The following is a 115,588-nucleotide window of genomic DNA, read 5'->3' on the forward strand; positions in this document are numbered from 1 at the left end:
ACTGACCAGAAGTGAGGTGAGCGAAGCCACATAACCCAGGATTGAGTGGGTAACTCTAGTGATGTTTGGGCCATCTGATACAGCTGCAGTGTCCTGTGTGTGTTGACCCCTGGAGCTCCTTCCATCTGGTCAGACAACTTAACAGCTGCTGACCCCTACCTGTGTGTGTGTGTGTGTGTGTGTGTGTGCACTTTCCCCATCCCAGAGCAAGGTGCTGATCTGGTGTGTCATCTGATCCCTGTAACACTGTAACAGAACTCTACTGCGAACCTTCACCATCCACCTTCACTAATCTGTATTTTTTTATACTGATCTCAGTCCAGTTGTTCTGTAGAGTTGATCCATCCTGTTTTAAAGTGCAGGGGAGACACAGATATGTTCTGGTGTCAGTCAATCCTGTAAACATACTCTTTTGGCCCTACCTGTTTTTCACCTTGGGCTACCCTGAGAACAGTGTTATTCAACCATTCCATAACCACAACATGACTCCACATCACTGATACAGAACCAGAGACTGAGAAACAGTATTACGTAGAAACAGTATTCCCGCAACACGGCTATAGGAGCCTGCAGCCTAACTGACGATTGCTCAAATATCCCCTTTCGATCTAATGCAAGAAAGGGGATATCACCTATAAAGTCATAAAGGGTTATTTTAAGCACATTTATGTACAGTGAGGGAAAAACTATTTGATGCCCTGCTCATTTTGTACGTTTGCCCACTGACAAAGACATGATCAGTCTATAATTTTAATGGTAGGTTTATTTGAACAATGAGAGACAGAATAACAACAACAAAATCCAGAAAAATGCATGTCAAAAATGTTATAAATTGATTTGCATTTTAATGAGGGAAATAAGTACTTGACCCCCTCTCAATCAGAAAGATTTCTGGCTCCCAGGTGTCTTTTATACAGGTAACGAGCTGAGATTAGGAGCACACTCTTAAAGGGAGTGATCCTAATCTCAGTTTGTTACCTGTATAAAATACACCTGTCCACAGAAGCAATCAATCAATCAGATTCCAAACTCTCCACCATGGCCAAGACCAAAGAGCTCTCCAATGATGTCAGGGACAAGATTGTAGACCTACAGAAGGCTGGAATGGGCTACAAGACCATCGCCAAGCAGCTTGGTGAGAAGGTGACAACAGTTGGTGCGATTAGTCGCAAATGGAAGAAACACAAAAGAACTGTCAATCTCCCTCGGCCTGGGGCTCCATGCAAGATCTCACCTCGTGGAGTTGCAATGATCATGAGAACAGTGAGGAATCAGCCCAGAACTACACAGGAGGATCTTGTCAATGATCTCAAGGCAGCTGGGACTGAAATCCTGCAGCGCCCGCAAGGTCCCCCTGCTGAAGAAAGCACATATACAGGGCCGTCTGAAGTTTGCCAATGAACATCTGAATGATTCAGAGGAGAACTGGGTGAAAGTGTTGTGGTCAGATGAGACCAAAATCGAGCTCTATGGCATCAACTCAACTCGCCGTGTTTGGAGGAGGAGGAATGCTGCCTTTGACCCCAAGAACACCATCCCCACCATCAAACATGGAGGTGGAAACATTATGCTTTGGGGGTGTTTTTCTGCTAAGGGGACAGGACAACTTCACCGCATCAAAGGGACGATGGACGGGGCCATGTATCGTCAAATCTTGGGTGAGAACCACCTTCCCTAAGCCAGGGCATTGAAAATGGGTTGTGGATGGGTATTCCAGCATGACAATGACCCAAAACACACGGCCAAGGCAACAAAGGAGTGGCTCAAGAAGAAGCACATTAATGTCCTGGAGTGGCCTAGCCAGTCTCCAGACCTTAATCCCATAGAAAATCTGTGGAGGGAGCTGAAGGTTCGAGTTGCCAAACGTCAGCCTCGAAACCTTAATGACTTGGAGAAGATCTGCAAAGAGGAGTGGAACAAAATCAAATCAAATCAAATCAAATCAAATTTTATTGGTCACATGCGCCGAATACAACAGGTGCAGACATTACAGTGAAATGCTTACTTACAGCCCTTAAACAACAGTGCATTTATTTTAAACAAAAAAAGTAAGAGTAAAACAACAACAAAAAAAGTGTTGAGAAAAAAAAGAGCAGAAGTAAAATAAAGTGACAGTAGGGAGGCTATATATACAGTAAAATAAAGTGACAGTAGGGAGGCTATATATACAGGGGGGTACCGTTGCAGAGTCAATGTGCGGGGGCACCGGCTAGTTGAGGTAGTTGAGGTAATATGTACATGTGGGTAGAGTTAAAGTGACTATGCATAAATACTTAACAGAGTAGCAGCAGCGTAAAAAGGATGGGGTGGGGGGGCAGTGCAAATAGTCCGGGTAGCCATGATTAGCTGTTCAGGAGTCTTATGGCTTGGGGGTAGAAGCTGTTGAGAATTCTTTTGGACCTAGACTTGGCACTCCGGTGCCGCTTGCCGTGCGGTAGCAGAGAGAACAGTCTATGACTAGGGTGGCTGGAGTCTTTGACAATTTTGAGGGCCTTCCTCTGACACCGCCTGGTATAGAGGTCCTGGATGGCAGGGAGCTTTGCCCCAGTGATGTACTGGGCCGTACGCACTACCCTCTGTAGTGCCTTGCGGTCAGAGGCCAAGCAGTTGCCATACCAGGCGGTGATGCAACCAGTCAGGATGCTCTCGATGGTGCAGCTGTAGAATTTTTTGAGGATCTGAGGACCCATGCCAAATCTTTTTAGTCTCCTGATGGGGAATAGGCTTTGTCGTGCCCTCTTCACGACTGTCTTGGTGTGTTTGGGCCATGATAGTTCGTTGGTGATGTGGACACCAAGGAACTTGAAGCTCTCAACCTGTTCCACTACAGCCCCGTCGATGAGAATGGGGGCGTGCTCAGTCCTCTTTTTTTTCCTGTAGTCCACAATCATCTCCTTTGTCTTGGTCACGTTGAGGGAGAGGTTGTTGTCCTGGCACCACACGGCCAGATCTCTGACCTCCTCCCTATAGGCTGTCTCATCGTTGTCACTGTTGTGTCGTCGGCAAACTTAATGATGGTGTTGGAGTCGTGTCTGGCCATGCAGTCATGGGTGAACAGAGAGTACAGGAGGGGACTGAGCACGCACCCCTGAGGGGCCCCCGTGTTGAGGATCAGCGTGGCAGATGTGTTGTTACCTACCCTTACCACCTGGGGGCGGCCCGTCAGGAAGTCCAGGATCCAGTTGCAGAGGGAGGTGTTTAGTCCCAGGATCCTTAGCTTAGTGATGAGCTTAGAGGGCACTATGGTGTTGAATGCTGAGCTGTAGTCAATGAATAGCATTCTCACGTAGGTGTTCCTCTTGTCCAGGTGGGAAAGGGCAGTGTGGAGTGCGATAGAGATTGCATCATCTGTGGATCTGTTGGGGCGGTATGCAAATTGGAGTGGGTCTAGGGTTTCTGGGATTATGCTGTTGATGTGAGCCATGACCAGTCTTTCAAAGCACTTCATGGCTACAGACGTCAGTGCTACGGGTCGGTAGTCATTTAGGCAGGTTATCTTAGAGTTCTTGGGCATGGGGACTATGGTGGTCTGCTTGAAACATGTTGGTATTACAGACTCAGTCAGGGACATGTTGAAAATGTCAGTGAAGACACTTGCCAGTTGGTCAGCACATGCTCGGAGTACACGTCCTGGTAATCCGTCTGGCCCTGCGGCCTTGTGAATGTTGACCTGCTTAAAAGTCTTACTCACATCGGCTACGGAGAGCGTGATCACATAGTCATCCGGAACAGCTGGTACTCTCATGCATGCTTCAGTGTTGCTTGCCTCGAAGCGAGCATAGAAGTGGTTTAGCTCGTCTGGTAGGCTTGTGTCACTGGGCAGCTCGCGGCTGTGCTTCCCTTTGTAGTCTGTAATAGTTTTCAAGCCCTGCCACATCCGACGAGCGTCAGAGCCAGTGTAGTATGATTCAATCTTAGACCTGTATTGACTCTTTGCCTGTTTGATGGTTCGTCGGAGGTCATAGCGGGATTTCTTATAAGCGTCCGGGTTAGAGTCCCGTTCCTTGAAAGCGGCAGCTCTACCCTTTAGCTCAGTGCGGATGTTTCCTGTAATCCATGGCTTCTGGTTGGGGTATGTACGTACGGTCACTGTGGGGGACGACATCATCGATGCACTTATTGATGAAGCCAGTGACTGATGTGGTGTACTCCTCAATGCTGTCTGAAGAATCCCGGAACATGTTCCAGTCTGTGCTAGCAAAACAGTCCTGTAGCTTAGCATCTGCGTCATCTGATCACTTTTTTATTAACCGAATCACTGGTGCTTCCTGCTTCAGTTTTTGCTTATAAGCAGGAATCAGGAGGATAGAGTTATGGTCAGATTTGCCAAATGGAGGGCGAGGGAGAGCTTTGTATGCGTCTCTGTGTGTGGAGTAAAGGTGGTCTAGAGTTTTTTTCCCTCTGGTTGCACATTTAACATGCTGGTAGAAATTAGGTAGAACGGATTTAAGTTTCCCTGCATTAAAGTCCCCGGCCACTAGGAGCGCTGCATCTGGATGAGCGTTTTCCTGTTGATTAATGGCCTTGTACAACTCATTCAGTGCAATCTTAATGCCAGCATTGGTTTGTGGTGGTAAATAGACAGCTATGAAAAATATAGATGAAAACTCTCTTGGTAAATAGTGTGGTCTACAGCTTATCATAAGATACTCTACCTCAGGCGAGCAAAACCTCGAGACTTCCTTAGTATTTGATTTTGTGCACCAGCTGTTGTTTACAAATATACAGAGACCGCCACCCCTTGTCTTACCAGAGTCAGACGTTCTGTCCTGCCGATGTAGCGTATAGCCTGCTAGCTGAATGTTATCATTGTTGTCGTTCAGCCACGACTCCGTGAAACATAAGATATTACAGTTTTTAATGTCCCGTTGGTAGGATAACCGTAATCTTAAATCGTCCATTTTATTCTCAAAAGCTTGAACGTTGGCTAATAGGATTGATGGAAGAGGCAGTTTACTCGCTTCGCCGTCGGATCCCTACAAGGCACCCGGATCTGCGTCCGCGATATCTCCGTCTCTTCCTCACGCGAATGACGGGGATCTGGGCCTTGTCGGGTGTCTGTAGGATATCCTTCGCGGCCGCCTCGTTGAAGAAAAAATCTTCGTCCAATGCGAGGTGAGTAATCGCTGTCCTGATATCCAGAAGCTCTTTTTGGTTATAAGAGACGATGGCAGAAACATTATGTACAAAATAAATTACAAATAACGCGGAAAAACACACATAATAGTACAATTGGTTAGAGGGCTGTAAAACGGCAGCCATCTTCTCCGGCGCTGTTCAATCAAATCCCTCCTGAGATGTGTGCAAACCTGGTGGCCAACTACAAGAAACGTCTGACCTCTGTGATTGCCAACAAGGGTTTTGCCACCAATTAATAAGTCATGTTTTGCAGAGGGGTCAAATACTTATTTCCCTCATTTAAAATGCAATCAATTTATAACATTTTTGACATGCGTTTTTCTGGATTTTTTTGTTGTTATTCTGTCTCTCACTGTTCAAATAAACCTACCATTAAAATTATAGACTGATCATGTCTTTGTCAGTGGGCAAACGTACAAAATCAGCAGGGGATCAAATACTTTTTTCCCTCACTGTAACGTCTCAAGCAGATCAACTGTCATTATATCATACTGAGGTGGTTACATGAAGCACACCTAGTATTGTTTGTGGTTATTGTGTTTCATTTTGTTATTGTGTGAATATAACTATTTTTGTATTCCAACTGGCTAAACATATTCCATCTAATGAGAGAGACACTAGTTGTATGTATCATTGGAATCATTACATAGTACAAGCAGCTAAGAGCTGAATTACTTGATTCAATTAACAATTTCTGATTAAGAAGACAATGTTAGTTGCTCTCTTCACTTAGAGGGTGCCCTCTATAGACTGGAGGACTGTATGCGGAAGAATGCCCAATCCCAAATCAACCCCTCCCCTACCCCTCAGCATTTGTAGGTCATGATGGAGCGTTTACCATATTCCTTATCCAAGCGCATGACAGTAGGGGTAAAGGATAGAAGCTAGTGGCTGTTTTGGGATGTGCACTACATGGATGTTCAGTTTCAATGACATCCCCTATTCTATTGTACTCCCAGTCATCCCTTTGTCTAAAGCCCTGTTTGTGTTCCAGTCTTTTCAGTGAGAAAGAGTATGATTATGAAATGCAAATGGAAACCAATTTGGATAAGAGTGTCTGCTAAATGATGTAAATGTAAATGTAAATGAAACAGTGGAGCTTTTCATTAAGATACGCTACGGGAAGCAAGGTGACATCAGACAGAGCAAGGACTTTACTGCTTACTTTACAATGAACACATGCAAACACACACATACATTCACACACAACAAACACACACCTACTGAAGCCTTTGATTTGATGAAATGAAAGGTTCCTAACAAAAATAAAGGGGACGGCGGGTTTGTGTGTGTGTCACAGGAGGCTGCTGAGGGGAGGACTGCTTATAATAATGGCCGGAAAGGAGTAAATGGAATAGCATCAAACCATATGTTCGATGTATTTGATACCATTCCATGTATTCCACTCCAGCTATTACCACGAGCCCGTCCTCCCCAATTAAGGTTTGGTGGCACCTCCTGTGGTGTGTGTGTGCGTGCCTGCCTGCCTGCATTCGTGTGTGTACGTGTGCACGTGTGTGTGTACGCGTGTGTTTGGGTTCACGCGTGTATATGTGTGTCATGTGTGCATGCGTGTGTGTGTACGTGCACACCTGTGTGTATGTACGCGTGTATGTGCATGTGCATGTGTATGTCATGTGTGCTTGCGTGCGAGTGTGGGAGGTTCTGACCAAACCTGATGCTACCCTGTGGTCTTATAAAGCCCGGCAACTTCAATAATGTTCTTTATGTCCGCATCGACCGAAGTAGACACAGTGTGTGTGCAAGCCTGCCTCACGCGCTCACTATACACTGTGACAAAGCTTTGATGTCCCCTTCCAAAAACACACACGCGCCTGCTCCCAGCCCCAGCATGCAATACAATGTTGTTTGGTTTAAAGTGGAGAACAGAGGCGATTCTCTGCTTTTAAATGATTAGCTTCCTAAGTCGGCCGTAATGATATAGTTTGACTGAAGTCTGCAGTTTATTAACTGCATAAAAGACGATATTATTAGTGTTAGGGAGAAGGCAATCGGCGGGCTTCACCTTTCAGCTTAGCAGCGGGAGTCTGTGGCGCTTTGATCTGAATCATTGCTAAATGTCTTTGTGCGATAGAGGGAGCTGCTGGAACCAGCACCGGGACCGGGGCCACATCAATTATTCACTCTCCTCTGCTTTTCTTTCCCCCTCCCTCCCTTCTTTCCTCCCTTCTTCTCTCTTTCCCCCTCTCTCTCTCCAAAATGAAAAGTTGCTCATCTCTTTTTTTGTGTGTTAGTTAGGCTAGTGGGGGACAACTCCTCCTATTTCTGTGAGGTGGCTGTGTCGTTGTGGGTAGTCAGTGGTGCCGTGTTATATCATCTATGGCCATAGATATACACAACCGTTCAAAAGGTTGGGGAAAAGCAATTTTTTTTATGGCATAAAGCTCACTTCCATTTTCAATGTGCCTGTCTTTCAAAGACCCTAAAATGGTTGTAATATAAGATGCTTGTCAACACAAGGGATCTTCCATGTCATTTTACCTCAAATTATATTATATATACACTACTGTTCAAAAGTTTGGGGTCACTTAGAAATGTCGTTGTTTTCAAAAGAAAAGCAATTTTTTTGTCCATTAAAATAACATCAAATTGATCAGAAATACAGTGTAGACATTGTTAATGTTGTAAATGGCTATTGTAGCTGGAAACGGCTGATTTTTAATGGAATATCTACATAGGTGTACAAAGGCCCATTATCAGCAACCATCAGTCCTGTGTTCCAATGGCACTTTGTGTTTGCTAATCCAAGTTTATTTTAAAAGGCTAATTGATCATTAGAAAACCCTTTTGCAATTATGTTAGCACAGCTGAAAACTGTTGTGCTGATTAAAGAAGCAATAAAACTGGCCTTCTTGAGACTAGTTGAGTATCTGGAGCATCAGCAATTGTGGGTTCGATTACAGGCTCAAAATGGCCAGAAACAAATAACTTTCTTCTGAAACTTGTCAGTCTATTCTTGTTCTGAGAAATGAAGGCTATTCCATGCGAGAAATTGCCAAGAAACTGAAGATCTCGTACAACGCTGTGTACTACTCCCTTCACAGAACAGCGCAAACTGGCTCTAACCAGAATAGAAAGAGGAGTGGGAGGCCCCGGTGCACAACTGAGCAAGAGGACAAATACATAAGAGTGTCTAGTTTGAGAAACAGACACCTCACAGATCCTCAACTGGCAGCTTCATTAAATAGTACCCGCAAAACACCAGTCTCAACGTCAACAGTGAAGAGGCGACTCCGGGATGCTGACCTTCTAGGCAGAGTTGCAAAGAAAAAGCCATATCTCAGACTGGCCAATAAAAAGAAAAGATTAAGATGGGCAAAAGAACACAGGCACTGGACAGAGGAAGATTGGAAAAAAGTGTTATGGACAGACGAATCGAAGTTTGAGGTGTTCGGATCACAAAGAAGAACATTTGTGAGACGCAGACCAAATGAAAAGGTGCTGGAGGAGTGCTTGATACCATCTGTCAAGCATGGTGGAGGCAATGTGATGGTCTGGGGGTGCTTTGGTGGTGGTAAAGTGGGAGATTTGTACAGGGTAAAAGGGATCTTGAAGAAGGAAGGCTATCACTCCATTTTGCAACGCCATGCCATACCCTGTGGACGGCGCTTGATTGGAGCCAATTTCCTCCTACAACAGGACAATGACCCAAAGCATAGCTCCAAACTATGCAAGAACTATTTAGGGAAGAAGCAGTCAGCTGGTATTCTGTCTATAATGGAGTGGCCAGCACAGTCACCGGATGGTACGTAAGAAGTGCCCAATCAAGCCAATCCAACTTGTGGGAGGTGCTTCAGGAAGCATGGTGTGAAATCTCTTCAGATTACCTCAACAAAGTGACAACTAGAATGCCAAAGGTCTGCAAGGCTGTAATTGCTGCAAATTGAGGATTCTTTGACGAAAGCAACGTTTGAAGGACACTATTATTATTTCAATTAAAAATCATTATTTCTAACCTTGTCAATGACTACATTTCCTATGCATTTTGCTATATGTCCTATTCAAACTCATTTAATGTATGTTTTCATGGAAAACAAGGACATTTCTAAGTGACCCCAAACTTTTGAACGGTAGTGTACATACTCAATAATTAGGCCCCTGAGTTTTTCCTGGTCAGATCACATGGTCAGGAAAAACTCCTGGCCCTAACAATAGTAGAGAGTTAATGATATAGATGTCAGTGTATATGACTCCTTATAATGCATAGCGGTCAAGGACACATACCACTGAAAACTGCAGTGCAGAAACTTGCACAGCATGATGAACAATTCTACATGACTCATGTGAAATCCACAGAAAGGATATGATCTACTCAGTCCTCTAGTTGTGTCTTACATTCGGTTGCAGAAAGCCAGTGTTAATCTTTACACTTCGTAAACCCAGTTTCTCACTGGTGTCTAGCGTCTATAGTCATTGTTTGTTTATTGGTTACCAATTCCAATCAGATTTGTTATCAGAATTTTAAAACAGTTATGTGATGTGATGTTATTAATGTGATGTGTATGAAATATTGATTCAAATAGACTGAATAACAATATCAAGTTGTACACAGAAACTATGGTTGTCTATAATGAGTACATTTGTATAAGCAGTGTGAGAGTTCACCTCATAGTGATACATTGGGGGTCCCTTCCAGGCCTGCGTTAGTACGGGGTCTTGCTCCTCTAGAGAGTCAGTGTAATTCATATATCTACCACAGAGTCGCACTGTTACCCAAATTACCTCCTTATACACAGATAGCAGGTAAGATAGACCACTTTTAGCATTGTAGATATTCAAGACCAGTCATACAACAGATGCACCTTTTTTTTTACAAAGCTGCCTTGAATGGCAGCTTTGTAAAAAATCAATCCAAACAGCCACTCAATTAATAGAAGGGTGATTTGACTAAAGTTTCTTAAAACCCAAACTGAGAATGATTCGTCCTGAGATATTCGACTCCATCCTACATAGAATGAGGGATGTTCCATCACAACGCAGTCAGTTCAATAAATGAATTATCATATCAATTATAAATAGAACTCACTGAAATCAATGGACAATTTCTACTTTGAAATTAAATTCCAGTACATCTAATTAGAATGTAATAAATTCATCCCCAACCTTGAAGTGCTAAAGCCTCATACAATACTTCCATTCAGCGAGCTACCTTGCATTGGCATTGGTAGGTGTTTCTGTTGTTTATCTGCTATTGTGTGTCTTTGTGGAGAGTGTCTTCTCTTGTCAGTAGGCCGTTTTTGAACTTGAGCAGTGTGACACATGGGAATTGATGTATCCCGCGTCTAAATATAACAAAGAAAGCAGGTTCACAACTGAAGTGACTGTGTGGGATCATCACAAGACTCTTTGTGTTCATGTACAAAGACACACACACACGCCTAAACAAACGGACACACACACACACACACACACACACATCATAAACAGAATACACCAAAGGTGGAACCAAGTCACTATTATTCGAGTCACAAGCAAGTCTCAAGTCACAAGGTCCGAGTCTCGAGTCGAGTCGAGTCCCAAGTAGAACGGGTCGAGTCTCGAGTCAAGTCCAAGTTGTGCATTCTAAGAGAAAATCTAGTTGAGTCGAGTCACAAGTTTTTCCAAGTCAAGTCTCAAGTAAAGTCAAATAAAATCTATACATGCAATGACTTGTTCAACTACAAATCGAGACCTTGGGACTATAAGAAATTATTAAAGGAACTATTTGAAATTTTTGTCAAAAATGATTTAGTCACATATAATAGATCTTTAGATGGTTCTTCATATGTCTGTGAAGTTATATTTTTGAGAAAGTACATTTGTGAGAAAAAAAATGAAAAGCTTGAAGTAAGATGTATCTGCATAAAGCCATTTGAACTTGGCACTATAAGGTTCTATCTGCAATCCAATCACAAGCCTGAACAAATACAGATGGCCCAATCAGAACCTCTGTCTCCCGAGTGGCGCAGTGGTCTAAGGCACTGCATCGCAGTGCTAGCTGTGCCACTAGAGATACTGGTTCAAATCCAGGCTCTGTCGTAGCCGGCCGCGACCGGGAGACCCATGGGGCGGCGCACAATTGGTCCAGGGTAGGGGAGGGAATGGCCGGCAGGGATGTAGCTCAGTTGGTAGAGCATGGCGTTTGCAACACCAGGGTTGTGGGTTCGATTCCCACGGGGGGCCAGTATGAAAAATAAAAAAATAATGTATGCACTAACTGTAAGTCGCTCTGGATAAGAGCGTCTGCTAAATGACTAACATGTAATCTCCCTCTAAGTATGGTTTTGGCTAGTCTAGACAGCAGTAATGGCACCCAAGCAAAAAAAAACAATACTGTCAGAAATCTTAAAGTTAATGATGTCACATTGTTGTTCAGTGATGACAGTAATTCGTCTGATGATCATAATACATTTCTTAATGTAATTGATTATGTGTTCTGACTCTATTTTGGTAAAATAGTGTTATTCTATCATTTATGTATTCAAATAGCTAGTCTTCTTAAAAACGGAACATGTCTAATACACACGCATACATCATGAACAGCATACACGGACGCATACACACACACACAGACAAATAAACAAATGTACACACACACATAAACTTACATACACACTCAGACCCACTTACTCACAAACACCCAATAAACACATGCATATGCTGAAAAACAGATGATATATACTTTGTACACACACACACACACACACATGCTGTATACTCATTTATCTGCACACCTCAAGCACACATACAAGTGTTGTCAAATGAAAGAGTAGCTGAGATATTCTTCTCTACCTCAGGTACCACTTTCCCGAGGACTGTGTAGAATCAAATGTTCCACATATAGCTCCTCTGAAAAGCACTTCAATCAAATGATCTACGACACCCTCCAATTGTCAATGGGCCTTGGCTTGCATTAGGCTTACCCAGCTGTAAATCCAGACCTGATATATAATAGATAGAATCAGACACCATGTAAACAAGATTCAGTTCACACTGACCATATTTATGCCTCCATAAACAGGGTCAAATGGAGTGTGTGTGTGTGTGTGTGTGTGTGTGTGTGTTTGCATGCATGTGTGCATATGTGTGTATTAGTACTACATTATTTACAGTAACCAGAAACGAATTGTTCGCCATAATTCTAGAAACGGGAACAACATGACATGTGAACTGTGTCAGGGAGAAAGATAGTGACGTTAACGACAATGTTATTGCGGTCACCTGCAGCCACCTACACTATGAGACTGAGAGTGCACTGCTGCAACCATAACAGGAAGTGGAGCCAGTGAAGTGAAGAGGTGGGCGGAGATAGCAGAGTAGGTTTGCGGAGAAGAGTGGGGGTATACAACTTGGTCTCAGAGCATTTCTTATTATTCTCTATGTAAATCCGAGACACTCCATTTAGTATCATTTACATTTTACATTTTAGTCATTTAGCAGACGCTCTTATCCAGAGCGACTTACAGTTAGATGATATGTTACGTTTCGTATGGTATGTATTTATTTGTGGATGTCCTTCACCCATTTCGTATGATATGTTACGAATTTCAATTCATATTATAAGTTGCCAATTTTGCAAAAACGTACAATATGTTACCTATTCGCTAAACTTTTGATATGTTACGAATTCTAGCTAGGTGGCTAGTTGGCTAACGTTAGCTAGCTGGCGAACATTAGCTTGGCTAGGGGTTAGGGTTAGGGATTAGGGTTAAGTTTAGGAGTTAGGTTAAAGGGTTAGAGGAAGGGTTAGCTAAAAGGGTTAAGGTTAGGGTTAGGCTTAGGGGAAGAGTTAGCTAACACGATAAGTAGTTGCAAAGGAGCTAAAAAGTAGTAAGTAGTTGAAAAGTTGCTAATTAGCTAAAATGCTAAAGTTGTCCATGATGAGATTTGAACTCGAAACCTTTGAATTGCTAGACGATCGCGTTATACGCCCACCCATCCTCCTCGACCAACCACCCTACTTTCGTTTTTTGCCTTATGTAACCATACCAAAAGTAATATATCATACTAATTTGAGTCATACTATTTATAATTTATATCATACTATTTATTTATTATTTATTTATTTATTTGAGTGTCCCGGCTTTATGTTTACTATGTTATGTCTAGTCTATGAGACCAGGCCGGGATATAGGAAGCAAGGGATAGAAGAGGTCTAGTTTTAATCGGGTTTGCATTGTGAAAGGTATAGGTGGTACAGGACAGAGTGAAGATGACCGCTGGCTCATGCGCTGGACTGTCTGTTTATGTGGTTTTTGGGGCCTTTCATTTTGGGCCTACCATGTTCTAGTTCCGGAGGGTTCTTTCCTGGATTTGGAGTTAGCAGAAATGAGAAATGTACAAGGGTTGTCATCTGACTGAAAGAGCTCTACAAGACGGTGTTCTTCTATTTTTTTTCTCAGTTGTTGGGAAATATTTTTGTGAGTTGACTCTATCTTGGTGCAGTACATTGTCCTGGTTAAGGTTGTTGACATCCTTGCAGAAGGTGGAAGCAAATTTCTGTTTTAACCTAAATAGACGTTACAACTTGAATTTGAGCTTGTCCAAACTGAGGTTTGGAGATGTATTAGAGGAAGCAAGACACCTCTTTGTTGCGCAACAGCAAAGCCCGTTACAACATTATAAACCTCTGCCTACAGCCTTTTTGGACTTTCTCATTTTGGACTTTGTTTGGGAACCACCACCATGCCTGTAATTGTACTGGAGGCCAGTGATCTGACCAGCCCTCTATCGCTGGTGCGTATGTGGGCTCTTCTGTCCGGTTGCCTTACCTTCAGCCTGGTAGCCTCAATGGTTCCCTCGGAGCTGACCTCTGAAACCCACCTGCCCTCCTTCAGGATCCTCTGCATGTTCACCTGGTGCCTCTTCTTTATCCTCACCCTCCTAATCCAAGTGATCAACATCATCCAGTTCTACAGCCTGTTCCCCATCTCCTGGAAGAACCTGACCATGACTGTGGCGGCTCTCGCCGCCCTCATGACCCTCAGCGCCTCAGTCACCTTCCCCTGGGCGGTCATGGGTCATGAAGGTGTCTGGCCCCGTCCTATCGCCGCCTCCTTAGTGTCGTGTCTCACCTTCCTGGCCTATGCAACCGAGGCCTTCCTCATCCGCACCCAGACCCAGGACCAGAAGGGCTACATGGCCAGCATGCCCGGCCTGCTCAAGGTGCTCCAGCTCTGGGGAGGATGTGAGATGATCGTCCTGATAGTGGAGCAGGTCCGTGGAGCTTTGGTAGCTGTAGGTTGGCAGCTATGGGTGTCTGGGGCGGTGTATGCCCTCTGTCTCCTAATGTCCCTGGGTACAGTGATGGTGTTTCTAGGGGACTGTGCTGGGCGATGCCCCCTGCCCTTTGACCGCCTGCTGGCCGGCTTCAGTCTGACAGGGGTGCTTCTCTATGTGGTCGCCACCATACTGTGTTTTACCAGAGTCCTGCAGCTACGGAACAGCGGCCAAGACCTCACAGATGGGAAAACTGGGCCCACCCTGGTCATCATGGAAACGGTGATGGCCAGCATTACTCTGCTAGCCTACACAGTGGACCTGGCCTTCTCTTTCAAACTGCTGCGGGATAGGAGTCATGTCTGAAGAAGACACGCCTGGATAGTTGACCTTCAGAACACATAACATGGACATTATGGATATTACCAAGGTCATAGTTTACTATAGGAAAAGGGGACACAGTTATGCTTTTGCCGAAGTCCATGAAATGTTAAGTTCTGTTGATGTCAATTTTATATTGATTCTAATCAGGGCCTTGAAAAATTAAAAACTAATGTCATAGATATTTTCATGTACAGTATCATGTGCACAGTGTTGGGGAGTAGTTCCAGTACATGTAATTTAACTACATTTTGCAGTAGCTTGGTGGTAGTTTAACTAAATTCAAATCTTTGTAGTGTTTTTAGTAGTAAATTACTTGTTTGCCATGTAGTGGTGTAGCTATTACTGCAACTGGGTGGTACCACCAATTCAGTACCTTTTTGAGATTGTTTAACTTGGTGAAAAAAAACCTGTTTGATTTCAACTAATTTTAACATTCTATCATAAAGAGCACATGTAAAAAAAAAAAAAACTAAAAAAACTAGTTTTCCTATCTCAAGAATAATATTATAGTAAATGCCTATTAAGTGCCAAATAAAGTTACAGGGTTGACTGTAACAGGGTTAGCGATTTCATCTTAAATCAGCCATAAATCAAATCAAATCCATCTTTATGTCACATGCGCCGAATACAACAAGTGTAGACCTTACTGTGAAATGCTAACTTACAAGCCCTTAACCAACAATGCAGTTTTAAGAAAATAGAGTTAAGAAAATATTTACTAAATAAACTAAAGTAAAAAATGAAAGTGTAAAAACATTTCTAGCCTATCTATGGGTAACCTGGTTGACGTGTTAGGCTCGACCCAATCAGTTTTCCACCACAAAACACCAGAAAATGGCCAAAAAGAGTAGAACCAGCCCACCTGCTTTTACAGAGGGTTGGATAGGTTACTTTCTAAATGTAATCCGTTACAGTTACTAGTTACCTGTCCAAAATTGTAATCAGTAATTTATATTTTGGATTACCTTAACTCAGTAACATAATCTGATTACTTTCAGTTACTTTTGGATTACTTTCCCCTTAATTAAGAGGCATTAGAAGAAGACAAAAATGATCCATCAAACGCATTTTGTGTGTCATCATTGTGGTCTCTGACTTGTGGTCGGACTCGCTCAGGTGGAACGAATTTATGCTGCATTCGTAAACAAGTGGGAAGTGCGAATTTACCACATACGACTTGGAAAAATCCACTTTAACGACCCTCCAACTGGTCATTACTAGTGGGAAACTCGTCTATCATCCTGAGCTCCCACTTCTTTCACCTGCTGACTTCTGACGTCACTTACTAATGAAATGACCTTGATAGCAGCATTTTCTGCAGTTAAATGCAACAAAACATTATTTATAAAATAGCAATCTATTAATATGGTTTTGAACACTATGATTTGTTTACAAGCATGATAGCTGTACTTTTAGTGTATTAGTTTACACAGCTTGTTGGCCATTAGCCAATCGGCGTTTCTCAACGAGTTCAAAGTACATGAATGCATCCAACTGGTATTTACGACTTCACAACTGGTAAATTCCTACCTCCCACTTGGTTACGAAAGCAGCATTAAACTTGCACCTTTTTTCAATGCTGAATTGAATGTCATTGAGAAAACAGAAAGGTGTCATAAAATATTTTTTTTCTGCAAACATTTAATTTTAAAGTAATACAACAAATAATAATATAGTCTTTCAAAAGTATCTGTAATCTGATTACAATGTTTCTGCTGGTAGCGTAACCGATTACAGAAATAAATAAAAAATCAGATTACATGTTACTACCCAACCCTGCTTTAACACTATTATTTGACTATTAGATGTTCAATGTTTCTTTAGTAAAAAAAATATTTCAACAGGAATAGTTTAACCATATTAAAATGAGAGTTCAGTTCATGTATCAGGGTTGACCTTAAAATGAGGCACAGATTCCTTAAAACGAATCACTAATCACATGAAATAAATAATAATCTTCAGCAATGACTGTCAAAGCAACAAAATGACTAGTGCTTTACAATGATAGTGAATAATTTGATATTTGTGGGTTAAGTGAGTTAAAATCTTATTGGAAGTCACAGAAGGTGCATGGAGGGACATTTCAAAATGCTGAATTTTGGCACTTTAGCAAATCTTTATTCAAATAAAAAATCTGAATGATTTAATTCTCCATGTGGTCTATATTAAAGGGCATTTCACTGAATAGAAGGGGGTTTTAAAATTCAATATTGGTGCACAATTTCTACTTAAAATATCAAAAGGCACTCATTTCGTGGAACAACCTAACTACCTACTACATTTCCTACATTTAAAAAATGATTTAGCAAAAAAAGCAAAAAATAATAACTCAATATTAGGATGGTGTTCCTAATGTTTTGTATACTCAGTGTATACAGTGGGGGAAAAAAGTATTTAGTCAGCCACCAATTGTGCAAGTTCTCCCACTTAAAAAGATGAGAGAGGCCTGTAATTTTCATCATAGGTACACGTCAACTATGACAGACAAAATTAGAAAAATCCAGAAAATCACATTGTAGGATTTTTTATGAATTTATTTGCAAATTATGGTGGAAAATAAGTATTTGGTCACCTACAAACAAGCAAGATTTCTGGCTCTCACAGACCTGTAACTTCTTCTTTAAGAGGCTCCTCTGTCCTCCACTCGTTACCTGTATTAATGGCACCTGTTTGAACTTGTTATCAGTATAAAAGACACCTGTCCACAACCTCAAACAGTCACACTCCAAACTCCACTATGGCCAAGACCAAAGAGCTGTCAAAGGACACCAGAAACAAAATTGTAGACCTGCACCAGGCTGGGAAGACTGCATCTGCAATAGGTAAGCAGCTTGGTTTGAAGAAATCAACTGTGGGAGCAATTATTAGGAAATGGAAGACATACAAGACCACTGATAATCTCCCTCGATCTGGGGCTCCACGCAAGATCTCACCCCGTGGGGTCAAAATGATCACAAGAACGGTGAGCAAAAATCCCAGAACCACACGGGGGGACCTAGTGAATGACCTGCAGAGAGCTGGGACCAAAGTAACAAAGCCTACCATCAGTAACACACTACGCCGCCAGGGACTCAAATCCTGCAGTGCCAGACGTGTCCCCCTGCTTAAGCCAGTACATGTCCAGGCCCGTCTGAAGTTTGCTAGAGTGCATTTGGATGATCCAGAAGAGGATTGGGAGAATGTCATATGGTGAGATGAAACCAAAATAGAACTTTTTGGTAAAAACTCAACTCGTCGTGTTTGGTGGACAAAGAATGCTGAGTTGCATCCAAAGAACACCATACCTACTGTGAAGCATGGGGGTGGAAACATCATGCTTTGGGGCTCTTTTTCTGCAAAGGGACCAGGACGACTGATCCGTGTAAAGGAAAGAATGAATGGGGCCATGTATCGTGAGATTTTGAGTGAAAACCTCCTTCCATCAGCAAGGGCATTGAAGTTGAAACGTGGCTGGGTCTTTCAGCATGACAATGATCCCAAACACACCGCCCAGGCAACGAAGGAGTGGCTTCGTAAGAAGCATTTCAAGGTCCTGGAGTGGCCTAGCCAGTCTCCAGATCTCAACCCCATAGAAAATCTTTGGAGGGAGTTGAAAGTCTGTGTTGCCCAGCGACAGCCCCAAAACATCACTGCTCTAGAGGAGATCTGCATGGAGGAATGGGCCAAAATACCAGCAACAGTGTGTGAAAACCATGTGAAGACTTACAGAAAACGTTTGATCTGTGTCATTGCCAACAAAGGGTATATAACAAAGTACTGAGAAACTTTTGTTATTGACCAAATACTTATTTTCCACCATCATTTGCTAATAAATTCATTAAAAATCCTACAATGTGATTTTCTGGAATGTTTTTTCTCATTTTGTCTGTCATAGTTGACGTGCACCTATGATGAAAATTACAGGCCTCTCTCATCTTTTTATGTGGGAGAATTTGCACAATTGGTGGCTGACTAAATACTTTTTTTCCCCACTGTATGTGTATACTCAGTGTAGCTTTACTCTAGCTCTTGCATTGTGAAGTAATTGGTAACTTGGTAAACTATTTTTATATTCTTAGATTTGTAAAATGAAGGTGAAATAATCACATCATTTTCATCTACTGAAACTGGCATAATACAAATAGATTTGGCTGATCCTGAGACATACACATATACATAAGAAGACAGTTGAAGAGTAAAGTAATATCTCATTAATAGTGAGTGGGGCTTGATGGACTTGAGAGGCAGTGAGGACTTATTAAGGGAATAAATGAAAACAATAGACTAAAGTTACATTTATTTTGTGTCACAGCTCATTACCATCACACCACTGGTGGAGTCGGTAGGCAGACAAACGTCATCCACTGCAGATTTGAGATACTGTGCCAACTGCCATGTTTCTATCTGGGCAGAATTCTCTTTCATCTTGTCTGCATGCAAGGGGCTTAATAATTTAATTTAGAATACTTTGAGTTTGTAGCTTACCTTGCTTGTGGTTCTGTCTTTGAGAGATGAAAGATACAGAGTTAAGAAGGAAGTGATTGAATTGATTAAAGACATCTTGAACAAGTAAGGTGTGGTGCAGAGTTGTTTCTCAATGCTCTTTGTTTATTTTTGGTATAGCCTAGTATTCTGTAAGATTTGGATAGAGTCTGTGACGAATCTAAACATAGTCTAAATGTCATTTGTATAGCGTAAAAATGTGCATTAAATGTAATGTAGCTAGATTCCAGAGATTATTTTCTGTAGTGGATACAAAGATGTCCCAAATGTATTGGGAGAGTAGCAACAGTTATAAGTCATTAACACTAGATGGCGATGCTTTCATTGCCATGCAAGCCATTATGCAAATCAGTGAAGACCACTTCAAACTAATTGCACTTTTCTCAACCAAGGACAATCTCAAGCTGTGTGAAAGTCATACAATGGGCACAGCTTTCAGGAGGTGGTGAAAAAAATCTAACTGTGATTTAAATTACATCATGACCTTGATGGTATTCAATAACGCATCAATGTCAGGGCCATCAGCAGGTTTAAAATAATAATAAATCGAAGATAGAATCCCATTATATTATATATGAACAAGCAATTCCCACACAAGTCATGCTTATTTTTCCAATGGATTCAATGACACAAATAATAATCTACTCTTTGAAATCAAGAGAATCGCTGATGCATCATTTGAAGTGAATTATGGCATTTAGTGTGCATGTTACTGTGTTTGATGGCTATAGATAGTCAAGAACAATTATTATTTATTTTTTGTAGAATTATGAGACAATCCACAGTGGAAAGACAAAGACCGAAGTTACAAAGTGTATCTGTGTGCTCTAACTGTGCTCCAGTTATAACCTATAAAGGCCTATGTCATTTTCATTGAACATTTTCCGTAACCTTTTTATTTGTGACATCTATTTCAAGTCCATTTTATAGGCCTGAAATAAAAATAAAAACAATCCCAAAACTTCAGTATAATCAATCCCCGAACGCGCGAGCGCTCGGTTGATGATCCTACTTATCGACTTTGATTACTCTAGCCTTGGGAGACGTTCATGTTTTTTTTTCACTCAGGAACTCTGTGCTTCCAGCGTTCAGCTGTCAACAGGCTGGGCAAGAAATGAGGCTCAGACAACGACGCAGTACTTGGAAGTGATAACAATACAACGTTTTGTTACTGTCCTGTAAACTGTTCATCTTCATTCAGTGGATTTTGTAATCCTGCTTGCGCGAGAGATTATGAACTCGGGACACGGTAAGGTCGCGCTTGTTTAGGCAAAACACACCTCTTTATCGGAGTTTCAGTTTTGACACCTTTGCTTTGTTGTCGAGAAATGTCACGTAGCCAGCGGTTTACAAAGATTGTTTTTCACAAACAACTTCGTTGTTATTTTGTTAAACAAACAATTTCAATTAGGGGTTTCACAAGAGTTAATGTTGAAATGTAAAAGCGAGAGTTGTTTTGAGACAGCTAGCTAGCTACTAGTAACTAGCTAAATTAGCTAGTCATTAGATGTAGTTGCATCCCAAACTAAACTAGGGAGTTTGCTAGGGCTTTGTTTCACCTATAACTAAACGCTAGCGAGCTAACGTTACTGTTAGCTGTCAAAGCTAGCAGTGTATGCATAGGTTATTATGCAACATAAGCTTACTAATCGATAAAACATTGCCCGTGTTTCCTTTATAGTTCAAAACATAACAGAATCAGAACATTACTTTCATATGTTTTAACCTGTTCTTTGAAGCAACTAAGAAGCCAGGTGGGTAACGTTAGTCATTGCATACGTACAGTAGCTAGTTATACTGTTGTGGCCAACAGTTATCTCAAATGAAGACTGTTGGCAAATTGGAATACATCGTTGGAAACATTTCTCACCTGAGCAAATGTTTAAGTGATGACAACATGATGCAAACCACATAATTACACAACTTTTGACTAAAGGATGTGTGTGTGGCAAGTCCAGCGTGACATTTTAAGTTAGTGTGTGTGTTGTGCGATTGCGCACGTTTAATGTACGTACACTACCAGTCAAAAGTTTGGTCACCTACTCATTCAAGGGTTTTTCTTTATTTTTACTATTTTTTACATTGTAGAATAATAGTGAAGACATCAAAACTATGAAATAACACTGTAGTAACCATAAAAGTGTTAGTGTTAAACAAATCATATGTCATATTATTATTATTATTATTATATGTGAGATTCTTCAAATAAACCAGCTTCATGAGGTAGTCACCTGGATCCATTTCAATTAATAGGTGTGCCTTGTTAAAAGTTAATTTGTGGAATTTCTTTCCTTCTTAATGCATTTGAGCCAATCAGTTGTGTTGTGACAAGGTAGGGGGGTATACAGAATATAGCCCTATTTGGTAAAACACCAGGTCCGTATTATGTCAAGAACCGCTCAAATAAGCAAAGAGAAATGACAGTCCATCATTACTTTAAGACATGAAGGTCAGTCAATACGGAACATTTCAAGAACTTTGAAAGTCTCTTCAAGTGCAGTCGCAAAAACCATCAAGCTCTATGATGAAACTGGCTCTCATGAGGACCGCCACAGGAATGGAAGACCCAGAGTTACCTCTGCTGCAGAGGATACGTTCATTAGAGTTACCAGCCTCAGAAATTGCAGCCCAAATAAATGCTTCACAGAGATCAAGTCATAGACACATCTCAACATCAACTGTTCATAGGGGACTGTGTGAATCAGGCCTTCATGGTCGAATTGCTGCAAAGAAACCACTACTAAACGACACCAATAAGAAGAAGAGACTTGCTTGGGCCAAGAAACACGAGCAATGGACATTAGACCGGTGGAAATTTGTCTGGATTCCAAATTTGAGATTTTTGGTTCCAACCGCTGTGTCTTTGTGAGACGCGGTGTGGGTGAACGGATGATCTCCGCATGTGTAGTTCCCACCGTAAAGCATGGAGGAGGAGGTGTTATAGTGTGGGGGTGCTTTGCTGGTGACCACTGTCTGTGATTTATTTAGAATTCAAGGCACACTTAACCAGCATGGCTACCACAGCATCTGCAGCAATATGCCATCCCATCTGGTTTGGGCTTAGTGGGACTATCATTTGCTTTTCAACAGGACAATGACCCAACACGCCTCCAGGCTGTGTAAGGGCTATTTTACCAAGAAGGAGAGTGGTGGAGTGCTGCATCAGATGACCTGGCCTACACAATCCCCGACCTCAACCCAATTGAGATGATTTGGGATGAGTCGGATGGCAGAGTGAAGGAAAAGCAGCCAACAAGTGCTCAGCATATGTGGGAACTCCTTCAAGACTGTTGGAAAAGCATTCCAGGTGAAGCTGGTTGAGAGAATACCTAGAGTGTGGAAAGCTGTCAAGGCAAAGGGTGGCTATTTGAAGAATCTCAAATATAAAATATATTTTGATTTGTTTAACACTTTTTTGGTTACTACATGATTCCATATGTGTTATTTCATAGTTTTGATGTCTTCACTATTGTTCTACAATGTAGAAAATAGTACAAATAAAGAAAAACCCCTGAAATGAGTAGGTGTGTCCAAACTTTTGACTGGTACTGTATATCTATATGATCATTGTTGATTTTGTTCTCTTTAGCAGATGCTGAGACGATGCTGGATTGAATGGCACTGAGGATACGAGGTAAGCATTTTGCCAGTAAATTTGAACTGATTATTGATCCATTCTCTGTGACACAACTGACCTTTTGAGAGAGAGAGAGAGAGAGAGGAAAATAAAAGCTAAGGAGAAAGAGAGACAGTGCACACTGATTTCTGTAATACACAGCCATTATTCAATTGGAAAAGATTGAGATTCCAGCAGCAGTCAAGGACGGGTTCTAGGCGAACCATAATAAGACACACAGGGCTTGTGGTAATGGCTGGAGCAGAAGGAGTGGAATGGTATCAAATATGTGTTTGACGCCATTCCATTCTCTCCTTTCCAGCCATTATTATGAGCCGTCCTCCCCTCAGCAGCCTCCACAGATCAGTATGTGTCTTTTCAGCCCAAACAAATACAAGGACATAAACGTCATCACTGACATTCACTGCTGCTGAGAGGAGGGCAACCTACACTCTGCTGTTAGTCTTTTTGAGCAGACCTGTGGTATTTGTCAGGTACCTTGACATGGATTTGACTAATTGTCCAAGTGAAAAGTAAATGGCTGTCTGTGGCTGCCATTCAGCACTGTGATAATGTTTCTGGAGCAGTCGTAGCCTTGGAGCCAGACACCCACCCGGTCTCTGGAGCCTATGCCTTGAAGGTGATTTACAAGTCAAAGAAACAAGTCCTGTCAAATTATTGTTCAACCATTTTCCTTAAACAAATGTATCCCAAGAAAGACTCAACATGTTTGGTTTAGCAGCCTGTTGCAGTTGTTGTAGGCCTAGGCTAGGCCTCCCTATTTTGCATATACAAGGTGTATTTTTTCCATGGAGTTTCCCATAGGCCTATGTGTAAGGGCTTATCTGTTTGTGCTATTGAGCATATGTTTGTGCTATTGATCATTATGCGATGTCCTGATATTTTGTGCTACCTCTCAAAATCGTATTTCACCATGGTAACGGTTCGGGTACAGTTTCATTGGTTAATGATCCACGGTTGGTTGCACCCTTTTTACACTGCCCTCTAGCATGAGTCATTTCAAGGGGCCTCCTCATGTGTACTCAATACAATATTGTATGTGCTAGGCAAGCTACCGTTAGGCAAATTCTGAAATCAAATTCTACTAATTCCGGCTGTACATCCTTTACTTCACTCTCGCGACACATCACCTAGCCTAACACTAAGGTTATTAATAGAATAGTTGTTCTCAGCTGTGTGTTTAAAAAAAAAACATAATCCACACAAGAGACACGGCCTTGAGTAGTGTGAAATCTTCTGGATTTATGTGTCAGGTTAAACGTAGAAACGTGTGAATGCGAGAAAGAGAGTGAGAGAAAGAAAGGAGAGAGTGCCTAAGCATCTGTTTAAGGCTCACTAAGCTTAGCCTAATGTGTGTAGCAGGTGCATCAGAAAGAGCAGTCACACCTGTCCATCTACAGCAAAACCGGAGGCATAGTGAAATGGATGTCTGATATACAGGAGAGAGGGAAATCAAAGCAAGCCTTCTATTCCTGTCAGGCAAAAGCTGCTATGAAACAAATCTGTTTGAGTTCCCTCTGGTAGTCGTGGCGACTGTTCACTTTGACCACATTGACACGTGGTCGTCTGGTCGAAGTCTTTGGTCTCACGTTAATTTTAGGCCAGATAGTGACCCCCTACATAAGTTAGCAGTAACATATTTGAGTACAGGCTGAAATGTTATGTCTTCTTTCAAGCCGAACACTCCATGCTTGTTGTGACTGATGAAGGATCTCCATCTATCCTGTTTTGCAATGTCATAGAACAGGTGTGTGTAGGCTGTTCTCTCCACAGTGCAGAGGCCTCCCTGTAGAATGCTGGTAAAACCACACTGCAGTGTGTTATTGTGTGTGAGAGTGTCATGAGACTGGGAAAATGTGCTGCTTATCACAGCTTTATGCTGGGCCTACGGATTACACCCTGTTGACTCGGCACCTGTTCATGGCTCTGCCCCTGACTCACTACTTGGCCACCTAAATATTTCCAAGTTGTTGGTCTATTTTTATACTCCCGCTCCTTTCTCATCCTTCATCAGTCACCAAATTAGCTTTCATACCATTTTGTAATGGCTCTTTATAGAGCAAAGCACTGAGTTGTTGACTCAACTGTACTGTTGTGTCCTGTTGCATCGTGGTCCACGTCACAGGTTAGCCGTTCAGAGGCCGTAAAAGGTGTGGCAGAAAGCTGAGCAATTGAGGAGGAAGTTTCCCTTTTACACTAAGGCACAGAGGAGAAACTCACCTCATTGCCCTGCCACAGTTTATCAAGTCCAACAGGCTCTTCCTATCAACCCGAGCATGTCTATACAAATCCAGGTCAAAGCTGGTGAAGTTTAACTCCATGGAATGGCATTGTTGTTGGTTTTGATCTAAACAGGTTTGACTGGGATTAAGGCAGGAGGACACAATGGTTCAATAAACAGGCATTTCTTTTGGCCTTGTTTCCCATTGCCCTAGTAGCCTCATAAAATGCACTCTTATCAGATCAGACAGACAACAGTTGTAGCATTAGGCGCTTAGGCTAACTCAAATCAAATCAAATCAAATCAAATTTTATTGGTCACATGCGCCGAATACAACAAGTGCAGACATTACAGTGAAATGCTTACTTACAGCCCTTAACCAACAGTGCGTTTATTTTAAACAAAAAAGTAAGAATAAAACAACAAAAAAAAAAAAAAAAAAGTGTTGAGAAAAACAAAGAGCAGAAGTAAAATAAAGTGACAGTAGGGAGGCTATATATACAGGGGGGTAACGGTGCAGAGTCAATGTGCGGGGGCACCGGCTAGTTGAGGTAGTTGAGGTAATATGTACATGTGGGTAGAGTTAAAGTGACTATGCATAAATACTTAACAGAGTAGCAGCAGCGTAAAAAGGATGGGGTGGGGGGCAGTGCAAATAGTCCGGGTAGCCATGATTAGCTGTTCAGGAGTCTTATGGCTTGTGGGTAGAAGCTGTTGAGAAGTCTTTTGGACCTAGACTTGGCACTCCGGTACCGCTTGCCGTGCGGTAGCAGAGAGAACAGTCTATGACTAGGGTGGCTGGAGTCTTTGACAATTTTGAGGGCCTTCCTCTGACACCGCCTGGTATAGAGGTCTTGGATGGCAGGGAGCTTTGCCCCAGTGATGTACTGGGCCGTACGCACTACCCTCTGTAGTGCCTTGCGGTCAGAGGCCAAGCAGTTGCCATACCAGGGCGGTGATGCAACCAGTCAGGATGCTCTCGATGGTGCAGCTGTAGAATTTTTTGAGGATCTGAGGACCCATGCCAAATCTTTTTAGTCTCCTGAGGGGGAATAGGCTTTGTCGTGCCCTCTTCGCGACTGTCTTGGTGTGCTTGGACCATGATAGTTCGTTGGTGATGTGGACACCAAGGAACTTGAAGCTCTCAACCTGTTCCACTACAGCCCCGTCGATGAGAATGGGGGGCGTGCTCAGTCCTCTTTTTTTTTCCTGTAGTCCACAATCATCTCCTTTGTCTTGGTCACGTTGAGGGAGAGGTTGTTGTCCTGGCACCACACGGCCAGATCTCTGACCTCCTCCCTATAGGCTGTCTCATCGTTGTCGGTGATCAGGCCTACCACTGTTGTGTCGTCGGCAAACTTAATGATGGTGTTGGAGTCGTGCCTGGCCATGCAGTCATGGGTGAACAGAGAGTACAGGAGGGGACTGAGCACGCACCCCTGAGGGGCCCCCCGTGTTGAGGATCAGTGTGGCAGATGTGTTGTTACCTACCCTTACCACCTGGGGGCGGCCCGTCAGGAAGTCCAGGATCCAGTTGCAGAGGGAGGTGTTTAGTCCCAGGATCCTTAGCTTAGTGATGAGCTTAGAGGGCACTATGGTGTTGAATGCTGAGCTGTAGTCAATGAATAGCATTCTCACGTAGGTGTTCCTCTTGTCCAGGTGGGAAAGGGCAGTGTGGAGTGCGATAGAGATTGCATCATCTGTGGATCTGTTGGGGCGGTATGCAAATTGGAGTGGGTCTAGGGTTTCTGGGATTATGCTGTTGATGTGAGCCATGACCAGTCTTTCAAAGCACTTCATGGCTACAGACGTCAGTGCCACGGGTCGGTAGTCATTTAGGCAGGTTATCTTAGAGTTCTTGGGCACGGGGACTATGGTGGTCTGCTTGAAACATGTTGGTATTACAGACTCGGTCAGGGACATGTTGAAAATGTCAGTGAAGACACTTGCCAGTTGGTCAGCACATGCTCGGAGTACACGCCCTGGTAATCCGTCTGGCCCAGCGGCCTTGTGAATGTTGACTTGCTTAAAAGTCTTACTCACATCGGCTACGGAGAGCGTGATCACATAGTCGTCCGGAACAGCTGGTGCTCTCATGCATGCTTCAGTGTTGCTTGCCTCGAGCGAGCATAGAAGTGGTTTAGCTCGTCTGGTAGGCTTGTGTCACTGGGCAGCTCGCGGCTGTGCTTCCCTTTGTAGTCTGTAATAGTTTTCAAGCCCTGCCACATCCGACGAGCGTCAGAGCCAGTGTAGTATGATTCAATCTTAGACCTGTATTGACTCTTTGCCTGTTTGATGGTTCGTCGGAGGTCATAGCGGGATTTCTTATAAGCTTCCGGGTTAGAGTCCCGTTCCTTGAAAGCGGCAGCTCTACCCTTTAGCTCAGTGCGGATGTTGCCTGTAATCCATGGCTTCTGGTTGGGGTATGTACGTACGGTCACTGTGGGGACGACATCATCGATGCACTTATTGATGAAGCCAGTGACTGATGTGGTGTACTCCTCAATGCTGTCTGAAGAATCCCGGAACATGTTCCAGTCTGTGCTAGCAAAACAGTCCTGTAGCTTGGCATCTGCGTCATCTGACCACTTTTTTATTAACCGAATCACTGGTGCTTCCTGCTTCAGTTTTTGCTTATAAGCAGGAATCAGGAGGATAGAGTTATGGTCAGATTTGCCAAATGGAGGGCGAGGGAGAGCTTTGTATGCGTCTCTGTGTGTGGAGTAAAGGTGGTCTAGAGTTTTTTTCCCTCTGGTTGCACATTTGACATGCTGGTAGAAATTAGGTAGAACGGATTTAAGTTTCCCTGCATTAAAGTCCCGGCCACTAGGAGCGCTGCATCTGGATGAGCGTTTTCCTGTTGATTAATGGCCTTGTACAACTCATTCAGTGCAATCTTAATGCCAGCATTGGTTTGTGGTGGTAAATAGACAGCTATGAAAAATATAGCTGAAAACTCTCTTGGTAAATAGTGTGGTCTACAGCTTATCATAAGATACTCTACCTCAGGCGAGCAAAACCTCGAGATTTCCTTAGTATTTGATTTTGTACACCAGCTGTTGTTTACAAATATACAGAGACCGCCACCCTTTGTCTTACCGGAGCCAGCCGTTCTGTCCTGCCGATGTAGCGTGTAGCCTGCTAGCTGAATGGTATCATTGTTGTCGTTCAGCCACGACTCCGTGAAACATAAGATATTACAGTTTTTAATGTCCCGTTGGTAGGATAACCGTAATCTTAAATCGTCAATTTTATTCTCAAAAGATTGAACGTTGGCTAATAGTATTGATGGGAGAGGCAGTTTACTCGCTCGCCGTCGGATCCTTACAAGGCATCCGAACCTTCATTTGCAGTGCAACCCAAAACAAAAAAGAGTTGCGTAAATCCATCCCCCTTCTCAGGTTGTCTCTTATGGGGAAAAATACTTAGCGATGTTTCGCAATGACTCATCGTTGTGATTTGTGCATATGTAATGTGTTCTATGGAATATGTTCTATGCAGAGACTGGTGTGAGAAATGGAGGCGGACTCCTGAGTGGCGCAGTGGTCTAAGGCACTGCATCGCAGTGCTAACTGTGCAACTAGATCCTGGTTCGAATCCAGGCTCTGTCGCAGCCGGCCGCGACCGGGAGACTCATGGGCGGCGCACAATTGGCCCAGCGTCGTCCAGGGTAGGGGAGGGAATGGCCGGCAGGGATGTAGCTCAGTTGATAGAGCATGGCGTTTGCAACGCCAGGGTTGTGGGTTCGATTCCGACGGGGGGGCAGTATAAAAAATAATAAAAATATGTATTCACTAAACTGTAAGTCGCTCTGGATAAGAGCGTCTGCTAAATGACTAAAATGTAAAATGTAAAATGTAAATGTGCCAGTGCTTGAGTAATCTGTTTTGAATTATGCTTGATGCTAGTCGTCGGCCGTTTCTATCACCATTATTCTCCTCTTGGCAAGACCGACATTCTTCCCGGGAGACAGTGGGCTTACCCAGATGAAAATGACAGACACGGTCTGGCACATTTACAGAAATGTTGATCATTGTCTCTGTCAAACTCAGGCAGCTTCTGGTGAACAACAGGGATTTATAGTCCTATTCAGGTATCGAGAGGCGATGAATAGTTGCTCAATTAGGCCCACTGTTCTCACACGGGGCACCAAGGGTCGAGCTTCTGGAGGAGCCCCTGTACTGAGATCAGTGTGTACCGATGGATGGACAGGGCCTTTAATCAAACAGCAGGATGGTGGATGTGGTGGGTCTATAATGTCTCACTGGGGTGTCACTGCGGATGACTCTGCCTGGATGACTCTGTCTGGACAGTAGGGCTGACCCCATTTAGTCGACTGGTCGATAGGCTGTTGGTCGACCGAGATTTCTTTAGTCGAGCAGTAGCTAAAAATAATGAATGGTGTACAGGACACCTATGATTCGTGCCTGTCTGAGTGGACTAATCCATTGTGGAGGCCGTGGGGATGGCGGAGTCCATCACTCTAAGACATGCGCTACTGAAATTGTATATGGTTATATTACAGAAGAACAATGGTGCAACACAAAAAATATATATATATTTTTAATAACAAATGCGCTTTCTCCTGCGTTGGATAGCGGTCGCTGTCCGCGATTCTGAAACATCAGTGCGCTGTTGAATTGGCCCCTTTTCCTAGACCATGTTTCTATGTGCATAATAGCAAAGTTAACCAGCATATTGGTGTTGAGAACAATGCGGCGGCGGCAGCAGTGGAGTTAGGAGTCGAGAAAACAGCCCTTGCCTTAATTATCTAAGAAAAGTGAGGAGAGAGGATACCCCAACTTAATTAGGTCTATAATCAACAGCCTAACTGTTAAATGTGCCTGGCTTTATAAATCATCCAGATACACTATACAGTGCATTCGGAAAGTATTCAGACCCCTTGACTAGTTCCACATTTTGTTACGTTACAGCCTTATTCTAAAATTGATTAAATTGTTTTTTTTTTCATCAAACTACACACAATAGCCCATAATGACGAAGCAAAAACAGGTTTTTAGAAATGTTTCCACATTTATTACAAATAAAAAATAGAATTTACATAAGTATTCAGACCCTTTACTCAGTATTTTGTTGAAGCACCTTTGGCAGCGATTACAGCCTTGAGTCTTCTTGGATATTACGCTACAAGATTATTAGCACACCTGTATTTGGTGAGTTCCTCCATTCTTCTCTGCAGATCCTCTCAAGCTCTGTCAGGCACAGCTATTTTCAGGTCTCTCCAGAGATGTTCGATCGGGTTCAAGTCCGGCCTCTGGCTGGGCCACTCAAGGACATTCAGAAACTTGTCCCGAAGCCACTCCTGCTTTGTCTTGTCTGTGTGCTTAGGGTCGTTGTCCTGTTGGAAGGTGAAATTTTGCCCCAGTCTGAGGTCCTGAGCGGTCTTGAGCAGGTTTTCATCAAGGATATCTCTGTACTTTGCTCCGTTCATCTTTCCCTTGATCCTGACTAGTCCCAGTCCCTGCCGCTGAAAAATATCAGCACAGCATGATGCTGCCACCACCATGCTTCACAGTAGGGATGGTGCCAGGTTTGATCCAGACGTGATGCTTGGCATTTAGGCCAAATAATTCAATCTTGGTTTCATCAGACCAGAGAATCTTGTTTCTCATGGTCTGAGAATCCTTTAGGTGCCTTTTGGCAATCTCCAAGCAGGCTGTCACGTCCCTGACCAAGGCCCTTCTCCCCCGATTGCTCAGTTTGCACGGGCGGCCAGCTTTAGGATGAGTCTTCGTGGTTCCAAACTTCTTCCATTTAAGAATGATGGAGGCCGCTGTGTTCTTGGGGACCTTCAATGCTGCAAATATTTTTGGTACCCTTCCACAATTTTAGAATAAGGCTGTAACTTAACAAAATGTGGAAAACATGGAGGGGTCTGAATACTTTTAGAATGCACTGTATATACAAAAGTATGTAGACTCCACTTCAAATTAGTGGATTCAGCTATTTCAGCCACACCCGTTGCTGACAGGTGTGTAAAATCAAGCACACCGCCATGCAATCTCCATAGACAAACATTGGCAGTAGAATGGTCTTACCGAAGAGCAACGTGGCACCGTCATAGCATGCCACCTTTCCAACATGTCAGTAAGTCAAATTTCTGCCCTGCTAGAGCTGCCACGGTCAACCTTAAGTGCTGTTATTGTGAAGTGGAAAAGTCTAGGAGCAACAACGGCTCAGCCGCGAAGTGGTGGTAGGCCACACAAGCTCACAGAACAGGACTGCCGAGTGCTGGAGCGTGTAGCGCATAAAAATTGTTTGTCCTCGGTTGCAACACTCACTAACGAGTTCCAAACTGCCTCTGGAAGCAACGTCAACACAATAAATGTTTGTCGGGAGCTTCATGAAATGGATTTCCATCTCCGAGCAGCCGCACACAAGCCTAAGATCACCATACGCAATGCCAAGCGTCGGCTGGAGTGGTGTAAAGCTCGTCGCCATTGGACTGGAGCAGTGGAAACCCGTTCTCTGGAGTGATGAATCACGCTTACCCATCTGGCAGGCCGAAGGACGAATCATCTGGGTTTGGCGGATGCCTGGAGAACGCTATCAGCCCAAATGCATAGTGCCAACTGTAAAGTTTGGAGGAGGAATGATGGTCTGGGGCTGTTTTTCATGGTTCGGGCTAGACCCCTTAGTTCCAGTGAAGGGAAATCTTAACACTACCGCATACAATTACATTATAGACGATTCTGTGCTTCCAACTTTGTGGCAACAGTTTGGGGAAGGCCCTTTCCTGTTTCAGCATGACAATGCCCCTGTGCAGAAAGCCAGGTCCATACAGAAATGCTTTGTTGAGATCGGTGTGGAAGAACTTGACTGCCCTGCACAGAGCCCTGACCTCAACCCCATCGAACACTTTTGGGATGAATTGGAACGCCGACTGCGAGCCAGGCCTAATCATTCAACATCAGTGCCCGACCTTACTAATGCAGAAATGTCCCCGCAGAAATGTTCCAACATCTAGTGGAAAGCCTTCCCAGAAGAGTGGAGGCTGTTATAGCAGTAAAGATTGGACCAACTCCATATTAATGCCCATGATTTTGATGTTCGATGAGCTGGTGTCCACATACTTTTGGCAATGTAGTGTATATCTACAGTGAGGGAAAAAAGTATTTGATCCCCTGCTGATTTTGTACGTTTGCCCACTGACAAAGACATGATCAGTCTATCATTTTAATGGTAGGTTTATTTGAACAGTGAGAGACCGAATAACAACAAAAAAATCCAGAAAAACGCATGTCAGAAATGTTATAAATTGATTTGCATTTTAATGAGGGAAATAAGTATTTGACCCCTCTGCAAAACATGACTTAGTACTTGGTGGCAAAACCCTTGTTGGCAATCACAGAGGTCAGACGTTTCTTGTAGTTGGCCACCAGATTTGCACACATCTCAGGAGGGATTTTGTCCCACTCTTTGCAGAGCTTCTCCAAGTCATTAAGGTTTCGAGGCTGACATTTGGCAACTCGAACCTTCAGCTCCCTCCACAGATTTTCTATGGGATTAAGGTCTGGACACTGGCTAGGCCACTCCAGGACCTTAATGTGCTTCTTCTTGAGCCACTCCTTTGTTGCCTTGGCTGTGTGTTTTGGGTCATTGTCATGTTGGAATACCCAACCACGAACCATTTTCAATGCCCTGGCTGAGGGAAGGAGGTTCTCACCCAAGATTTGACGGTACATGGCCCCGTCCCTTTGCGGCGAGTTGTGTTGATGCCAAAGAGCTCCATTTTGGTCTCATCTGACCACAACACTTTCACCCAGTTCTCCTCTGAATCATTCAGATGTTCATTGGCAAACTTCAGACGGGCATGTATATGTGCTTTCTTGAGCAGGGGGACCTTGTGGGCGCTGCAGGATTTCAGTCCTTCACGGCGTAGTGTGTTACCAATTGTTTTCTTGGTGACTATGGTCCCAGCTGCCTTGAGATCATTGACAAGATCCTCCCATGCAGTTCTGGGCTGATTCCTCACCGTTCTCATGATCATTGCAATTCCACGAGGTGAGATCTTGCATGGAGCCCCAGGCCGAGGGAGATTGACAGTTCTATTGTGTTTCTTCCATTTGCGAATAATCACACCAACTGTTGTCACCTTCTCACCAAGCTGCTTGGCGATGGTCTTGTAGCCCATTCCAGCCTTGTGTAGGTCTACAATCTTGTCCCCGACATCCTTGGAGAGCTCTTTGGTCTTGGCCATGGTGGAGAGTTTGGAATCTGATTGATCGCTTCTGTGGACAGGTGTCTTTTATACAGGTAACAAACTGAGATTAGGAGCACTCCCTTTAAGAGTGTGCTCCTAATCTCAGTTTGTTACCTGTATAAAAGACACCTGGGTGCCAGAAATCTTTCTGATTGAGAAGGGGTCAAATACTTATTTCCCTCATTAAAATGCAAATCAATGTATAACATTTTTGACATGCGTTTTTCTGGATTTCTTTGTTGTTATTCTGTCTCTCACTGTTCAAATAAACCTACCATTAAAATTATAGACTGATAATTTCTTTGTCAGTGGGCAAACGTACAAAATCAGGAGGGGATCAAATACTTTTTTCCCTCACTGTAGCTACAGAAATAAGACAGATTCTGCTTGTGTTGCCTGTTTGAGTGTTTGTTTAATAGCCTACTGATTCTGTAAGCACCAAGCCTCGCGCAACCACATATCAGATAAACAATTTTGCTATGCTTTAATAAAGGCTTTACACTTTTTTCCCGTCAGAACAGCCTCTCTGGTATTACTTATAATTTATTGAGTGTTGTTTACACCCTTCAAGATTGTCCGAAAAATATTTATATTTTATTGTTATTGTTATTATGATCATCAATGTCATTATCTTTAGTAGGCTTTGAATAGCAGCCTTGTATAACCACCATCGAGCTGTGGGCCTAAGAGCTCATCCTGTTTAGTCTTAATACCGTAACTTACATAGGCTATATAGGCTACTGTATCAATCATTCATTCGTTCGTGTCATCACACAGCATACGCGTCATTCATGATTTGAAATACAATCATGCATTTTAGTTTTACAATAAAATAGCAGAGCGACCCTTGAATAATTAGCGTAAACAATAAATAAACCGTTCCATGTCGGCAATTGCATTCACGAATGCATGCAACTTTTTAGTCTTTGCTGTAATAAAGGCTTGTTACAACAGTCTCTGGTACGCTTATAATTGATTTAGTGTTGTTTACATTGTTCCAAACGGTCAGATCAAATCAATTGCGGTCAGACTCCCTCTAGTCATATGTGTCTTCATTAGTTAATGAAACAGTGCGCTTAAAACACATAGGATGTCTATATATGGAAAAATACACGTTTAAAAATGTCGACCAGTCGATTGGTCTACTGGACAGCAACTGAAGACACCTGGCTGAGACTTCTGAGCACAGCGGATCACACTGTCCATTCTGTTAACAGACCCATGCCGCCTCCGACACCAATGAAGATCGCGTATGGCCTAATTATTTCAATATGGCAGCTATTCATTTAGTCTTCATAGCTCAGTGATTCTTGTCCTCCTGAGAGCGCTCTTGTCTTTTCCCCAGGTATCTGAAGACAGTTGTTTGTGCAGACATGGTCAATGCCCTCGGATATCCCTCAGAAGTAATGACCATTACAGAAACATGTAAACCTGTCAACTATGAGCGATAACAGAGGTGGGTCAGGCATCGTCTCCGTACCCAGTAACAGGCCCATCCATCATCCCTTACCTCCAGGATACAATCACTTGTTTACCATGAGAAACAGAGCTGATACAAGGAGGGTGGGAGGGAAATAAATGATACTTCCGAATACAAGCCAATGTCTATCGCTTTTAAAAATGGAGATGGCGAGGCAAGCTGTGATTAGTTGCGTCAGGGCTTGAGTTCTGGTTCCGAGCCGGAAGCAGACAGAAATAGAGATGTCTCATCCCTGAAAGCCAAAGCACAGACAGACAGACTGTCATTTTGGACCCGAGCTGTGCCATTCCAGCCTTTCCAGATCCTCCAGTACATGAGGCCGCTACCTAAGTGATTAGTCATGGATATTTCTAGGCAGCTCAGCCCGTTTCAGACCACATTAGTCACTTTCTCTATCGATCAAAGTACCAGAGTTAATCATTAACAGTCAGTTTAGCAATGTCTAGCCCCATTTGGTTTCTGCTACATACAGCGTTATTAGCAGTGCCGTACCACAGGCTATTGATTGTTCTTCCATGTTGGCTTGTTCCTCATTTTCTACAGTCTGTCTAGCTAGGTAACAGTTCTTCTTCAGCACTGTTGTGTGCTGTTGCGTACGGTTGCCTTGGAAGTTGGCTGTTGTGGAACTGTGTCGAAGTGGCAGGAAAACCCAATTACTCCAGACAGATAAGGCAGCCAGGCAGAGATCTGGCATGTGTTGTCTGCCAAGGAGAAAAAAACCGTCAGCAGAACCCAGTTAGGCTTCCACTCTCTTAGGTGTGTGTCCGTGTTTGCACACTTTCACTTGTATGCGACTGTGCATGTATGCGCTTGTGTGTCTGGATGATTGTGTCCGTTAGCCAAGGGGGAGCTAAGTTGGAGGGAATAGAGCCAGTGTTGGTGGACACTGCAGCAGTAGACGGCTGGACAGAAACGCCAAGAAGATCATCAAGGACCTCAGCCACCCGAGCCAAGGCCTGTTCACTCCGCTACCATCTAGATGGCGGAGACAGTACAGGTGCATCAAAGCTGGGACCGAAAAACAGCTTCTATCTCCAGGCCATCAGACTGTTAAACAGTTAACACTAGCTGGCCTCCGCCCTGTACCCTGCCCTGAACCTTAGACTCTGTCACTAGCCGGCTACCACCCGGTACTTTATCCTGCACCTTAGAGACAGCTGCCCTATGTACGTAGTCATTGAACACTGGTCACTTTAATAATGTTTACATACCGTTTTACCCACTTCATGTGTACATACTGTATTCTAGTCATGGCTCATCCTATATAACTACTGCTGTACACACCTTTTGTATTCACATACTGTCCATACTAAGGGGCTCTATGCTAACTTTTGTTTTTATAGTTGAAAAATGTCGGAGCACACAAAGAAATTTAGGAGCACAATAAAAATATTTTGCGGTAACAAGCTGTTTTCTTTGTAGTATGGGTGCAAGCATGACGGTCATGAATCTGCGCTCTGTGTATTCTCCATGGTACTCAGGGGCTGGGGTACACTGGTGCTCCTAAATATTAATTCCAGGTCGCACAGCTAAATATTTAGATGCAAATGCGAGTAAAATGGTCGCACTGTAGAGCCCTCATACTGTCTATACACACCATTCACATATATATATATTTACATTCCGGACTCTGGTCCAGAAGTTAATTTCCTGCAATTCTATCCATTTTGCAATGGGCTTTTGTACTGTGTATTTAAATACTGTATTCTCCACATGCCTCATTCTAATATTTCTACTACTGTACATTGCATTTTAGTTACACTGTTTATACTCACCGCATATTTATTTATATACTTGATTCTTGACATAGCTCACTCTAATATATCTACTGCTGTACATATCATTCTTAGTATATCTTGTGTAAATTCATCTGGTGTATATACATATGTATGTATAGATTGCATTTGAATTACGGTTACAGTAATTCAAATGTTTTTAATTTTTATTATTAAGCTTAGACAGGCAGACTGCTGCCGGAGCCACTCATTCAACTCAGCTAAACATAACGAGGCTTCTTAACACAGCTAGAAAGCGAGAAAACTCCTAGGTTTGCTTGAAGTAGACATATGATAAGCTTGAGTAGGCTTTCTTACGTAGCACCTGGTGTAACATCTGGTGTCTGCATCCACAGCCAATTAGACACAGATCTGAGTTCTGCACCTCATTTACATTCAGAATGAAGTTGCTTTGGAATGTGTTTCAGTTAGCATCTGAATAACAGACGCATCAAAATGTGTTTTTATAACACTCAGGGAGTGATTCATCCAAGAGTTGTAAAATACATTGTTTTACTGTGTCCTTAAACTAGTCAATCCAGTCAGTTTTACACTGTTTGATAGAGTTCATATTGTTCCATCTTGTGTTTTATATTGTTGAATTTGAAACATGTCCACCTTAAATTATTGCCTTCGTCAACAGTGTCAGGAAAATATGTTGTACCCATAAAAACTGTTGTACATTTACATTTACATTTTAGTCATTTAGCAGACGCTCTTATCCAGAGCGACTTACAGTTAGTGAATACATACTTTTTTTTTTTATACTGGCCCCCCGTGGGAATCGAACCCACAACCCTGGCATTGCAAACACCATGCTCTATCAACTGAGCTACATCCCTGCCGGCCATTCCCTCCCCTACCCTGGACAACGCTGGGCCAATTGTGCGCCGCCCATGAGTCTCCCGGTCGCGGCCGGCTGCGACAGAGCCTGGATTCGAACCAGGATCTCTAGTGGCACAGTTAGCACAGCGATGCAATGCCTTAGACCACTGCGCCACTCAGGAGCCCACTTGTACACTTCCCCTTTTTTCAGTGCATAGTTCTGACCCTGGTACAGGAATTAAAACTGCTCCATGTTTCTAAATTGTAACTAAGCTCCCATATCACAATAATTAGCCTAGCCAATGTAGACCATGCCCCCTCAAAGGAGAACTGCAATTGTTATGTCTGTAATTATAGCTTGAGTGACCTTTTTGTGTTAACAACAGCGTGAACTCTTGAACCCTTGGTTCAACTTGGTAGTCAGTGGCAGACCCAAATGGCTCTGGGTGTTGGCTCTGTCATAGGGAGATGAAATTAACATTGTAGCCTACCTGTAGCCGTAATTACTGACTGTGCCAACAGCCAAGGTTGACTAGCTGCGTCGGACATGTAACCAAAGCAGTGGAACAAGATCCCTGTGTGGCGGGCAGCGTAGCAGTTATGTCGCTGTCACGGCCGTGTAGCTCATTCAAAGATAATGAGGGCCTGTTTAGGATGTTGAGTGGCGGTTAAGTGAGGAGTGCATTATTTAACATGGATGGCATGAGGGGTCAATGAACCGATATAGCTCATATTGATTCAGCCTAAAGTGTGCATGTTAAATCCATGCCCCTCCACTGGGGCCATGGAATTCTGAAAGTGACTTAGAATGGAACCCTGATTGTCATTATTCTCTCTAGTTTATATTGGTTATATCTTTATTACTTACATCTTGAAACAATACATTTGGCTTGCTATAGAAATGTAGGGCCCTATAAAACCAGTTTGGATTTTTTGCCTGATTCTGTTTTCTCCATTTTGTTTTTCCAGGTTCCAGTTTTTTAGTTTTTCGCTCTCAAAACCACATTTTTTAAATAGAAAACATTTTTTAGTCCACAACAGTGCTTAAACCACATCAGGAGACCACTTTTGAGGTCTGGGAAAAATGAAGAAAACATGTGAAAGACAAAACCGTACAGTTAAAAATCAGGTTATCATTAACATTATCGCTAACGGCTACACAGTGTAGACTAGACATACGCGCGCACCACACACTGATGGGCATTCCTGTAACGTTTCAGAAAGTTGCAGGAAAATATGAATCACTGAAGCATTTTGTTCGTGTCTTGTGATTTAACTTAGGCAAATGAATTACTTTTCTGATAAATTTAATACATCTAGGGCTCTATTCGATCAGAACCACTTTATTCGACATCCGGATAGCGGTTGTTTTGGCGTTGTCGTGATGGAACTGTGTTAGAGCTGTCAAATCCACAAGCGGCTCCTGTTATTAGAGGATATTGCCATTGGTGAAATCCCATGCAGCCTTGTTTACAAGTTTGAACACTGGAATGTGAGATGTATTCTACACCTCAATTAGGATGATAGAAATCCTCATTATTTCGTTTAACGATTTTTCAATTTGATACTTAATTATTTCTGTAGGCTATGTTTTCTCGTTCTGAACTTCTAACGCGAGTGGGTGCTCACTGATGTGGGGTACTCACCAATTTGACAGCTTCAATGCAGTTCTACCTCCCACACTGCCAAAACATCTGCTATGCGGGTGTCTGCTATCACCATTTAACGCTTGCCTTAGTTAATTTCCTACTAAGTTCAATACATTTTATTTATTTATTGTTGAATTCCCTTTTTAATGTCTGGATTCTGCGATTCCGTCCTCGTTTTCCACATGCAGATTTTTATAGGGCCCTAGAAATGGTCTGATGAATTCACCTGCAACAATATCTTTACCTTGAGAGACTCAGACTTCGGCTTTTGTGTTCATACATATCCAACATTACTAGATACACTGTAGACTTGGGATGCCAGCAATACTGATTTTTTCGGAAGATACATGTGGAGGGACAAGCCTAGAGCATGTTTTTGGGGTTGTTAATCACGAGGGACAGCTTGTTTATATTAGCATATGGTCAGGGACGTCAGGAAGGACTAGTGAACCGTACCAGAGGCCGCTGGCGAGCGAGAAGAGAAGGGACATGGAGGACCACCCTCCAGCTCTCTCTCTGCCCTTCTCGCTCTGCCTATCTCTCTCTGTCTCTCGCTCGCTGATGGGCACGCCATGAACCCTCTCTCTTTGCCTCACACGCGCTCATATCTGCACACACACACACTTGGCAAAGTTGCCTAGTTGCCTAGTAATCTATTGAACCTTTTTTTTTATTTGTTTAATAATGTAAGTAGCAGATCAAACACGGAATAGGCTACTGTTAAGCCTACAGCATGTTTGTTAATGCCTTTGGGCTATTGTATAGACCAGTGGGTAGGTTCTTTATAAAGTGTGCACAGTAGTGAATGTACAGAACAGTATCAGGCCTCGGGGAGAAGTATCAGGCCCTCAACCGGACCTTTCCTGTTTAAAGAGAACAAGAGAGAACCTCTCTAAACATCAGGTCCGTTTACATTATTTTTTACATAAACGTGTAACTATTCTGGGTAACTGAGCACACTCTCTAATTAAGCCCTGGCCCAGAGCATTGCCCTTGGCAGCAGTGACACAGCTTTTCCCTGGAAGATGCTTCAGGAACATAGTCGGCTCCTTGTTTACAAGTGTCTCTTTGAATTGGCAGTTAGTGAGGGTTGAAGAAACTTTATACAAGACTGCTATACCCCCCACACTACATCCCCATTCAAAAAACACTGTTTTAAGCCTGTGCACATGCACTCTTGAAGTGATATTTTCAGTATGAGTGAGAATGAGAAAGAAAGGGATGGAGAGTGAGAAAGAAACCCGGGTGAAGCTAGCTAATTAAGATGTTGGCCATTCTGACTGTATTGACAGGCTGCCCTGTGGTGACCCTGTCTCATTGACTGGGGTATTTTTAGCCAGCCTGTTAGCACTGGCCTGTGTATCAGAAAACACACACACACTGATTTTAAACTGGCTTGTGTGTCAAAACACATTATTTCTCTCTCACACACACACTTTCTCTCGTTCACTCTCACACAATCATGTTCATTCATGCACACTAGAACACACTTACTGGTAAAAACAACATATGCGAACAGTCAGCTCTCTGATCCTCTCATCTAGTGTTCTCTGTGGAGACAGACAGACACACAGCCAGGCCTCCAGCAGGCAGCCAATGGCAGGTGTTTCAGCGTCTGTGTGGGAGTGTATGTGGGAACTGTCAGGTGCTCTCGAGTTTTATAAAAGTGTCAAACAACAATGTCCTTAGCATGTGGGTGGTAGAGCAGCTTGTGTTCTGTCCCCTGGATTTACTTGCCGATGCTGTCATCAGTTTGTTTTTTAAGAAGTGTCCTAGTTTAATAGCTGGCTGTGCTCAAGCATTGCTCAATGAGGCTTTCACTTTTAGAGAAGTGCAATCCATAGAAATGGAATTAGAACATCACTTTTCAAGCGAAGCCGTGTATGGTAACTCTGACGCACAAGTTGTACTCTCACAATCGAACACTTCGTATAAGGCAATGGATGTCATTAGTTACTATTAGGATACTTCTTTAGTGCTATCAGGAGTAGGGTGAAGGGGAGCGTAAGCTGATCCTAGATCTGTCCCTACTGCCAACTTCTACCCAGAGCATAGAAGGTTTCTATACTCCCCTTACTAGAGCAAAGGACAGACAATTGATAGCCATGATCTAATTTCACTGCCTGGCATTACTCTCTATGCCGGTCCCGCCAGTTTGACCACACCAGCTCCAAGTCTGTTGGGTGAGAGAGGCTTGCTAGACTATGATTGTCCAGACTCCAGACAGTGGTCAGGTCCGGTGAAGCACACTCCTTTCCTTTACCTCACCTGTCTATTCCCCCTCTTCTTTCTCTCTCTCTCTCTCCTTTCAACACCTTCCTTCACTGTGCGCTCTCTTTGTCTCTCCGTTTCCCTACCTCCAATCCCGTCCTCCCTCTCTCTCCCAGGTTCTCACCTTTTTATACTTCAATAACACACACACGTTGCTATCAGCTCAGTCAGAGTTAGCTAAGCTCTAGCATACTGCGCTGCTTACACCTATTCAGCCGCTGTCCCTCTCTCCCGTAATCCCCTCTTTCTTATCCCCTGCCTGTGTTCTGTGTCAATGGCATTAACACAAAGCCATTTTCATAACCGGCAGACTCGCACCCACCATTTCAATGTAATTGGAAAGATTATTACGCCACATTTTTGTATTCTACATTCAATCCCCCCCCCCCCCGGTTGTAGGGGCCCGTCTCGCAGTTTAATGCGAATTTGCAGTGTATTACATCATGTAAGAGCACAAAAGCATCGCTGAGAGCGATTCACGGGGAGAGGGAGCTACAAACATGTTTTTACTTCCCATTCCCTCGTTTCAACACCTTTTTAGGTAGTGTTATCTTAAATACCCTGGTGAATTGCCTTTTCAAAGGCGGCAGTAACAGGAACTGTTCACAACACATGGGGAGAGGAAGAGGCTTTCACCATTCACCGATAACCAGAGGCTTTGGCTTTGTGTTGGGTTGTGTGGGTTGTCATTGCTTTGGGGGTTTCAGTAAGCGACTCAGCAGGTAGTTGCAGTATTAGCAAAGCGGGAGAGAAGGTAGACTCTCCCCCGCTTTGTGTGGGGGGATTATTGCTAATCCCTGCCTAGGAAACATGGGCTGGGATTACACAATCTCCCCAACAGGCCATGGAAGGTTGGGTGTGTCATCTCTCTGACAGAGTGAAAGTTAAGATATGAAGGCTTTAGCGTTTTATGTGTGTCTCAAGCAAGTCTGGTTGGTGAGGTACAGTATCCGTCGGTCCCCTCGGGACTGGTAATGGAAGGTAGGCTTGATTCAAAGAACACTCAAGAAACGCTTTGCTTTGGCCAATAGTGTCTTCCTCTGAGTTGCATATAGATTTCAATTTTCTGGCTCACCTTAATACATTTCTCAGCATATCCTTGAGCACTAGGATCTTGAAGATAACCACCAAGCACCTGTCAAGCCTCTGCAAAACAATGACGGCGGTGCACATTATGACTTCATCTTGACTCACTCTTTCCTCCCTTCCTTCACACATATTTATTCTCTCACCACTTTCCTGATGTCCCCTCAATGCTAGCTGCCAGAATTATGATGTTTATTCTGGATTGCCATTTGGAAAAGCAGCGTTTTGACATTTGAGAAGCCCTCACAGGGGGCTGGTTACGTGAGGCTAGTGTACCATCCCTCCCTCTAGCAGCCTGTTATTTGTCATATGGCAGACAAAAGATGACTTGCAAAAATACCCCTCTCCTGAGGGTAAAACTGATAAAACAAGCTACCATAGAAACAACATTATGGCTGTCAGACCCTAGGCGACATGCTATTAACGAATCATGGTAGAATCGCTCAGAAAGAATGAGACTAACTCCTTGTCCATTGCCAAGCAAATGTTCTATCTTCACCCAAGGAGCATTATCAACAGCCCTGGGCTGATTTTTAACGCAGGCTAATACTACTATGAACATGCAGTGTGAGCCTAAATGTGACATACTGGTGGTATTTCCTGGGCAGTCCCTCCTATGCCATCAACCCAAGGGAACCTTTTCCACTAGATACCAGCTCAGACTGGTTTGATGTGGTTCAGTTTCAAGTGTGAACTGAGAGCAGGGCTGTTGAAAGAATATATCTGATATTTGATATCCTTACTGACCTGGAATTGCGTCCTATTTTCTACTAGAACCTGAATATTGCATGGATAGTTTTTTGCACCAGCTCCCACACATTGATAGTCTTGTCTTTAATGTCTAGGCCTATTTCTTTTTGACTGTAATTAGCAGTCCAGCTAGCATGACCAGCGAAGATCTCAAACTCAGCAGGGCCCATTTATCTTGCTGCTGGGCGAGCTAGCCGCTAAATCGATGTGAAAGCTAAGCAGATGCTAACATGCTAATTGGATTAGGGCTAGCAAATGAGATATCGGCGAGCGTGATGGCTTTCCTAATGTCCGAGTTAAAGCATAGAAATTATTTTTTCCTCTGTTGATTCCTTGTGTTGTTGTGGTAGAAAACAACAACGTGTCACCTTAACAACAGTCATTAATTCCAGGAAAGGTTTGTTTGTAGTGGGAGTTGTAGGAAGTTGTTAGTCGGCATGACGACTGGATATCTGATTTTTTTTAAGTAGCTTGGTGTTTAAACTGCTTGTTGCGCAATCCTCCATTAAGGAATATAGGATTATCCGTTGTTCTTGCTCCTTCGACACAGCCTTTCCTGTTGTGCATTGTACAGGCTATCACCTATGCTGGCGAAAGGATGAATAATATTGATACTCTTGACATTATATTACATTGTATAATTTTGATGGGTTGAAGAGAAGGGATAGTTTTGTTGTGTTGAGGTCCGAGGGAGACTGGATAGAGGTCAGAGGTCACTGATCCAGGAACGCTTACCAAGGAGGAAATGAGCTGCAGCAGGAGAGGTCAGTGCACCAGGCAGCTCATTGCCAAGCCTGTTCTGTGAAGTCGGACTAAATCCTCTTGGTTTCACCCCCTATTGTTTTTCTTAACAGGGGAAAGTTTACATGAATGTTAGAAAATGTTTTTAGTGCTCTCAGCCTTTCCATTTACCCAAAGACGGTTATCATTAGCGTCGTTAATGGCTACACAAAGTGGTAGATATACGCTCACCGCACACACCAGATGGGCCGTATCCTCTTCAGAACGTTGCAGGGAATACAAATCACTGATGCATTCTGTTCATGTCTGAAGATAAACTTGGGCAAATTAATACGAATAAGTTCAATACATTTGGTTGATTTCCAAACGTGAGCCACATTTGATAGAAGAACCAAAAGTAACACAATTCTACCAAACCGTTTTTCATGTTATAGTATGGAAAAAGTACCGAAGTTTCAGTGTACCGTACAAACACTAATGCACTGTGTGTCATCTCGTGGGAGTGAACCTGCGTGAACAGCTGTCTGAGCTCAGAGCCCAGTATCTAATGATGTCCCGTCACTGCAGTAATTAGCCTCTCCACTGCCTAGCATCTGATGACTCCATTTCATTCATACAGGCCTCCACTGGCACATTAGCAGAGGACTATAGGGGAGGAGGGACAACCAGTGCAGGCTTATAGACACACATTCACATGTGTACAGTACACACACTTGTTGTCACATCTAACCACACAACTATAGGAAGAGGGGCTACTTCAGTTCACACACACACCAACACACACAACCCCTTGTTGTTTTATGTTGTCAAGTCATGATGATTTATGTCAGTAATAGGGAACAAAGTAGTGCTGTTCTGTGTTCATGAGGTTGAGTGAGAGAGAAATGGGGACAATTGAGGAAGAGACTGAGGACAAGTCAAATAGAGGGTGCTTATATTTGTCCTGTTTCACAAGTGTGTGGTGTGAAATGGAGAAGTGTTTTTTTGCATATCCCACTCCCCCTGAGACGCCCTGTGATTTCAAGAGAATAAGAGCTAGTGGTGGAGAGAGATTAAGGGCAGGTATTTAATCCTGCTTTAGTCTGATTTCTATGTCCCAAATGGCACCCTATTCCCTGTATAGTGCACTACTTTTGACCAGAACCCTATGGGCACTATATAGGGTGCCATTGGGATGCATCCCGTGTGTTTTATAATTAAGCAACAAAGCCGAGGAGGTGTGGTGTATGGCCAATATACCACGGCTAAGGGCTGTTCTTAAGCACGACACAACGCGGAGTACCTGGATACAGCCATTAGCCGTATTGCTATTATAAACTGGTTATCAATGTAATTAGAACAGTAAAAATTATTTTTTTGTCATACCTGTGGTATACGGTCTGATATACCACGTATTTTAGCCAATAATCATTCAGGGCTCGAACGATCCAGTTTAAAATTAGAGCTATTACTGTGGTTTACAGCACATGGCTGTAGAATGGCCTCATTGTGCTGCTGCCTGCTGCTGACCCTGAGGTCAGGCAGGGACGGGGGTGGTTAATGACCTGGCTTGGCTGGCTCACCCCTGACATGTGACAGTGGTCAAGTCCAGTCCGCCCTGCTGTGTCTGCGGTGAATCGGCTGGGGACTGACGTCACTTCAGGGATCAGACATTGTCCCCATGGCAAAGAAAGTCTTATTGGCATGTTTCTTATTATTAGCAATTGAATGTATTGGTTATTATTGATCACGCTAACAAAGTCAGTGATTGTTAGGCCTAAGTAGCACATTTTAGGGTTTAGATTACAAATAGTTTTTAGGGTTTAGAAAGGGGTTTGATTTTGACCAGCTTTTTCTATAGGAAATCCAAGTGTAACATCTACATTTTACATTTGACATTTTAGTCATTTAGCAGACGCTCTTATCCAGAGCGACTTACAGTAGTGAGTGCATACATTTTTTAAAACTTTTTTCCTACAGGTCCCCCGTGGGAATCGAACCTACAGCTCTGGCACCATGCTCCACCTACTGAGCTAAACGGGACTACATCTCCATGAAATAAAATGCAGTAGCCTCTCTGGACAGAAACAAGACACTGATTTACACTGACATAATGCAGCTGATTCCTGATAAATGCAATGGCTTGGAAAAACTGTTCAAAAAGGATGACCCCTTTTTGAAATGTCACATAGAAGTAGGTGCTGAACATTGTAATTACCTAGGCTAGGGGACAGCATGGGGTCAGTATGGAACCAAGGAATCGTAGTAGTCGGACATTCCTCCATTCTTTTCCATCATTAAACCACATTCTCCTGCAGAGGCACAGAGAGCAGCTTTTAGCAGCCAAGACCAATCCATAACAATCTGGTAGTCTGCTGAAATCATGCATTATTTAATGAGGGAAGGAAGCTGATCTCTGATCAGCGGCTCTCTGTCTGTAGCTGTGTGTGGGGGAACAGCAGGGTAGTAATGATGCTGACCTAAGAGCAGCACTTTGACCACACTTTGTGTGTAGCCTACAGGTATGTGCATGTTTGCCTGTGTCTATGCTTGTATGTGTATAGTTAACTTGTGCGCATATGTGCACGGTAGGGCTGCACAATATGGGAAAATAATCAAATTGCAATGTTTTTTGTTAACCAAATATTGCGATTTGTGATTTTAGTTGCGATTTAGGTCAAAACTCTTTGGTGAACTGTTGTAATCATAAAAATACAATTAGTATTCTGATTCTATAGTTGGTGTTTGGCATGACAACTAATGAGAAAAACGGGTATAGTAAAAGTTTTTGTGACAGGGTAGGAACCAAAGTGTTGGTCAGTTTCCCTGGGGACCCTTATTACATTTGAATGTGACATGAATGGCGTTTCAAAAACATTGCAGTCTCTTGCGACATGTCAATATTGCAATTTTAGATACACGTGATTAATTGTGCAGCCGTAATGCATGGCATGCATGCAATAGACTGTGCTTGCGCGTGTGTGTGCACGCTGGAGGGCCAAGTTAGGTGTCCATTTCACCTGCAGAAGACTTGCGGTCTCCAAAACCATTGCTCGATGTCTGGAGGTATCTAAATATGGCACTTGCTCATGCACCCCCTCTTCTCTCTTTCTGAACCACTGGTTTTTAAATGTAAATCCAGATTTGCATTGATCCTAATGGCAAGCCTTTCCAATGTTAATCGTGTTAATCAAGCGTTAGCCTAATCAAGCGTTACATGAAAACAGATCCATTATGTAGCCAAGGCTACTGTCAGACAACCCCTTTTTGAAGTCGACTACAGTCGTAATGTAATAACCGTCAAACGGGTTTGAAGTGGTAATGGTTTTCACTGTCATGTTGTAAAGGTCATGTTTCAACCGTGTCAGTCTTAAATGGTTCAGTATTGAGGGGGTTGGGTTGGTGGCAGTTCTAGACTATTTACATTTACATTTACGTCATTTAGCAGACGCTCTTATCCAGAGCGACTTACAAATAGACTATCTCTCATACAGAATAAGTTCAACTGTGTTTTTGTGAGATATAGGCCAATTTTTAGGCCTAATACCCTTCTTCCCATAAGTGAGGACCTAGGCCTACTATATCATTATTGGGACATGTGATTGAGCTTCCCCTGCTCATCCACTCACTGGCTTCATTGGAGTAGGACCATTTGCCCCGAGGCCTACGGTATATGCTGACATGAGGTCAGTTTTGCTTCCTCCCTCCTAAGTGGTTAAGGCTATGAATAGAGGAGTGTAGACTGATCTTAGATCTGTGTTTACAGGTAACTTCTACCTAGAGCCATTCAGTTGGTCACTTCCAGTCTCTCTAGAGAAACGAGATATCACCTGACAACATTTACATTTGACATTTTAGTCATTTAGCAGACGCTCTTATCCAGAGCGACTTACAGTTAGTGAGTGCATACATAATTTTTTTATTTTTCATACTGGCCCCCCGTGACAACTAGGGCAAATAACAAGCGCAAGTGTCTAAACGGTACCTTGTTAACCTAGCTGCTTCCAAAGCCATCTCCATCCCTCCGTGACTTCTCCTGTGACTGTGAGTGGGATACCATGGTCATGTGACGCACGCAGTTGTGGCGTCTTAGCCTAGTGGAAACATCAACATTCGCCTTGTTACATCACTCGGAGACCATTACCCAGGGTCTATTGCTATAATAATGGTTAAATGATCATTGAACCACATAAAGGTATACAGTTTAATAGATAAAAAGCATAGGAAGCTTGTAATAAGGAAGGACTATATTTGTTAAAGGATATCATAAACAACAGTTATGTTTATATGCCGAAGGTATGGTTGTCTTTACAGGAAGAATAGCTCACCTATATACTGTAGGTAAAAGGTACAGTATGTTTGTTTGGTGAATTCATTTTATGTTTGTAAGCCAAAGGGATAGTTGTCATTCCAGTATGACTATCCTACCTATAGGCGAAAGGTAGCCTGTGTTTGGTCCATTCTACACAGTTGAATTCCCAGTATGGCTTCCCCATCCATTGTTTTTCTCGCTTGCCATTATTTCCTAGACAGTCTCTTGTTTATGGTCAATGACACAAGCAGTCATAAGACAAGCCTGTATTGTGCGTTGTCATATGTGGGCTGGATGATGATCTCACTCTGTTTGCTCTCTATCGCCGTCCAGACCAAGGGTCATATGATGAACCAACTAGACACCAGTCCCAAATGTCACTCTGTCCCATGGTTTTCAATCCATTCCTAGAATTACAAATAGGGAATTAGGCCTAGATGGGACAATCTAATTATATGGATATTTTGGTCCCTCATAGCTTGTTGTGAAAGTGTTTGTTCCCATTCTGTGGCAATCACAGAGAGTACAATCCATCCCACTTAGTTTCTATTTCCGTCCCCACGTCAACAGGCTTCAAACAAGCTCCACTTTCTCCTTTATAAAGGATTCATCTTCAAAGAATTAGTCTGCCATTTTATGTATAGCTCTGAGGGGTGTGTGAGTGCATGTGAGAGAAAGACACAGAAAAGGAGGGAGAGTGTGTCTCACACACACACATTTGTATCCCTGCATATGATGTGTGTTTTTAAATCAAGTGTGTGTGTGTGAGAATGTCTCACCTGGTGGTGTCACAGCGGGGTTATAATCACTAGGTGTGGGTGTGGGGTCACCGACCTGCTGAGAAGGCTGGCGCAGAATAAGCACAGAGAGACACAGCATGGCATTCTGTCAGCCTCTACCCACTCAACCCTTTCTCTCCCTCTGGGAATGGGAAACAGTGATTCATATTTAGATAACCATGCATTCATCCATATAGCCATGCAGATTTTGACGAATCTACCATTCCCTGTCTTCGTTTATTAGGCTACCTTCTAACCTTCCTTGCTGCTTTACCTTCTTGCATTCTTGTGATATCGTAGACTGTCTGTAGACTCTTACAATCGATTCAGTGCTATTTATAGGGATTGCCTTGTGATTAATCAAATCAAACTTTGTCACATGCGCCGAATACAACAGGTGTAGACCTTACTGTGAAATACTTGCTTACAAGCCCTTAACCAACAATGCAGTTCAAGAAAGAGTTAAGAAAATATTTACCAAATAAACTAAAGTAAAAAGTAACACAATAAAATAACAATAACGAGGCTATATACAGGGGGTACCGGTACCGAGTCAATGTGCGGGGATACAGGTTAGTCGAGGTAAATTGTACATAAGGGTAGGTAGGTAGGGGTAAAGTGACTTTACATAGATAATAGACAGCGGGTAGCAGCAGTGTAAAAACAAATGGGGGGGGGGGTCAATGTAAATAGTCCGGATGGCCATTTGATTAATTGTTCAGCAGTCTTATGGCTTGGGGGTAGAAGCTGTTAAGGAGCCTTTTGGTCCTAGACTTGGCGCTCCGTTACCGCTTGCCCGGCGGTAGCAGAGAGAACAGTCTATGACTTGGGTGACTGGAGTCTTTGACAATTCTTTGGGCTTTCCTCTGACACCGCCTAGTATATACAGTGGGGGAAAAAAGTATTTAGTCAGCCACCAATTGTGCAAGTTCTCCCACTTAAAAAGATGAGAGAGGCCTGTCATTTTCATCATAGGTACACGTCAACTATGACAGAGAAAATGAGAAAACAAAATCCAGAAAATCACATTGTAGGATTTTTTATGAATTTATTTGCAAATTATGGTGGAAAATAAGTATTTGGTCAATAACAAAAGTTTCTCAATACTTTGTTATATACCCTTTGTTGGCAATGACACAGGTCAAACGTTTTCTGTAAGTCTTCACAAGGTTTTCACACACTGTTGCTGGTATTTTGGCCCAGGGTGGTATTTTAGGTTATCTTTCACCAGCCCTGCCAGCCAGCTGATCACGCAGTGTGGTGGCCATGCTTGTCAGGAGACTGTGTGTTTCCTGTAAGAGCTGTGTTGGACTCCATCCCCTATCAAAGGAAAGGGCTCAGCTAGGGGAAGTCTTTAAGGGCTTAATTACATTTCCCCTCATTGATTTGGCCCTGCTTTCATGAAAGATATTATAGGGGCCATCTCATAGGAATCGGCTACTGTAACATGGCTTGATTAACTTTTGTTAATTGCTAAGTAATATGCCTTCTAGCCCTGCTATTATAGTAGGTTCCTCCTCCAAACCTCGATTTAACAGTCTAATGCCCATTGTTGAACCCATTCTTTGTTCTGGCTGAGTTGAGATTGTCTGATAATGACACGTTATGGGGACATCATGTACTATATAGCCTACATGTCTAACATTGCCCTCCTGTTTGTGTAGGTTCATGTTCATGTGTGTGTATTTGCATAGGCCTATGTGTGGTCGATAATATGAATACCCATTTAACACTGTATACTCTGTTTGTAGTTGAGAGTTTGTTTGGTAATGATACAGTATGGGGACATGTGTGTAACCTTTGCCCTCTCCCTGTCTCTCTCCCTAGGCTGTGACCCAGCGGGAGCACTGTGATGGCCAGCCGCCACAGTAGCCATGCAGACAAAGTCAAAGCTCCTCCTCCCTCAGCCTCACGGCCACCAGCCGTGCCCAAGCTCCACGTCCAGGGCTCGCTGTCCCGGGAGTCCATCACCATCCACTTCTCGCCCTTGGGCAAGGAGGAGGAGGAGGAGGAAGAGGAGCTCTATGGGGCAGTTGTGTCCTCTCCTCCTCCCCCTGCTGGAGCCAAGGAGGACCCAGGCATTGTGACGGCCCTGGAGGCCAGCGAGGATCTGATCCTTGAAGGAGCTGGGTTGTACTCTGAGGCTCAGGCTGCAGTTCTGCCTATGTCGTCCTCAACTGGTCCTCAAAGCTCCATCACCTCCACATTACCCTATGAACCGAAGAGCTCCTCTCCTTCCCCTGCCTCCACCTTCAACTCCTCTCCCTCCAAATCTAGCGACAAACCCTTCTTCAGCCTGGTCAAGTCTCTATCCTCTGACATTGTCGAGCCTTCTGAGATTGCCTCCATCTCCCCCGCTGCCCCCATTTCCGTGCGCCACCGCCACCTGATGAAAACCCTGGTCAAGTCACTCTCCTCTGACACCTCCCAGGAATCCCCACCTTCCTCCTCCTCCTCACCCTACCGCCTCTCGGACTCCCGCCTCAACCTGCACCTCTTCAAGCAGTTCACCCAATCCCGTGCACCGGTGGGCGTCGTCGCCGGTGGTGACTCCAAGACCGCCCCCTCCTCGACGCTCACCTCCCCAGACAGCCTTAACTTCTTCAAGGCGTCCGTGGAGGCAAGCATCGAGGACACTAAGCGCCGTTTCTCCGAGGCCATCTCCGAGCCTCTCCAGCTGTTCAATAAGATCATGGAGGACAAGAGCGGTGGCATTGGCAGCAGTGCCTTCCGGTCCAAAGCGCTCTCGTCCAGTGCTTCGGAGCTCACCTGCCTGGCCTCCCTCAACAACAGCCAACCGGAGAGCAACAACAACAACTACAGCATCAAGGAGGAGGAAACCGGGGGCGACTGGGAGTCCGAAGGAGCCGCAAACGGAGCCAGCTCCATTGGCTCGCCAAATCCCACCGCTGACACCAGTCACACCAGAAGTCCTAAGATGTCTTCCTCCGCTTCCGCCTCTCTCGGCCTGGACAAGTGCTCCATGTCAGCCCTGGCCAAGCTGGAGGACGAGGACTTCTGCATCCTGTCTAGTGAGGACTTTGAGGATACCGAGGGGGATTCTGGAGACAGAACGGACAGTACATGCAGCCAAGTCAGACTGCCCCCTAGTGGCAGTCCGGAACTATGCAGTGACGACAAGTCAGAGGGAGAAGATCCACCACCCAGCATTCCACACTACACCCTGATCATCATTACAGCGCTGGTCTACGGGTACTTTGTGTTGCCACTGCCCACCTACGTTGGGGGTATGCTGCTGGGAGTGGGACTAGGGTTCATGCTAGCTATCGCTGTGGTGTGGTTGGCCGGACCCAAGTCTTCTGGCAATCGCACCAGACATCCCAGACACCAGGGAGAAGCTGTGGAACATGGCCCAGCTGGGCATCAAAGAGCCAAGCATCTTCAAGGTGAGGAACTCCATGGTCTTATAACCTATTGGGCCTCTAACCCCTCCTCAGGGACCCCCAGATGTTTCACAATTTAGTTGTACCCTAGAACTACCACACACCTGATTCACTAATCAAGGGCTTAATGATTAGTTGAGAAGTTGAATCAGTAGTGCTAGCTCTGGAATAGAGCAAATTCATTGCGGGTCCCCGAGGAGAGGTTTGAAAACACTGTAAAACCAATTCACTGAATATATGCAGAAATCCATGGTCACACAAATAGGCAGTGGTGCTGAACACAGACCCAAAATGAAAGATTCCTAAGCCCATGTTATTATTACGTAGCTAATGGCTGGATTTCTATTTGTTAACAATGAGAGACCTGCTGTGGTAAAGTATCACGTTGAACTTTCCCAATAGTTGTGTAATATCAGAGCAAAGCTGCTTTAGACCGACCATTAGAAAGATTGATTTCTCAGGGTTGACCTGTAATTCACTAGCCTTGATCCCATTAGTGTTCATTGTAAATTTAAGAAGAAGCCTGATGACCGTCTTGTAGCCTGGTCTGCGTTTGTCAATGTAATACTGTTTACATAAAAGCACTTTAAAATACTTTCACATGAAACTTCCAATGTTCTCAAATTTTTCAGAAATCCTAGTTTAGTCCCTCCTAATTCCAGGAATCCTCCAACTGGGACTTCTTAATAACCTGGGAACTTTGGGAATTGTGCAACCCTTGTAGAGAATTAATTGTAAGAGCACTAGACCAGGTCTCTTTTTATACTGACTGATTACCTACATGTAACTGCCAAAATAAAGGAAACACCAGCAAAGTTTCTTAATAGGGCGTTGGGCCAACATGAGCCGCCAGAACAGCTTAAATGCACTGTGGCATAGATTCTACAAGTGTCTGGAACTCTATTGGAGGGATGCGACACCATTCTTACATGAGAAATTCCATCATTTGGTGGTGTTTTGTTGATGGTGGTGGAAAATGCTGTCTCAGGCACTGCTCCAGAATCTCCCATAAGTGTTCAGTTGGGTTGAGATCTGGTGACTGAGACACAAACAGACTCTCTCACACACACACACTAGGGGTGGGCGATATGAGCTAAAATTCATATCACGATATTTTCCACTGTCCAGACGATATCGATATGATATCACGATATATGACGTAAAAAAATATGAATCACATTTTAATATCCCTTCTTGGTTAAATTATATTAGTTAAGGAAAAATATGTATTTGAACCTTATATAACCAGAAAGAGTGAGGCATTGGACCGTATGGACCTGAAAAGTTTTTATTTGTATTGTGCAAACATGCATTCCGTAAACATGAGGTAGGTAGGCCTATATATATATATATATATATAAATTAGATATTAAGTAAAATTAAATAAAAAATAACAGGAGATAAAGAAAATAAGGTAATTACAAATTCAAATACGTGTGTTTGTTTTGGCTACGGTCCGTAGATATGTAAAAAACTAACCGTTTGAAACTAAACCTTTCAAGCCTCAACCATCAATTATCAACAATATCAACAAATCTTCACTAGAACTTTCTTCACAAGTTCCGTGCCAGGAATACCAGCATGTTGACTGTTTCTGGCTTTAGTGCTGCCCTGTGACATGTCACCACATTGCCCCCAGTGCTGAATGCCCTCTCAGAGGGGGGCACTTGTGGCAGGGATGCATAAGTATTTCTTTGCCAGACAACTCACACGTGGAAAATTAGATCCGTGAAATCGCCACCACTCCAAAGGATCAGACTCGCTGTCTGCTGCCGTTGCCAGAATGTAGCTATTCAGCTCTTGCTCAATGATCTGCCTCTCTGAACATGAGGCAGGTGCACTGCTGGTCTGCTTAAAGAAGCTCCCAAGGCTCTTCTTGGGCTTCTTGCCTGATTGATGAGCAGTGGAAGCTTCTTTCTCCCTGTCAGTGTGATCCTCTGCAAGAGACGATTTTCCCAGGGCTGTGTTCTCCACCAGGAGGGCTTCGGTCTCTGAGGCAGCTCTCACCTTAAAAAATGAAAATAATTAAACTTTATTTGTATAGCACCTTTCATACATAAAATGCAGCCCAAAGTGCTTTACATTTGAAGCAATAAAACAAGAACAAATGAATAAATACCTTAATGTCCTCCAGTTTCTCAGCGGACATGTACCTGGTCTTGAACCTTGGATCTAGAAAGGTAGCCATGGAGAGCAGCTCATCTGTTGCAGGGTCAGTGTACTTGTTATTCAAGTAATCAAGAACCTTGATCTTGATCTCTTTGGTCAGTTCTGTATCGTCCTTGCTCAGATTTAGAACCTCTGCATTTAACAGATTGATGACAGGCTTCAAATAGGACACGCTCACATACGCTTCTCCTGACAGGGCATCTGTAAAGTCCTGGAGTGGCTTCAGTGCTGCTGTGACTGATTCCAAGACCTGGATGTCTTGCCAGGTAGGTACAAGGTGCCGTGTCTTTTGTCCCCTGCCAGGACCTGTGTAATGGCCTTTTCCTGCTCCAGGACTCTTTCCATCATTTTCAGACCGAGATCCCCACCTTGTCGGAGATTCTGTGATGAGCTTGTGCAGGGGCAGGCTTAGTTCATTCTGTGCTGTCATCAGGGCCTTCTGCTTTTTCCAGCTGTATGAGAACGTGCTAACCACCTTTTTTTTTTTTTTTGTGGCCCGGGAAATCGCACACCCCTGTGGCCCGGGAGCGTTTTGGACACTCCTCTCTGGAAATTGGGAATAAGAAATCAAAATAATAGGGTGAAAAATAATCGAATCACAATACAATAATAATTAATAATAATGCATTTTTATATAGAAATCACAATACAATATAACTTTTAATCTTTGTTTGAGGATTTACGGCATTTACATTCAACTGTTACACATTTTACAAATCTGATGTGCTTAGATTTAGCCTACGGTACATGGCTGATGTGAGCTGTATTTTTCTTAATAATAAGCATCATACAGGGTAGGCCTAGGCTACAGTCCTGAAACTTACCAATAGCATTGTGCAGCCTGTGTCCGAAACATCCAAGGTTTGCCCACTTGTTCAGCTGCAATGCCTTGATCATGTTCGATCCGCTGTCGGTCGTCATACAAACTTGACGCGACTCTTTTAATCCCCAGGACGACAGTATGTCCCTCAGCCCACCTGCAATTATTTCCCCGGTGTGGTCGTCTGGGAAATAAGACGTCTGTAGGCACTTACTTTTCAGTTTCCAGTCACCGTCTATGTAATGGATTGTGAGGCTTATATAAGGTTCTGTGGTACGACTTGACCATAGATCGGCAGTAGTGGAGAAGAATGGAATGTTATTTATCTCACTGTAAACTCTGTCCCAGCATTCTGTGTAAAGCTGTGGCAGGCATTTTTGGCTAAAATATTTGCGGCTCGGGATCTCATATCTTGGGTCCAGAGTTTGAATCAACTTTCTGAACCCCTCTTTCTCCACAGTTTGAATCGGGTACCATGTCCTTCGCTATGTGATTTGTAATCGCAGCTGTGATGTCTATCCATTTTTTGCTCGTCTTCTCATAGCAAGTACCGGCAGCAAATGATGATATAATTGATTGTTGAGTGCGAGTCTGGCTTGTCTTCGGGCGAGCTCCTGGGCTTACTGTCTCACGCATTCTGGTGCATTGTTCATACTCACGGACATGTATGTTTTTAAGTGATTGAACAGGTTGGTCGTGTTTCCACCTTTTGCTAAGACAACACGACGACACAACTTGCATAGGGTAGTGTTTTGGTCGGGGTCGGAGATTTTAAAGCCAAACCAGTTCCAAACAACAGAGGTGCCCCCTTTCTTCTTAACCAATTTATCCTCCTGCTCTTGAGCAACATCAATTTCTGTGTTTTCGCTCATCCTGGATTGTAAAGTTTTCCCCCAATAGTTAACCTGCCTCCTAACTGCAGCTGCCTGCACACTTCTTTGTTGCTAGCACTACATGCGTGCAACAAGTGCATGCGACGTGCGCTCATAAAAATAGGTCAACATATTAACATACATTCTTTTATTCGTAAGAACCAAGAAAGGTTGGATAAAAAAAAAAAAAAAAGATGTAGCTACTTAGTACTATCACTCAGTTGAAATTTGGAACAAAAAAATATTGATGCAAAATTCGAATTTATGAATTCTGAATAAATCGCGGTATCCATGATATTGCTAAATCCATATCATGGCGCGGCACAATACCGGTTTTTACTATCAAACCGGTATATCGCCCACTCCTAACACACACACACACACACACACACACACACACACACACACACACACACACACACACACACACACACACACCCTATGCTCCTTTGAAACCCCTCTTTCAAAGTCACTGAGATCTCTTCTAGACATTGTAGACAAAATAATGGGCAAAAGGGCATCTTTATATGTGACACTAAGCATGATGGGATATTCATTTCTTAATTAACTCAGGAACCACACCTGTGTGGAAGCACCTGCATTCAATATATTTGTATCCCTTATTTACACAAGGTTCCTTTATTTTGGCAGTTACCTGTACAACGTTTGCGCACCCATCATGATCCGTGACTGGCTTAAAGGGATACTTCGGGATTTTAGCAATGAGGCCATTTATCTACTTCCCCAGAGTCAGATGAACTAGTGGATACCATTTTATATGTCTCTGTGTCCAGTATGAAGGAAGTTAGAGGTAGTTTCGGAAGCCAATGCTAACTAACGTTAGCACAATGACTGGAAGTCTATGGGTATCTGCTAGCATCCTGTCACAGACCCTTCTATTATTCTCCTCTAGTTTCCTTACTAGTATCTCATCTAGACAAATGCAGACGACTGTTGTAACAGCACACATAAAGTGCCATTCAGAGAAGAAATACGCCTATTTGAGCATCAAATGAGATCATCCACGCTTCGACTCTCTCACCGCTTTGATGTCAGAGGGAGCAAAAGAGCGAGACTCCGAGGCAAATATACCTCATCCTCCATTGTTAGCGCTAATGGACAATAAATTACCTGAGGGAAGTTGTATTAGTGCTAGCCAGCTGGCTCATTTAGCAGCATTAGCACTCAAATGGATCAGACAGAGAATAGTCACTGTGGCTGTATATCATACTCAAAGCCTGTTGGCCTACTCTCTCTTCACTGCTAATGCCCTCCATAGCTTGCCAGGCAGTAGTAGACTCTGTGGGAAAGTGATCACCCCATGTCCCGTGGCCCTCTTCCAAATGTTGTCACCTCTGGACTGACTGGCTGCGAAAGCCAGTCGGTCAGTCACATATTATAATGGAGAGGGTTCACTGTCTTGTTTGACCCCCACATATTGGAAAGCTGATGATAACATCACCGGCAGGCAGCACACAAACACATTAACTGGCAGGCTTTACTGTCCCGGGCTTGGCCTTCTCAGTCAAAGGGACAGTGAATGGTGGTGTTATGGACACAAAGGGGATAGGCTTTGTTCAGGACAAGTATGAGAATTTGGTGACAACAATGTCTTCTCTCTCTCTTTCTCTCTCATTCTCTCACATGCCCGCTCTGTCTCCTCTCTTTTTTCTGTCTTTATTTCTGTCATTCTATCTCTCTCCCATCTCCCTCTCTTCATATCTAGCTGTGGGAGCATTAGACCCAGCACATCTAAGCCTATATCAAGTTTCCTGCAGGAGACTTGTGTGTCTGTGATGGCAAAGCTCTAGGGGCCATTTTGATCTCTGTGAGGAGGAAGGGACGAGATGAGACTAGAGGGATGCGTCCTAAATGGCACGCTATTCCTTATATAGTGCACTACTTCAGACTCGAGGGGTAGACGAGGGGTAGAGGCAGCAAGTTACTAGATGACTGCTGTCGAGATTTTACTATCCTCTTCAATCTACTGCCGTTGGATGAGGATTTTATTAGTGGTTCAAGGACAAACCAGCCGTGCAATATTTCTCAACACATGTTGGAATTGTATAACGTGAACAATATGCACTAGTTGTAAAAGTGATAATAGCCACTAGGAGCAACCAGTTTCAATCTTCACTATACCTAACCCACAGTGCAGACCATCAGGGTTGAGGTCAAGTCATGGATTGTTGTGTGTTTGAATCTCTGTGATGGCATCACCATTCTTTGAAGGTTAAGCATTTTAGAAGTTACTGGTCCCGTCTGTGGCATAGGACATGGTCAGGGATTTAGACCAACTTGATTTCCACCCCTTAGATTTGATTAGGCCTAGTAGTTTAATTAAGCTCTTGGTAGCAGTGACATTAGAACACACACACACACACACATATACACACACACACAGACAGGGTGCAGTCTAAGCCAACAGGAGTGATTTATGAGGAAAACACAGCTAGATAAATCATAGTTTTAAAATTGACCTCAACACAAAATATGTTTGTAACCTATTTTTCCAAAAATAAATGGAATTTTTGACCCACCCACTACATCATTTTGGTCTAACTACACACATGGGGCGCCCTAACTCACAAAGAGACTGGGTTTTCATTTTAATACATAGTGCCTGTTCATAAATTGAAATGACAACGCAAACAAACCCAGTGAAGGAGCTGAAAGCAACACACACACACACACACACACGTAGGCAGAGGAACTTCAAAGGCTATCTGCTAAGCCAGAGAAACAATGAAATGATTGGCTCAGGTCTATTGGCAAGACATGCATCATACTTCTCAACAGCCTGCTGTGAGCATTACCAAATCCTTCTGATCCAGCCTATCCGTTCTAGACCATTTTTACACACACACAAACTAAATCACAATGATTGTGATTTAGTTTCTATACATAGACGGAATCAAATGTTCATGCATTTAGCATTAATTTGCTTTGTCATCTGCATAAAATCATTGTAAAGTCTTTCCGGAAGGGTTCAGCAGGGCAAGAGGTTCATACAGTGCATTCAGAAAGTATTCAGACCCCTTGACTTTTTCCAAATTTTGTTACTTTACAGCCTTATTCTAAAATGTGTGTGTGTGTATATGTGTGTGTATATATATATATATATGTGTATGTGTGTGTATATATATATACACACACACACGCATACAGTTGGGAGAACAAGTATTTGATACACTGCCGATTTTGCAGGTTTTCCTACTTACAAAGCATGTAGAGGTCTGTCATTTCTATCATAGGTACACTTCAACTGTGAGAGACGGAATCTAAAACAAAAATCCAGAAAATCACATTGTATGATTTTTAAGTAATTAATTTGCATTTTATTGCATGACATAAAGAAAAGCAGAAAAGCAGAACTTAATATTTGGTACAGAAACCTTTGTTTGCAATTACAGAGATCATACGTTTCCTGTAGGTCTTGACCAGGTTTGCACACACTGCAGCAGGGATTTTGGCCCACTCCTCCATACAGACCTTCTCCAGATCCTTCAGGTTTCTGGGCTGTCGCTGGGCAATACGGACTTTCAGCTCCCTCCAAAGATTTTCTATTGGGTTCAGGTCTGGAGACTGGCTAGGCCACTCCAGGACCTTGAGATGCTTCTTACGGAGCCACTCCTTAGTTGCCCTGGCTGTGTGTTTCGGTCGTTGTCATGCTGGAAGACCCAGCCACGACCCATCTTCAATGTTCTTACTGAGGGAAGGAGGTTGTTGGCAAAGATCTCGCGATACATGGCCCCATCCATCCTCCCCTCAATACGGTGCAGTCGTCCTGTCCCCTTTGCAGAAAAGCATCCCCAAAGAATGATGTTTCCACCTCCATGCTTCACGGTTGGGATGGTGTTCTTGGGGTTGTACTCATCCTTCTTCTTCCTCCAAACACGGCGAGTGGAGTTTAGACCAAAAAGCTCTATTTTTGTCTCATCAGACCACATGACCTTCTCCCATTCCTCCTCTGGATCATCCAGATGGTCATTGGCAAACTTCAGATGGGCCTGGACATGCGCTGGCTTGAGCAGGGGGACGGCGTAGGGTGTTACTAATGGTTTTCTTTGAGACTGTGGTCCCAGCTCTCTTCAGGTCATTGACCAGGTCCTGCCGTGTAGTTCTGGGCTGATCCCTCACCTTCCTCATGATCATTGATGCCCCACGAGGTGAGATCTTGCATGGAGCCCCAGACCAAGGGTGATTGACCGTCATCTTGAACTTCTTCTATTTTCTAATAATTGCGCCAACAGTTGTTGCCTTCTCACCAAGCTGCTTGCCTATTGTCCTGTAGCCCATCCCAGCCTTGTGCAGGTCTACAATTGTATCCCTGATGTTCTTACACAGCTCTCTGGTCTTGGCCATTGTGGAGAGGTTGGAGTCTGTTTGATTGAGTGTGTGGACAGGTGTCTTTTATACAGGTAACGAGTTCAAACAGGTGCAGTTAATACAGGTAATGAGTGGAGAACAGGAGGGCTTCTTAAAGAAAAACTAACAGGTCTGTGAGAGCCGGAATTCTTACTGGTTGGTAGGTGATCAAATACTTATGTCATGCAATAAAATGCAAATTAATTACTTAAAAATCATACAATGTGATTTTCTGGATTTTTGTTTTAGATTCCGTCTCTCACAGTTGAAGTGTACCTATGATAAAAATGACAGACCACTACATGCTTTGTAAGTAGGAAAACCTGCGAAATCGGCAGTGTATCAAATACTTGTTCTCCCCACTGTATATATATTATTATTATTATTATTATTTTATTTTTTATCTCATCAGTCTACACATAATACCCCATAATGACAAAGCGAAAACAGGTTTTTAGAAATGTTAGTACATTTATTACAAAGCGAAAACAGAAATACCTTATTTACGTAAGTATTCAGACCCTTTGAGACTATGAGACTCGAAATTGAGCTCAGGTGCATCCTGTTTCCATTGATCATCCTTGAGATGTTTATACAACTTGATTGGAGGCCACCTGTGGTAAATTCAGTTGATTGGACATGATTTGGAAAGGCACACACCTGTCTAATATTAGGTCCCGCAGTTGACAGTGCATGTCGGCGCAAAAACCAAGCCATGAAGTCGAAGGAATTGTCCTTAGCACTCCGAGACAGGATTGGGTTGAGGCACAGATGTGGGGGAAGGATACCAAAAAATTACTGCAGCATTGAAGGTCCCCAAGAACACAGTGCCTTCCATCATTCTTAAATGGAAGAAGTTTAGAACCACCAAGACTCTTCCTGGAGCCAGCCGCCCGGGCAAACTGAGCAATCGGGGGGGAAGGGCCTTGGTCAGGGACGTGACCAAGAACCCGATGGTCACTGACAGAGCTCCAGAGTACCTCTGTGGAGATGGGAGAACCTTCCAGAAGGACTACCATCTCTGCAGCACTCCACCAATCTGGCCTTTATGGTAGAGTGGTCAGACGGAAGCCACTCCTCAGTAAAAGGCACATGACCGCCCGGTTGGAGTTTGCCAAAAGGCACCTAAAGACTCTCAGACCATGAGAAACAACATTCTCTGGTCTGATGAAGCCAAGATTGAACTCTTTGGCCTCAAATGCCAAGCATCACATCTGGAGGAACCCAGGCACCACCCCTACGGTGAAGCATGGTGGTGGCAGTATCATGCTATGGGGATGTTTTTCAGCAGCAGGGACTGGGAGACTAGTCAGGTTCGAGGGAAAGATGAGCGGAGCAATGTAGAGAGAGATCCTTGATGAAAACCTGCTCCAGAGCGCTTAGGACAACGACCCGAAGCACAGCTAAGACAAAGCAGGAGTGGCTTCGGGACAAGTCTCTGAATGTCCTTGACTGGCCCGAACCCGATCGAACATCTCTGGAGAGACCTGAAAATAGCTGTACAGCGACACACCCCATCCAACCTGACAGAGCTTGAGAGGATCTGCAGAGAAGAATGACAAGCTTGTCGCGTCCTACCCAAGAAGACTCAAGGTTGTAATCGCTGCCAAAGGTGCTTCAACAAAGTACTGAGTAAAGGGTCTGAATACTTATGTAAATGTTATATTTCTGTTTTTTATTACAAAGTAGATACCTCAAATGTTAATTGATTGATAGATTGGTTTAATGTCATTGGTTGATTGTTCCATTCGTTTGTCCATTGATTGATTGACGTGACTGATTTCCCTATCTCCCCCTGCAGGGCTGGATGAACGAGATAGTGAACTATGACCCGGAGACATACCACGCCACTCTGACCCACTCTGTGTATGTGAGACTGGAGGGCTCCATCCTGCGCCTGTCCAAACCCAACCGCAACATCACCCGGCGGGCCACGCATAACGAAACCAAGCCCGACGTCACCTACATCAGCCAGAAGATCTACGACCTCACTGACAGCAAGGTGGGTGGTACAGATTTAGGATCCGCTTCCCCTCCCCAATCCTAACCTTTACCATTAAAGTGGAAAATGCAGATTGACCCAAGATCAGCTATGGGCGGGGTTGTGGGTGCATGTGTCACCATCTGCTATATATTACATATAACATACTTGATGTGTATACTTGGCCCTGGTCTTGGTGTCAGGTTTGGGTTCATTTTCAATTTAAGTTCCCATTATGCCACACACACACCCAACTCAATCAATCATTCTATTCCCTCTCTAGATCTATCTGGTGCCCCAGAGTCTGGCCAGGAAGCGTGTGTGGAACAAGAAGTACCCTGTCTGCATCGAGCTAGCCAAGCAGGATGACTTCATGTCCAAGGCAGAGGGCGACTGCAGCGAAACCACAGACGAGAAAGCCACAACCACAGGAGAGGCGACCGTGGGGACGGAGGAGGCCAAAAGGTCCAGTGGTCCAGAGCTGACCCTGTACCTGTTTGGTCGGACGGGGAGGGAGAAGGAGGAGTGGCACCGGAGGATCCTGCTGGCCTCCAAGCCTCCCAAGACAGGGATGAAGAGAGCCACCAGTCTGCAGGGGAGTAAGACTGGTGAGTGGATGGATCTAGGTGCCAGACATACACACACACACACTCACGGACAAACGCAAACACTTACACACACATTCTTACAAACTTGTTATTCACAGGAAGTTATCGTCTGGCATGGTTGCACAGATATAGTGTGACAATGTGAAAGTGACTGAGGGAAAGTGCAAGACCACATTTGTATTTCATAATGCACATGCAATATATTGATCCTGCTGCATCTTTCTAATATCTTGTTGATCTTTCACCCTCCTGTCAGCCTTGAGCTCCCACAGCCGCAGCAGCAGCCGGAGCAGTCTGGACGAGGTGCTAGCGTCTCAGCCCAGGACCAGGGACTCAACAGCAGGCATAGCAGCCAAGACTAAGTCCCTACTGGACTACAGTGTCTACATGGCCACGCTAGTGCCCCCCGAGACTGGCACTGCCACTACTACTGCCACCCCCATCGCTGCCACCAGTCCCGTAGTCCAGAGTCCACAGAGTAGCCCTGGGTCGGGCAAGAAGGTACACCTTCAACCCCCTCCCTTATTTCTTTATCTCTTTTAGTCTTTTTTTCTTTCTTTTTTTCCTTTACTGTACTATACTCTATTGTTAAATGAATCTATAATTTCTTTACATTCTACATAATTTCTGTAAATAATCTCAATTACAGTACACAGTTGTGCGTAAATTAGTATTTATCTCGCTTCCTTTTTTTCTCGACTTGTGTCCCCGCCTCCCTACCAGTTGCCGAGCAGCAGCAGCATTGGCCCTGTCGTGGTGCAGGGGGAGGAGGAGCCTGTTGCCTGGGTGAACACTGTGATTGGCCGGGTGGCATGGGACTTCCTGAGCGAGCCCTACTGGGCCGATGTGGTCTCCAAGAAGATCCAGATGAAACTCAGCAAGATCCGGGTGGGTGGCCTTCGACCTCTCACCTCTCACATATGACCTTGCTGTGACAAAGGGCTCATGTGTTTAAAAGAGCATTCTTACACTGTTGTAGCTATACTGTATTCAAATCAAATCGATTTCAAATCAAATTTTATTGGTCACATGCGCCGAATACAACAGGTGCAGACATTACAGTGAAATGCTTACTTACAGCCCTTAACCAACAGTGCATTTATTTTTAACAAAAAAAGTAAAAATAAAACAACAACAAAAAAAGTGTTGAGAAAGAAAAGAGCAGAAGTAAAATAAAGTGACAGTAGGGAGGCTATATATACAGGGGGGTACCGTTGCAGAGTCAATGTGCGGGGGCACCGGCTAGTTGAGGTAATATGTACATGTGGGTAGAGTTAAAGTGACTATGCATAAATAATTAACAGAGTAGCAGCAGCGTAAAAAGGATGGGGTGGGGGGGCAGTGCAAATAGTCCGGGTAGCCATGATTAGCTGTTCAGGAGTCTTATGGCTTGGGGGTAGAAGCTGTTGAGAAGTCTTTTGGACCTAGACTTGGCACTCCGGTACCGCTTGCCGTGCGGTAACAGAGAGAACAGTCTATGACTAGGGTGGCTGGGTATTCTGTTACCACTGAGCTCCAGAGGTTCAACAGAGCAGATCGAAGGACAGAAAATGGAGGGATGAAGAAGATGGAGTGCAAGGTTTATTTGGCTCGGAAGGAGGGAAGAGGGGTAGAAAGAGAGGAGCCATGCATGCCTAATAAAGAAAAAGATACCAGGGGTTTTATGCCTCACAGTTGATCCCTACTACTCTGCAGACACACACACACACACACACACACTCTAAATGTCAGCCACTGCCGCTGTGCAGCCCCGCCACAGGACTCAGAGACTCCACACTGGGTTCAGAGAGAGAACCTCATCCCTCTCTCTCTCCATCCCTCCGTCCCTGTTTTGATCCTGGTCCTTCGATTATCCCCATTGTGTCATCTTTGGGGTTGTTACTAGTCCCACGATAGCCCTTCGTCTGGTCCTATTCCCAAGGTCATGTGGTGATGTTGGCTGTTAGTCTTGTTTTCTCAGCTAGCCGGTGTGGGGGAGTCGATAGGGGCCTTTGTGGCAGATGAGAATGACTGGTAGAATGTGGGAAATGTAGAAGGAGTGAGTGGTCTGTTACCATTATCCTTTAACTTGCACTTACTGTACGTACCCCTGCAGCTGCAGACCTTTTGTATGTGTGTATTTATGCTTGTATAATGAGTGTGTGTGTGTGTGTGTGTGTGCTCATAATGTCTGCGTAAAGACATCTACTTGACCGTTTCTTTCTCCTCCAGCTCCCCTACTTCATGAACGAGCTGACCTTGACAGAGCTGGACATGGGTGTGGCCACTCCCAGAATCCTTGGCGCCTCCAAACCCTCAGTGGACCACCAAGGTAAGAACCCTGGGCATGTGCTACTGTACTGTCCATCAACCAAATCCTGACCAGTGAAGAAAACTGCAATGCATTGTGTTTATACACACACTCAAACACACATACTGTGCCACACAAACACACACTGTGCAATGTGCTATTAGCGGGGTTGAATTCAACTTCACACCGCCCCATCGTTGCAATTTATCCCCTCCGCGGTGACATAGTGCCAGAGGCAGAGGTATCATTTAGAGCCGTGCTGTGCAATCTGTTTATTAGAATCACAATTTCATTCAGGAAGGCCCTTTACGAGAAGGTATGTACTGTAGATTCAATCTAGCATGGTTCTCTATAAGCATAAGGGCAGTATTGTGAGCGTGGGTGTTTGTATGTCTGTGTCTAATATGTCGACATTGGTTGGAGTCTTCTTATCAGTACAGGAAGTCAAGCTTTCTTATCTGCGGTGTGGGCTGATAGCCATATGATACGAGTTAAAGTGCTACAGGTCCAGGATACACACAGTCTCTCTCTCTCACACACGCACATGCTCGCAGGCGCGACCCACACACACACACACGTATGGCGCACTGTTGATTTACATCCTCCGATTATTCGCACACGACACGCTACTGTTTAACACGCGTGCATTTTCTCTCTCTTTTCACACACACTCCACACTCAGCTCTGTCCTAGTACGGAAGTGTCCGTGTGTCTTGTGACTACTCCCCACCCCTTCCTTATCCAGCCCCTTTCTCTGACTAATAAGATTGTAATACTAGGGCTCTGTGTTGAGTTCACCGGCTCTGTCATAACCCCTGGACCAGGGGACAACAACACCACTGACAGACACAATGTAATGCTAGCTAACAGCGCTAACAAAAACCAAGACACCACAGTGACAGCAGATATAGCAATGCTAACAATGCTAAGTGCTTACAATAACACCATTGACAGAAACAATGTAATGCTAGCTAACAGCGCTAACAACAACAAGAGACCACAGTGACAGCAGAGATAACAATGCAAACAATAACAACAGTGACAATGGTGATGGCCTCGACGCTAACGACGGCAGCAACAACAACAAAAGATGAGTGTCTTTTACATAGCCACTTAGCCAGTCATGTTAACAACAGCAACGATCACAACAACATGTTTTAGGCTGGTCATTCATTCAGCATTAGAAAAAGCTATGATGGCGAAGGAGGATACACATTTGGAAAGGGTTAAGGCTGCACACACACTCTCACACACACACATAAACCATATGATCGAAAAGTAATGGGAATAGATTATTAATTGAACGAGATGCCAGACGTGTCGGTGATGACTTAATGCTTCCATTCTATATTGTAAGACTATCTAAGAATAAGAATTTTAACATTACGTTAATCAACAGAGGGAGCATGTGCAATCCCAGTAGGGGCAATAGCTCAACTCAATATCACAAATTGACAACATTATCAATGAATATATCTAATAAGAAGAATTAGATCATTATGTTCCACAGGAGTCTACCCAATCCTGATAGGCGTTTACTCACTCAATATCACTAATTGACAACATTATCGATGAAGAACATACTATGTTAGTTAAACTCTTGTTTATAATATTATGCTAGTGTGATGGAATGTGGTTTGTGGGCAAATGCCTTGCTAAGTGCAATGTAATCAAGTCCTGAGCAGTTGAGTGGGTCCCATGGTTATCTGTTAGACTGAGTAAATAAAGGTTGAGGTACATAGGGGCCATAGTCTTGGCTGTTAGTTGCACAACCAGCTTCTCAGTACAAACACACTGCAGTTTGTATAGTACAGTTGAGCATAGGTTTGGACAATACATAATATTAATATTACTAGTAATAAATGCCTCAACTTTGGTAGAGTGACTGTCTGTTGGTTGCTTTCTAGCCGAAGCAGAGTATCTCTCGTAACATCTAACCATCCAGCACCTTATCTTCCGAATTTGCACAGTAGGTAATCATTATTGGGTGCATACACATCACATGTCATTTCTGGGTACATACACCCTTAAGGAAGTTATGCCCCACAGTATAGATGTTCTTGCATCTTATTACTGTGTAAATATTAGGAGAGATGGCGTCATATGACGTGTAGATTAGATACTTTACATTCTAGTAATGGCCAAAGATGACTGGCCAACTGAATGCCCCACCCCATTTGGGCATGGCTCCTATGGCCTCTAATTGGCTAGGGCCCAGCCATGAACCTGCTTCCCCCATGGGCCTGTTACAGACAGGAAGAGAGAAACACTAGTGAAAGAATGTGTGTTTCTACATCTGGCATTCGGATCGTCGCTTCTCTCTCTCTCTACCCATCTCTCTCTCCTTCTCTGTCTTTCTACAGTACCCATCTTTTTCATTCTACCAGTTTCTCTGTTTCCTCTCTGTTCCTCATGCTATTTCTTCCTGTTTTTGCCAAACACTGTCTGTTTCTTTCTCTCTGTGTCTCCCTGCTGTACCTCAGAGTCACTGCCACCAGTGTTTTGTCATTTTTATCACATCCGCTTAGATGAGACTTAATGAGAAAGGAAATTGATTGCACCACAGGCTAAGAGGGGAACAGATTCTGTTGGATCAGAGTTGGAGGAATGCACTTCCACTACACTCAGGAGGACTGGGTTATGTTCATTAGTCACCAAACAGTAAAGCATTGAGTGAAATGGGGAGGGGCTACTTACACTTTTCCAATAAGAATGAACATGACCCAGGCTTCCACAAACACTTTGTTGTTGTTATGGGTTGAAGGAGTAATCAGCGTTCTGGGAAAATACAGTTTTATTGCCTGATGTTATGCAATGTAATGTTTTGCAAGATGTAAGATGTTGTCAATAATATGGTGGTTCGATCCAACTAGGTTACAGAGTCCCACTATCTCGCACCCAAATGTTAGGCAACCCCACTGCAGTCCACCCCCCCGAACTGGCAATGTGCAGGTTAACAGACAAATATTTGCTAGAATTCACCAACGTTTGAATCATTTGCATTGGAACAAGAGTATGCAACTATAATGTTTCTAAAGGAAAAGATTCCTCTAGCTTACATTCTAAAGAAACGTGGGTATAATCCAAAAGAGTTAGAGAGGCCCAGTCTGCGGTGTGCAGCCTGCCTGTCCTCCAGGCAGCTCAAGGTCTCTGTCTTCTGCCCTTACTGGAGCTGCTGGGCAACCACGATCAATACAACTCACTGGCAGTGGAACTAACATCTGTCTGTCTGTGTGCTTGTGTGTGTGTGTGTGTGCGCATACGTGCACTCGCTTGTATGCTTTTGTGCCAGAGTGTGTACTTTCCTGCGTGCTTTCACGTTCGTATCCTTCCTTCCTCCTAGGCTGTATGCATGGGAGTGCTCCGCTCTTCTGACTCCTCACCAGGCCAGCTCACCCCAATTAAGCCAGAGTTGGCCCTTCTATACTGCTCTCGCAGCTAGCGATTTGGGGCTCCTCTCCCCACGCTATCAGACCAACAGCCCTGCCCTCCCTAAACCCCTAACGCTGTCGGACACAGCCTTATTATCACCAGGGCCCTTCAGGTCCATACAGGGTTAGGCAAGGGCCACAAGTCCCTGGGCTCTCTCACACACCATAGGGATTTGGTCTGAGTGGACAGGGCTGGGGGGCTGCCTTGTGGTCACTTAGCACAGCTAGCGTTCAGGCTTGGAGAAGACAGTGTTGAGAAAGATGCACAGCTACTCCAACCCTTCTCTCTGGGAGTGTTCACCCCGTAGGCGAATGGTGTCACTAGTTGTTTTTCATGCATAGTTCCTAGTCTTTTCAACCTGCTGTGTTTCTGTGAAAGCAACAAGAACAGTGAGGCTACAGGTCAGCCCAGCACATTGATGGCTTGCTGGCTTATGGGCTTTCAACTCAAATGTTACTCTGTTTATGATTTTCCTCTCTCTTAAGCATAAAGTCCTAGGTACATTACCTTGGATGAAAACCCACTCAAAAAACTGGCCTACAATACTAATTTAAATTTAATATAATACTCAATGCTAATAAAATGTTTACCTAAACTTTGTCTGTCTAGCTATTAAGTTTAATCTAACTGTAAGTAGGCCTAACATCTGCCATTTCAAATCAGTGTAGTGCCATACAGGAGACATACAGCTGTCTTTCTGTACACAGTGTTCTAAGACACGCCATGATAAAGAAGACCCTGTTATATAGAGGATGTATGTTATTCAATTACAGACTCGTACAGAGCTTCACTGTTTTGAGGGGGATAGGAGTCTCCAATTGTCCAGTGTGCGTGTGTGTACTATGTACAGTGCATTCTGAAAGTTTTCAGACCCCTTGACTTTTTCCACATTTTGTTACGTTACAGCCTTTTCCCCCCTCATCAATCTACACACAATACCCCATAATGACAAAGCAAAAACAGGTTTTTAGAAATTTGTGCAAATGTGTGTGTATGTATTACCAATCAAAAGTTTGGACACCTACTCATTCAAGGGTTTTTCTTTATTTTTACTATTTTCTACATTGTAAAATAATAGTGAAGACATGAACAACTATGAAATAACACATATGGAATCATGTATTAACCAAAAAAGGGTTAAACATATATATTTGAGATTCTTCAAACAGCCACCCTTTGCCTTGATGACAGCTTTGCACACTCTTGGCATTCTCTCAACCAGCTTCACCTGGAGTGCTTTTCCAACAGTCTTGAAGGAGTTCCCACATATGCTGAGCACTTGTTGGCTGCTTTTCCTTCACTCTGCCATCCGACTCATCCCAAACCATCTCAATTGGGTTGAGGTCGGGGGATTGTGGAGGCCAGATCATCTGATGCAGCACTCCATCACTCTCCTTCTTGGTAAAATAGCCCTTACACAGCCTGGAGGTGTGTTGGGTCATTGTCCTGTTGAAAAACAAAAGATAGTCCCACTAAGCCCAAACCAGATGGGATGGCGTATCGCTGCAGAAGGCTGTGGTAGCCATGCTGGTTAAGTGTGCCTTGAATTCTAAATAAACAACAGACAGTGTCACCAGCAAAGCACCCACACAACATAATACCTCCTCCTCCATGCTTTACGGTGGGAACTACACATGCGGAGATCATCCGTTCACCCACACCGCGTCTCACAAAGACACAGCGGTTGGAAACAAAAATCTCCAATTTGGACTCCAGACCAAAGGACACATTTCCACCGGTCTAATGTCCATCGCTCGTGTTTCTTGGCCCAAGCAGGTCTCTTCTTCTTATTGGTGTCCTTTGGTAGTGGTTTCTTTGCAGCAATTTGACCATGAAGGCCTGATTCACACAGTCCCCTCTGAACTGTTGATGTTGAGATGTGTCGGTGACTTGAACTCTGTGATGCATTTATTTGGGCTGCAATTTCTGAGGCTGGTAACTCTATGAACATATCCTCTGCAGCAGAGGTAACTCTGGGTCTTCCATTCCTGTGGCGATACTCATGAGAGCCAGTTTCATCATAGCGCTTGATGGAGTTTGCGACTGCACTTGAAGAAACATTCAGTTCTTGAAATTTCCCGTTTCTCTTTGCTTATTTGAGCTGTTCTTGCCATAATATGGACTTGGTCTTTTATCAAATAGGGCGATCTTCTGTATACCCCCGTACCTTGTCACAACACAACTGATTGGCTCAAACGCATTAAGAAGGAAAGAAATTCCACAAATTAACTTTTAAGAAGGCAGACCTGTTAATTTGAAATGCATTCCAGGTGACTACCTCATGAAGATGGTTGAGAGAATGCCAAGAGTGTGCAAAGCTGTCATCAAGGCAAAGGGTGTCTATTTGAAGAATCTCAAATATAAAATATATTTTGATTTGTGTAAAAAAAAAAAAATCTTTGGCATTCAGGCCAAAGAGTTCAATCTTGGTTTCATCAGACCAGAGAATCTTGTTTCTCATGGTCTGAGAGTCCTTTAGGTGCCTTTTGGCAAACTCCAAGCGGGCTGTCATGTGCTTTTTACTAAGGAGTGGCTTCCGTCTGGCCACTCTACCATAAAGGCCTGATTGGTGGAGTGCTGCAGAGATGGTTGTCTTTCTGGAAGGTTCTCCCATCTCCACAGAGGCACTCTGGAGCTCTGTCAGAGTGACCATCGGGTTCTTGGTCACCTCCCTGACCAAGGCTCTTCTCCCCCGATTGCTCAGTTTGGCCGGGCGGCCAGCTCTAGGAAGAGTCTTGGTGGTTCAAATCTTCTTCCATTTAAGAATGATTGAGGCCACTGTGTTCTTGGGGACCTTCAATGCTGCTGACATTTTTTGGTACCCTTCCCCAGATCTGTGCCTCGACACAATCCTGTCTCGGAGCTCTACAGACAATTCCTTCGACCTCATGGCTTGGTTTCTGATCTGACATGCACTGTCAACTGTGGGACCTTATATAGACTGGTGTGTGCCTTTCCAAATCATGTCCAATCAATTGAATTTACCACAGGTGGACTCCAATCAAGTTGTAGAAACATCTCAAGGATGATCAATGGAAAGAGGATGCACCTGAGCTCAATTTCGAGTCTCATAGCAAAGGGTCTGAATTCTTATGTAAATAAGGTATTTCTGTTTTCACTTTATCTTTATGGGTTATTGAGTGTAGTAGATTGATGAGGAACGAAATTAATTTAATCAATTTTAGAGTAAGGCTGTAATAAAATGTGGAAAAAGTGAACGGGTCTGAATAATTTCCGAATGTGTCGTCTATTGATTGACTGTCTAATCAAGCCGGCTAGAATTCCCATCATTCCTGCTGTGGGAGGGGTACAAGTGGTGTGTTAGTGGGAAGTCTTACTGTGTTGCTCTGAAGTGGTGTATGTTCTCTCTCTCTCTGTCTCTCTCTTGCTCTCTGTCTCACTCTTGCTCTTTGTCTCACACACACACCCCTGCATCATCTATCAACCCAGGAGTGCCCCCTAGTGGTGTAAAGTAGCACTCTCCCAAAGTACAGTTCCATGATGTGTGTGTGTGTGTGTGTTACCGTGTATGTGCTAGTGTGTATTCACGTACTGTGCTGCTGTGTAATGGGCCCCCTGTCGGAGAACACAGGCCTGCCCCATGCGAGGGGGGCTTTGGGCCGGGGCCTTGATAGGGGATTTCTCTAACCCAGATTAGCAGGGCTGGGGCTTTCGGAAGAGAACCATGTTTATGCAGCGAGCAGCGCCCCGCTGACATCAAACGAGCGCTATGAGGGGTATCGCACGGTGTCCAACTGTTTCCCCTCTGTTCAAAGGGTCCTGTGATCTCTCCCTCTTTCTCTCTTTTTGTATCCCTCACTTCGGTTCTCTTCAACTGTCAGGCAATGAGAGAAAGATGGAGGGAAAGAGAGGGAGGGAGATTTGAGAGGGGGATGAACATGGGGGTCCGAGATGCTAGGGGGAGGGGAAGCGGCAGGGGAGCGAGGAAGAATGGGCGAGGGAGGAAGGGGAAGTGAATGGCAGACTGAAGGCTAGTGACCTGGAGCATTCGCCACAGACTGAGAACCTTTAGCCAGATCCACTCAACTTTTAGGCTCTGCAGATCTGGAAAGTTAATCACTTACTGTAGTTTCCAATTACTTTACTTTACCTGAAGCGCTGCTATTCAGCACTGGTATTTGTCTTCATGCTACAGTCAATGGTGGTAGGTTACTGTTCAAAGCTGGGTCAAGTAGTTTGGTTTGTCAAAATGATCATCTGATGTGTGTTCCTCCACTCCATTGTGATTCTTCCAAACACACACTGAAATTATGACTACACACACGGACACGCACCCACACAAACTTGTCGTCCCCTGCCATACACACACACACTCACACTAACCTACGTCTGTCTGTCGCTCTCTCTCCCCCAGGTCTTTGGTTTGACTTGGAGATTTCGTACAGCGGCTCCTTCCTGATGACCCTGGAGACCAAGATGAACCTGATCAGACTGGGGAAGGACGGAGACGGCCTGCGCATCAGAGACATCAGCAAGGATGGGTAAGGGGAAGGAACGGTCCTCACTAAACACAACACTGACTGGTGTGTGACCTACTCTGATTGTAAATGTTAATTATAGGGTTACGGTGTAGGGTTAACAGTATTTTAACTTTGAAACATTTAATGAACATAATTGCTCTCAAGGGTTGTTGCACAGGGTGGAGTTTCCCACAGTAAACATTTGTGTAGCCTACTCAGTGTATGGGAAGTATGAGACTTTCTCTTCACTATCCAGTGGGATATTAACCTTATGAAACGCTGCTTTGTTGACAATTTTGCACTGACATTTAGACTTTCCTGAAACAACTGTTAAAGGTTTACGCTGTTACAAAGGTTTACAATGTTTTCCTACTCTGAACACATGATATTTAGAGAATTAGCTTTCCACAGGATCAGGGGTTAGCTACAGTTAGCTTTTAACTCGTCTTCGCTGCACTCTACCTTTTCTCTTTCTTTCCTTCCTTCTGTTCCTGGACGTACCCTTACATGGATATGTTCTTCACCTGGTGAGTGCTGAGTTTCTCTGGGGCATTCTCTCGTTCCCATTTTCATTCCATTTCAATCTGTTTTTGTGGTCATTTCATTACATATAGCTTCCATCCCATCTAACTGACATTGTGAATGGGTTCATTTTGTCAGTGTTCAGATTGTGTGTTTCTTCATGTGAACTCTTAAACAAAGGGGATCTCAAGAGGATGCATCAATCCATACTCAATCAGTCTTTTCCATTGCGCCTGGCTGATGCTGTCGGCTAATCAGCTGGTTACAGACTCATTTTCAGCTGGCTATATTTTCCACTTCATATTAACAAGGTTACTTTTCATTTAAAAGTTTCAATTCGCTAGTCCGTGGAGCCCTCTCCCGCTAGAATGAATGATATGCATCTTCTAAACATCTATTGATAGGATAGGCGCCTGTCAGTCACAAAGCGAGCGATGACAGGGAAACGCAACAGAGAGGAAGAGGCGAAGCGAGAGGTTTCACTCTCACCAAACTCTTTCCAAAATAGGCCCAATGCGTTTCTATGGGCTTATTTTGGACATAGGCTTGTCGCCTGTCTTCCCTTGTTTGGGACAACGACTCCCATTGTTAGGGCGGAGACTTGAGCATCTCGTCATTATATACTGATCTCTGGTTGCAGTCGAATTTCTTTAAAATGAGCAGGTAGAGAGAGTGATGCTCGTGAATTTGAATGTCCTATGTAATGTAAGTGTTAACAATGAGTCGAAATCCACGACTTAGCCTATTTTAATTGCTGACACATTAATGGATTTTATTTTGCGTGTTTCACATAGCCAGCCACGCGGAGTCGTGGCGCAATGTAGGCTATTAACTGTGCATTGATTGATAACTGAACAGCAAGTGTTTACTAGTTTATCAAAGGTGTCGAACTGACTGAATAAAGTCGATCTCTATATCCCTTTGCCATTCTTAAATCATGCAACGTGGTTATACGTCCATAGTATCGCATCGGGACAAGTAAACCAAAGGGTTTCCTTTCCTAGAATGTCGGGGCTTGCCAGGCAGTCATGCTAAAGTGAGTGACTCTCGTCAGTCAGTGTAGCCTACCGAATCGCATCGGTGAGAGAGTCGTTCATTTGGCTCCCTAATTTTCATAGGCTTTTTGGCGCTTACATGCAGATAAATTATGAAAACATTCGATGAAGATGGTGAATCAAAATTGCAGGAACAATGGGTAGTGGAGAGCCTCATTCTGGTCCAAATATGATAATTAGGGCCCTCACGAAATGCAGGCATTAAAACGGACTTCAACAATATTTAAAAAAACTAAATGTATTGAAATTGAATTAATTTGCCCAAGTTTATCATAAGAGACATGACCAGAATGCATCAATGCAACTTTCTGAAGATGCAACGAAAATGCGGGTCTACCACTTTGTAAGCCATTAGCGATTATGCTAATGAACAGTCTTCTAGTAGATGGAAAAGCTTTCCCAACAACCTTCTCAGTTAAATGTTAACTATAAAGTACCCTATGCTTACCTGGCAAAATGATATCATCATTATTTTTATCAATCCAGTGGGTATTTGTTTTGCAAAGTCTAGCATCACAGACAAAAACACTGCTAAACCAACAGCCTCTTGTTTGCTGTGCACTTGAATTGAAAGGTAACTACACCCAAAAATCGAAATTTGTCATGATTTTCTTCCAGACCTCAAGTGGTCTCCTGATGTGGTTTAAGCATTCTTGTGGACTTAGAACTTCAAAGTGTCTAGATAACACTGAAAAACACTTGTTTCCTCATATGAACAAAGGCATTGTAGTTCTGAGAGTCACCGCTCCCTCTGAAAACAATGGGGACGAATCCATACTGAATCGTGTGTGTGTGTGTGTGTGTGTGCCAGGTACAGACCACGGACATACTGCCTAGCTGACAGTGATGAGGAGTCATCCAGTGCGGGGTCCTCAGACGAAGAGGATACTTCAGAGGTCACCAATGAAGTCCCTGGAGCGGAGGGGTGAGACTAATTACAGTGTCTATTTACTTTTACCCTGATTATTTACCTTGTTTACCTTTAAAGTACCTTTCTGTACTGCTTTCACGTAATCCAGACTTTAACTTAATGCAGACCTTCACGTAATTCAGACTTTTACGTAAATCAAGGTAGATTTGCGCGACGAAAAGTACTTAGGATTCAACCCCTAAATCTCTCCTCTCCATTAGATACACGGGGGGCCGCCAGCCCAGTAAGATCATGCGCTTCGTGGACAAGATCGCCAAGTCCAAGTACTTCCAGAAGGCCACCGAGACGGAGTTCATCAAGAAGAAGATGGAGGAGGTGTCCAACACGCCGCTACTGCTCACCGTGGAGGTACAGGCGCTCCGAGGCACGCTGGCCGTCAACATCCCACCCCCACCCACTGACAGGATATGGTATGTTCTAAACAGCTTCATATAGTTATACCTCATAACTCCGCCCACCAACAGGATATGCTACACCCCAACACATTCATACCATCCCAATACATAATGAATACACTTTAATATAATATTATAGGGGTGCTGATCAAATACTTGTTGGCATACTGTTGTGCATTAGTTTATGGTGTTCTGCAATGCACTTGTGCCCTCTGCTTGTGACTGATCACATCCCTGGAAAACTGACATTTTGTGTGCCTTATTATAGAGTAACCTTTACCATTAACTTGCCCACACTGTACAATAACAAATGGCTCAGTGCTGCATGATCTGTTATAGTTTAAATCTACACTCTGGTGTTTCACTAGTGTGTTTGTTGACTCTGTTTTGAATTGGTGTGCTGCAGGTATGGCTTCAGGAGTCCACCCCACCTGGAGCTGAAGGCTCGGCCCAAACTGGGAGAGAGAGAGGTCACACTGGCCCACGTCACCGACTGGATCGAGAAGAAACTGGACCAGGAGTTTCAGGTATGTGTGTGTGCATGCCTGTGTGTGCGTAATACCGTACTTTGTCCAAACTGTATGTCAGCATACTTCATCCAAATGTAACACCTCTGAATCTCTCCCATCTTCTCTCCGACATAGAAAATCTTTGTCATGCCAAACATGGACGACCTGTGGCTGACCGTCATGCACTCGGCCATGGACCCCCGCTCTTTTGGAACGCCCTCCACCTCCACAGCCGATACGACCCAGAGGGAAACGGAGCCCTCCGAAACAGAGGGGGGCGCCACTAACGGCATATGAAGGATTGCTTACAGTATTTGCCTGAAATGTGTGAATTAGAATGGGAGCCAGGGGGCCTTGCAGTAGTATAAGGCCTATTGGTGTATAAGGACATACAAAAATACTTCCATTGCCACATTGACATTCCAATAGCTCCATACCCAAGGGTATTTTTTGTCACTGGCAGAACAGGATGACTTCATCAGTCATCAGATGAACTTTGACCTTTAACAAGCTCACTGATGGAATGAGACAGAGGTCAGTCAACCAACCAGAAAGGAGAAACACTACAAATACAATCTCTCACTTGTTGCTCTGTTTTTTAATCTGTGTAGGATGAACAGACTTAGAAAATTAGATTTTTCTCAGAATGGCACAAATGTAACAGTGATACAACCTTTGACAGGGGCAGGTTAGAGGCTAGTGGTATAAGTGGAGCGGTTATAAGGTTACACAGTGTCCTATGAACACATCATTATATCGCATTCACCGTTCACCTTATGTCCTAGATGGGAAACAACTTTTGTTTGGGGACCCAAATCAAGAGAAGAGATTAAAGTGAAAAGAAATGGTTGAATGAGACACGACACCGCTAGATTATACTTTTGTTATTGTACAGGTGTGTCTGCAAGAGAGTGTGCATGTGTGTGTGAAGCCTGACACTAAAAGCAAGAGTGCATACTTTTGACAATGTCACATGTATTATTTGCCATATCATGAGGCATCAAATGCATCCTATGCTTTGTGCCCTAATGCTCACTATCTGTGACCAGGTGAACACTAACAGTATTTACACTTGTGCTGTGACCCCCACATCTCTTACTGCTCGAGGTAGAATTTACCCTTTACCACAGGTCTAGAATCAGATTACCCCACCCCAAATCCTAACCATTTTGGGGATGAGAAAATGTCTGACCCTGTATCAGTGGTAATGGGGAAAGTTCTACCTATTCCCCTCTTAACTGTACACAACATCTCTTTATATGCAAATTATCACTGTGTCCATATCTATATGGAAGCAGCTATATGAAGCCCCTCCCCTCATCGTTCTCTGGAAAACAATGCTATAGGGTTAGCCGTCATTACGTAGGCAACACGTGTCTTTAATTCACTAATGCCTATGCAAGTTCCTTGCTAACTAAGGACATGGAGGTGAGCAATGAGAAATAATAGTATATGTATAATCTTGTAAAGATATATCATATATAAATGTATGTCTGAAAAGGTGTATATAAGGGGCCTATCTTTTGTTGAATGTATGTATGGCTATATTGACATATTGTTGGACTGTTTTATTGTTTGTTGTATGGAAACTATTCCTAACCAATCACATGGATTATGTTGATTGGGGTATGCCAAGTATTGCACAACTAAAACAGAAGTTTTGATTTATTTTTTCCTTGTAAACACTATTAATGCAATAGTATCAACAGGCATGTATTACATATTTGCAGTCCTATTGTGTTATGCTCTCTCTAGCATGTACAATACCCATGGCACATGTTGAGACTATTCCTGTGGTACTCTGCACCACATAGGTTTTCATTTATTCTTTCAAATGATGTAGGAAGTGGTATATGTTTTTTTAGTTGTATGTATTTTCAAATGGCCATCAACAGTTGCCAATGCTTGGAAATGAGCCCCCTTGCCATACGTGCTAAAGGACACTTGATAGAGTTAAACTAAATGATGATATATGTAGTGTGCCCTTTGCCAAAACCATCATTAATACTAGGAAAATAAACTGTTAACTCAAACATAATTGTAGTCTCAAAAATCATCACTATTTAAGTCTGAATCACCTTCTATACTGTACTGTTATGTTTTCTTAATTTTGCAGTTAAGTTTTAAATGCACAGTATTAGCATTGGATTTATTTACATGAATTCCTATTTGTGTTGCCATTCGTTCCTTTTATTTGTCAGGACACTAAAGCACTATTGTAGAATGTCATTGATGAAGGAATATCTTGTTTTCACTTTCCTACTACTTCTAATTAGTTTAGTTTTTAACGATTATTCAGTTGGTAATATTATTATTGGAACCCTTAATAAAGATGAGCAAAAAATACTAACATAAATTATACAAATACTGCGCGATATTGCATGCAATTTTTTTGTTAAATCCTATTATTGTATATTCACACAATTGCTCAGAGAAAGGGATTTAGTTTAAAAAGTCATAAAACAATTCTCAAAAAGATAGGTGTCAAAGTTATTGCCACCCCTGTTTTCAGTACTCCAGCACCGTACCTTTGTGAGGATAACGACACTGAGCCTTTAAAGAAAATAAAAGATTGCAGAACACAGAGGGTTCTTGGACCATTCATCCAAACAGAATCTTTCCAGATCCTTGTTAAGGTTAAAGGGAGGGTGCTAAGACTATTGAAAACAGGGGTGCCAATAATTTTGACCCTTATCTTTTTTATTTAAAAAATACTTGTTAAACAAAATTGTTTTGGAGTATACAATATAGCTCAGTATTGTATTATTTATTTTATACAGTATTTTTTCTAATTTTTATCAAGGGTGCCAATAATTATAGACCGGAATGTAGGCCTAGTCCCAGGATGGAATTATAATGTTTTGTAAAGCTTTGTCTGTTTTTCTGAAGTACAATGTACAATGACAGAATGAGGACATCAATATCACATCAGATTTATATAATAAGAGTTGATGATTCTGGAAATAGATGGATTGTTTAGATTTTTAAGGCCATATTTGTTGAGCCTCATCCATGACAACTGCTTGTCTGGAACATGTCTCTTAGTTGGGAGAGCCAAGGTGTCCCTAAAGGAAGTTCTCAAAAATTTTACATTTTAGTCATTTAGCAGACGCTCTTATCCAGAGCGACTTACAGTTAGTGCATACATTTTTTAAAAATATATACTGGCCCCCCGTGGGAAACGAACCCACAACCCTGGCGTTGCAAACACCATGCTCTACCGACTGAGCTACATGGGGCCTACAGTTAGTAATGCCTTTTTATTTTTACAAATGTTGATTTAGCAGGCCTTGTTCTTTTCTGTTATCGATTTTGTACGTTTATGAATTGCAATGGTATTGTGGTACAAATTATTTAAAAAGATCAGCTTGCTTTGTAATTATTCGCTCTTGATTGAAATAAAGATTTTTTTAATGAACCTATTTTTTGTCTTATACTGAAGTTATTTTAACTGCCACACTCACATGCCATGCAATATTTAAAAAGTTCAAATTCATTCATCTCTGAAAATCCATGTACTGCAAAGCTTGAATAGTCCACAAATGTAAATAAACATGAATATTCATTAGGGGCGGCTCTATACAATGACTAAGCTCTACCCCCTTATTTTTCACCGAAGTTTATCGTTTCCTAGCAACGCCTGACTGGCTGACAAATGGAGGTGAGTCTGTAGCTGTTTTTAGTTTGCAAATTCAATTTCGTACTACTAGCTACAGGATTAGTTGATGTTGCTGAAGAGGTGATAAAGCAACCGTAAGGTTTAGTAACTTAGGCATTCGAGAACATTTAAAACATTGGTATTTTAAGCTGTTAGCAAATTTTACATTTGACAGCTAGCTAGCGATAATAGCTTTTCTAGCTAGCGATAATAGCATATTAACGAATAAGCACGCTAATTTCAAGTGGATAGCAGCATGCCATGAGAAACATTATGCCCATAGGCATAGCCATCATAGGTACCTATCTTATTTCATTTTGAAGCAAATGTATGAGGGCCTACTGAATGATTATGTCTTCAACTTCATAACGTTAGTGAACATTGAAATATTTGTGTCTACTCTGTCATGTCTTCCCAGGTGATGACAGAAGGCTTTCTCAGCCAACTTTTACATTTGCAATATTGGTTCAATACAATATTTTCATTCTCTGACCTTTCTTTCAGTTCTGAAGAGACAACTCCATGATGACACTATGACAAAAGTATGACCTCAAATTGACATCTGTACACAGAGAAAGCAAAAGCCAGATGTGTTTTGTATTCATACCATCAGTGTGTAGTTGGCACATTGTGTGCTTAGTAGATGATGGCTTGTGTTTACTGTTTGATATAAAACACCATTTTTAAGAAGGTGTGAAGAGTTAATCTAGCTGTGTTCGCTTTTGCAAGAGAACTACAATGTTTTGATAATTGGGTGAAAGGTTTTCTTATTTGTGTGTAGAGTTTTGCAAAAATAGCCAATTAGTTACAAAAAATGTGCTTAACCAATCAGAAAAAACTGTAATGGCTGGAATGGAGTGAATGTAATGGTATCAAACACATGGGAACCATGTGTTTGATGTGTTGGTTACCATTCCATTTATACCGTTCCAGCCATTACTATGAGCCCGTCCTCCCCAATTAAGATGCCACCAGCCACCTGTGACACACACACACCTCACCACACAGTGTAGAACAGCAGCCTGGTGGGCATGACGAGACGAGGCCTACACTGCCATGCTAGACGCTCTACGGTGGCAGAGAATACACACTGGATAGACTTGAAATGGAAACCATATTCCATATATAATGCACTACTTTTGGCAAGATGTCCATTGGCCAGTGTCCAATGTCTATTTACAATACAATTTGTATTTGCTGTGCATCAGTGCTGCTGGTCTGCTCTGTTCAAACTTTCTCCTTGAGACTGGACATGCTGTACACCTGTGGGATGCCACCATGTACACGTCTATCAATCTCCCCCTCCCTCGATCCCTCCCTCCCTCCATCCAGCACGGCCACCCACCAGGTCCGCTCTTTAGACACCGAGATCGAGGGCTTCAAGAAGTCCATCACGCGGGAGGAGGAGCGTAATGAGCTGCTGACAGTACTACTGAACAGGACCCAGCTGGACAGCGCCACCTCCAAGAAGCTGATCTCCCAGAGCCACAGCCAGCAGGAGGCGCTGAAGGCCCAGTACAGCATCTACATGAGGACACTGCAGGAGACCGAGCAGACACTGCAACGCGTCAACACAGTGAGTGAATGAATGAATTGGTTTTATTTGACACATTTGAATGCGTATAGGTTGCTTTAGCCAAGTGGAATCAACAATACCCACATTGAAATGAATCATTGAGGATAAACACAATGAAGTCAAAAGACTTGCTTCCATTGTGGTTTTTCTTGGTGTATATTTTGTTCTTTCCCTATGCAGGCTCCTCTGAATGCATTATCTGCTCAATATGAAGTGACTGGAATGTTGTATTGTTGTTGTCGTGACTCATGTAAGTGTATGATAGTACGATGAAACACTTCTAACCCCTGTCCCGCTCCCTCCCATCTCCCCATCTCTCTTCTCCCCCCTCCCCTCTCTCCTCCCTCTCTCCAGGAGTGTGGGGTGCGCCAGATGGAGGTGTCCTCCCTGAGGAAGCAGACGGAGAAGGAGTGGGTGCGGCGCATCGAGCTGGAGGACCGCATCATGTCCAAGATGCAGGAGCATCTCACCCACGACAAGGCCACCAAGTACTCCCGACGCCTCACCGACAAGATGGCTGCCCACAAGAGGGAGAAGGTGAGCGTTGATCGTCGTATTTGGGGCTCACGTAACTTTTTTTCCATCAAGTTTATTTTGGGAGTTTTCAAGTAATTCATACCATTACAAAAAAAAATTGCAGTGTATTGTCAATAATATTGTGGAGATGTGTTAGGAATGGGAGACTTTGTAGAATTACAGTACAGAAGGAGTTTAATCTGGTTGTTATTTAAGATGAACATTGGTATAGCTAGTTTTTCAATAACCTGTGTAGATAAAGAAAATGAAAGGGTAAATTGATAACCACACCAACCACAATGCTACATATGAAACTTTGTTAGTGCAATGTATCTCTGTGTTCAAACCACTCTGTGTCTCTCCCTCTCTCTTCACCATACCAGGAGGCCCAGCTGTCCTGCCTAGAGAACGAAATGGCGGCGGTGACGCTGGAGAGAAGTAACGTCACCCTGCGTCTGGAGGGTCTGGCTCGCACCCTCGCCTCGCTGGAGACGGAGATGAGCCGCCGCAACCAACTGCTCAGCGCCAGCGAGGCCAGGATCACCAAGCGTGTCACCGTCATCGAGCGCAAGCAGGCCACCGTCAACGTTTACAACAAGAAGATCGAGCAGCTCATCGCCAGCACTGGGGTGAGAGTTAACTTACAACCGAGCACTGACCGGTGTAAGTTCTGTCTAAGAATAAAGGACTAAAGGTACTGAATCTAAAATAGATACCACCTACAGAACTAAAATGATATTCTATGTCTATGAGAGCACCATCCTCTAGAATAAGACTGGAGCTAGTATCGATTTGAAACGTTTCAAAAGGTTCCTGATTATCTATGTTGTCTTGATCACATCCCTACTTACGTCAACAGCACAAGGACCTGGGCCCGTTGGAGATCCGGGACCTGGGCCCGTTGGAGATCCGGGACCTGGGCCCGTTGGAGATCCGGGACCTGGGCCCGTTGGAGATCCGGGCCAGTACTCTGACCAAGCAGCTGGAGGGGGTGGGAGGAGAGATCAAGGGGCAGCAGCAGCTCTGGCTGCGGCAGCAGGGGGAACTAGTGAGACTGACCCAAGAGAAACAGGCCCGGAGCGCTGCCCTGCTCACACTGCAGACCCAATGCACCATCCTACAGCAGAGGAAAGTCCGCACCGAGAGTATGTAAACACACACTGACCCAGGAGAAACGGCCCAGAGCACCGCGCTGCTCACACTACGGACACAACTCTCCATCCGCACCATGACTACAACACACGCTCAGTGGATATAGAGATAGATAGGATTTATTAAAGTGTCATACACCTACCGGTGCCCAGCCCACATGGGCTTACAAGACACTACAGAATAAAATAACATTTTGCAAATTATGCGCATACAATAATCATGGCAAGGACAGCTACCATCTAGTACATTTCTCCTTCTCCTCCAGGCATTGTGAACGAACTGAGCAATCTCAAACACACCCTATCTGAAACAAAAACGCAAGCCTCTGCTCGTCCTGTAACCAGAATACTTTTTTTGTCATAAAAAATAAAATAAAAATGTCTCAGATCGTCATACAGAGCGCAATAAAACACAAAATGGATTTCGTTTGCGATTTCCCCAAGATCACACAGAAGGCAAATTCTCTCCTCTTCAGGCACTTAAATCTACTAGTCTCTAGAGGGAGGGTGCCGGATCTGAGTTGTGCATAAAGTGACATTTGGATTTTTGTTAGGTTCAGGCAGACATATGGTTCAGGGGTGGAAGATGTGCAGTCTTGGTCATAGAGACTAAATCTATAGTGGGTCTTTGTGACCCTACCCTAACACAGACTCTCCCGTCCCCAACACACACACCCTAACCCTTGGTCTCCCCACCTCTCCGCTGCCTCCCATCCAGGTATGATACAACAGGAGCAGCGTGAGCAGGCCGAGCTGGAGAGACACATGAAGGAGCTGATGGCGGACATGTTGAAGCTCAACTCCCTGCTGAGTGAGAACAGGCATCTCCGCCAGGCCCTGGGGCAACGTCCTCATGGAGACTGACTTCCTGCACAGACTCAAGGTCAGACTGGTATTTTTCTGTCTAGACAGACAGCAATTTCTGATCAACAGGCTGGTTCTTGTGTCCGGAAACTAAATACCACATTAATCAGATAATACCTAGCCATTACAACAGATCAAATACTTTTGACCAAATTGAAGGGCAGTATGCTAGACATACTGTATATAGACTTAAATATGACATATAGATATAGAAATGCCTCCACACCATTGTACTTCATGTATAACAGTGTATTTCTGTAATGTTGTGTGTGTAGGAGGCAGAGAGAGACTCCATTGAGATGCAGATGAAGCTAGAGAGGATCCAGGAGGAGAAGGACAGGCTGTTCAACAGTCTGGTGGAGTCAGAGTGAGTCAAACAGTAGCAAGTAGTCGGTTTAGAAACATGAGCCTCTGTCTATCTGTCAGTCTGTATCTTGTACCTCATTCGAGTGTACGTGCGTGTGTGTTTCACATGTTTGTGTTATGTGTGTGTGTGTTTGTTTATTTCACCCATGTTTATTTGTGTGTGTGCATGCGTGTGTGTGGGTTTCAGGCGTCAGATCATGCTGTGGGAGAAGAAGAGCCAGCTAGTGAGAGAGACCAGGTCGGCTGTGGACTCTGAGGTGGGCCGGGGAGACGTCCGCACCATGAGGGCTGAGATCCACCGCATGGAGGTAACATCACACACACTGGAGAAACCAAGAGCAAATCTCACATCACACCATTTTTCACATAGTGCACTACTGTGTCGCTCCTACTGCAGACTGATACACTATGTCCCCATATAGCACACTACAACATTGTGTTGCTGCCTATACAAATAAAGTTTGATTAGATTCCTTAGCGCACTAAATGTGAAATAGATGGACACCTCACACACTCATACACCTGTTTCACCCCCTCCAATGCTTTTACTGGGTAATGAATCAATGCCCTGTACTGGAGGCAAGAATCAAGTATCCATGTGAGTGTGTCCCTACAGGTGCGCTACGGTCAGCTGATGAAGCAGCAGGAGCGCCTACTGAGGGAGATGGAGGGAGTGGTGGCTCGCAGGGAGACTGTCGTGATGCGCAGTGAGGCTCAGGCACGCACCAACCGCAAGCAGCCCACACACACCGACTTCCACGGCATCCTGCAGGGCGTGCGCCGGAAAATACTGGACACACGGAAGGTGGGGGGGTGTGGGTGTATGGAAGTGGATGGGTCGGCGGGTGGGTGAGTCGGTGAGAAGTGGGTCGGTTGGTGTGTTGGTGGGTGTGCGTATGTACAGTACGTATATGCTTAATATGTGTGTCTATGTTGTGTGTGTCTCCCCACCCTAACAGCAAGCGGAGGAGTGTGATGGGGTACTCAGGGAGCTGCAGCAGGGCCAGGCCATTCTGAGCAGCAGTCTGAGGGACAAACAGCTGCACCTGGGAGAGCTCCACAGCGCCAGAACTGTCCTCACCTCAGACTTCCACTGTCTGCAGGACACCAAGGAGAGGGTATGCGATGTTGACACATTCACCCATTCACTCAACATTATTCCTGCCCAATTTATTGGTATCCATAGTTGAGAAGTGGTTTTCACTGTGCATAGCTATTTGAATATCTCTTTTCATGTCATGTCTTGTCTTTTTAAATCCCTTATCCATCCTTATTTTCCTTCCTCGGTCTGGTTCTTTCTCTCTCTCTCTCTCTCTATCCTCCCTTTCTCTCTCTCTCTCTCTTCCCTTTCTCTCTCTCTCTCCTCCCTCCCCAGCTCTCCCGTCTCCTTCATCTCTCCTCTCTCTCCCTCCCTCTAGAACCTGGCCCGTCTGGTCTCCCTCCAGGGCCGGGCCAAGCAGCTCCAAGCGGTGCGTGAGGGGCGCTACAGCGCCCTGTCCACCGGCGAAGCCTTGGAGCCTGCGTTGCGGCGGCAGGAGGAGCGTCTGCACACTGTGGCCACCATCCTGCACCGCGTCCAGCAGGAGTTCCCCCAGCACCAGGGGGCGCTACGACGCATCTCCCTAGCCCTGGCCGCGCGCCTGCAGACACCAATTGGTCAGGAGACGCTCTGACTATTACATGACTGAAAACCACCATCGTAGGATTACCCACGGAGTAGATGGGAGATAGAGATCCATCATAGTTGTAGGGTATTACTGCTCGATGGTGTTCTATGTTACTCTGGCTGTTAGGGTTAGGGAGCTGGACTTGGGGTGGAAGCTCTCCACCTGGCCATGTTTGGGCAATTTAGGTTTTCAGAATATTTTGTTTCAGTTTATTTTCAGTTGATAAAATGAAGAGTTGATTTAATATATGCACAGATACATCCTGCCAGCCTGTGAAAATAATATTGTCCATGGATAAACTGAAGATACACATCTACACATATATGAACAATAAAAGCAACATTTGCTATTCTTTCTTTAGTTAATATCCACAAACTAGCTAAATCTTAAGTATGGAATCACTAAAGCCAGCCTGTGAATAATCATATGTCATAATAACAAACAGAGAAACAACATCATGCAATGCCCTTAAGCTTCACTTATCATAAATTAAAGGTTCTGTCCATCAAAGTCAAATATCAGATAATAGTCAGTCACAATTGGCTGGTTCCCCCACCCAATAAGCAGTCGCTGACATCATAGTCAGGAAGTGGTCACAAATGGTCCCCTCTCCAGGGTTTAGGGTTTTCTTTGTGAATCAACACCAAGCCCCTTTGGAGTTGATTCTCTATTCACCTCTGGACATCTAATCCATTTATATAACCAGAATATACACTAATCTCATGCGTTCCTGAAGTGCCTTTTGTCACGGCTTGGGGCTCCAGCAAGGGAAGGGAAGCCCCGAACTGGTCCTAAATCAGTCCCTGGAATGACGGCTGGCTCGAGAGGGAAGCCCCAACATGAGACCTCTTCAGTTTAGCCTGTTCCCAGATCTGTTTGTGCTGTATAGCCAACTCTTAATGTTGCATGAAAAATGATCTGGAACCAAGCCAGTCACTAATTACATTCCCCCTGACGGATCAAGGAGTAGTTTGTGTACTTACTGTCATAGAAACCTTTGCTATAGGAAGCTTTAGCTTTTGTTTAAAGGCTTGGCCTCGAGCGCTCAGGTAGCTTTGCCAGTGGCTTTGTTTGCCTGTTACATGACCGTTTAGGTGCTATTATAATACACACATTGAATTGAATTGTAAGGTTGAGAAGGCCAGGTTACACATCAGTGAGGCCACAGCCTTTCAGTTGGTACAGATCAAGATCAGCTGGTGGACCACCCACTAACCTGTTATGTTTCCTCCTATGATGCGTCTCATATTGCGTCTCAATAGTCTATAAAGGCTTCCTTTCATCGCATCCTCTCGCTCATCTGCTCTGATCTAAGGATACATGATAGGTGAAAGCATATAGTGGATGCCTACTAGGAATTTGCTTTCAAATCACTGAATTACACCTACACAAGCACAGGAAGAGGGCACGACAAAGCCTATTCCCCCTCAGGAGACTGAAAAGATTTGGCATGGGTCCTCAGATCCTCAAAAAATTCTACAGCTGCACCATCGAGAGCATCCTGACTGGTTGCATCACCGCCTGGTATGGCAACTACAGAGGGTAGTGCGTACGGCCCAGTACATCACTGGGGCCAAGCTTCCTGCCATCCAGGACCTCTGTATCAGGCGGTGTCAGAGGAAAGCCCTCAAAATTGTCAAAGACTCCAGCCACCCTAGTCATAGACTGTTCTCTCTGCTACCGCACGGCAAGCGGTACCGGAGTGCCAAGTCTAGGTCCAAAAGACTTCTCAACAGCTTCTACCCCCAAGCCATAAGACTAAGATATTTTTTTCCTCTAATTGGTCTGTTGATCAATCCCATCAGATCTTTTCACAACCAATCTTTTTCAGAGCTGATCTGATTGGTCAAAAGACCAATTAGGGGGAAAAAATATCTGAATTTGGCTGCCTGTGTAAAAGCAGCCTTGGTGTCTGTGTTGATGGATGAAGGGACACATACCGAAGTTACAATTTTTTTTTTTTTTATATGTAGTTGGTATGTTCTGCACTTTTCCACTGTGACACCAAATGACTGTATACCAGTCTAGCCAGTCTCATATATGGGCATCTGTCAGTGTTGATTGAGAAATCAGTCACAGTGGGGTGGATTCATATTGTTTCTCATACCTTAAACTTGAGAAAAACTGCTTGTTGTTGATGGTTTCGTTGGTTGTCACAAAAACAACAGCCTAGTTCCATTGGTCATTGGACTACTACACCCATGTATTGCACACACAGTGTCTAGGCTACTTTTCAAAAATACCTTTCATATCACAGGCTATAATTCAAAGCCGCTCCAAGTAAATAGCCTACATAGGCAGTAAGGAAGTAACTCAATGGAATGAATGTGGTTTTGGAGGTGCAACCACCGATGTGTCATCTCAATGATACATTTTCCAGTTAAGTTCTGACACCATTTCAAATGTCATATTTAAATAGCAACCAGGATTCCACATTATTCAAATGTATTTGCCATGTGACATCTCATGAGCTAAACATTTATACACTATATATACAAAAGTATGTGGACACCCCTTCAAATTAGTGGATTTGGCTATTTACGCCACACCCGTTGCTGACAGGTGTATAACATCGAGCACACAGCCATGCAATCTCCATAGACAAACATTGGCAGTAGAATGGCCTTACTGAAGAGCTCAGTGACTTTCAACGTGGCACCGTGTCATAGGATGCCACCTTTCCAACAAATCAGTTCGTCAAATTTCTGCCCTGCTAGAGCTGCCCTGGTCAACTGTAATTGCTGTAATTGTAAAGTGTGAAGCGGAAGTGGAAACGTCTAGGAGAAACAACGGCTCAGCCGTGAAATGGTAGGCCCCACAAGCTCACAGAAGGGACCGCCGAGTGCTGATGTGCGTAGCACGTAAAAATCTGTCCTCGGTTGCAACACTCACTACCAACTTCCGAACTGCCTCTGGAAGCAGCAACTTCAGCACAAGAACTGTTAGTTGGGAGCTTCATGAAATGGGTTTCCATGGCCGAGCAGCCGCGCACAAGCCTAAAATCACTGTGCACAATGCCAAGCATCGGCTGGAGTGGTGTAAAGCTTGCCGCCATTGGACTCCAGAGCAGTGGAAACGCGTTCTCTGGAGTGATGAATCCCTCTTTACCATCTGGCAGTCCGAAGGACGAATCTGGGTTTGGCGGATGCCAGGAGAACGCTACCTGCCCAAATGCATAGTGCCAACTGTAAAGTTTGGTGGAGGAAGAATAATGGTCTGGGGCTGTTTTTCATGGTTCGGGCTAGGCCCCTTAGTTCCAGTGAAGGGAAATCTTAACACTACAGCATACAATGACATTCTAGACGATTATGTGCTTCCAACTTTGTGGCAACAGTTTGGGGAAGGCCCTTTCCTGTTCCAGCATGACAATGCCTCCATGCACAAAGCGAGGTCCATACAGAAATGCTTTGTTGAGATCAGTGTGGAATAACTTGACTGGCCTGCACAGAGCCCTGACCTCAACCCCATTGAACACCTTTGGGATGAATTGGAAAGCCTACCACGAGCCAGGCCTAATCGCCCAACATCAGTGCCTGATCTCACTAATGCTCTTGTGGCTGAATGGAAGCAAGTCCCTGCAGCAATGTTCCAACATCTAGTGGAAAGCCTTCCCAGAAGAGTGGAGGCTGTTATAGCAACAAAGGGGGGACCAAGTCCATATTAATGCCCAGCCTTTTAATATTTAATTTCACAAGGAATAACCCAATTGCCCTAGGAATGTTACCAGGAAATAGCTTAATGTCTTTGTTTGTTCTTTTATTAGGCTATAGTCCATCAGTAATAACCCAGACTATTTCTTTTTTGATTGGTTGATTAGTAACTTTGTACGATTAGTCAGTTTAGTTGTCCTCCTCGCCCATCTGCTGTCATTGGCGGGAGGAGCGCTGCTCGCACGCGTAGGGTCGTTCATGGTGATTAAATATAGGCTACACCTGCGACTCCCAAGAAAAGGTATATGGCACTAATCAATTTTAGTTATGTTTTGTAAATATTATAAGAAGTCATTTTACGCTTTTTTAAGTAGGCCTTTATGTATTTTACTTTAAATAGAAGCGTTTGAATTGTACTCAATTCCTGAAATTCCTCATGGTTATTCAGTAACATCTCTGTGTATTCTTGTTTCTCAGTATTTCCTCCCTGCATTTGCCAGTTTTGTAGCCTACTTGAATAAATGCTATCGTGTACAGACCAAAGGCAAATAAGGTGTGGCCAACCTTTTTGTATCAAAGGTTTTGTTATCATAGCCAAACTTTGGCATAGTATTAGTTTACTAGGCTACACGTGGTAATAAGAGTCGCATATGGTAACAACAAAATATGAAGCATGTATATATATACAGGTGGTATATTTCCAGCGAATATCCCCTATCTCTTGACCTATTGTTTTTCCCCAAGATGAAATCAAGGAGGGGACTGTGGATCTGTGTCCGTCCGTTTAGTCACACGCGATATCTCAGACCGCACTGAAGAAGATAATATTTGACGAAACTTGGGTGATTTATTCGTCTTGCTATAGAGATCCTTCATTTACAAAATTACACTGATTGGCCTAAGGCTGTAGCTATAGTAATTGGCAAATGAATGAATGAATGAATGAATGAATGATATAGGTTAATTCTGTATCTTAACGACAGTGGTTGTGAATCACAACCACTGTCGTTAAGATACATAATTATTAATTATTTCGTTAATGTGACGTGGCCCCATTCAACAAACAGTGCAATATGGCTTCAGTAATAAAGAACATGGAGGAAGGCAAGTAGCTTTGTGTTCTAGCTGCGGATATTGAATCAGTGCCATGTAGTGCAAACAAAAGGTACAATAAGCCTAGATCAGTGAAGAACAGGAGGTACGGGACAATATGATGTTTACAACTGTGAAATGTACACATCTTCAGGTTATTGTATGCGTGCATGAGCAGTCCCTCATTGTGTGCGTGGGCACTGATTTAGTGGGGAGTATGTTTCTTGTCTCTCAGGTTTTCCCACACACACACACCCTTGAGTGCATTGACGCCTACACCAACTGGGCGTGGAAAATAAATATCTCTCATACAGAGGTGGAGTCCCTGTGTCTCTGAAAGTTTGCTTTTCACCCAGCATCGGACAGCGATCATACTAGGTGTGTGGGATTGAGTGTGTGTGTCTTATCTGTGTCTGCAGGGACTGCATCTGCCTGCGACCTCCATTGACTGTGACACTCACTCGAAGTGTGTCGCCTCACACACGCCCACACTCACCATGGCAGCGGAGTGTGTTCCGGAGGGGTCCGACCTTAAGGAGATGGGTGAGGAGGATGTATGGGAGCTGATCAACGACAACCGTCATCGTATCTCCCTGGGTGTGAAACCATGTATGTTGATCCCCTACCTGCGCCAGGCCAGGGTCCTCACAGAGATGGATGAAGACGAGATCCTCTCCTGCCTCAAGCTCACCAACCGCTCCATGAGGACCAGTAAGACATCTATTCTATTCATTTCTATTAGATTCTATTATTTTCTATTGTAGTACTTTAGATTCTATTCTGTTGTATGCTATTTGTATTTTTTCTATTCTATCGTTTTTCTATTCTGTTGTATTCTATTCAAATCAATTTGATTCTATTGGTGTTGATTTTTTCACTTGGTTTTGTGAAAACATTTCTTTAGAGGAGTTAGTAGTAAGCCTTGGGCCAGCCAGAACGGCCCATAGGAGTAGGAGCCTATGTCCTGTTTCGGTAGAGTGAGGCAGCTTGAGTACACCCCCCTGGGCAGGACGCTAGTATGTCACAGGGCCTGACCCCCAATCCATCTCCTTAATGCTGAGTCCCAAGCAGAGAGGCATCAGATCCCATTTTTAGTCTTTGGTATGACTCGACCAGGAACCGACCTTGCAATCTCAGGATGGACACTTTAACCACAAGGCCACTGAGTTGGGAGGAATTTGGATGAGTAAGAGATACTGTAGGATGCCTACCAACTCTGCCCAGCTTTGGTGATTAAATTTAACTTCCTTATGTTATAAAATACATTTGACCAAGACAAATATGATTATTCATGTGCTGAATCATTCAGTGGGGTCTTTCTCTAACATATCAGTAGCATTATTTTAAAAAGTTGGATATCGTAATCTAATACACATCCGTTAATAAGTGCCGAGCTCTGTTGACATAGCGGTGCAGGCTTCTCATAACAACTTTTGAGGATTTTACATTTTGTGGTCGTTGTCTTCAAAGTTGTTTCCGCTGGTGGCAAAAATCAAAATTACCATGACACGAGCTGAATTAAATGTAAAAGGATTTGAAAATGAAAAGGTTGTTCTACGCTCAGTGCTCCGTTAACATTTCACAGAGATACGCTTGTTTTTGTGAGAAATCTTCGAAAAAGGACAGGAATTTCGAATTAATATGAAAAGCGTAAACTCAAATATGAAAATACTGTCATGTCTTAAAATCGATATCCATCTTACCTCTATATGTATGTCCTACGGATTCAAGAAGAAAGGTGACGAGTTCAACGGGAAAGTGGTAGCCAGTAGCCTAGCTGACATGATGCAATTTTCCAGATTTTTGACCACATGGCCTCCATTGATTTAGTCACCCTAACTCTGGCCATCCTACAGGGGAAAAACTCCAAAAAGTTTTAAACGGATTGTGTATGTGTGTCATTCAAAGGGTGAATGGGTAAGACAAAATATTAAAGTACCTTTGAACGGGTATGGTAGTAGGTGCCAGGCGCACTGGTTTGAGTGTGTCAAGAACTGCACCGCTGCTGGGTTTTTCACGCTCAACAGTGTGTATCAAGAATGGTCCACCACCCAAAGGACATCCAGCCAACTTGACACAACTGTGGGAAGCATTGGAGTCAACATGGGGCAGCATCCCTGTGGAACGCTTTTGACACCTTCTAGAGTCCATGCCTCGAGGAATTGAGGCAAAAGGGGGTGCAACTCAATATTAGGAAGGTGTTCCTAATGTTTTGTGTACTTAGTGTATATCTACACTCTTGAGCATGTCTTATAACTGGTGGTGAAAATTAGTTCTGCAATTCATAAATGTTTATAACTCAACATGTCCATATTTTAATAGTGTCTGTCCCTATAAAACTACTAAATTAATGATGAAATACAACAGTACATTTTTATGAATAACAGTCCATAAAACAGTCCATCTATGTGTTTGGTTTACGTTGTAACCAAGGCCTGTGTCCTATTTAACCCTTTGTCTTTTTTAGGTCACATGCTGGACCTGCTGCGTATCCAGGGGAGGGACGGAGCAATGGCCCTGCTGGAGAGCCTGATGATCCACTACCCCACCCTCTACACCCAGGTCACAGGCCGTAAGCCCAGCGCCCAGCCCTCTGGCTTCAGTGGTGAGTAGCACACAACACATGACCTGTTTCCCATGTGGGTCATTTAGGCCCTGTGTTAAGGAGAGGGGCGTGTTACCTTGTTTGAAGGATGATGGCTCTTTTTTTAAGTTGACCTGTCGGCTTGAAAACAGTACAATGTGTTCATTCTATTCATCAGTAAACAGTATTCTAACTATAAATTATTCACATAATCTTTGGAGTAAATCATTTGGTAAAAATATTTGGTGGGAAATTATACATAGTCCAATCAGTAGTCCTGGGTTAGCAGCAGGGTGTAGTGTGTCCATCCTAACCTGATTTCCTCCCAGGCCTGATTAAGTACTCGGACTTGACGGAGTACCTGGTCAGAGCCGTGACAGGGATGCAGAAGGAGCTGCAGGAGGCTCGGCAGGAGGCCAGTCGGCTGGGGATGCGCTGCACCTCCCTGGAGGCGGAGCTAGGTCAGACTCTGGAGCAGGGGGAGGAATCTCGCCGTCTTAAGGCCGACCATGGCCGCATGAGGAAGCAGTTGGCTGCCGCGCACCACGACATCTTGAAGCTGAAGGACGAGAAGTGTGACCTGTATGTGCGGTACACGGCTGCCATCGAGGAGAGGTCGGTCGCCAACATCCACTGTAGCGACCTCAACCTGCAGGTAAGGGTAAAAGGGTTAGCTGTGTGATATTCAGGAGTGGTGATGACTGCACTACGTTACATGAAGTGATAAGTTACGGTATTGACAGTGTTGTTACACTGAACACATTTTTTTCCCCCTCTGACATCATTGCACACACGATAGAACAGCAGCATATGTACTGCAAATATCTATTTTTTTTACAATGCACAAGGCTCCCCAGCTCTGTTTCGTCAACAAAACAAAAACAACAACAACAGCCGTGGGGTGGACAGTGGTGCTGTTTCCCCTACTGCGGATTCCATCTTTAAGAGATACATTTCATTTACTGTAAGAAACAACAAGAGACAATAGGAAACATGTTGAAGCAACTGTGGTCAAATACTGCGGTCACAGTATTTGTGACAGTAGTCTTTTCTTTTTCTATGATGGGCAGGTATATCAGCTTCAGTTTGAGCTGCGCAAAGCCCAGACAGAGACGGACTTCGAGAGGCAGCACTCGCTCAAGTGCACCACCCCCAGCAAGACGCAGCAACTGCAGGACGAGATTAGCACTCTGCGCAGGCAGCTACTGGAGGCTGAGAAATTCACCCCAGTGAGTGAGGAGGACACAAGCTCAGACTTCTACAAACAAACTGTAGAATTGCTCAGAGACACACTGTGGTTCTGACTATTGTCTCTTCCTCTTATCTTTCTCTCTGTTTCTCTCACTATCCCTCTTTACCCTTTATGTTTCTCTCATTTTCTATCCCCCATTCTCTGTATCCCTACACCTCTCTCTCTCTCTCTCTCTCTCTCTCTCTCTCTCTCTCTCTCTCTCTCTCTCTCTCTCTCTCTCTCTCTCTCTCTCTCTCTCTCTCTCTCTCTCTCTCTCTCTCTCTCTCTCTCTCTCTCTCTCTCTCTCTCTCTCTCTCTCTCTCTCTCTCTCTCTCTCTCTCTCTCTCTCTCTCTCCCTCCCTCCCTCTCCAGGCGCGTGAGGATATCCTGGCCCAAGACCTGGCTGACGCGAGGGATGGCGGTATAGAGCTTGCTGAGCAGCTCAGGTGCTACAGAGAGGATAATGAGCAGCTGGCCCGCGAGAGGCAGGAGGTGTGTGTGTCTATGAGATTGTGAACAACCCTTTTGAGTTGGCCATTTCATTCAACAGCAAATATCTGCTGAAAGGCAATCTGCTTTGTATTACACAGTACATTTTAGAGTGGCCAAAGTCTAAATACTGTGTGGGTATGTTTGCTATTAGATTGTAGAACAGAAGGAGTGTCTGGCGCTGCAGGTTCAGAAGCTGTCTCTGGACTGTGAGATGTACCAGCAGAAGAGTACTGTCATACAGAACCAACTGAGGGAGCTACAGGCAGAGAGAGACCACGTAAGGAGCTATTACCTTATAGCTAATGGCATCATTACTCATCCTGAAATCAATTATTGGAATGCCATACCTGTCTGCCTACCTGTGTGTCTGACTGCCTACCTGCCTGCCTACCTATCTGTCTGTATATCTGTCTGTCTGCCTTCCTGCCTACCTATCTACCTGCCTGCCTACCTATCTGTCTGTATATCTGTCTGTCTGTCTGCCTTCCTGCCTACCTACCTATCTGTCTGTCTGTCTGCCTACCTACCTGTCTGCCTGTCTGTCTGCCTGCCTGCCTGCCTGCCTGCCTGTCTGTCTGTCTGTCTGTCTGTCTGTCTGTCTGTCTGTCTGTCTGTCTGTCTGTCTGTCTGTCTGTCTGTCGGTCTGTCTGTCTGTCTGTCTGTCTGTCTGTCTGTCTGTCTGTCTGCCTGTCTGCTTATCTACCTACCTACCTACCTGTCTGTCTCTCTCTGCCTGTCTGCCTGCCTATATCCACCTATCTGCATACTGACCTGCTGCATGTATGTCTTTGCTTGTCACTCCACATACACTGAGTGTACAAAACATTAAGGACACCTGCTCTTTCCATGACATAAATTGACCAAGTGAATCCAGGTAACAGCTATAATCCCTTATTGATGTCACTTGTCGCATGCGTATGTGTGCCATTCAGAGGGTGAATGCGCAACTCAATATCAGGAAGATGTCCTTAATGTTTTGTACACTCATTGTATGTATATCTGTCTTATTGCCGCCCTATCTGTCTGTCTGTCCATCCCTCCAGGCGTACCTGTCCAGAGACGAGGCCCAGGCCCAGATAGCCAGGAGCCTGGCTGAGAAGGACATGCTGCGCAGCCAACTGGTGGAGCTCCAGGAGAAGGTCTTCACCCTCAGGGCCTGGGGTGCCTGCCGAGGGGGCCCCGACACACCAGGGGTAACACACACACACTGTATACATATACACACATACACGTTGTACGCACACTCGCACACACACTTGTATGGACGTACATGTGTACATGTCCATACACACATTCACATTGTATACAGATTTACATACAGAGCAGATCCTAAATGAGGTACTTAAGACTAACGTGTGTGTGTGTCTGTCTGTCTGTCGGTCTGTCTCCAGGAGAGGAAGTTCAGCTGGGAGAGCCAGGGCTCCAGCAGTGACAGCCTCTCCTCCAGCCCCCGACCCCGTGCCCGCCTCCGCCGCATGCATGCAATATGCCCCGATTCCATGAGTGGATGCAGTATAAAGGTGTGGGTGTGTGTGTGTGCATGCAGGATTTATATCAGTCATGTCAGCTGTTTATATAATCTGATTTGTCTTTAATGATTTACATCATAAACTTGACATCTCCTTCCTTCTGGTAATTGTGTGTGTGTGTGTGTGTGTCTGTGTGTGTCTGTGTGTGTGTGTGTGTGTGTGTGTGTGTGTGTGTGTGCTGTGTGTCTGTGTGTCTGTGTATGTCTGTGTGTGTCTGTGTCTGTGTGTAGAGTGGCGATATCAGTCCAAGTAGTGTGCGGTCCCAAAATGTGGAGCCTCCATGCCCAGAGTCACTGCGGAGACGAGAAGAGACCCTATGGTACAATCGAGACAGGTAAGGGGGGTGTGTGTGTTTTAGACACAGTCTGACTCCTCATTCAGAACCAGTTGAACATTTACACAGTAGCACAGTTGGCATGCTTCCTTCTATATTCTGAGTGATGTGATGTCACTGTCCAAAGTCTGCTTTTTTAACAGGAAGGCCATGTGTTTACTCTGTGTGTTGCCGGGAAGAGCTTATAATAATATAATAATATGCCATTTAGCAGACGCTTTTATCCAAAGCGACTTACAGTCATGCGTGCATACATTTTTTTTTTTTTTGTGTGTATGGGTGGTCCCGGGGATCGAACCCACTACCTTGGCGTTACAAGCGCCGTGCTCTACCAGCTGAGCTACAGAGGACCAAGGCTTTTCCCAGCAGCCCTTCTTTCTGTTCTAGTAACATTAGATAATTCTACAACAGAGCCATTTTATTATTAGAACTGTGTAGAGGTAGATTTGATCCTCCTATAAACTATGTGGCGTCTATATGGCTGAGTCCCAAATGGCACCCTAGTCCCTATATAGTACAGTAGTTTTGACCAGAGCCCTATGGGTCCTGGTCAAAAGTAGTGCACTATATAGGGATTAGGGTGCCATTGGAAACGCACCCTTTCTGGTGATATTTGATCGAGGATTCAGGTGATATTTTTGGAACTAATTATAGGTTGTTTTCACAGATGAACGGCTGCCCATGTTCATGTTTGTTGTCGTAGTTTTGTGTTTACAGTGAAGACAAAAGTCAGTCTAGGTGCCATGGGAGCAACTCTGGATTTCTGCAGTCCAACTCACCCAACCAGTTTATCAGCCGCAGCATACATGATACATAGAGAGAGGGAATGAGAGGTTAGAGAGAGAGAGAGAGTGAGAGCAAAAATAAGGAGGAAAGAAGAAGACATTTTGTAAACAAGTGTTATTCCGTCTTCTTGTCCCTAGCTCGGAGACGGCTGAATGTGACTCCTTACTGGACAATGACTTTGTGTTCATCCCCAGTGGTACGTAACTGAATGAACTCCCACCTTTAACAACCTCTCACCTTACTGGGAATCACCAGCTTACAGTAAATTCCTGGTTGTATGTGTGTGCGTGTATGCGTGTGTACTTACAAGTGTGTTTGTGTGTGCACTTGCGTGCTCGCATACATGGATATAAGTGTGTGCTTACGTGTTTATCTTTGTGGGGAAACACCCAGATGAGACTTCCTGAAAACAAATGGAAATGTTTTGGTTGGCCATTTAGAGATGATTGAAATGAAATTTGGATCCTGGCCTGGTAGGCTAGGTAACACATTAACTGTGGCGCTTTCTGTCTGTGGACACATTCTTGAACAGTCTCTCTTTTTTGTTTTATTCGATTTACAGAAAATGAGGTTGAGCAATCTGTTATGTCACCCATGCCTTCCTGCCAAGGCAACAACAGTGATGGGTGAGGAACGTCAATTTACCTTGATGTACTGAAATCTATGGGATGTGCACACATTCACTACCTTGAATTGCAAGTATAAGTACAGAGGAACAAAGCCATTTAGCCTGCATATTGCAAGGAGAGGGTATTATGATGACAACACATGAAAAGGATTTACTCCTATAAGGCGCCATTACCAAACTCAAAGTACCTTACATACATCGTATGCATTTAACAATAATCTTGGTTAATCCGAAACTAAAATCACGTGCAATTTGGTCAGATGCTCGATTGTTTACGAACTTTCCGTAGTCTGTCCACGAGAGATTCATCTAACAATGAAATACTCTCATCTCCTCTCTATCTCAACCCCAGCCTCTCCAGGGCATCAGCCCCTCCGTTCCTGCTGCGCTCCCGGCCCCGGGCCATGCGCATCACGGGCCGAGTCCTGACCATCTCCTTCCAGGGGGAGGCGCTGCCGAGCCAGCTGCAGGTGGTGGGGGGTAACAAGACGGGCGTGTTCATCCACCAGGTCACTGAGGGCTCCGCCGCCAACAACGTGGGCATCAGTTCGGGGGCACAAATATTGGAGGTGTGTGTGTGTGTGTGTGTGTGTGTGTCTGTGTCCCAGTCTCCTATCCAGCAGCACCTGACAGATCGATTAATGGCAGCCATTTTGTGTCATAACTCCCCCAGCCCCTCTTCCTCACAGTTTCTGTGAAGGCACTATAATTCCAATGGGTGTTTGTGCTACTGGGTTCCAGGTGAAGTATGAGCAGGCTCAGCAGGCTCTAAGGATGGTTCTGGAGGACTCCACCCTGGAGGAAGCCATGTGGGCTCTGGGGCAGGTCCGAGGCTTCTGCCACCTCTCCCTGAGGCCCAATCAAGATGGTGAGACCCTGGCCCTGTTAAAATATATGAATATGTCATCATTATGTTCAAATACAGTCTGGTTAAAATACTTTATATGTCATCACATTCAAATACCCTGCCCAGTGCAAATACTTGTAAAATGCATCCTTTCTTTCTCCCTTGCTTGACATTATCCTTCTGATGTGACACAATTGTAATAGCAAGGATGCTAAAGCAAAATGTTAACGTGACTTTGATGGAGTGTGTCAAATCGCTCGGATCGGCACTAGAAAAATAAAAAGATGTGTTCTTAGCTGATTAGCGCTCTGTGGATTTCGTCACAAAAACAAGTGCAGGAGTTCCTCATACTCATGATTAGGTTGAAGATCAATGATTATCTGTCATGTTTTATAGGTATTTAGGATGACTGTTTGTTTTGAGGTAACATAGCAACATAGGGGTGAAAAACAGAGTGACATACTGGGGACACTTAACCCAAAACAACTTCAAAGTGGTCCATTTCAGCACCTGGCTAATATTCAGAACAACAAAAAAAGAGTGTTCTCTTTTTTCTCACTGGTTCTCACTGGAAAGCTATTGGCATGCTACAATAGCATTGCATAAGTACCAATCTCTGTGTAATGTGTATCACTAAGAATTAACACAAAGTTATGCTTCCACTTGACATTTCATAAATATGCTATTTTAATGTTTCTGTATTCATATTGGTTGGTTGTGTATATATATAACACCTGTACATTAGTGCCGTGACCCAGACCTGAGTGGCGCAGTGGTCTAAGGCACTGCATCGCAGTGCTAGCTGTGCCACTAGAGATCCTGGTTCGTATCCAGGCTCTGTCGTAGCCGGCCGCGACCGGGAGACCCATGGGGCGGCGCACAATTGGCCCAGCGTCGTCCAGGGTAGGGGAGGGAATGGCCGGCAGGGATGTAGCTCAGTTGGTAGAGCATGGCATTTGCAAAGCCAGGGTTGTGGGTTCGATTCCCACGGGGGGCCAGTATGAAAAATAAAATAATGTATGCACTCACTAACTGTAAGTCGCTCTGGATAAGAGCGTCTGCTAAATGACAAAAAAAAATCTGTCATAATCCTCTATGGTCCCTCCCCTTTTCTCTCTCTCAGCCTATGAGAAGCTCCTGCTCCAGCTGCAGAGTGGCGAGGCCATGTCGGGTGACTCCTTCTACGTGCGTGTCAACATGTCGTTACCCGGGGGCTCGCAGGACGCTCTGACCGTTTCCTGTAACGACATCCTCCACGTCACAAGCACCCGCCCAGCGGGCATCGACTGCTCCTGGAGGGCCAGCCACGTCCATCCTTGCCAACTGCTGGACCTCAAGACTGGCAACATGCCTAACTACTACAGGTACTGGGCCCAGTACCCACCATGGGGGCTTGGATTGTTGACATGGACTCTTTCTATCCTAGCCTGGTTCCAGATCTGTTTGTGCTATCTTACCAACTCCTATGACCACTATAGCACAGACAGATCTGGGACTAGGCTATATCTATCCCCCTCTGGAGAACTAACATGTGGTACATGTAATCTATGTTTGATACAATGACATACTGTTAAGAATTACTGTAGGATTGAATTGGCCAATACATAAATGACATACTGTATAAATGATATTAGTGAGGATATGTTAATTGTCATTGCAGGGCCCAACGCCTGCTGATCAGAGCTATCGAGGACATGAGCTTTCAACCCATGACACTTAGAAAGGTATCATTCACTAGTTTCATAGTTTGCAGAACTACTCTAACCAAAATCCAACTCGCTTTAGGGTTCTGAGTTACGGTCAAGTGACACTCCTTTCCCGCGAATGTGTGTGTTCCAAAAATGTTTGTTTTTGACGTTTCTAGAATGTGTTAACCGAACATTCATGAAGAAAATGTTGTAGTCATGTCATGTGAATATCCCTCAGAACCACTGTCAAATGTTCGGGTTACCACATTGTTTGCTGGGTCCTCAGGCCCAGGAGAAGAAGAAGACGGTGAGGATTGTCAGTACTGGGAGACAGGGAAGGAATCCTCTGTGGGTCTGTGTAGAAGACAGCAAGGACAAGAGCACTGGGCCAGGTATATATCAGATACAGTCAAGGCTGGATAGGAAGTCATTTTTGTACACAAGAATATACAAAACATAACAGAGCCAGAACCATAGACGTCATATCGCAGGTAGCTTAGTGGTTAAGAGCGTTGTGCCAGTAACCGAAAGGTTGCTGGTTCTAATCCCCGAGCCGACTAGGTAAAAAATCTGTCGATGTGCCCTTGAGCAAGGCACTTAAGCCTAATTGCTCCTGTAAGTCGCTCTGGATAAGAGCGTCTGCTAAATGACTAAAATGTAAATAACAGACTATCCTCCATGTTGGAGCCAAACAACATGTCGCCCATTGAAATTCTGCATCAAACCAAGTTTGCTAAACAGTGCATAAACATTGCTAAGGCAGGTTTGATTAACTCCAGCGCTATGATATTACCATACCTATTAGGGCCGGGACGATACAGGTATCACGGCAAGTATCTTGTTTTCATTTTTGCAAAGGAAAAAATATTGCGAAACTGGTATCGTCACAGCTCTAACACCTATAATGCGTAGTAATAATGTCGCCTTAGTTATTGACCTGAACCTGGTGTGTCCTAATATTGTCCTCTCCTCTAGGGGATGCCTCTGCGCCCAGAGGCTGTGTGACCCTCATGCCCTACACCCTGGTCACGCCCCACTACCCACCCGTCTGCCGTCCGGTCCTCCTGCTACCCACAATCCTCGGCCGTGTCCTGGATAAGAAGCTGGCCGAGTGGCAGGGCTTTCAGTTGTGTGAGCCAGGTTAGGAAGGATTCTTTCAATTTGTATCTTTTTTTTTCTGACGTTCTTTCTCTCTCTCTCTCTCCTTCTCTCTTTTTTATTTTTATTTCATCCAATAACTGCATATCCCCCTGCCCCCAAGCCCAGAGGGGAATTCCAATGAGATGATATATTATTAGCACAGTAGCTGAAGGTGACGATAATAAAGATTAAATATTTGTTTTCCTCATACCTGCTGTCTCACCATCTCCTCTAACTATCTATTCCCCTCTCTCCCTCCCTCCCTCCCCTATCCCCAGAGTTATTGAGTTCCAGCGAGCACGCTGCCAGGCTGCAGAGGTCAGAGGTGCTGGAGGAGTGTGAACAAGGGGGTCAGCGGTGTTACACCCTGCAGAGTGTTGAGAGGGTCATGAAGCAGGTGGGATAGTCAAAATGCCACAACACTGTATTTGACATACTGATATTATATATATATTTTTTAATGGTTTATGACTTACTTGAACCGTTTTCCACAAACTATAATACCTCCCTTTTTTTTCAGTGGCCCTGTTATTTGTGCAGCTGCAGTATTGACCGTACCGAAACTCCTCTCCTCTTCCTCCTCTCCTCTGCTCTCAGGGTACCCACTGTGTGCTGCCTCTAGGCCTGGACTGTGTACGCCGCCTCCACAGGGCAGAGATCTTCCCCATCATCATCTTCATCGCCCAGTCCAAGTGCAGCGCACGCAAACTCAAGTAGGCCATTGTGTGACTTTTGATAAGAAATATGAATGGTAGCAATATTGTTCCATTGCCCCTTCTACATGATGTATCTTTGTGTTAATTTCTCTTCTCTCTCCCTCCATCTCTCCTTTTACCCTATTTGTCTTTTTCTACCTCTGGATTCTCTCTCTCTCTCTCTCTACTCTCTCTCTCTCTCTCTACTCGTCCCTCTTGTTTTTCCCCCCCTCCATCTCTCCTCCTGCCTCCTCCCCCTCTCTCCCAGGTCTAAGGTGCAGCGTCAGGGCTGGTCCGAGGAGCAGCTGCTTGAGTGTTCTCGCAGCGAGGAGCCCCTGCTGGACAAGCTGCCCTGCCTCTACCGCAGCATCAGCCCTGGCTCGTGGTGCGACAGCACCGCCCTGCTCACCACCCTGCGCTCCATCATCTGGGAGGAGCAGAAGAAGATTGTGTGGGTGGAGCCTGATTTGTGGTGAATTTAGGGCATCAGAGGCATCATTGTGAAGTTTGTTGAGGGGGCACTGGTGGCCAAATTGGATGTCTTTGAATTCCTTATTTGTAAAATAATTATTTGGAATATTTGTAAATGGATAAAACTGAGGAGGGTTGCAATAGGCATTACATACCTGGCCATTATGAGACAAGGCATATTAATCTGTAATGAAGGTATTATGAGGAGATGTAGGAGACATGGTCCTCTGTAGCTCAGCTGGTAGAGCACGGCGCTTGTAACGCCAAGGTAGTGGGTTCGATCCCCGGGACCACCCATACACAAAAATGTATGCACGCATGACTGTAAGTCGCTTTAGATAAAAGCATCTGCTAAATGGCATGTTATATTATTATTATTATGTACCTGCACTTTGGTTTAGCTTCATTAAGTTATTGTTGTTTTTTCCAACCTATATTTTCTTGTATTGTTTTTGGGAACAGTTTTTCAAATATCTTTATTATCATAAAGATATGATGTTGTTATATACTGTGAATTGTATTGTATTATATACAGTATATATAATGTACTGTATTATATACAGGATTTCAACAAACCTGTGAAACCATAGTCTTACCCAAGTCACACCTGAAATGTAATGTAGACATTTCAGTCAGACTATGTTGACAAGATTTCTGACAGTTAAAGTTTCCATACAATGAGGGATTTAATTGCCTATACTGAAGTGTGCAACTCAAAGTAGGGTTGAAGTGTAATGATAGTAGGCATTATATGGATTTATGTTGGAACATGTTTTTAAAGCAGTGGTATTCAAAGTCTGGGTCTGGACCCCTATTGGGCTCGCGGGGGAACTGCAGTTGGGTCGCCAAAATAACATTTCTAATAATATATACAAATAAAGAGTCCAGATTATTTTATGGGACAATATACAAAGGTTTTTTGAGAAAGATCATTAGAAAAATACAATTGTATTAAGTAAAGGTATTTATTGATTTATTTTCATTTTGTAAGAGATTAAAATGCAATTAATTGAAGGTTATTTGTTGATGTAAACATTTTAATTTACAGATTTTAAGGTTGTGTCAATAGATTTGGGGTGGGGTGGGGTCGCTAGAAATGATTGGGGGGGGGGAAATGGGGTTCCCAGACATGTTTGAATACCACTTTTTTAAAGGGTGACAAAGTAACTGGTATTACCTGTATGATGTTAACTCGTATTTTATTATGTATATGATGACTGTACACAGAGATCAGGTATCATTGACCCTCAGTCACTCACTCTAGGAATGAGAATGAAGCATTGTCATGCAGGGGATTTCTCTTGTGCGACGGGTTTAGCCAACTTGATTTATGTCCAACTCCTCCCTCTCTCTTCCACCAACATCCTCTCATTATGATCTTTCCATGCCCTCCTAAATAACCACCAGGTATTAGGCACTGTCCCTGAGCCAGCTGTCTAAAACCTGCTTATTGTGTTATCAGTTTTGCCATCATTTTTGGTAAGAATGTTTACGATAATTGTCATCATAGATATAGGCTATGAAATTAATCAACAGATGGTGGTGGATTAGAGTTACAGCAATACATTTTTTATTTTGTGTAATTGAAATTGTTTTATGATGTGTTTGTCTTGCCATACGATTGTTGCAAAATGTGTTTACAGATGCATTACAATCTTTTGGACACTGTAAGGAAATACTATTATATAAAATATATAATTATTTTGTAACTAAATACATTTTATTATGTTATTCATTTAGTATTTGCAAATTTTTGTCAAAGCAAAGTCCTCAAGAATAATATTTGGTTTGGTTTCTTCCAAATGTCATCTCTCATTTTGGTAACACATGTAATTAATTAGCCTTTAAGCTTGAAGTGTGCATGTGCATGCACCAGGTACATTTTAACGGGTGATGATCCAATGTAACCAGCAGAGGGAGCAAGATTAAAAGGTGAACGTAGGTTACACACAACATTTCTGTTTCTCCGATTTATCAAACATATTGTATTTTGTAAATTATGTTATAGCGTATTACTTATCCAACGTTTAGGTAAAGCAACAATTAAGCTCAACGTGGGAGTTTAGATAATTAGCGTATTTAGGAATTGTTGACAACGCTACTACCCGTGCCTGAAAACACAGGTAAGCTAGCTAGTTATGTTAACAAGCAAATTACTGTACCGGTATTTTAAAACTATGTCATAGCAATAGACACATTAAACACCAACAACATCGACGTTGATAGCAAGATTTGTATCGATCAGCTCTGAAAATAAATCTGATGTTAAAAGATCTGATGTGCTTGGTCAAACGACCAATTAGTGAAAAAAATATCAGAAATGGGCTGCCTGTGTGAACATAGCCTTTGAGGCCTACCATTCACTCTTTCGCTCAAGGTGGGTACATGTGTATGATCTTAATTTGATCACCCTGTTGCAGGAGAACCATCCTGCAATACAGGAAATGTAAAACGTGTAGTATATTTGGGGTTTAAAAAGGCTTCTGAAGTTTGTAATCTCCACTTAGAAATGTCAGACTTGAATTTAATTTACGAAAAATGTAGAAACCCCTACAGAAATGTACATTAATTATTATCCACATTATAATCCTTTCGCTGCAGGATATTTTCCTGCTGTAGAATACTCTTAAATTAAGCTCCGACACCTGCAGCCTAAAATTGGAGATGCATGCAGAACCGCGCGAGCCTTACCGCCGTTCGTTCGTTTTTCTACCAAAATATTTTAGATGTGTGCTAAATGACTTTGTAATTATATAAAATAGTAAATGTAAGTATTTTACAATTGACAGACCTCATGACCACTACCTCTGGAATATAAATCACATTTTATGGGATTTCTCACAAAATAAACATGCGATATGACATCATACTCATAACTTTGGAGTTGGGAGTTATTAGTTTTCACCACTTTCAAATTTAGCCTCAAATTAAAACTTAACTGTCAAACGTTGGTTTGGGTTTCGCTGCATTGACTGCATTCCTGCCTATAAATGTCAACGGCCACACGGGGGAGGCAGAAAGAAATTAATAACCGTTTGTGGGAGTGGTTGAAAGAAAAAAGATGGTGAGAGAGGGAAGAGGGAAGATTAAGAGTGAGTGGGAAATAGATTTTGGGATTTCACCACAATGTGAAAACAGCATGTCTTTCCAATCTTACATGCATGTGGCAGACTGGGCAGGCTATTCTCTGGCCATATGTCAGGGTTGACTTCTCTGATATCCATCTACTGGCAGGAAAACAGAAGACTGAATCAATGTCCTCCTTTAGCTCTTGTGATTATTGACTTGGTTGTTTTTTTGTGAAGTCTTCCAATGAATCAATTTCCCTCTGGAAGACGGTTTTGGCTCCACCAGGGTCCAAAATCCCCTCCAGTTGCCGAGAAACCACTCCAGTGATTTGTGTGATGTCGGAGTTCATTAAAGACAGTGACATGCCTGCACTGTGAATGCAGCTAAGACCCTGCCATGGAGGGGAGAGAAGGAGGAGGAGGCAGATTGGCCACAGTACACACACCCTATCCCCCATGCCTCTCACACACACTGTCTCCCTCACTCACACACACACACACACACACACACACACACACACACACACACCATGCCTCACACACAGACACACACTGCCTGCCCCCCACTTCCCCCACTCACACACGCATGCTGTCTTCCCCCCAACACCCCTGCGCCATAGGGCTAGTTTAAAATGCTTTGATTTTTTTATTTGTCCACGCTAGCTTGTGAACTGGGCTGGGTTTCAGCATTGAGGATTAAAGCAATGAAGAATGGGTTTGGCATCCTATTGTGTAGGATCAGGATTTGATGTTTAATTGATAGAGTTTGGATGTCGGAGCTGCAGGCATGTCACTTGCAATCACTCCAGATTTATTTCAGTGTGTCTGCACGCTCCCCCATGCCTCCTGTGCCTTTTTTTCTATACTGGTTTCCTCTCATTTCACAGCACAGTCTATCATAGGAAATGGTTTCACAGCCAAGCATTGCATATTTAAACATGGGAGTGAAACCGTGGCTCTATTTGAAAACAACAGCCCACTCATAACTCATAACTAGAACTTAAACATGTGCTCTTCACTTCAGACATTACAGACCAAAACACGTCGGAAAGTCGGAAAGAAACGCTCTCTCATTTTGACTCTTGCCGTTCGTTTCCTTTGGTACTGTGCCACATGGCTCCTGCTGCTATGTGCTGTACAATAAATTAAGGCTTGATCTTTCGCTCTCTCTCTCTCTCTCTCTCTCTCGCTCTCTCTCTCTCTCTCTGCTTCTCTCTCTCTCTCTCTCTCTCTCTCTCTCTCTCTCTCTGCTTCTCTCTCTCTCTCTGCTTCTCTCTCTGCTTCTCTCTCTCTCTCTCTGCTTCTCTCTCTCTCTCTCTCTCTGTGCTTCTCTCTCTCTCTCTCTGTACAGCTACACTTCACATTTTTTCTCTCTCATCTACACTCCAGGTCCTCTCTCTCGCTCTCTGTCTCTCTGTCTCTCTTTCTCTCTGTCTCTCTGTCTTTCTGTCTCTCTCTCTCTCTCAATTCAATTTCAATTGAAGGGGCTTTATTGGCATGGGAAACATATGTTTACATTGCCAAAGCAAGTGAAGTAGATAGTAAACAAAAGTGAAATAAACAATAAAAAATGTACATTAAACACTACACTCACAAAAGCTCCAAAAGAATAACGACATTTCAAGTGTCATATTATGTCTATATACAGTGTTGTAATGATGTGCAAATAGTTAAAGTACAAAAGGGGAAAAAAATAAACATAAATATAGGTTGTATTTACAATGGTGTTTGTTCTTCACTGGTTGCCCTTTTCTTGTGGCAACTGGTCACAAATCTTGCAGCTGTGATTGCACACTGTGATATTTCACCCAATAGATATGGGAGTTTATCAAAATTGGATTTGTTTTTCGAATTCTTTGTGGGTCTGTGTAATCTGTGGCAAATATGTGTCTCTAATATGGTCATACATTTGGCAGGAAGTTAGGAAGTGCAGCTCAGTTTCCACCTCATTTTGTGGGCAGTGTGCACAGAGCCAGGTCTGCCTTCGATGGCCTTTCTCAATAGCAAGGCAATGCTCACTGAGTCCGTACATAGTCAACAATTTCCTTAGTTTTGGGTCAGTCACAGTGGTCAGGTATTCTGCCACTGTGTACTGTCTGTTTAGGGCCAGATAGCATTCTAGTTTGCAGTGTGTCAAGTAGTTATCTTTTTGTTTTCTCATGATTTGGTTGGGTCTAATTGTGTTGCTGTCCTGGGGCTCTGTGGGGTCTGTTTGTGTTTGTGAACAGAGCCCCAGGACCAGCTTGCTTAGAGGGCTCTTCTCCAGGTTCATTTCGCTGTAGGTGATGGCTTTGTTATGGAAGGTTTGGGAATCGCTTCCTTTTAGGTGGTTGTAGAATTTAACAGCTCTTTTCTGGATTTTGATAATTAGCGGGTATCGGCCTTATTCTGCTCTGCATGAGTTATTTGGTGTTTTACGTTGTACACGGGATATTTTTGCAGAATTCTACATGCAGAGTCTCAATTTGGTGTTTGTCCCATTTTGTAAATTCTTGGTTGGTGAGCGGACCCCAGACCTCACAACCATAAAGGGCAATGGGTTCTATAACTGATTCAAGTATATTTTAGCCAGATCCTAATTGGTATGTCAAATTTTATGTTCCTTTTGATGGCATTGTTAGGCTATGGTTCAACCCAGCACTCAGAGAAACAAACACGACAAAGGGAGTGGAAGAAACAAAAATATTTAATAAAAGTTAAAATTGTCTTAGTCCAAAAACAACTGAAGTAAAGGAACAGAGTGGGCTAGTCGGCTCCGGAGGAAGGAGAGGCTGAGGCAGGCGGGCAGGCAGGCAGGCAGGCAGGCCGACAGGCAGGAAGGCAGGCAGGTTGGGAGGTATGTCCGAAACGCTCTGGTAAGAACAACGATCTGGCGCCGGTGGAGAGCCATGCCCCGGAATTAGTAGTGCAGGTTGATTAGAGAATAGGATGCAGCTGCGTAGGCAGGAATCACTGGAAACAACCCGCAGCTGCACAGGAGAGGCAGATCCTGAGCACGCCCCTGATCCACTCCAGACACACCCACATAAAGGGGACAAACACACATACAGATACAACAGACACAGAGGGGACAAAACAAGGAGGAAGGGAAACAGAAAAGGGAGAGACAAGCTGCCCACATAACAGTACCCCCTCAATGGTCGCCACCTGGCGACCCACCAGGCCTGTCAGGGTTGTCGTGATGGAAGTCCGTGATCAACTGAGGATCCAACACAAAACACTTAGGGACCCAAGACCTCTCCTCTGGTCCATAACCTTCCCAATCGACTAGGTATTGGAGACCCTACCCCGCCTCCGAGAGTCCAGTAGCCTACTGACGGTGTAGGGCCGGATGGTCGTCAATGAGACGAACAGGTGGAGGTGGAACAGCCGGCGGACACAAAAGGCTGGAGGACACAGGTTTCAGTTGGGAGACGTGGAAAGTAGGGTGTATCTTCATGGCTGAAGGCAACTTCAAACGAACCGCAGCGGGGTTAATGATGGACTCCACCACAAACGGACCCAGGTACCGAGGAGACAGCTTGCGTGATTTGGTACGAAGAGGTACGTTCTTAGACGACAGCCAAACCTCTTGACCAGGATGAAACACAGGTGCGGGAGTCCTGCTCCTATCCGCTGTCATCTTGTTCCTGTCGGTGGTCCGAAGCTAACGCTTCCGAGCGTTCGCCACACTCTCTGGCAGCGGCGGAGGTTCTCCTGAACCGAAGGAACAGCCAATTCCTTCTCCTGAGCAGGAAACAGAGGGGGGTTGATAACCCATGGTAACTTCGAAGGGTGAAAGACCAGTGGCAGAGGTGGTGAGGGAGTTGTGGGCGTCTCTATCCAAGGCAGATGTTTGGCCCAGGATGATGGATGTTGAGCAGCCACACAACGAAGGGTTGCTTGAGGTCTTGATTGGCTCTTTTCTGTTTGACCGTTGGTCTGGGGATGAAACCCTGAGGACAGACTAACGGAAGCACCCAAAGCAGAACAGAAAACCTTCCAAACACGGGAAGTAAACTGTGGGCCTCTATCAGATACGATGTCCACAGGTATTCCATGGGGACGGAATACATGTTGGACTAGGAGGTCCGCTGTCTCACTGGCAGACGGTAATTTTGGTAATGCTATATAGTGAACAGATTTAGAGAATCTGTCCACAATGGTAAGTATAGTATCATTACCTTCAGACTTGGGTAGGCCGGTGACAAAATCCATGGCTATGTGGGACCAGGGACGGCTGGGAACTGGGAGGGGTAGCAGCAGCCCCGAAGGGGACTGATGGGAGGCTTTGCCCCGAGCACAGGTTGAACAGGCTGCCACAAAAGCCCGAACGTCAGTTTCCATTGAAGGCCACCAAAAATGTCTCCTAAGCAGCGTCAACGTGCGTCTCATCCCAGGGTGACCAGCAAAACGGGAGGTGTGAATCCACTGCAACACCTGAGACCGGACCGTCTCGGGAACAAAGAGTAGGTTGGGAGGTCCATCACCCGGTCCCGGGTCCGTGGCAAGTGCAGTCTTCACAAGAGACTCGATCTCCCACTGAACAGCCACCACGACGCATGAGGAAGGCAGGACTGCCTCAGGCTCGCTGGTCTCGAAGGGTCAGCAAACTGGCGGGACAAAGCATCTGGTTTAACATTTCTTGACCCCGGTCTGTATGTAAGAATAAAGTTAAACCTACTAAAAAACAGGGCCCATCTGGCTTGGCGTGAGTTGAGTCTCTTAGTGGCTTGGATGTAGGCCAAGTTCTTGTGGTCTGTCCAGACCACAAACGGCAGTTCAGCTCCATCCAGCCAGTGCCGCCATTCTTCCAGTGCTAGCTTGACCGCCAGCAGTTCTCGGTTTCCAACGTCGTAATTCCGTTCTGTGGGTGACAATTTTTTGGAGAAAAAGCACAGGGGTGAAGCTTTTGGTCAGTGGGGAGCGCTGGGAGAGGACGGCTCCCACACCTGAGTCCGACGCGTCCACCTCCACAACAAACTGCAGAGAGGTATTGGGGTGTATCAACACAGGGGAGGTGGAAAACAGTTCCTTCAAAACCCCTACCGCCTGCTCCGCCTCAGGGGACCACAGAAAAGGGACTTTTGGGGATGTGAGTCTAGTAAGGGGTGCCACCACTTTACTAAAACCCTTAATGAACCTACGGTAGAAGTTAGCAAAGCCCAAAAATCGTTGAAGTTGCTTACGGGTGGTGGGTATGGGCCATTCCGTCACTGCCCGGATCTTCTCGGGGTCCGCCTTCACCTGCCCGCTCTCAATGATGAAACCAAGGAACGATGTAGACTGTTTGTGGAACTCACACTTCTCTGCTTTGACATACAGCTTGTTTTCCAAGAGCCGTTGAAGGACTTGGACGGACGTGTGACTCATGCTCCTCGGGTGACTTGGAAAAAACAAGAATATCATCCAGGTATACAAAGACAAAACGGTTCAAAAAATCCCTAAGAACATCGTTCACCATGGCTTGGAAAACAGCAGGGGCGTTTGAGAGCCCAAAGGGCATGACCAAATACTCAAAATGTCCCAGTGGAGTGTTGAAAGCGGTTTTCCACTCATCTCCCTTACGGATCCGGACAAGGTGATAAGCGTTCCTGAGGTCGAAGCTTGGAGAAAACTGTGGCGCCATGCAGAGGTTCAAAAGCAGAGTTGATGAGTGGAAGGGGATACTTGTTTTTAACAGTTATGTTGTTTAAACCCCTGAAATCGATACAGGGGGCGTAACGACTTGTCCTTCTTTTCCACGAAAAAAGAAACCTGCACCCAAAGGAGACGACGAGGGACGGATTATGCCCGAGACCAGAGAATCACCAATGTACTGCTCCATTGCCTCTCTTCCGGTCGGGACAGATTGTATAAGCGACTAGAGGGCAAGGGAGCACCAGGAAGCAGTTCAATAGGGCAATCATAAGGCCTATGTGGTGGTAGAGACAGAGCCTTGTCCTTACTGAAAACCTCCGCTAAGTCATGGTATTCTTTGGGGACAGATGACAGATCAAGAGGAGCTGAGGGATGAGTTGGGTTACACTTAGTGGGGGAACCGCTGACCTAAGGCACTCTGAATGGCAGTTAGTGCTCCAACTGAGAATGGTGTGACGTGTCCAATCAATTTGTGGGTTGTGAAGAGCCAACCAGGGGAAGCCAAGGATTAGGGGAGGTAGCTGAGCCAGACATAACTCTTAGCTGAATGCTTTCACAATGATTGCCAGAAATCACTAGGGAAACGGGGGTGGTTTGATGAGTTATCTCCGCGAGGAGGCGCCCATCAAGGGCTGTGACCCGAATGGGGGGTAGGTAGTGGCTCCATGGGGATACGAGCTTGTGTAACGAACTGGTGGCTAATAAAGTTGTCTTCTGCACCTGAGTCTATGAGAGCTGAGAGTGGCAGGGAATGACTCTGGAAACGTAAGGTTACAGGTACTTGTAATCGGGGGAATGATGGGTTCAGGATCTAACTCTGGGCTCGCAAGTAGACCCACCGTTACGAGCGAGCCTTGTCTTTTGGCCGCTTTAGGGCATGTAGCCAGAATGTGTGTGGCGTCTCCACAGTGACAGGCACTCACCCGCCTGGAGGCGCCGTTGCCGTTCTGCTGGAGGTAGTCGAGCTCGACCCACTTGCATAGGTTCCTCCTCTGTGCTCGGGATGGAATCAGGAATAAGAAGCTGCCGGCTCCGGGAGGCGAGACTCGAGTGGTTGAAGGCTGGGGAACTCGTCCTCCTAGATGCGGCCGACCGCCTCTCCCGACGCCTCCCGCAACCGGTTGTCTAGCTTAATGGACAGGGAAACGAGAGAATGTAAATCATGTGGCTCGTCACGAGCAGCCAGTTCATCCTTAATGGCTTCATTCAAACCGTTTAGAAATGCTCCTTGAAGTGCCACATTGTTCCACTTGGAGTCCGCTGCCAAAGTCCAGAACTCAATAGAGTACTCAGCCACACTGTTAGAACCCTGCCTCAAATTAAAAAGTATCTTGGAGGAATTACCCACATGGTCAGGATGGTCAAAAACAGTCTTCAATTTAGCAGAAAAATCAGCGAAAGTCAATCCAGTCAAAGTTTGATTTGAGCACACAGCCTCAGCCCAAACCAGAGCTCTCCCTCTTAACAGCCCCAGAACATAATGTACCTTAGAGGAATCAGTAGAAAATGACAGTGGTCTCTGCCGAAAAATCAAGTCACACTGAAGCAAAAATCCCCGGCACTTGTCCAATTCTCCATTGAACGGTTCAGGCGACGTGACAGGGGGTTCCCGATGGAACGAAGCCTGCATCATGTCCGAGGAACCAACTTGGGGTGCATCAAACTGGGGGTCAGAGAGAGATGGAGAACTGATAACAGACAATTTAGAGACTTGTGTAGTTAACTGAGTCACCTGGTTCAGCAGTTGATGATTATTTTCCAAAAGAGTCCGAATCAGTTGGTCATGCTGTCCTAGCAACGTTCCTTGAGCCTGGATAGCTTGTTGGAAGCTGTCTTCGTTTGCCCCGTGCTGTCTCTCTGTTGGGTCCATGGCCAGATCGTTCTGTTAGGCTATGGTTCAACCCAGCACTCAGAGAAACAAACACGACAAAGGGAGTGGAAGAAACAAAAATATTTAATAAAAGTTAAAATTGTCTTAGTCCAAAAACAACTGAAGTAAAGGAACAGAGTGGGCTAGTCGGCTCCGGAGGAAGGAGAGGCTGAGGCAGGCGGGCAGGCAGGCAGGCAGGCAGGCCGACAGGCAGGAAGGCAGGCAGGTTGGGAGGTATGTCCGAAACGCTCTGGTAAGAACAACGATCTGGCGCCGGTGGAGAGCCATGCCCCGGAATTAGTAGTGCAGGTTGATTAGAGAATAGGATGCAGCTGCGTAGGCAGGAATCACTGGAAACAACCCGCAGCTGCACAGGAGAGGCAGATCCTGAGCACGCCCCTGATCCACTCCAGACACACCCACATAAAGGGGACAAACACACATACAGATACAACAGACACAGAGGGGACAAAACAAGGAGGAAGGGAAACAGAAAAGGGAGAGACAAGCTGCCCACATAACAGGCATAGAAGGCCCTTCTTGCCTCTCAGATCGTTCACAGCTTTGTGGAAGTTACCTGTGGCGCTGATGTTTAGGCCGAGGTATGTATTGTTTTTTGTGTGCTCTAGGGCAACGGTGTCTAGATGGAATTTGTATTCGTGGTCCTGGCAACTGGACCTTTTTTGGAACACCATTATTTTTGTCTTACTGAGATTTACTGTCAGGGCCCAGGTCTGACAGAATCTGTGCAGAAGATCTAGGTGCTACTGTAGGCCCTCCTTGGTTGAGGACAGCAGCACCAGATCATCAGCAAACAGTAGGCTAGACATTTGTCTCTCTCTCTTTCTTCCTTGCTGAGTGCTGACCCACTGCTGACCTGGCATGGTGTGAAGCACATGACCGAGGAGTGGCAGCGGCCTCGTGTGAATCTGTCCAGACATCTGTCACACACACACTTATTATCTCTCTCTCTCTCTCTCTCTCTCTCTCTCTCCCTCTCTCAATTCAATTCAATTTCAATTTAATGGCTTTATTGGCATGGGAAACATATGTTTATATTGCCAAAGCAAGTGAAGTAGATAGTAAACAAAAGTGAAATAAACAATAAATATTAACAGTAAACATTACACTCAGAAGTTCCAAAAGAATAAAGACATTTACAATGTCATATTATGTATATATACAGTGTTGTAACAATGTGCAAATAGTTAAAGTACAAATGGGAAAATAAATAAACATAAATGGGTTGTATTTACAATGGTGTTTGTTCTTCACT

General features: G+C 44.1%; 4 protein-coding genes across 4 annotated transcripts; all 4 read left to right on the top strand.

Moving 5' to 3' along the window:
* The first annotated feature begins 13,929 nt into the window (after positions 1-13,929).
* LOC123482250 (myeloid-associated differentiation marker-like) lies at positions 13,930-14,724 on the top strand. The gene has a single exon (XM_045209301.1). The coding sequence runs from the start codon at positions 13,930-13,932 to the stop codon at positions 14,722-14,724; it is 795 nt and encodes a 264-aa protein (XP_045065236.1).
* A 5,563-nt stretch (positions 14,725-20,287) lies between these two features.
* On the top strand, positions 20,288-77,378 carry LOC123481315 (testis-expressed protein 2-like). Its single transcript, XM_045209681.1, is given in 14 exon segments — positions 20,288-20,473; positions 22,814-22,858; positions 50,781-52,301; positions 52,303-52,360; positions 62,388-62,588; positions 62,851-63,175; positions 63,432-63,676; positions 63,899-64,063; positions 65,387-65,486; positions 73,273-73,399; positions 75,767-75,880; positions 76,087-76,296; positions 76,688-76,808; positions 76,926-77,378. Coding segments are annotated over 12 exon segments (3,324 nt in total). The 5' UTR covers positions 20,288-20,473; positions 22,814-22,858; positions 50,781-50,805; the 3' UTR covers positions 77,088-77,378.
* A 3,343-nt stretch (positions 77,379-80,721) lies between these two features.
* On the top strand, positions 80,722-86,939 carry LOC121533152 (coiled-coil domain-containing protein 40). Its single transcript, XM_041838959.2, is given in 13 exon segments — positions 80,722-80,746; positions 81,488-81,521; positions 81,781-82,024; positions 82,379-82,561; positions 82,924-83,169; positions 83,400-83,685; positions 84,410-84,539; positions 84,541-84,574; positions 84,831-84,922; positions 85,109-85,229; positions 85,538-85,726; positions 85,881-86,039; positions 86,340-86,939. Coding segments are annotated over 13 exon segments (1,998 nt in total). The 3' UTR covers positions 86,595-86,939.
* A 4,710-nt stretch (positions 86,940-91,649) lies between these two features.
* LOC121532541 (caspase recruitment domain-containing protein 14) lies at positions 91,650-104,038 on the top strand. The gene is made up of 20 exons (XM_045209370.1): positions 91,650-92,041; positions 93,798-93,935; positions 94,244-94,569; positions 94,985-95,143; positions 95,518-95,637; positions 95,789-95,914; positions 96,681-96,830; positions 97,029-97,157; positions 97,397-97,500; positions 98,424-98,482; positions 98,849-98,912; positions 99,267-99,483; positions 99,656-99,782; positions 100,885-101,125; positions 101,422-101,485; positions 101,736-101,841; positions 102,425-102,589; positions 102,868-102,986; positions 103,187-103,302; positions 103,553-104,038. The coding sequence occupies exons 1-20, from the start codon at positions 91,828-91,830 to the stop codon at positions 103,758-103,760; spliced, it is 2,952 nt and encodes a 983-aa protein (XP_045065305.1). The 5' UTR covers positions 91,650-91,827; the 3' UTR covers positions 103,761-104,038.
* The last annotated feature ends 11,550 nt before the right edge of the window (positions 104,039-115,588 follow it).

The sequence above is a fragment of the Coregonus clupeaformis genome, chromosome 30, assembly GCF_020615455.1.
Source record: "Coregonus clupeaformis isolate EN_2021a chromosome 30, ASM2061545v1, whole genome shotgun sequence".
Taxonomy (NCBI): Eukaryota; Metazoa; Chordata; class Actinopteri; order Salmoniformes; family Salmonidae; genus Coregonus; species Coregonus clupeaformis.

Excerpts from the sequence above, each read along its gene's own strand:
- LOC123482250 (XM_045209301.1), top strand. The coding sequence starts at position 13,930 with ATGGTTCCCTCGGAGCTGACCTCTGAAACCCACCTGCCCTCCTTCAGG.
- LOC121532541 (XM_045209370.1), top strand. The coding sequence starts at position 91,828 with ATGGCAGCGGAGTGTGTTCCGGAGGGGTCCGACCTTAAGGAGATGGGT. Across the intron at positions 92,042-93,797 it reads CAACCGCTCCATGAGGACCA|GTCACATGCTGGACCTGCTG; the intron begins GTAAGACATCTA and ends TGTCTTTTTTAG. Across the intron at positions 103,303-103,552 it reads TGCAGCGCACGCAAACTCAA|GTCTAAGGTGCAGCGTCAGG; the intron begins GTAGGCCATTGT and ends CCTCTCTCCCAG.